Here is a 121896-nt window from a genome sequence, read left to right as displayed (position 1 = left end):
GGAGTGGAGAGGCCGAGGAGACCCTTATTTCTAAAAGGACCAGGAATGACTGTGCCCTCGGTGGGTATATGTGCGTGTGCGTGTGTGTGTGTGAGAGAGAGAGTGTGTGTCTATACAGACGGGGCATATATATTTTCCAAATTAAGCCTTTCCCTTAGGTCAGCAAACTGTGGTCCCTGGGCCAAATCTGGCCCACGATTCGTATTTGTAAATAAAGTTTTATTGGCACACAGCAACACCACTCTAGCCACTTTTGCACGGCCACAGCAGGACTGAGTGGCCGCAGCACAGCCTGGAAGTCCTGCCAAGTCTGAAATATCCGCTCTCTGGTCCTGTAAGAAAAACTCGGGGGACCCCTGAGCCCAGCAGGATGCCCTTGGCTGGGGCCGGGCATCCGACCGCTGAGGAGCTGGGAGGGGCCGGAGGGCAGAGGGCAGCTTGCCAAACTCTGTTTTTCATTGACCGGACCCTGAAGGATCCTCCCCCGACCGAGGGTTCAACACCCTGGCTGTCAGGCCCTGACATGCAGGAGAAGTGTCGATAAGGGGTCAGGTAACAGCGACAAACAACGAAAGGCAGAGACGGTGCAGCGGGGGAGCCCATCGACCGGCCTCCGGACACCGGCTCGAGGCCAGCTGGGAAATGTTCCGAGCGCTGGCCAGGGCCAGTGCGACCCTGGGGCCCCAGGTGGCCGGTTGGGCACGGACCATGGCCACCCGCCAGCTGCTGGTGGCCCCTCCGGAGGCCCTGCTCAGGCCCCTGTTCATCCCTAACCGGCTGCTGCTGGGGCCGGGCCCTTCTAACCTGGCTCCGCGAGTCCTGGTGGCCGGGGGGCAGCAGATGATTGGGCACATGCACAAAGAGATGTTCCAGGTAGGCCACGTAGGTGGTGGCAGTGGGTGTCCTGAGTGTCCTCCTCAGGGGGGAGAGGGCAGAGGCGTAGGGTCTGACCTGCGTGCCCTCGGCCCCCAGATAATGGACGATATCAAGCAAGGCATCCAGTACGTGTTCCAGACCAAGAACCCCCTCACCCTGGCCATCAGTGGCTCGGGGCACTGCGCCCTGGAGGCCTCCCTGTTCAACATCTTGGAGCCAGGGGACCCCTTCCTGGTCGGGGTCAATGGCATCTGGGGGCAGCGGGCTGCGGACATCGGGGAGCGCATCGGTAAGAGACGGGGCAGAGGGCGGGGTGTGGGCCCTCGAGCCATCCTTCCCCAAGGCCTCCCACCTGCCTCCCGCCCGGCAGACCCACCCCACACGCCCCAGGCGCCAACCGTGGCCCCTCCGCGGGTAAGTGCTCGTCCCCTTCACGCACCCACCCCCGCCAGGCCCGCTGCTGCCTCCTCCGAGCGGGCGCCGGGGTGCCCGAGAGACCCCGTCTCCCAGTCGCCCAGAGCTTGAGGACAGCTGCTTCCAGAGCACGTGGGCAAGCCTCAGGTTTCCGCACAAACCCGAGACAGCCCCCGCAGCTCCCCAGGGTCCCCGGACTTCACCTCTGCTCTGTGACAGGACAGGGTTCTGGAGGCTGACACCCCCGCCCAGGGTCTCAGCAACAGCCTCCTCTCAGGAGCGGCCAGGTAAACAGAGGCACCGACCAGGTGTTCACTTCCAGAGTAAAACTTTCTGAAGAGAGACCGAAATCAAGAGCAGGAGTGTGCAGCGGGTTTAATGATTGATCGTGGCCTTTGGAAACATCCTGCATGGTCAGCTCCACACACGGCCGCATTCGGTCCTGGTTAATGGACAGCCCCCCACCCCTCACCCGTCCCCTTCGGTTCACACGGTGGTTTTCAAGGGGAGGCGGCGTCGGGCAGAGGCCGGGGCCTCTAGTGGACCTCACAGGCTCCCCCGTTCCAGAGGCCCTGCCTGACCCCTGCGCACCCCGGGCGAGACCCTTCTTGGCCCCTACCCGCACCCCCGCCTTGGGCTCCCCCCTGAGGCCCGGTGGTCCCACGGCCTCCTTCCTTCTACACCGACTTTGGAGCCGCTGTGCAGGGGGGCGCAGGGGCCCGAGAGGGAGAGCGGGACGAAGGCCTGCCTCCCAGAGCCTCACTCGTCCATCCATTTCTCTATCGGCCCATCACCGCACGCTGCTGAGGCGCGGCCCACCCACCAGGCCTTGTACAAAATGCTTGTCTACTGGCCGAGGGAGGAGCCCGGCTGGGCTCAGGGAGGTTAGCCCGAGGCGGGGGCAAAGGAGCTGGGCCTGGTCGCTCTCATCCCGCGCACCCCCGGAGCCTCAGCTCCCTGAGCACACCCCGCTTCCTCTTCCCTGCGGCCGCGGGCCGGGGCGGTCAGCACAGACCCCCGGTCTCCACACTGGGGTGGAGGGTGCTTACCTCTCACGCTGCCCCCGCCCCCAGGAGCCCGAGTGCACCCAATGATCAAGGACCCTGGAAACCACTACACTCTGCAAGAGTTGGAAGAGGTAGGGTGGGGCACATTGGCCCTAGGGAGGGGAGGAGGCCGGCTGGCCGAGGGGGCTCGGGCTGGGGGACTGGGGCTGACCCTCAGCTCTCCCCGGAGCAGGTGACCGTGCACAGGAGGATCGTTCCAGTACTTAGGGGCTGGTGGGAAGCCTGATAGGGAGGCTGCCTGGCAGGGAAACTGAGTCAGGAGCCCGGTTCTGTGGGCTGGGCGAGAGGGGCTGAAGGCAGGAGGTGGGAGCAGGATGCCCTGACACTCAGGATGCCAGCCCTCCCCATCGGGAAAGGTCCGTCCCAACCAGCCAAGACCCTGGGGACTCAGCTGACCTCGCCGGGCCCCAACAGGACAAGGCAGGAGGAGGCTGGGCCCATTCCAGCTCTGTCTCGGGGGGGAAAGTCCTTCTCCTCCCAGAACCAGCCCACCTCCCAGAGCCCAGACGTGGGCTCAGCACCTGAGGCCCATCGAGTTTCCGCCGCCCAGATCTGTCCCATCCACGGGGAGGAAAGGAGTGTTAGGGGGGCAGATCCTGCCCTGCCCTCGCCAGGGAAAGTCCTTCTGGGAGGGACTGGGGGGCCCACGGGGAGGCGCCCACCCCCTCTGGCTGTGCCCACAGCTGGCACATCCGTCCCACTCAGGCCCTGGCCCAGCACAAGCCGGTGCTGCTGTTCCTGACCCAGGGGGAGTCCTCCAGTGGCGTTCTGCAGCCCCTCGACGGCTACGGGGAGCTCTGCCACAGGTGAGCCTGGCCCAGGGGGCGGTGCCGGGGGGCGGAGTCAAGCACGTCTCAGAGTCCGGCTGGGCGTGGGGGTGCAGGCAGGCCACTCCGGGCCAGGGGGCAGCAGGGGAGACCCGGCTCCCCCCATCTCCGTCACGCACAGTGAGATGCAGTCGGTCCCGGGGTCCTCCTCGCTCCGCACTGAGTCTGGGTGGGCTCCACCCAGCTGAGGGCAGGACCAGGTGCTCCCACCTCCACTACCCTCCTCCAGCCTCCCCACCGTGGCAAGGGGCGGGCCGGACCTCGGGTGTAGTCGAGTGGGATTCGGCTCTGGAGAGCTGATCGCAGGATGGGAGGAGGGAGCTCTCCGCAGCCAGGCAGGCTCACCCTGCCAGGACAGCCCGTCCCCCGGGGTCTTGTCCAGTAAACCAAGCCTGGGCTGGGACCCTCAGGACATCCCCCTGTCCCCTCCATGCCCAGCGTGGGATACTCTTTATGCTTCAAAAGAATTTTTTAAGTCATCTCGGTGCCCTAAGTCATCTCGGTGCCCAACGTGGGACTCCAACGCATGACCCTGAGATTAAGAGCCACACGTCCTACTGCCTGGGCCAGCCAGGCGGCCCCATGCCTCTCTCGTTTCCTAAGAAAGTGTGGAGGTGGAAGAGACTCAAAGTTTCCAGCTCAGCTGTTTCTGGACTCTGTCCCCTCTGGGCTCTGGATACACGGCCAGCGTGCCGTTGCCAGAGGGACCAGTCCCTGAGCCCTGGGCCCCACGCGGGCCTGTGGGCCTGAGTGCGCAGAGCCCCAGCCGCCCCCAGGACCACACGCCGCCGGGGCGGGCCCTCGCGACTCCCAGACCCCCAGGACGGGCTCTGTGTGGGAACCAGGGCGGGCCGAGGGGGGGGTGTCAACGCCCGTCCACAGCAGGTCTCAACCTCCAGGAGGAGGCGCCCTGGGGGAGGCCAAAATTCCTCCACGCTTCCGTGCGTGCGGGCTTTCACGGCCCCTCCAGGAAGCCTCTCCTGCCTCACTGTCCTGCTCTGTGCCCCCAGGTACAACTGCCTGCTCCTGGTGGACTCGGTGGCATCCCTGTGCGGGACCCCCATCTACATGGACCAGCAAGGTAAGGCGTGTCCCCTGCACCCGGCCACCCTCCCCGCCACTGCCCGGAGGGTGCAGAGGGCCCTGGGGGGGAAGACTCCTGAGGCAGTGCCTGCAAGCCCGCGGGCAGTGCACCCGTCGGATTAGGACCCCAGGGGACGCTCGTCTCCTCGCCGAGGCAGGACCTGCCCATGGACTGGTCAATACCCCAGCGTCTCTGCGGCTCCGTTGCGGGGAACAGGCGGGGAAGCTCCCCCAGCGTCTGGAGACGCACTCAGAGCCCCTCAGGGCTGGGGGGGAGAAGTGTCAGGGCCCCTGTCAGTCAGGCCGGGCCTCAGGGTCCCCACCGGCCTGTCACACACAACGAGCACTGTTTCCAGGGTCGCCTTGCTGGCCAGCCTGGAGAAGCCTTCCGGGCCCAGCGTTTCCTCCCAGAAGAAAGTCCCGATCCACAGGGGGTGGGGCCTGGCCACAGCCACCCCTCCCCCACTCCATCGGGCAAGCTTCTTCCAGAATCTTTTCTTACCAGGGCGCTCTGGGCCGTCAAAGGGGAGATTTCTGGGCTGACCCTCAGAGCCTTGCTCCGAAAGGAAGGGCTCGGGGAGGGGACAGGGCTGTCCCCGGAATGCCCACACTGCGCCTCCCGGGCTGGCGGTCCCCGTGGTGCCAGGGAGGAGGCTCCAGCCCAGATCCCAGGTGACAGTGCAGCCCAGAGAAGCCAGGGTTGGAACCCGGGACGCCCTCCGCACCGTCCCTGTCCCTGCCTCCCCGTCCTCAGTGGAGGGTGTGGACCTCAGGGAAGTGTCGGCGAACGCCGCTCGGGGCGTTCGAGGCCTTTACCCGTCAGTTTCAGTTCGCAGGATTGAATTTACGTGAATACGCCAGGCTCACCCTTCTGTCAGCAGGCCTCTGGGCTCCTTCTGGGTTTACGCTTTCAGGAGCAAACTGCAGAGGGCGCTCCTGCACAGACAAGGCTGCTGGGGACGTGTGCACACAGCTCCCTCAGGCCCCGGCTGCAGGGCCTGCAAGGCGGTAGACGTGAACCCTGTGCTTTGCCGAGACCCTTCACAGCCACCTAGAGCGTAAATCTCAGGCGGTGACCTTGTCGGTTTTCGCGACAGTTCAGCGGCCGCCTGATGTGGCAAGAACACCTGTTTCGTCCTGTGTTCTGCCACACGCTCGCTCACAACACTGACGCCACGCGTGGGTTCCTCCACCCGAGCCGACCGTAGGCGGGTGGCCTGCAATTTCACTCCATCTACGTGGAGAGGGCGTCACGTCGCATAGGTCAGGGTCTCACTCCTACAAGACCGTCCAGCCTGCTTCACACAGCACTTGTCCTGCAGGTCCCCAGGTTGCCCAAAACTTCTGTTCGACTTGCTGGGGTCTGGTCTGGGTGGGCACCCTCCCCACCCCCGCGATGATCCCACCCGGGGCGGAGCTTGGCCCCCAGGAGCACACGCCCCTCCTCTCCACAGGCATTGACGTTTTGTACTCTGGCTCCCAGAAGGTCCTGAACTCGCCTCCAGGGACCTCGCTCATCTCCTTCAGTGACAAGGCCAAGTGGGTGACTCCTGGGCCCCTGACCTAAGGTGGATGTGCAGTGAGGTCGGAAGGCCCCTGAAGCGGGAGGTCAGAGCAAGAGAGGGAGGGCTCAGGGGCTGTGCTCAGAGACACCTCTGGACTGTCCACCACCCACCCTGGACAGGTGCCCACCCTGGACAGATGTTCCCAAGCTCTGAGTTCATAGGGCAGGGGGTAGCCAGGGCACGGTGAGGTCCCGGTGTGAGGCTGGTGGCCTGGCCAGTCTGGCCTCCAGAAGATTCTCCTCTTGGAGCCTGGGCTTGTGTGTGAGGGTGCAGGGCCTGGCATTCTGGAAGTTCCCCAGCCTCAAGCCAAGGACTGGGGGTCCAGTGCCTGCCTCCCATGCCTCCACCCTTGGCTCAGCGCCCAGGAGCTGACGCACGAGCTGCTCGACAGGGCGGGTGTGGACCACCTTTGTCCAGCAGCCCCGGTGCCCCCGGTCCCCAGTGTCCAGCCCCTGAGCCAGGCCAGGCCGGGATGGGGGAGGACCCAGGGATGCGGCACCGAGACAGTCTCGGGTGGGGTCAAGGGTCGTCTGTGGTCGTGGGAAGTCTGACTGCCTGCGGGAAGGTCCAGGAAGCGGCTGGTGGTCTGAGTATGGAGCTCGGGTAGAGGCCCTGTCTGTCACGCCCGTCTGGAGAACAGGTGTATTTAAAGCTTCAAGATCGGCTGCATTCCTGGGGCCTGGGAGGAGAGGAGCCGAGGTCCCCAACCATGCCTGGCCCCCCGAGGTGCAGCGGCTGGGAAGACACACACCCTACCTGGGCCTGAGCACACACACAGGGGTCCTGGGGGCACCTGCCCCTCTGGCTCGCTTCCCCGGAGCAGGCTAACCTGACGAGACCACCCCCAGGCGCTCCAGCCAGACAGGCGGGCACTCACACTGCTCCTTCCTTCCCAGAAATAAGATTTACACTCGGAAGACGAAGCCCGTCTCCTTCTACCTGGACATGAAGTGGCTGGCCAACATCTGGGGCTGTGACGGCAAGCCCAGGATGTGAGGACCGCAGGGCCGGGGCCAGGGCCATATGTGGTGGCGGGGCGTGGGGGTGACCTCTCTCTACACCCAGCTTCTCGTCAGCTTTACACCCTGGGTTCGGGGCCCACGCCCCAGCTGCAGCCGCAGGACTCACCAGAGTCAGGCCATCGATGCCCCCACTCGGTTCCCCCACCCCTCCCTGGCCTGGGAGCTCAGGTCCAGCAGCAGAGCCCCTACCACCCTTGCCCCGGGCCCCGTCCTCCCAGACCCAGGGAGCCTCTGGACGCTCTGGGCCTGGCCCTGCGACACCTTCCCATTCCTGGGCCTCGGCTTACCCACCTCTCAAAAAGAGGGGCTCAGCCAGGGGCTCCTTGTGAAGTCGCTTTCGCTGTAACCCACACAGGGATTGGGGGACCAGGAAGTGTGCCCTACTCAGTGGGCACAGCAGCTTCTCGGGAAGGACAGGCTGGGTAGGGAGCCAGCCCTAGGCGATCGGGCCGGTGTCCCTGCCCTGAGCCTCGCTCTCCCCAGCCCTAGCTGCCTCTCCAGCTGAGTCCGTACCCCCAAGCCAGACAGCAGCCCCCTGGGAAGTGGCTAGACCCGTTGTCAGGGGTCCTGGCCGCCCCCCACCCGGTGACACTGGACCAAGTCCCCTCCTGTCTTCCAGATACCATCACACGACCCCTGTCGTCAGCCTGTACAGCCTGAGAGAGAGTCTGGCCCTCATAGCGGAACAGGTGAGGGGAGTGGGGCGGAGAGCCGCGTGGAGCAGGGACTCGGCGGGTGCAGGACCCCTAGGGAAGCATTCTCAGCTCCCTGGAGTCCCCGTGCCGAGGCTGGTGGCCTCCCAGAGGCCCCTTCTCCTGACTCCCTCAAGCCCTTCTGAGGACACAGATGGGAGGGATTCTAAGTGCCGGGCGGTCTCCCGGGTGGGCCTGGCCCGCGTCGAAGGAAGAACGGGTCCACGGAGCAGCAGAGAGAGGGGCCGTGGCAGCGGAGGATGGGCTGCGTGCAGGAGGAGAGGGGTGGGAGGGCCGGCTGCGGGCAGAGGGGTTCTGGGGGGGGACAGAGCACTTTCCCGCAGCCCCCTCCAGCTCCCGGGGTGGGGCAGGGGCCAAGCGGGGACACGTGGGTGTGACCAGGCGAGTGTCTTCGTCCGGTGCAGTGACCACACTCTCGGGGCACAGAGCGTGTGGGCCCTGCGGGACAGAGGACAGGCGTGTGGGCCCTGCGGGACAGAGGACAGGCGTGTGGGCCCTGCGGGACAGAGGACAGGCGTGTGGGCCCTGCGGGACAGAGGACAGGCGACACTGCCCCCAGCATAGCTGGGGTCATCCCGGTGTCTCCCGGGAAGCCTGCAGCCAGCAGCCCAGAGGCGGGAAGAGCGCCATGAGTGGCCGGCCTCCCCAGGAGGCTGCACGCTGTGTGGGCCTTGTGTGCCCTTCCGTGCCTGCTCATGGAGCCGGCACCCCAGGGCCCGGCCAGCAGGAGCTGAGGAGTCCCGTGAGCTGGGGGGGGGTCACTGGCACCCAGGCTGGCCGTGCCCCATGGGGGCGTGCGGCCGAGAGGGGTGAGGACAGCGGATTGTGGGGTCTGTGCACGGGGAAGACGGGAGACAGGACAGCGTGTGCCTCAGAAGCCCCTTTCTCTCCCCTGGCCAGCGTCCCACCTGCAGCAAGGCGATCCCACCTCACACCCTCCGGGAGCCACAAGGCTCCAACCCGCGGCTGGGCCCCCCACTTGCTCCCCCAGGCCCAGACTATTTCCACTGCCCCGAGGTGGCTCCAGGTCTGGCCCCTGGGGCAGAACCGGGGCCCCGAATCTGGGGACTCAGGGGTCTCTATGGGGATCAGAGTCCAGGCTAGGAGAGGAGCCCCTCCGTAGTCTGAAGCTGCCCCCCACTATGGATGAGACACAGTTTCCCCTCTCTCGCCACCGAAGGAGGGACCCCACCCTGCCCTCCCCTGCCCTGCCCACTGGGTGTCCTCTCCCCTCCCAGGGCCTGGAGAATAGCTGGCGGCAGCACCGGGAGGTCACGGCATACCTGCATGGGCGCCTGCAGGGGCTGGGCCTGCAGCTCTTCGTGAAGGATCCAGTAAGGAGGGCAGAGGGCAGGGGGCAGGGGGCAGGGACAGTGGGGGACAGGGGGTAGGGGGCAGAGGGCGGGGAGCAGGGGGTGGGTGGCAGGGGGCAGAGGGGTGGAGGGCAGAGAGCAGAGGGCAGGGGGCAGGAGGTGGGGGACAAGGGGTGGGGGGCAGGGGGCAGGTGGAAGGGGGTGGGGACAGGGGGTGGAGGGGCAGGGGGTGGGGGATGGGGGCAGGGGGGTGGAAGGCAGAGAGCAGAGGGCAGGGGGCAGGGGGCGGGGACAGAGAGCAGAGGGCAGGGGGCAGGGGCAGGGGCAGGGTAGAGAGGGGAGAGGCAGAGGGTGTGGGGGAGGGGAGAGCTCCTACCCTGCCCCCTCTGAATGGACACAGACTCCTGCGGTCACCTGGGTGGTCATTTTTACGGTCACAGTGGCCTGGCCTCTGATCTTAGGATGCTTAGCTCAGTGACCCCACTGTCCCCGACAGCCTCCCCGCCTAAAGTAATGATGGGCGATCTCTGAGCCGGAAGACGCCCATGGCCACCGGAGCCCCGAGAGTCCAGCCAGGCGGGGGTGGAGGGCGGAGGGTCCGCTCGACTAGCCAGCCAGTCCAGGTTTCAGTAGGAAACAGAAGAGATGGTGACCCCCGTGTCTTTGGGCCCCTTCTCCCTCCCTCCGTGCCCTCCCCCATCTCCGCCCTCCCCTCTGGGGCCTGAGACCAGGGCTGGCCGGGCCAGGTCAGGCGGTGCTGGCCGTAGGCTGTCGTGGAGGAGGCTGAGTTGGGCCTGTCCCGCAGGCACTCCGGCTGCCCACTGTCACCGCGGTGGCCGTGCCCGCCGGCTACGACTGGAGGGACATCGTCAACTATGTCATGGACCATTTTGACATCGAGATCACCGGCGGCCTTGGGCCCTCGATGGGGAAGGTAAGGGGCCCGCTGTTGCTCTGAGTGGCCAGGGGTGAGGGCCGGCCACGCCTGCCACGGAAGTTACATTCTCCGCCCCCACATGGAGCGCCGCATGCGCCAGGCCCAGGCCGAGGTCGGCGGTCATCGGTTCCCCGGGACGGCAGGGGCACCCACCCGGGAACATCCTTCTCTGAACCCCAGGGGTTTTGCAGGGGAAGCTGGGCGAATGAATTCTCCTGCCCCCTTTCGCCCCAGCCTGGTGAGGTTGTGGGGTGTGGCCCCTCCGATTCCACCCAGAATGTCCTTCCCTCCGAGCGGGCAGACCCGGCTGAAGGCGCCGGGCCTGGGTCTGGCTGTGCCCGCTGAGTGGGGGATTCTGAGTGACCTGTAGCTGACCGTCATCCTGACCTTCCTTCTGGAGCTCTGTGCATGCAGACGGAAGAGAGCCTGGGTCTGGGAGGGAGGGGGGCTCCCGGTATAACTGGGGGAAGCTCTCGGTGCCGGGGTGGGGGGGGACCTGGCTCTGCCTAGACCTCACTCAGGGCGGGGCTCACATCTGCCCCGGACCCTCCCCCACCCCTGCAGGTGCTTCGCATCGGGCTGCTGGGCTGCAACGCCACCCGGGAGAACGTGGACCGAGTGATCCGGGCCCTACAGGAGGCTCTGCAGCGCTGCTCCCGAAACAAGCTGTGACCTGGCTGCCCGTGTCCCGCCCTCCCAGAGGGGCCGGCCGGCCGGAGGCACCAGGAGCAAACAGACTCTGCAGTCGGTCAGGGCCCCTGGGGGGCAGGAAGGCTGCCGTCCCGGCCCCAGGAAGTCCTTCTCCTTTCGAGTGGCACCTCCTGGAAGCAGACCACGTGGGCTCGGGACCCACGGCACCTCCCAAATGAGCTGCAACCCCCACAGGCCCCTGGCCGGTGGACACTCAATAAAGAATCGTCGGTCATCTGTCCTCACTGTGTGTAGGGTGGGCGGGGAAGAGTCTGGCCCCTGACTGCGCCCTCATGGGGGTTGCCTGGGGGCAGTTCCTTGCCTAGGGCCTCCCCAGGGCTGGAGAACAGTGTGTAGGGGCCCTGTCACCATACATCCTACCCCAGATCTCGCACCTGCAAGATACCGCACCCCCCACACCGCCAGGGCAACCCCCATGACCCACAGGGCTGATTACTCGTGACTTGTGATCAGAGTCACAGAGATTAAGGCACCAACATGCCTGGAGCACACAGCCAGGACTTGACCTGGGAAGACTGAAGGTCACGACGTAGGCACACGGGCCTCCACATGTGCTGAGAGTCTGGGGGCCTCAGATGCATATCCGAGCGTGGCCTCTGCACCCCGGCCTCTCCCCGTTCTTGGCTTGGCCCCCTCTGGCCCTCTGGCCCTTGACTGCCCCCTTACTTGGGGTTTCTGCCCAGGCGCCCTTAGCTTCTCCTAAGACTTCCGGAACACGCAGCCTCGGCTCTACTCGATCACAGCTGCACCCGTGCCTCCACATCCTCACGGGTCCTAAGAGCCCCCGGAGGAGGGCCTCAAGCGGAGGTGGACACCCACAGCCCGTGACCTTGTGTAGGGCAGGGGTCGGCCTGGCTCGGCCCCCGTCACTCACCCAGGTGCCGGCCGGCACGGCTGAGTGCGCTGGGGTCGTGGGGGACGTCTGGAGGCCGCTGGGGTCACGGGGATGACCGGAGGCCGTCCGCCCCGTGAGCTCACGGACACCAGGAGAGACGCACACGGGAGCTGAGGGGGCCGAGGGTCTGAATCCGGAAGTGGAAGGTGGGTGGAGGGAGGCTCTTCCAGAGAAGGCTGGACAGGGCCGTGCGGGCCACCTTGGAGACGTGGCCTTTGTCCCGACAGCAGCCCTGTCCAGATTGGGTTTTTCCTGCAGCAGACATGGGGATGAGAAAGGAATCCCCATCCGGTGGCAGGTGCCCTGTGCCCCCAGCCGGTCAGTGCCCCCACCGGACTGTCAGCACAGACCAGCCTTGTAGGTGTTTGCGTGACATATTCCCTATTGTGTCTGCTGCTTCCATTTAACACTCTTGATGGTCACGCGTGTTGCCGTGGGGACGCGGGGACGCTGTCTTCCTTGCTGGTGCTTTTCCCTTGTACGGATAGATCACAATCTGTTTATCATCTGCTGTGAAGGGACCTTCCTGTTGGGGACTATTACGAATAAGGCTGTGACAGACTTTCCTACACGTGGCCTTGCGCAGACACACGTGTTCACTGCTCTTGGGAAAATAACTACGAGGGAATCGTGGGGTCCCACTGTAACCCTTCAGCTTTATAAGACGCCACAAAACTCTCTGAAGTGCTCCTAACATTTTACGTCCTCGCCAGAAGCATCCGAGAGTCCCAGTCCCTCCACAGCCTCACCGACGTCTGGTGTTGTCTTCTTGTCTAGTGGGTGTGACAGCGCACGTGATTTGGTTTTAATTTGCCTTTCGCCGATGACCGATGATATCGAGCATCTTTTCACGTGCAGACTGGTCACGTGTGAGTCTTCTTGTGAGACTTGTCGGCTCAAGCATTTGTTCCTATTCCTTGATTGTCCTCTTTTTTATTGACCATATTGACCATATTTTTATTGACCATAAATTGGTCGTTATTTTATAGATTCGGGATACTGCCGGAAGAGTGGTGAGCTTTTTCTCCTTCCCCGCAGCTTACCATTTCATTTTCTTAATCGTGTCTTCCGAAGGGCAGGTCTTTTCCTTTGGCGAGCTCCTGCGGCTTCTCTCGTGGTCCGTGCTGTCGGGAACCTCTCCAGGACACCTTTGCTGACATTGATATCTTCATAGGAAGATTCTTCTGATAACTTTGTGGTGTCAGCTTTTGTGTGGAGGGGTTCATGGTGCACTTTATGTTAATTTTGTGCATGGGGTGGAAAAGAGCCAGGGTTTGCTTTTTTTTCCACACTGACAGCCAGTTGTTCAAGCAACGATTGTTAAACAGACTCTCCTTTTCCCACCTGACTGGGGCGGCCGCTTTGCCACTGACCATCAGAGCAGACCTGCTTCTGGCCTCTCCCCAGTGTCACGGCCTCCTCCCTGTCGCGTCTTCGCCTTCGGTAACGCAGCTTCGTGAAGCGTCTTGAAACCAATTAGTGCAAGTCTTCCGATTCTGCTCTCTCTTTTGAAAGATTGTTTTTCCTCTCCTAGATCCTTTGAATTTTCGTGTAAATTTGGAATCATCTTGTCTATTTTTTCAGCATAGCTTCCTGGAATTTTGATAGGAATTGCAGTAAATCTATGCATCAAGTTAAAGACAACGGAAATCATCAAAATATGAATTCCTTTCCATGAACATTGATTTGGGTCTTTTAAATTATACTCCACAATGTTTCAGTGCAAGGGCTTCCATAGCCTTCGTTAGATATATTCCTGGGTGTGTTAGTTTTGACTACCGTAAATGGTATTTTAAAACTTTTATGTCCAATTGTTTATTCTTAATGTATGCAAGTGCAGTTGATTTTTCTCTATTAACCTGTCTTCTAACCTTGTCAAATTCACAAGGTTTTTTTTGTGGATTCCTTTGGATTTTCTATGTAGGTGAGCAACGTATCTAGGCAAAAGACAGCTTTACTTCTTTTCCGATATCTGCGCCTTTTACTTCCTTCTCCTGCCTCGCTACACGGTGAGGACCCTGTAACACGTGGCTCGTGGTGGGCGGCTCAGGTCCCAGAGTCACTTAGGGTCTCGTGGCCAGCGGCTCATTCTCCACCGGGGCCCAGCACCGTGACGGACGCTGCGCTCTGAACCGTGAGTGGTTCTGTGCTCCAGATGGCGCACCCTTGCTCCCGTGTTAGAGCTCTCAGAGATGCCGTGTGGTGTCCCCTTCTCCCAGGGGTACCCTCAGGGCAGTGGTCATATTGCAGCATGAAGAGCTCACCTGTCGCCCCGGCCCCACTCAGAGCCTTCTGCATGACCTGACACAGGGACATGCCAAGTAAGATGCACACAATCTCCAAAATCGGTGAGGGCCACCTGGCATTGTCCTTGTTCATCACAGGAGGTGGGGCAAGGCATCAAAACTTCCGCTACTCCTTAGAGGCAATGTCTTGGCATGCCCAGACCCCCGAGCCTCTCAAATCGCCAGCTATAAGACAGACCCTTGAGACTCTACCATTTCTCTTCCACCCTTTGGCGTAAACACATCTTACGAGGCATCCAAAACACTTGCCAGTCAATGCTCCCCAGGTCTTATTAGCATGATGTCATCAAAATAGTGAGCCAGCAAGATACCCCACAGGCCCAGTCCAGATGACAAAGGTCCATGGGGCCTATACTGTGACACAAAGCAGGAAGGTCAACCTCAGCCTGGGGCAAGACTGGAAACATAACTTCCTGCCTCTTCCGAGTGAACACAATTGTTTCTAACCGCCCCCCCCCCCCAACCCGACGGGGGCTGGAAAGAACTCATTCCACAGATCGGCCACCACGAAGCACATGCCACAGGCTGTGCTGTCCTGTTCTCCTAAATCCGTAACACTCAGCACCCAGCACAGCACCTTGGTTACAGGCTAAAACCTGGTTCAGTTAAAGGGATCTGCTGTCATTCATCATGATCCGACTGAGAGAGAACATTCTAAATTCGTTTGATTATTTAGACTTTATTTTGAGGGGCAGTTTTTAGACACACAGCCAAATGGAGAGGAAAGTACAGATTTCCCATAACCCCCTGCCCCCACACAAGCACAGCCTCCTCGTCCCCAACAGCCCCCACCAGAGGGACCATGTGTTACAGGTGACGAACCCACGTAGACACGTCAACATCACCCAAAGCCCCTTACTCTCATCAGGGCTCACTCCTGGTGTTGTGCACTCTGTGGGTTTGGACAGACGCGTCATGATATGTATCTAGCAGTTTAGTACCACGCGGAGTATTTGCCCTGCCCTAAGAGTCCTCTGTGCCTCACCTGGTCATCCCTCCCCCCTGGCAACCACTGATCTTTCCACTGTCTCTATAATTTTACCTTTTTCAGAACGTCAGAGTTGGAATCATACAGAATGTAGCCTTCTCAAATTAGCTTCTTACATTTAGTAATAAGCTTTCGTTAAGTAGTAAGCAATAATTTAAGGTCCCCCCCTGACTTTTCATGGGTTGATGGCTCAGTTCTTTTCAGCACTGAGTAATCTCCCCTTGTCTGGACGGACCACGGTTTATCCATCACCTACTGAAGGACACCTGAGTGGCTTCCAAGTGTTGGCAATTACGAATGAAGTCACTGTGAAAATTCGTATACAGGTTTTTGGGCAAACATGGGTTTTCAGCTCCTTTGGGTAAATACCAAGGAGTGCAATTGCTGGATCGGGCGGTAAAAGAGTGTTTAGTTTTCTAAGAAACCATCAACCTGCATCCCTCCCGGCTCCTGACGTTCCATGTCCTCGCCAGCGTTCGATGCTGTCAACGTTCCAACGTCGGCACGTGGAGTTTCCTCCCAGTTGTTTTAATTTGCACTCACAGATCGAGTTGAGGAGAACAGACATCTTGACGACCTTGAGTCTTCCTATCCATGAACATGGAACATCCATTTATTTACCTCTTCTTTGATTTGTCATTTTCCTCATACAGATATTTTGCATATTTTGTTGGATTGATACCTAAGTGTCGCGTTTTTGATTCATCCGATTTTTGCTAAGGTTATACTGGTGAATTCGGGTCTTTCGGGGTAATGCTACATTCTGCTATTGCCCCTGGGAGACAGTGTGTTTTGCTAGACTGTTTTGGCCATGAGAATAGATGTGTTTTTGAACTTTTCCCTTTGGCCTTCCCCACTATTGAGGCCCTTAGTTCTTCCATGTACAGGCCTCCTGAGACACACTCAGACACTGAGGAAATGACCACAGGGTGGGCCTGGACACTTTGTCCCCACTGTGAATCAGATTGGACCAAGGTCCTGTGTTCTTTTCTTTTTTTTTTTCAAATAAGTTATCGTCGAATCGGTTTCCATACAACACCCAGTGCTCATCCCAGCAAGTGCCCTCCTCAGTGCCCATCACCCACTCTCCCTTCTCCCCGACCCCCCATCCTCCCTCGGTTTGTTCTCAGGATTTAAGAGTCTCTTATGGTTTGCCTCCCTCCCTCTCTGTAACGTCAAGGTCCTGTGCTCTGACAGCCTCTACTCTCATGGCATTTTGTGTCCCCCTGTATTAGTGTCAGCTCAGGTCCCGAATCACACAGCCTTCAAAGGCCCTGGCACTTCCTCTCCTCTGCGTGTGGCGATTCTGGCACTCGGCCGGGGGCTGCTTTGCAGGAGGTTTGGGGAAGGTGTCGCTACACGCATCGCCGGGGGGTTGCAGGTCCCTCTACAGGAGCCAGGGTGTGGGCTGTGGCTCAGACGCCGGGGCATAAATAGCACTGAGAGGCAAAGAAAGTGGAGAGTGGACACTGTCTGCTAGGCGAGGGCACACGAAGGTCACGTGAGAGCTCAGTGGGGAAGGGGCTGCAGGTGGCCGTCATGGGCCGATGAGAGGGCGCCGGGTGGGGACACGGAGCCCTGAGAACAGAAGGGGGGGTGGCGTCAGATGCCAGGAGATGCCACCTTGCGTAAGACGGAAGATGCCCCACCTCGGCGGGACCAGCCCCTGTTGGCAGAGGGAGCCACAGGCGTCCCCTCTGCTGGCTTCAGGTTCCTTCCGTGTCTCCAGGGGAATATTCTCCACATAGATACACAGAAAGCGGCAGCTGCCGTCCCCACCGAGCCTACCTGGCGCATTAATTTATTCAAGATCAGATATATAGTATTACATCACCACGGAGGAGCATGGGACTCAGGTCGGGACAAGCCCTCGAGCTCCAGGTCTCGGGCAGACGCTTGGCTCTGAGAGTCTGATGACATCACACAGACCCACACGCGTCTTGTGAGATACAAGGTGCCTTCGTCCCAGGCCCTGGGGAGACCAGGCAGCTGCTCCGGGGGACCTGCTGCCCGGCGCTCCCAGCGTCCCGGGAGGCCATCCCCCGGGCAGTCTGAGGTGGACGTCTCTACCGCCCGTCACCTGCCTCGAGGTGAAGCCCATTCCCTTCTCTGAATGTCCCGGGTCCTCTGCAGGGCCATGCAGCCCGGCTGTGGGCGGTGAAGACCGAGCAAAGGCAAGGCCGCTCAGCACTCCTCGCCGTCCAGGGTCTTGGTCTTCCGGAAGATGCTCTGCATGGCCGAGATCCGGTCCTCATCTTGGATGTTGAAGACCTGGAACTGCAGACGGGGCGGGGGACAGAGGGGTCACAGAGGCACCTCGGAGCCCATCGCAGGGTCCTGGACGCGGCGCGGGACAACACGTGCTCCTTGGCCACCAGGACTTCCTGCGTCTGGGTCTCTGCCTGCACGGTCCTCTTGACAGGTGGACCCACGCAGGGCCCTGTCGCCCGGGGGCGGGGGGGGGGGGGGCTCTTCCTCACACACAGGTGTCCCCGGATGGGCCCGACACAGAGGAGGCCCAGCAGGTGCTTGTGGAGGACGGGGCATGCACCAGCCCTCTTGCTGCCGTCCCCCGGGGCCCCACGTGTCCTGCAGGGAGACCGGGTTGGCTCTTTGAGGTGAGGGTGGGGGTTGGCCCTGGGGGAGAGGAGCGGGAGCGGGCTCTGCGGGAGCAGGGGAGGGGAGGGCCTAGCGAGCCGGCAGAACCTCGGAGACTCAAGGAGGTGCGGTCGGCAGAAGAGCCAGGCGACCCCTGAACAGCAGGTCGTACACAGGATGCAAAGTCCGAGGACACGGCGTGGGCCTCCCGAGTCTCGGGATGCAGCAGGAAACTGGCCCCGTGAGGCCCAGGGACGGCCACACCCCTTCCTGAGGAACGGAGTCCAGCGGAGGCAGGCGGGGTTTGAGCACTTACCGCACTTGGGTTTGGGGGTGGTTCTGGCGGGCAATGGAGGCACATTCGGACACGCTGCCCTGGGGCCCTGGGGCACCAGTGGGCAGGGTCGCTCGTGGCCTGTCTGACCACCGGATGTCACGTCTGCCCTGGCCGGCTCTTGCCGGCCCGAGGACCTGCCCGGCCGGCCTTCCTTCAGCTCAGGCCCCCCCGGGGGGAGCAGGTCCCCCCCGCCCCCGCGTGTCACCCCGGGCCCGTCTGAGACGCCCCTGCCATGCCCACCTTGTCCAGCAGGACATCAAAGTAGGCGGTGGCCCAGTAGGCAGGGTCGCTGGCAGGCAGCTGCAGGAGGGCCTTGACCCCATTGCCGATGCGCGGCGGGGGGCCGCGGCTCAGGTGGGTCACGTGGATGCGCAGGGACGCCTCGGGTTGGCTGGCGAAGCGCTCCACGCGCTGGTACAGGGCGTTGAGGTCCAGGCCGGCGTCGCTCAGCAGGTTCCGCTTGGGGTAGACGAAGTGTGGCAGGTTCCCGGTGGCCAGGCAGCAGAGCAGCACCACCAGCAGCCGGTACACGGCGCCCTGCAGCTCCGCCCAGTCCTCCGGCGCCGGGAAGAGCGTGGACGCCCACAGCAGCACCGTCTGCAGCGGGGCGGGGTACGCGGTCCGGCCGAGCCCCGCCCTCCCGGCCTTCCCTCCACCCGCGCCCCTGCCCACCTGCGGTCCTCCCCGCCTTCCCTCCACCTGCTCCCCTGCCCACCTGCGGCCCTCCCGGCCTTCCCTCCACCCCACCCCTGCCCACCTTAGGACCTCTTGGCCTTCCCTCCACCCCTACACCTGCCCACCTACTTGTGGCCCTCCTGGCCTTCCCTCCACCCCCACCCCTGCCCACCTACTTGTGGCCCTCCCGGCCTTCCCTCCACCCCCACCCCTGCCTACCTGCAGCCCTCCTGGCCTTCCCTCCACCCCCACCCCTGCCCAGCCACCTGCGGCCCTCCCAGACTTCCCTCCACTCCCACCCCTGCCCACCTGCAGCCCTCCTGGCCTTCCCTCTACCCCCACCCCTGCCCACCTGTGGCCCTCCCCACCTTCCCTCCACCCCCACACCTGCCCACCCACCTGTGACCCACACCACCTTCCCACCACCTCCACTCCTGCCCACCCGCAGCCCATCACCCTTATCGAAGCTGTCCCCTGGAAGTCCCCTGCCCCCCGCACCTCTCCCCCACACTCCATACCTCCCCCCAGAGGTCCCAGAGCGAGCCCCAGCCCCTCTCCACTTGTTGTCCCCATCCTGCCACCTCCCCAATTCCCCGAGGCACTGCCACTGAGTCCAGGCTCGGAGGGACCTTGGAGCCCCACCCTGGCTTCCCATCCGTGGTGCCCAGGACCCCTCTCAGGAGATTCTGAGGCTCTGCCCCTCCTCTGGCCCTTCCCCTCGTGCCCTGAGCCCTGACTGCACTCCTGCTATACAGAGCAGCCTGAGCCTGTGGCATTGTCCTGGCCCCCCAGCCAGGGCCCCTCCCCAGCCACAGTTGTGCCCTCCCACCAGCCCCCATCATCCCTGCTCACTATGGGGCTCAGGAGCCACAGTGGGCCAGACGCCAAGGGCCCTCTTAGAAGCTGCCGGCCCCTTGGGGGTGGGATGAGGGCCTGCAAGGGTGGGGAGCGGGTCAGACGGGCTCTCCTGTGCAGGCCAGGCCACCTCTCTGTTAACCCCCAGCTCCCATCATGGAGCAGCACTCAGCAGGCCTCCGCACCCCACCGCGGCTCGCTCCAGGCAGAGACCCCACCCGCTTCCCTTTCCCGGTCCTGTGCCCCGGCCCTGGCCTTCCTTTGCTCTTCTCAGCCCCTGACGGTCACAGGGGCCGAGGAGGACACGGCTCCAGCCATGTCATAGCAGCCAGTGAGCAGCACAGGGCTCAGAGTGGGGACCCCCGGCACGTAACATTCACGGCCACGGGGGCCAGTGTGCCCACGAGCCCCCTATGCGCACCTTCAGGTGACTGAAGGTCAGGCCGGGGCTCTGGCCGCCGTCGCGCCAGCTCTCGTGGTTGACCCGGTCCAGGATGGAGAGGCCGTCCAGACGGTGGCCTGGGAGGGAGCCCAGCGCACCGAGCAGCCTGGTGAGCAGGTAGTCAGTGGAGACCCTGAGGGCCGGGACAGCACACATACTCGGTCAGCATCGGGGCTCCGGCCAGCCATCCAGGGACACGCTGCATCCCCAGAAAGGAAAGCCCCCAGCCGTGGCCTCCCCAGGATCAGGTCTTGAGCCCCACAGGATGGTCCAGGCCACGGCAGGGACTATGCCGCTGCAATCACCCCGGCCCAGCCCCACGAATGTCATCCACTTCCAAGGATTAACTGTGAGAGCGACCCCTGCTTACTTCAGCCCCGGGCTGCATTCCCGGGCGTGGGAGCCAGTGGGGCATCACCCTGGCCAAACCACAGCGGCCTTGCTGTTTAAGTCCTGTCAGAGCTGGATGGGGCTCAGTCCCCGGCCCTTGGTTCGGGGTCTCAAGGGGAGCTCAGCCTCTGTCCCACGTCCCCTACTCTGTCTTTCCTGCTCACGGACACCAACTCGGGGTCTCCCTTTGCCGGCTGGAGAGGGAGGGGAAGGGGCATCCGCACCTCCCCCAGCTCGCAGACTCCTGGGGTGGAGACTGGGGGCCCCACAGGGGCTGCTGGGGCTCTGGGGCCGGGGGGGGGGGGTGCGGGGACACCACAGGTGGCGGTCTCCTGCCGGGAGGACCTACAGTGTCCTAATGAGGAAGGGCCACCGGGACAGGAAATGCTAGCAGATTCCCGGTGCGATCGCATCCCCCACCTCACTGTGTGGACACCCCTCCCGACTGTCCCCAGAACCTGCGGGACCCTGGGTGAGTCACCCGGCCTCTGGTGTCCAGAGCCTTCTGCGTTTCTCTGAGTGTCCCCTCACAGCCCGCCCTGGCCCCCGGCTCGGGCGGCAGGGGGCACGGCTCCACCCTCCCCACAGCTCCAAGAGGGGCGAAGCTGGCGGTGGGCAGTGATGACCCCACGTCCCCCAGAGATCCCAGGGGCGTCAGCGTGGCACAGAAGCCTATGGGGCAGAGGCGGGGGGAGGGGGTCCCCGCAGACCTTCCTGCCCGGAGTGGGAAGAACAGTGGGGTGGCAGCCCCCTTCCCGCCGGCTCCCCAGGACCCCACAGACCCCAGGACGCGTGTCCGACCTCCAGTGCTGGGCACTGGCTGGCACCAGGGCCGCTTCTTGGCTGATGATCCTTTTCAAGCTGCCTTCAGGGAACCCGTGCATCCACTGAGCCCTCTCCAGGGCCGGCACCCCGAGCTTTCTCCACACCATGGGCACGATGTTGAACCGGATTGTTCGCCAGCCGCTAGACACGAGCAGGGACAGGTGGGACTCCTTCTCCTCCAGGCTGTCCGCGTTCAGAGAACCTGCAACAGCCCGCCGTGCCCTGGAACCCTCATCTCAGATGGGCCCCGCGCCTCTGGGAAGGGGCTGGGCAAGTGAAGGACAGGGCCAGACCCGGGATGGCTCGGGGTTAACATGTGTGTCCCCAGAGGCCCGGTGTCGGGAGATGCGTGCCTGGTGCCCCGCCCCCAGGAGGGCCTGGATCCAAAGGCTGACAGTGGACGCGCCTGGCTTCCACTCCACACCCTGGGTCCCCAGAGCCACACGCCAGATGGCGCATTCCAGTAAAGATGCTTCCCGCTCCTGTCACCCCTCGGACTCAGCCCAGCACCCACACCCAGAGCCCAGAGCCCCCAGACCACCCAGGAGGGGACATTCCAAGGGTGACAGGGCTGGGGGCTGGCGAGGCAGAGACACTCGGGGATGACCCGGGGTCCTCTGGCCTTCCTCCTCAGTTGTCCCTTCCCCCCCCAGTAAACAAATTAATACCACAGAGAGAGGAGGGGAGCTGAGCAGTGTGGGGGACACTCCTGTCACTGGCCCTTACCAACACCAGCCAACACCAGACTCGGAGACGTCCCTCCTTCCCTCCCCCAGCACTGCCCAGTGAGGGTGTTGGTCAGGGGCCAGGGGACCAACCGTCTGGGAGCCATGTCCCAAAGGGAACCCCCAACATGTGCCTTGAAAATAGGTCTCTGCAGGGACTGAGCACGGGGGGTGGGGCTCCTCACGTCCTACAGCGGCACGCAGCCCGCCCTGGCCCACCCACGGTGTGGGGGTCTTGTAGGAAGGAGCCTGGGCCCCCTTATGCAGACCCCTCCCCCCAAACCCCTGTGGGGTATTCCAGGTCCTGGCCCCGCCACCGGACCACTCCATCGCCTACATGGGCCTCAGTTTCCCCATCGGTTACAGGAAGGAAGGAGCTCAGTGACCCCCGGGCCCCTTCCAATTCAGGGTTTGAGGCACTTGTCATCCAAAGCCACTACCAGTGGCTTCATCTCCCTACCTACCATTGGTCACACATTCTGTCCACGGAGGCGGCTTGGAGGGCGGCCAGCCACACCCGCGGCCTGTCCCAGCCACTCCCTGCCTCAGCCCCCAGCCCGGTCTCACCGGTTTGTTCCCAGGTGCAGGCAGCCTGAACCCCGTCACCTGGGGTTGCCCTGCTTCCCTTTTAAGGTAAGTGTCTGGGAGCAATGCTTGGAATTTCCCTGCGTGCCCAGCTCGGTCGGCCCCTTGGGCGTGGCTCCCAGCCGCCTCTGCTTTCTCGGCCGGGCCGGGGGACGGTGGGGACCTGGGAGTGGCAGCTCAGAGTGTGCCTGAAAGGCCCAGGGCTGGACCATCCCAGCAGGCGGGGCAGACGGCCTGCAGGTGACAGGGCCAGGTGGGCATGGCCACCGTAGATCATGGAAGAAGACAGCAGTGGCCCTGCCAAGTCACCTGCGGTAATTGAAAGGTTCAGAAGATGACCAGAGAAGATGTCCAAGGGGCCTGATGACAGGTTCCGGCTGCCCTGGGAGGGCCCTATCTATCGTCAGCTGAGAGGGTGGCCACCCGCCCGGGTCACCAGGCAGGTCTGGAGAGGGGCCAGGGTTGGACGTCGCCCCTCTTGCTGTCGGGAGACCGTCCAGAAGCCTCTCTGAGCCGCCCGGGGCAGGCCACTGTCCCTGCGACGGGCTGACCGTCCATCCCCGTTCTCTGACGTTATGGCAGACACGAGGACCAGGCGGCTGCCACCGCCATGGCCTGTTCCTTCCCAAGGGAAGCGGGACTTCTGTTTGCGTCCCCACTTCTCTGCCAGGACGACCCGATGTATTTGCTCTGGCCCCCAGGAGGGTGCTCTGCTGTCCTGGGCCTGCACCCGCTGCACACACGCACCCGCGCAGTCTTCCCGCTCCGGGCACTGTGACCAGATGCCAGAAGCGGGGACACCCGTCATGCTGAGCTGGAACTGATAACAGAACCACCTGCCCAGAACTATGGCAGGGACCGTCATCAAGCAGGTCAGCCGGAAACCCCGTGCCCCGGACTTAGCTTCTAGCTGTTCGTCAAGTAACATCCGTTAACGTGTCACCGCCAAAGTCACCATGTGAAAATCAGGCAACGTGGAAATGGGTGACCCGCGTTCTTAGAAGTGTTTGGAACCAGAAAGGACCTCGGAGCGGGATCCCCCAGCCCGTGTGCCCTGACGCCCACTGAGCCATCGCGAGTCTGTGCACACGCACGCAGACGCACACCCACTGAGCCATCGCGAGTCTGTGCACACGCACGCACACACACACCACAGCACACACGCGTGTCCAGTGTGTCCCGCCCGCTACCTGGCGTGACGAGGCCCTGGTGTCTGCAGTGCACCACGGCCGCCACCAGAAGGTCCTTGAGGACGCGCAGGACCTTGCTGGGCGCGATGTGGCCGCGGCACCCGGCGCCACCCTCGGAGGAGACGCTGAGGACGTCATCGGCCATCCGCCGTTCCGGGCGGGCCCCTTCCCTGGAGACACCCAGGCGGCAGGGCGCAGGGCCGTCGCCCGCCTCGGCGGCCCCCACCTCCTCAATCAGCAGGGCGTCCGCGTCCGCCCGCAGGGGCACCTCCACGTGCAGGGGCTCCTCCGAGGTGCGCAGGGCGAACTGGAAGGCCTCCAGGTCACGGGAGTAGTCCACGAGGAAGCGGGGGTCCTGGCGGTGCACGTGCTCCAGCACCGTGAGCAGCACGTTCTCCGCGCGCTGGAAGTCCTGCGCCCGCCGTGCCCCCCGCGAGCGGATGGCCTGCAGGTAGTGGTGCCACAGGGGCACCTGCACGGCCATGGCCGCGGCGGGTGCGGACGGGACGGGACGGGGGGAGGCACCGGCCGGGCGAGGAGCACTCTTCGGGCGGGCCGGCTCCCCCGAGAAGCAGAATTCCAGAGTGACGGGGGCTGCGGCCGTCCCGCAGGTTAAACGGCTGGGCCCGACCCAAGACTTTGAAGTGAGGCTGAGTCAGTCACCGGCAATTAGGAATGTCACCGCCGCCGCAGCCTTGGGCGGGGAGGCGGGGCCTGGTCACCACCCAGCCCAGGGCCTCCCTTCTGTCACGCTGACTCCGCCTCTTGGGCCCAAGGCACCTTCAGGCTCCGCCCTGGAGAAAAATCAGTCGGCACCGCCACGCCACTCGCCACTCGGGGTGTGGCCACCTCCCGCCCTGCTGTCCTGGAGGTGGGGACCCCGTTCCTGGCGCCCCCCACCCTCATGCCAGCAGCCGCGCGGTGTCTGTGGCATCCGGGCCTCCCTGCGAGCCTGGGGGAGGGCCGCGTGGTATCCCATCGCTCCGAAGAGAAAGGTGAGGCCCGAGGGGTGGCCTCCCCAGACCTCCTGTGTGGGAGGCAGCTGGACATCAGCGCTGGGGCTGTCTTTCCACGGCGACCTGAGCAGCCCCCTCGGGCACCTGTGCCCCCCTGCGAGCTGGCGCCTCAGACGGCAGCCCGGGCCGCAGCCCGCTGTGAATCCTGCCTCCTCCCCCGTCAGGGCCACACGTCCAACCCCCCGGCCGGCCCAAGGCCCTCAAGCTGCCTGCCCCCCAGCCCGCGGGGCCTTCAGCCTGAGGGGAGCCCGCACCCACCTGGCTCTGCAGCGGGAGCGAGTCTGGCTCCAGGAGCCGTCTCCCCGGCCCCTCCTCGCTGGGCGGAAAGCCTCGCCCTGCCGAACCCCTCCGGCGCCGTGCTGGGAGCGCTGCCCGGCCCGGCCCGGCCCGTCTCCCCACTCAGGGCCGGGCAAGTCCCAACCAGCAGGGGGGACCGCCCCCGCTGACCCTTGGCCCTGCTGGGCTGGCCCGGAACGCTGGGTGCCCCTGCCGGGGTGTCTGCACACAGCGAACCTGGAGGCAGCCCCCAGCAAGGCATCCTGGAGACGCTGCCCTGCGGCCCTCCAGTGGCGGCCTCGCCCCTACCCACAGGGGCCTCAGACACCGGGTTGCTGCAGGCGGAGCCTGGAGCCAAGATGCTCACTTCCTGGTGCTCGGAAGCCCCGGTGACTGGCTCTCTCTTTCCGCACCTCCCCGGTCGGGGAGCTCACCACCTCGCAGAGCAGCCCATGGCACGGCCAAACAAGAGACCAGTTTCCTGCCTTAAACCTGGCCCCATCCTGTCCTCTGGGGTTGCCCAGAGCACATCCGTCCCTCTCCCAGGGCAGCTGCTGCCTGTCAAGGACCCAGACTCCCTTGGCCTGCCTCACACCCCACCTATACCCCGTTCTGTTGCCCCCACACACTCTGCCCTGGCCCCTCTGTCTTCCTGGGACTCTCACCTATGGGGCATTGCTGCAGAGGCGCTGGGAACTGCGGTCCTGACCTTGACCCTGGGTCACAGGGTCCTGTCTGTACCGTGGCTCCACCGTCTGTGACCCGATGATCCCGTGTCCCTTCAGCTTCTTTTCACGGCAACCTCACGGCAATCCCGAATTCACCCGGGAGACCCTGAGGCCCCGTCCACCAAAGTGCCCACTCTGGGGACGATGCCGCAGGGACCTTCCCCATCGGGGGCAACCCTCGCGTTGTGCCCCCAACCCTCTGTCATCCGGGGAGCTCTCCTCCTTTGCCGCCTGCAGCCCCCTCTTTCGGACAGTGACACAGAAGCGCCCGAGGCCTGCGCTCCACGTTCCCCTCCTCCGCTGGTCAGCTGACCCTCTCTGCCTCCACCGTCGCTCTCCGCTGACCCCCGTTCTACAGCCCCTGCACCTGCTCCTCGGTGCCCCACGGCAGCTCCGTGTCTGCCCCCGGACTGCCCACGGGCACCTCGCACCCCATCCCCTGGGAGGGCAGAGGAGGGCAAAGACGCGGGCACCACCCCGGCCCGCCGGGCAGAGTCTGACCTCAGAGGGACCGGGACCGCCACCCTGCAGAGCCCAGGGCCAGCGTGGCGAGTGACCGGGCCTGGGCGGCCGGGCCGCGGGGGGGTTTGCTGGCAGGAAGATGTGCCGACCACCAGCACGTGTTTGTTGCTTCTGCCTCCCCGGAGAGCTCGGCTCAGGGCAAGCTCACAGATCCCGTGTCTCGGGAGCTCCCGAGGCGCTGCAGAAAGGGACCCGCACCGAGCCCGTGAGGCGGGCCGCACGCTGCCTCGGCGTCGCGGGCTCATCTGGAGATGTGGTCCCGGGCGGGTGCCACTCAAAGTCCATGCGTCGGTCTCCTGTGGCTGTGGTGACACATCACCACACACCGGGGCGCTGAGAACAGCACGAGCCTATTGTCTCCTGCCTGTGGGGCCAGGGGTCCCAGGTCAAGGTGTCGCTGGCCCCTGCGAGGCTCCCGCCTGCCTCTTCCAGCCCCGCCTGTGCCTGCGCGCCCACGTGGCCCTCTCCGTGTATCTCTGTCATCGCCCTCTGCCTCTGTCCTACAAGGACCCTTGGGAGGGACGGCCCCAGCCGGCCTCACCGCACAAGCCTCAGCTCTGCTCACCCGGGACCCTCTCTGCCTGATCGTAGCGACGGGTTCCAGGCGCAGGGAAGCGGCCACTCTTCACACGCATCGGACCGTGTCCCGCGCCCTCTTCCGGGAAGCCGCCTCGCGTGTCTTGTGTTCACCCACCCCTCCGCTCAGACTCCCAGGCCCCCGTCCAGACCACTCTTGTCAAGTCCCCGCACACACGGCCCCAGGGGGCCCCCAGGACACACAAGCAGACGCTGCCTGAGCTGCCAGTGTGATCCCCCAAAACGGTCAGTGTTGCCCGTGGGGACCCCTCCCTCCGTGCACGGTGGAGGGCCTTTCCCTCAGGGCCTCGCGGTCTGGCTGAGCCCGCGTGCCCGGAGCACCCGGGCCAGAGGCCGCTGGCGCTCGGGAGGCACGCGGAGCGGTCAGGCCTCAAGAGAGGACATGCTCGGGGGCCATTTGACACTCCGCGCGAGCCGCTGCCGGCCCAGCCTCGAAGCCGTCGCGGGGAGACGAGGAGGCCACACGGATGGGCCCCCGAGACGCCTCCACGCTCTGACGGTGACGGACGGCGACTCGAAACCGGCCACCCCTCCCACACGATGCCCGTGAGCTGCCGAAACGAGCGGTCTGCACGTGGCCGGCGTCAGAGGGCCCCTCCCACACGTGGCTCCCGTCGGCTTTAGGCCGGAACAGCAAGGCTCGCCAAGCTGGACGAACTGGAGCGCCGGCTCCCACGAGGGTCCCAGGCAGTCCCACTGTCACTGGCCATCTGGTCGTCACGGGCAGCCCCGTCACCGCCTAATTCTGGTGTGCGGTGGCCCGAGGACACACAGGACACACACACAGTCAAGATGGACATGGTCTGACGTGCGTGTCTGACTGGCATTGGACGCGGCCGTGGGCGCTCGTGTGCTGCTTCTGCGGAATATTCAAGTGTGTACGTGCGTCTGCCAAGCCTGGCCCCCCTTCTCTCGTTCGCCCCTGGAAGGGTGAAGCAGCAGAGGAATGGGGGCCTTTGAAGAGCCACACTGGCTCCAGTGGCTGGCCCTTCCCAGCCGCCTCCAGCCTCCAGTCCAGGGCTCGGCCGCGGCCTCCTCCTCTGCGGGGATTAGAGGCAGAAGGTCTGCAGGAAGCACGGAGGAGGCCGGGAAGGCAGCTGAGGCGGGTCAGGGGAAGAGGGAGAGGAGGGCGGCGGGGCCAGCAGGGGCGAGGCCCTGGCCGCAGGAGGGAGGCCTGGGCTCCAGGGCTGGGGCTGCTCTGAAGCGGCCTCAGGGTGGGGACCGCAGGAGCTGGGTCCTCTGTGCCCGCCGACTGACCCGCCCCATGGGGCGGCTGCCCCGGGGGGAGGGGGAGAGACAGGCAGGAGCCGGCAAATGAAAAGTCACCGTGGGAGGGCGAAACACGTTCCTTCTGGCCGAAACCAGCCCAGGTCCCCGGGCCATCCTCTGAGCCAGCAGAAGCTGACGGAAGTGTGGGGTCCGAGGGCCATGGAGCAGGAAGGAGGAGGGCTCAGAGAAGGCGCGGCCCCATGAGCCTCAACATCGGGACCCTTGCCTGGCAGGGGGAGGGCTGGACAGCGGTGACCCCACCCCCGAAGTAGGGGGGCTCGTAAGGGAGGGAGCCAGGCCCCCGATGTGACCACAGCCAGCACCCCTGCCCGGGCTTGCCTCAGAGACTTCGCGGTGGGTGGGTGGGTGGGGTCGGAGTGAGAAGGGAGCTCTGCCCTCGGCTGCCCCTCGGCGCCCACACGACCTGCCGCATCCCTGTCACTGGGCGTCAGACTCCCCGCGGCCCGAGCACCAGCGATGCCTGGGGTTATTCTGCCCTTGTTTTCTGGTGATTCCTCAAAGGCATCGTCTGCTGGGTTGCAGGACGCGGGAGGCACAGAGCACAGGAGTCACATCACTGGCCCTTGTCCCCCCACGTCCCAGGGGCTCTCCCCACCGACCGCCCACCCCCGGCACTGCCCAGGGACCCCTCCCATCCCACCTGTGCCGCTCCATCAGGCAGGGGACTGTGGGGCTACATGTGGGAGGTGACGGGGCACCTAACACCAGCAGTAATGGGGGGAGGGGGCGCTGGTCAGGAGGCAGCAGGCCCCCTCGAGGAAGGTGCCCGAGGTGGTGAGCTGGGTTGTGAGGGTTCATCTGTGTGGTGGGGGCTGCCCAGGGGGTGGCCCGAAAGGTGAGGCATCCAGGTGTTTGTGGACACTTGGGGTCACCCGAGGAGAAGCAGCTGTGTGGCCAGCCAGCACCGTCACCCGGAAGGTGGCCACCCCCGGCCAGCGGCAGAAGCAACGGGGAGCGGACAGCTGAGCCACGAGGCTTTCCAAGCGAGAAGGAGTCTGGGGGAGTCCACAGCCCAAGGTGGGGGCCGGCGGGGGCCCGGGGGGAGAGGAGGGCTCCCAGGGTCTCAGTACAGGGGTGGGGAGAAGGGGTTGTGAGAAAGGAGGACCCCAGGCAGACGATCTCTCAGGCCCGAGGAGCATTGATGTGGGTCCCCTGCGGTCACGCAGGGCCCGGCTCTGTCTGTCCAGGGCCCAGGTGGTCAGCGCAGGGCCGGAAGGGACTTCTCCCCGACCCTCCTCTAGACCACGGGATCCACAGCACGGCTCAGACCAAAGAATCAACTAGATTTCCTTCGAAGCTGCTTTAGAGCTGTGACGGAAGGGTCGCCCCCGGTGCTGCAGGCAGGGCTGAGTTCGGTTTGATTTGGTTTGATATTTTTCATGGTGATACAAAGCATAACGTAAAATTTACCTTCCTAACAATTGTAAGTGTGTAATTCAGCGACACTAAGTGCATTTACATTGTTGCTATTGTCATATTGTTGTGCTACCAACGTCGCCCCCCGCCCCGCCCCGTCTCCAGAACTCCTTCCCAAACGGAAACTCTGAACTCCTCGTCAAAAACTAACTCCCCACTCCCCTGAGCCCCCCGCCCCCCTGTTCTACTTTGTGCCTCTATGATTTTTTTAAAGACTTTAAGTTATCTCTACACCCAACACGGGGCTCGAACTCACAACCCGGAGATCCAGAGTCACACGCACTCTACCGACAGAGCCCGACGGGTGTCCTTCTGTCTCTATGATCTTGACTGGTCTAGGGACCTCATATAAGTGGAGTTGGCCCTGTTGTGACCGGCTAATTTCACTGAGCGTAACGTCCACAAGGTTCGGGTCGGTATTTCACGCCTTGTGGTTGAATAACACTCCTCTGGACGCATAGATCACACTTTGCTGCTCTGTCCATCGTCCGTGCGCGCTTGGGCTGCTTCCTCCCGCTGGCTGTTGTGAGCCTGGGTGTGCAAATCTCCCCGGGACACCCCGCTTTCAATTCTTTGGACACATACCCGCAAGCGGGACTGCCGGGTCCTACGGCAACGCCACGGCCAGCCGCGTGAGGGGCCGCCGCAGCATTCGCCGTAGCGGCCGGGCCCTTCTGCATTTCCACTCAGGGGAGGAGCGTCCGGTTTCTCCACACCCCTGACAACACTTGCCATTTCCTGGGGTCTGTGTTACAGGAGCCCTGATTATGCGTGTGGACCCCGCTGTGGTTTTGATTCGCGTTTCCTTCGCAATTAACGAGCATCTTTTCAGTTATCGGCCGTCCGTGCCTCTTCTTTGGAGAAAGGTCGATTCGGGCCTTTGCCCCCCTGTTGCTCAGTGGTAGGAGTTCTTTACAGATTGTGGACATTCATTCCGACATCTGATATATGATTCCCAAATACTTCCTCCCAACCCGAGGGTCACCTTTTTGCTCTCTCGATAGCTTCCTTTGATGCACACGAGTGTGTAAGTGATCCGATTCACTTTTTTCCCCCGTGTTGCCTGTGCTTTGGTGCGACACCCAAGAAATCGTGGCCACGGCGCTTTTCTCCTGTGCCTTCTCGTCAGGGCTCTGTGGTTTGTTCCTCTGACGAGTCCTCAGCAGGACTGAGCCCGGCCGCCCCGGCTCCCAGGTGCGCAGGGCCTGCCCACGGCGGCCTTCGGCAATCGTGTGAAGAGACGCCTACGGGGTGGGTTCCGCCCCAGGGAACCTCTCAAGACTCGCTCCCAGGCTGCCCCTGCCACGGCCAGGGCTGACCGGCGCCCCTGTGGTCCTCTGAGGGTGGACTGGATGCCGAGAGAGGCCCCACGAGCCGGCCCGAGAGGGAAGGATGACACGTCTCTCCCACAGCACGTGTGCCCGGGGGCCCGCTTGGGGACACCCAGAGCCTCACCCAGGCGCGGACCCAGATGTGAGCCTCCCGGTGGCCCCTCAGGTCCCACCTCTCTGCTACAGGCCTCCACCTTTGTCGCATGGGCAGAGGGGGCAGACGCACAGACAGCGACCAGTCGGCCTCGGCACGAGGCAGCAGCCCCGGGCGGCCCCCGAGCCGGGCCCAGAGCAGGGCTGCGCTTAGTAGACGGCCTGCTTTCCTGTCCGCACCTGCAGGGGACACGCCCGCTAGAGGCCTCGAACCCCGGTCAGCTGAGCTGAGCCTGTCAGTGGGAGTGGCTCCTTTCCTGAGCGATCACCTGCCCTCCTGACATGCGGTCACTGAGGACGGTCGGCTCGGCGGGGGGGTCACTGAGGAGCACAGATGCAGAGCCGGTCAGGTCCTACAGCAGGTGGGCGGGATGGAGGCCCCGAGGGGCTGGACGGCGGCACCCCATTCCTTTACGGCCTCCTGCCCTCTTCCCCGGGGTTGCCCTGCGTGTGACCCGCCTCGGGAGGATGTGTCAGGGCCACGTGTCCCATCCACAGCAGGCTCAGCTGACCCGCCCTGGTCCTGTCTGTCATGGCCTGTACAAGAGACGTGGACCAAAGGCAGGCGTGGCCTTGACACCAGGAAGCCAGTACTGTCATGCGAGCTTTGAGGTCCCTTCCCCTCTCGGGAGGGTCTGGATCGGGTGTGGCAAATTCCGGTGCCCCTGGGGCCAGTGGCAGACAGACAGAGGTGAGGCCATCTTCTTGCCCTGGGTCAGGACAACCGTGACCCTCCCTGAGCCCACCCAGCCCACCCGGCCCACAGAGATGCCGCCTGCATGGTAAGGACCTTACGTCACACCCTCTGTTCATTCCAGAAAATTTTGTGGGGGTCATGCCCAGGTCCAAGGCTGAGCCCCGTCCTGAGGGCTCTCCTTCTTGTCCATCGACGGCCCAGGACCGGGAGTCACAAGCACGGACACCAGCCAGTGAGGCCTTGGGGTTACGCACGGGGCCTGTGGGACCCTCAAAGGGGCTGGGCTTCCCCTTGAAGGAAAGGGTACAGGTGTGGGGGTGAAGGCCGGAATGTGCTAAGCTTCTCCACAGGGCCTTAAGGGCTTAAGGGGAGAACAGGCTGAGTGAATGCTGGGGTGGGGTCAGGGCAAGAGGCGGCCGGAAGGATGCCCCACCCACCGGAGGCACCACCTTTCCTGGTTTCCCACAAGTGATCACAGACGGTCTCGCCGGCCTCCACGGCCTCCTCGCCACCCGGCCGTCACACGTATGCCCCGACGGAGTTCCCCAGGCAGGAGCTCTCACCGGAAGCAGGCCGTGCCCTCTGTGCCCCCAGAGCCCATCTGGCTGGGGTCAGATGAGGCCCAGCCCCTGTGCCCCACCAAGGACACCTGTCTCACACCTCTCCCAAGTCCTGGGGCTCAGACCCCAGGGGTGCTGTAGACGGCCTTGGGTGCCGGGAGGTGCCCAGGCCACAGCACGGGTCCCCTGGGCTCCGAGTCTGTATCTCGGCTTCGTGCCTTCAGTGCACTGACCTGTGCACGGAGCCTCCTGCCAGGCCTGGACGCCCAGTGAGGCGATGTCCTGCCTGAGAGCCAGTCCTGTCCCTGCATGGAGCACTCCTCCTGGGGGGCCAGGACAGAACACTCCTCCTGGGGGGACAGCTGCCTTCAAGCACCAGTGGCCCTGTCTTGAACGTCTATTCTGAGGAGAGAGCCTGGGCCCCTAGCATCCGTCAGCAGTGCTGGTGACAGATACGCTCCCTGACCACCAGGCCCTTCTGGCCTTGCCTGGCAGGCTGCCCCGGGGGGGCCCACCCCCGGGGCCCCCACACTGGCCTCCTCTTGTTAGAGGGGCGGTCAGTCCTGGCTGCCAAGCCCACCTCCAGGGACTCCACTGGGAGAGGTCCACTTAGAGCGAGGACTCGGGGGGGACGCGGGTGTGACTGGATCCCCAGACCAGACTCAGTCCAGAGGCCCCAGGAGGCCCAGGCTAGATGGGCACAGGTCTGTGTTTGTCCCTCCCCTTGCCTTGCCCCCGGGGCTGGGTCCCACCACCCCAATGGGTGAGCTGCGAGTGTGCCGGTCAGTCCCTTATGTGGCTCTGGGAAGCTTTCAGTGACCGAGGAGTGTGCCAGCTATGGGAGGAATCCCCGTGGGGCAGATTACCCTAAGAGGGCTCCAGAGGGAGGTCAGATTCTGGAAGGCCAGTCCAGGTACGAGGTTAGGGCGATGGGGGTCTCCTGGGGTCCTTAGACAGGTGGTTTCTCCTCTCCAGCCCTCAGCCTGTCCACCTGCTGGACACGATCCGACTACTAACCTCTACAGTCTTTTCTAGATGTTAGGGAAAAACTGGGGTTTGTTTGTTTGATTGTTTATGATTGTCCATCGGGAGGAACCAGTGGCCCACATGCCACCTTGCCCTGACGTGCGGCCCCCAAGCACACAGCGCCTCCTGCGGAGAAGGCTGGGGCCCTCCCTGCAGCTGCGGGAGGTGTTCCGGGGCAGAGGCCAGCCCCTGTCCGGGCGTGGTCGCGCAGGTGGACAGCTTCACCCAGGGCGCCTCCAGGTCTCCAGGAAACCGCTTCCAGACAACAGCGTTCTTTAGTCCCCATGGCAACAGGGCCTGCGCTCCTGTTTCCAGGGAAACAAAATCCTCAGCGTCGCGGTTGCCACAGCAACGTCTACGGGCTTCCTCGGCCACTCGGTCGCCAGCCCAGAGGGGCAGCTGGGCACCTTGGACGGAGGAGCCAGGTGTCGTGCCGGCGTGGGGCTGGTGCACTGACGCAGGTCCTGGCCCGGCCCGGGTCCCGGCCGGAGACTCACCTGGCCGCCAAGCCCCGGCTTTCTCGGAGTCCTGCCCTCCCACTCGAGATGAGCTCTCCCTCCAGCGAGCCTGGCCATGGGGGTGCCACCGCAGAGCGGTCCCCACTGGGGCTGGACACCGTGATCCAGGTCAGTGGGGTGCCCGCCCTCCAGCACCCTCCCGGGAGGAGGCCCTGAGGGCACCTTGGGAAGGTGCACGGAGAGGCCACACCTCCCCCGCTCCCCACTTGAGGGCTCACGTGGTCAGCACGAGCCCGCGTACACACGCGTGCACACACACACACGTGCAGCCTCGGCTCAGGAGAGGAGGCTGGGGGGAGACTGATCTGAGCAGAGGGAGACCCGAGCCCAGCCCCAGCCTCCCCATCCGTGCCGGCACGAGCTCAGGCCGCCAGCCCTCTTCTCTGAGCCTCAGGCTTGCAGCCTGCACGTCGGGGACGGGGAGGGCCAGAGCAACCGTCCACGCTATCGTTCTGGGACCTCGTGCACTGCTTTCTTTGTGGCCAAGTGTGGGATCCGCCACTGGTGGGTGGCTGCGGCTCGTCCCCGGTTTCAGGAACTCCCCGGGTGCTTTTCTCCAGAGCACCACCTGCATACCGGCAGCAACCATGGTGGCCGAGAGCATCCCCAGGCCTCTCTCTCCCTCACTCCCTGCCTCCCAGAGCCAAGCCACTGCCTGGCCCCACTAGGTGCCTGCCACTGCCATCACCTGACTCTGGCCACCACAGCCGGGCAGTCCCCACCCTGAGTGACCCCTGGGGGACCCCAGTGAACCTTGGTGCCCCAGCTGACTCAGAGTTGTCCATTAACCCAGTTCTTAGAATCTCAGACTGTGCTGCAGGGGGTTGACACAGCCCGATATAAACAGCACAGGTCGCCGGAGAAGAGTAATCGCCCACAGTTGGTGCCAGGTGATTAAATACCACGATGGAGGCACCTTACACCCACACCCACGCGCACACACGCACACACGGGTGCCCACACAGGACAGGTCAGGATGCGGCAGGATAGTGAATCAGGTGATGCCAACCACACAAAACAAGGTGGCCCTGGGTGGGTGACTGTCTCTGTCCAGCTCCCAAAGGGTCTCAGTTCCCTGGATGGAGAGAAGGATAGAGGCAGGAAGGAAAGGCTTGCACACTACAGTTCTCAAGACCCTTTCATCCAGGCACCCCATAGGATCCCCCTATCAGCCTGGGAGGATTCTATCATCCCCTTTGGATTCCAGGAAAACGGAGGCTTGAGGGTTGAAGCACGTCGCTATGGTTACAGGCAGTTTGAGGGAGAGACGCAGGCTGGTGCCATTGTCTGGCAGCGGGCACAAGGTGCTTGGCAAACACGGCTGCCCCCAAACCCCTGCGGGAAACTGTCATCTGAAAGCCACAAGGAGGCCCAGCCAAGGTCTGCTCTGCCCGCCCGGCCAACACCTGTTATTTGCATCGTGGTGATGGAGATCTTGGTGCCACTGCCCTGGGGGTGAGCAGGCAGGCGGGTGCCAAGAGACGTCCAGATAGGGCTGTCCAGACGGGGAGGCAGGCCGAAAGGATCCTCCAGCCCCTGGCTGCAGACAGGGAATGAGGGCCCTGGGCAAGGTGTGGCTGGGGGGTGGGGGCCTCACGTGACCAGACCTGAATGTGCTCCCCACACCCCCTGCAGCCTCTGCAGAGCATCCCAGAGCAGCCCGCCCCTGCCCTCCCGCTCAGAGCTGGGCCCCCAGAGGGAGGGTCCAGACCCAGCGTGGATGGAGAGGGGTGGCACGGGAGAGCCTGGGTGGTGGGTGCCAGAGGGCTGTGATCCTAGACTCGGTCCCCTGAAGAGCTACCAGATTGGTCAGACCCTGTGCCTTCTGGGTTCAGGATTGTGTTGCGTTGTGTTGCGTTGTGTTGTTGTGCTGTGTTGTTTTCTTTTTTGAGCAGCAGGCAAAACTTTATTAGATTACAGGATCAGAAAGGAAGAACAGTATGGAAGCTCTCTTTGCAGAGGGGGGGCATTCAGAAGTGAATGCCCCAGTTTAGGTTTCGATCAATGGTAGTTTTCCAGGAATTTGTCTGCGGTACCCAGACTTCCAAATTTACTGACAAAAGTCCTTGCGACATCTTCTTGCTGTCATTTTGATGTCTGAGGATGTGAAGCGGGGTGGTCGCCGGCCCCGACGTTGAGGGGTTTGAGGCCAGGGCTTCGTGCGTGACACCCGGGAGGTCCGGACGGGCCACCCTGAAGTGATTCCCCTTTTCCTTTCCTGATCCCAGCCACCTGTCGATCCTTCTTAGGCTACTTCCGTCTGTTTCATTAACGTCGACATCTGCTGTTCCTTTGCTTTCCAGCTCTTTGGGTTTGTTGCTCAGCTAGTTGTTTGAGATGTGTACTTAGCTCATGAATTTGCAGCCTTCTGTTGAGTTTTTTTTTTTAACTTTTAAAACAAATGTGTTAAAATAGATACATACATCTATACACATAAAGTTTACCATTTTAACCGTGTTTAAGTGTGCAGTTCAGTGGCACTGAGCACATTCACCCTGCTGTGCAGCCGCCATCTCCAGAACTTTCTCACCTTCTCAAACTGAACCTCTGTCCCCAGAAACACTGACCCCTCAAGCCCTGCCCCTGCCCCCGATGCCCACCCTTCCAGTCTCTGCCTCCATGACTTGGGCCATTCTCGGGCCCTCACAGAAGTGGAGTCCTACGGCACCCCTCCCTCTGTGCGGGTCTGTTTCACGCACAACGTCCTCCGGGTTCAGCCGTGTTGAAGCCGGTGTCAGAACGGCCTTGCCTTTTAAGGCGGAGTCACCGTCCGCTGTGCGGACGGACCACATGGTGTTTATCTATTCCTAGGTTCATGGACAGTCAGGTTGTCTCCACCTTTGGGCAGCCGTGAGCGTGCTGCCCTAAAGACTGACGTGCGCACCTGTTTCGGTGCCCGCCGTCCCTTCTTGTGGGGATGCGCTCAGAAGAGTTGCTGCTGGGCCACATGTGACTCCCTGCTTAACGGGAGGAAACACCGTGCTATTCTCCACAGCGGCTGCACCATTTCACATTCCCACTTGCATTTTTTTTTTGATGTTTTATTTATTTTCAAGAGATAGAGCACCAGCAGGGGAGGGACAGAGAGAGAGGAGACGCAGAATCTAAAGCAGGCTTTAGGCTCCCAGCTGCCGACGCAGAGCCCGACGCGGGGCTCGAACTCGTGAACCACCAGACCACGACCTGAGCCAAAGTCGGACACTTAACCGACTGAGCCACCCAGGTGCCCCCCACGTTCCCGCTTTCTTTTTCTTCTTTTTTTAAAGGATGCTTTTCATTCTAAACAATGTGTTAGCTGCATCCCATAAATTTTGATGTAATAGTTTTCACTGTTACCCAGTTCAAGCTGTTTCCTCATTTCCATTGCAATTTCTTATGCCGTCCATGGCTTATCTAGAGGTGGAAACACCCTGATTTCCAAATATGTGGAGATTTTCAAATTCTTTTCTGCACCTCCTTTGACTACATTGTGTGCAGAGGTATTGTTTTGAACGTCTTAGCGTGGAGAAGCCTCTCGGCATCCGAGCAGAGATAGTGGGAGCTCAGTGGCCTTGGGGGAGGGCTCCATGCTGGAAATGGACATTCAGAGTTGTTGGCTTGCGGGTAACCGGTGAGTGTACACAGAAAAGGAGTTGGAGCCCCCCACTCTGAAAGGCCAGAGAGGCAAGAAGGAAGCAGCTACGGAGACCAAGATGGACGGCCAATGAGGCGAGAACAACTGGGAGGAGCGATGTCAGGAGAAGCGTTTCAGGGAGGACACGGTGACCCTCATGTTGCCGACAGATCAAGGAACACGGACACCATGGACCGCTGGGTTTAGCCAACACGGAGGTCGTGGATGATCTTGATTGCAAGGGGCACGTAGAAGCAACAGTTTTCTTACAGAGAGGTGTCGATTAAAGCAGTTTGTATCGGTAAGAATGGTCTGATAGAGAGAGAAAAACCACTGATACATAAGAGAGAAGGAAGGATTGCTGGAGCAGTGCGTTAGGTACGTGTGAGAAGACGGGGGGATGGGGTGGGGTTGGCTGGGACGGACGGGCTGGGCAGGGGTGAGATGGGACGGGGTGAGGACGGGAGGGGGTGGGATGGGTGGGGGAAGGGTGGGAGGGGGCGGGATGGGAAGGGGTAAGAGTCGACGGGGGGATGGGGTGGGATCGGGTGGGATATGACGGGACAAGTGTATAGTTGGCCAACTTTTTTCTCCAAAGGGCCAGATAATTGATATTTTAGGCTTTGCAAACCATAAAGTTTCTGTAGCGACTCCTCAGCTCTGTTATTGGAGCACGAAGGCAGCCATAGACAATACGGAAACCAATGGATTATTCTCCAACAAAACTTTATTTACAAACGAGCGGCAGGCCAGATTTGGCCTACGAGCTACAGCTCGTTGAACTGTGGATTAGAGGACGGATAAATAGAAGGATACGTGGGTCGGTGGGTGGAGGGACTGTTATGAGGCTGGTGGGTGCGTGGCCGTGGGCGGCTAGGTGGCAGATTGGAGAATGGCTGGGAGGACATTGCCCACAAAGGGTGGGGAAGACAGTAGATCCCATATTCTAGGAACTGGCCTTTGAGAGGAAAAACATCACAGGATTTGTTTTTCCCCTCGGGACGAGGAATTGCGTGCATATAGAAACGTGCAGACGTCCGTCCTAAGCGTGCGGCTTGACTGAGCCCTCCGCTGGGCTCAGAAGTCCCCCCACCGACACAGGTTAGTCCCGCCTGTTTATACAGATGGAACCGCGTGTGTGGGTGTGTGTGCTTGTGCACAAGCACACTCTCTGTGCACCACCATATCTTCACCCAGAACGCAGCACGCGGTCATAGCTTGCTCCTCCTTTGCTCTATAGGATCGCATGGTGTGAATATACCGCGCTTTTCTTCCATCTTATTCTCAATGGCCATTTGAGCAGTTTCCACTTTGGCCTAGTAAGAACGGCACTGCCGCGAACATTCTGGCACGTATCTTCAGGGCCCTGTGTATACATTTCCATCCGTGGAAATGCTAGGTCACAGGTTTGCACGTGGTCAGCTTTAGTGGATACCGCCGAACGACTCCAAAGAGGTCGCACCAATTTATAATGTGGAACGTGGGAGGGGCTAGTCGCCATACGTCCTTGCCCACGCCCGGCACTCTTGTCATTTTCCTATTTAGCTGTTACGGTGAAGGTACAGTGCCACTGCATTGTGCTTTTACTCATCGTTTACCTGGTAACTAGTGAAGCTTTTACTCATCGCTTACCTGGTAACTAGTGAAGCTTTTACTCACCATTTACCTGGTAACTAGTGAAGCTTTTACTCATCGTTTACCTGGTAACTAGTGAAGCTGAGCACATTTCTGTATATTTAGGGACCCCCTCGATAGCTTCTTTTGTGAGGTGTGTGCTCTAAAAGCTTGCCCATTTTTCCGTTGAGGTACCCTCTCTTTAAGTTATTATTAAGAAAACCTTTTAATTATTATTTAAAGAGATAATTATCATTAAAATAATTATTATCAAAATAATTTCATTATTATTAATCATTGAGAAAGAGCGAGCACGAGAAGGGGGGAGAGGGGCAGAGGGAGGGAGAGAGAGAATATTAAGCAGGCTGTATACTCAGCATGGACCCCAAGGTGGGGCTCGATCCCACGACCCTGGGATCGTGACCTGAGCCCAAACGAAGAGCCGGACTTTTAACCGACTGAGCCACCCGGGTGCCCCGCTTTTAATTGTTGATGGGAATTTGCTTGTGTAATCTGAAAATGAGTCTCTATGGAATACATTCAGCGCAAATATCTCCTTTTCACTCTTGTAATGGCATCTTCTAATGAGCAGAAGATCATAATTTCGATATAGCACAATTTACCAGTTTTTTCTCTTCCGTGTTAGTGCTTCTCGTGTGCTGTTTAAGAAACACACTTTGCCTCCTCCGAAGTCACAAAGATGTCCTTCTACGCTTTCTTTTCAAAGCTTTTTTGTTATACCTTCAGACTGAAACCTTCAATCCCTTTGGAACCGATCTTTGCGTACGGCGTGAGCTGGAGATCGGTGCACGTTTCCCTCCACGTGAACACCCGGGGGCCTCCCCCACCCCCATTATTGAAAAGCCCACCGTCTCCCCCCTGCACAGCCCACGTCATCTCCGTCGCAAACGAGCTGTGGGTGCATGTCTGTGCGTGTGTACGTGCGTGTGTGTGGACGTGTGGACACGCTTTCAGAGCTCATGACCTCTTCCGCCGGTCAGTTTGTCCTTATACCAGCACCACACTGTCAGAGTCACCGTGGGTTTGTAACGTGTCTTCATTCCGGGGGCACATACCCTCTCTCTAGTTTCGTTCTCCCCGGCTGCCTTCGTACTTCTGACTCTTCATTTCCAAGTGGATTTTAGAATCAGTGTGTCAGTTTCTACACGATGAAAACTCTGCTGGGATTGGACTGGGATTCCACCGAACCTACACATTAATTGCAGGAGAACTGACCTCTTCACAATCTTGAGGCTTCCAGTAAATGAACACCACCCATTTCTTCATTTAAGCTTTCTTTCTTTTTCTTCTTTTAATTTTTTTTAACGTTTACTTATTTTGTGAGAGACAGAGACAGAGCATGAGCTGGGGAGGGGACAGAGAGAGAGGGGGAGTCACAGATTCCCAAGCAGGCTCCAGGCTCCGAGCTGTCAGCACAGAGCCCGACGCGGGGCTGGAACTCATGAACCACAAGATCATGACCTGAGCCGAAGTCGGATGCTTAACCGACTGAGCCACCCGGGCGCCCCTAAGTTTTCTTTTCCAATTTTGCTCAGTGTAGTTCTCAATGAAAAGGTCTCGCACACGTTTCGTTATTACGTTTACCTGTAGATATTCGGCGTGTCGGGATGCTACTGTCGCTGTGTAAATGGGAACGGCAGGAGAGGCCCTGTGTCCAAGGCTCCTCAGATCTCCAGCCCACAAAGCCACAAAGAACTCTGTCAGCTCCTCTTCCCCCTGAGACAGCCCTGCCCCCAGCCCAGGAGGACCACAGCCCACCCCAGGGTTCTCACCTCCCCCTAACCTCAGCCCACCTCCCTGACTCCCTGGTTGCTTGCCTCACCCACTGATGCCCCACTGTGGCCAGTTGCCACAAAGAGGGAGTGCTGGCTCGCGGCACCCCTGCGTCCTTCCCGGAAGGGCAAACTCTGCACCCCTGGATTTTAACTTGTTGAAGACAGTTCCTCCACCCACAGGCTTTGTGGGGCCCCGGGAACCCCCCAGGGCACGGGAAACACTTGTGGCAGAATCTCCCATCAAAGAGCGGAGGGGGCGCGGTGGAGGGAAGGTGCTGTCGGAGGTCCAGGAAGCGAGGTGGGCACAGCGATGGAGTCAGGCCACAGCCTCTGAGCAGAGGGAGGGCAGTGTGGTGTCCTAGTTCTGGTGCCGGCTCAGTCATCGGTTGCCTGTGCCTCAGTGTCCTCATCTGTATAATGCGGTGAGACAGACGGTTTCTGGGGCTCCCCGGAACCTGAGAGGGCCCACCCACAGGTCAGGAGCTGGGATGGTTCCAGAGCACCATGGTGTGGCAAGGCCAGTCACTTACCAGGAACCGAGCCCTGTGCTGTCCCCAAGCAAACCAGGGACAGCGGCACCGGCCCATCTCCAAATCGTCTATCCGTTCGCCCTGCCACAGCCAAGGCCACAGCAGACCTGGTCAGATCAGCCAGCTGGGCCAGTCAGATGGGCCACAGGTCCTCATTCAGAAACACCGCTTTCCCCACCGCCACCCTAGGGGTCAGGGGGACTGTGGCTCCCCATCCCTCAAGGGGGCATTCAAGGCCTTTGTGGCTTCCTCTCCTGCCTTGTTGCCCCAGCCCCTCACAGACTCTGAGAAGCCACCCCGCTGCCTCTGCCTGCACCCTTCCCTCCGCCAGGACACCTGACCCGGGCTCCCTCTGGCTGTTGGACTCTTACTTATTCCCCAAGGTCCAGCTCACCTGCCACCTCCTCCAGAAGTCGGTGTGGGCACGGGGGGCACAGGAACCATAACATCAACAGGCTCCTTGCCCTTCCCAGAGCTCTTTGATATGAGTCATTTTGTCGTTAGTGATTCATACCTTGGGCTGGGCTTTCAGTCATTCCTGTACTGCCCTGTGTCTGGTTGATGCGAAGCATTGATCGCGCTGGGGGCTCAGGGTGGGGGCACGGAGAGGAATGATAGGTCCTGCCCCTCACTCCCAAATGCCTCGTTCAACGCCTGGCCTGGATCTCCCACTTACTATGAGTTGAGGACCAAAGTGCCAGCCATAGGAAGCATGCCCCTGCTCCTGGGGTGACGCCCAGGGCCCTAGAGGGCTCAGACGCACAGACATCTGAACCGAGCGGGGCTAAGACACAGCACGTCAGGGGCCAGGTGTTAGCCCAGACACAGAGAAGCTCTTTTTCCTACGGAAATGGAGCCTGGCAGGCCAGCGCCCTGGCCAGGGCTCCCCCCGCAGCAGGCCAAGCCACGGAAACATGGCAAGCAGACGTCCGGTAGCTGGACTTGGCTGCAGGCTCTGTCCTCAGACGTGTTCTTCAAGCTGTGCCCGCTCCTGGCGAGGGCCAGCGCCCGCCACCTACGGATGCAGGAAGGCCTGTGGGAGTGCCCGGTGCGGAGAGGCTTGGGGCCGCGCGGGCGTTGGGAGGGTGCTGGGACCCACGGGCTCAGGGCCTGAGCGTGAATGACCTTGAGTGGGCCCCCGGCTTCCTCACGTGGTGGAGGCGAGACGCTGGCCTCTCAGGGCACGGTCAGGGGCGCACACACGTCTGCTAGGAAATCCTCAGCGGTGACCGCCCAGCCCCGCCTCACTGGTGGGGGCTCACCGCTGTCACTTACCTCTCGGCGGGCGGGTGCCCGGCCCTGCACCCTTCCCCTCCCCTGCAGCCCAGCCTCCTGCAGAGCCCCCGGCGGCCACACGGCGGCACTGTGGGAGCTCCGCCGCCAGACCCCGGGGCTGGCCAGTCCACCGCACACAGGGGCCCGGCCGGCTCCTGCACTCCAGCTGGTCACTCGGCCTGCTCCTGCCCCGGGAGGCTGCGGCCTGAGACCCGGTTGAGTTGGGCGCTTCCACTGGACGCTGTCTCTCCCAGGGTGACGTTAATCCGCGCTTCTGGTGCCACTGGGCTCGTTGAACCCACCCTGGTCCATCCAAGGGTCTCCCTGACTTGGGTCTGGGGGAGCCTCATCTTCTTCCATCTAGAAGATGCCGGGTTCCTCTTGCGAATCCTTCCTTCTCTCCCCCTGGGTGACAGGCTGTCTGTCTGCCCATGCCCCCTAGCAGCCTGGACGTTCAGAGGGAGCCACTCGGGGACTTTCTGATGCTGGTCACCAGCAAGAGGAAGTGATGAAATTGCTGTGTGATTTCCATTTCTGACCTACAACACCCCCTGCCCTCCCCAGCCTCCTCCTGACCCACAGACTCCACACCCCACCCTCACAGAACTGTAGCCCCCCGGGGCTCTGGGATGCCCCCTCCCATTTCCCAGATGAGGACCTGAGGCCGTTGACGCCCAGGGTCACGCGGCGCACCGGCCGTGGGGGAACAGGGACCCATTCTCCTATCGGGGAGTCCTGCTCTGATCCAGGGGTGGGGGTAGATAGGTGAGCCCACGGTTCCCCCATCCCCACAGCCACAACGGGGAGGGTGACAGTGATGAAGCAGTGACTGCCCCCCTTAGGGCCGAGATCTGCTCCCATGGGCGGTGCCACGCAGGGGCTGTGACCTTGTAGAGGCCCTTAGCCAAGGTTGAGCAGAGCAGGGCACTGGGGGCAGGAGGAAAGGACACGGCTGGGTTCAACAACGAGTCTGAGGTCTTCTGTTAACCAGTGTCCAGCCCTCCGACGGGCTGAGAGTCCCGGGGCGGGAGGCAGGCTTCTGGAAGTCTCCCTGTGCACTGGCCGGACACGCGGACGTCCACCCCCACCCCCACCCCAGGGCCCGGCCACAAATGGCCGGCCAGGAAGGAGGGCCCCTCCGGCCCGCAGAGGAGGCCACCCGCGGGGACCTGCAGGGCCGCAGGTGCGGGCCAGGGGTTGCAGACAGGAAGGTCTTGCGGCGGGAAGGGAGGACCTCTCCGGGCCAGACTCAGGCCGGCCGGGAACGGGCAGCGGGCGCCGGTGTCCAGCCCGCACGTCCGCGAGGCCCCGGGAAGCATCCGGGCTGGAGACCAGGCCTCTCCTCCCGGCCCCGCCCCCTCCCGTTCCCCTCCCCCTGCCGCGCCCGCCCCCTCCCTGCCTCCTCCCCTTCCCTTCCCCCTGCTGGGCCTGCCCCTTTCCCTCCCTAGGTTTCCACGGGGGCGGGGCTGCCCCCCCACCCCACGGCCCCTCCCCTCCACGCGCCCCCCGCCGCGCCCCCTCCGCTCCAGCTGGGCCTCGGCCCATCGCCGGCACCCGGCCACAGCTGGAACCCATTACGCCCCCAGCGCCTCTCGGGACGTCTCGGCTAATAAGTGACCCTCTGTGAATGTTAGGAATGAGTCAAGTTTATGCCTCGCTGCTGCCTTCCCGTTAGCGGGTGGCGCCTCGGATGCCCGAGGGAGCGGGGGAGGGCGGGGGAGGGCGAAGGGGCAGAGTCGTTCCTGGCCTCGGAGGGAGAGCTTCCTGGAGTTCATGCTCCTTGCAGCGGGAGGGGGGGGGGCCGGGGCCGGGTCTCGCTACCCCGCTGAGCCTCAGTTTCCCCGCGTGCAAATAAAGGCTTCGGGGCAGACAACGGCTGAGCCCTTTCGGCCGCCTTTCCTCCCAGGAGGACAGGAGGGGCCATTGATGGTCTTGGCACCCTTTCCTTGCTTGGCCCGGAACGGGAAGCAGGCACATCGTCCCCTGCCCCCAAGGCAGGCTTCTCATCTCCCACCCAGAGCAATACTGGAGGGGGTCATCTGGGGGCAACGGTGGGTAAGGGGGCCTCCCCAAGACCCCCCAGCTGACTCAGATTCAAGCACCCCTGAGAAGTAAGGCTCCAGCCTGAGGAAGGGCTGGGCCCCGGGTGAACCAGAAGTGGGGCCCTCACTCCAGCCAGAGGGCATGGAGGTCAGTCCCCGGCATTTGCTCAGTGGCTGCCCAGCAACTGGGCAGCTGTTGGGGATCAGAGCGGGGACTTACCAGGTGTCACTCCGGAGCCCGGGTCTTGGGGTGACTCTTGGCGACCTGGTCCTGATTGAAGAGGCCTCGTGTCTGGGGAGAATTTGAGGTCGTGTGTGCAGAAGAGACCAGACTCTGATCTCAGGAAGAAGGAACGTGGGGGTTGTGGGGGGGAATGTACCAAGGCAGCGGGCTGGGCAGGGCAGGGGTGCACCCAGGAAGCCCTCCAGCCAGGCCCTGAGGTTCAGAGCCAGGTAGACAAGTCTGAACCTGGAGAAGGTCTTCAGGGAGAGCTGGGGGGAGCTCAGAGGAGGGAGGAGACAGGCGGAAGGAGGCTGTTTGGTGGTCATTCACCAGGACCCCGGGCTGGGAGGGAGAGATGGTGAGTCAGGGGGCCAGGAGCAGGGGTCCTGGGAAGCTGGAGGAAGGATGAGTCTGGGCACACGGTGATGAGTTCGAGAGGCCTGGGAATGGGGCAGGGAGTGATAGGAGGACCTGGTTGGCAGCCCTGGAGAGTCGTGGGGAGCAGACATCTGTCTCCAGAACTCCTGGGAAGCATCCGGTGACCTTGTCACATCAAGGCCTCTCAAGTCCATAGTGAAGTGCTGTTTCACAGGCCCCTGAACATCCTTCCCATGGGCGGTGCCACAATCAGACATGGCAAGAAGGGCACCCCCAGGCCCTCCCCCAGCTCTGCCCACCTCACGATGCAACGAATCCCCAGGGCCGAGGCAGTGTGCCAGCTCAGAGCCCAAGACCTCCCAACACCAGCCTCTGGGCATCCGGGACCCTGGGATTTCCTGCCCACTGCCAGGCCTCTTCAGACCTCTCCCACGGCAGTCAGCGGCTCTGGACTGGCCAGGGGGGAAGGCCGTCCTCACTACCCTCCCACAGCCCACCCCTAGGTTCCCATCCTGCCCTCTCCCAGGGCCCACTCGCGCCCTTCCCGGCGGGCAGGGTGAAGCCCCAGGCAGCTGGCCATGCCCTAAAGGGAGGCGGGTGGGTGGTCTCAGGTCTTTACCAGTCCTCCCAGCAACCCAGGCCGTGAAGGTGGAGACTGTGTGGGCAGCTGGGTGGGTCGTTGTGTCCCGTGGGCCAGAGCAAGGGCGCCTGCCTGCCAGCGCCCTGCAGAGGCCCACTGGGGACACCCAGCCCTGCCCTCACAGAGGGGGAGCAGGGCCAGAGGGCAGCGCACAGTGGCCACCGAGGCCAGGTGCTGTCCTGGTCACCGGTGCTCAGGGCACTACCAGGACAGGCAGGTGCCCTCCCACCTTACAGGTAGAGAAACCAGGGCGTGTGCTCTGGATGACAGCCTCACCCAGGCCTCAGGGGCACTTTGCTGCCGCCCTGGGGGAGCTCTGCGGTACCCCCCACTAACTCCGCTGGGCGCGTGGGGCTATTTGGCGGCTGTCCAGGAAACTGCCAGCCCCCGGTGTCTCTCTGGACGGCTGTTTTTCAGAGGCTGGAGGACACCGTCTTGAGTCCCATGGCCAGCAGAGAAGACCGGGCACTGACCGTGCGTGGGGAAGGCTGGCCGGCTTTGCCCACCCCTGTGCCCGCCCGAATCCGTGAGATCGTAGCTGGCAGCCTGAGGGACGAACCACACCAAGGTGACGGGAGGTGGTAGGGGTGACGGTGGGGGTGGGGGTGGGCACCGGGGGAGCCACAGAGCCCTGAGCTGGAGGCTGGCTGGGTGTACCGAGCCCCCGCTCAGCTGGCCCCTCCCGGCCTGTCATCATCTTCCAGTGCGATGGGGCACAGAGCCACACCCTCCCACGGGGTCAGCCACGGGGGTCGTGTGTCCGTGCCCACCGTGTGTTTTACGGCTAGCCCGCAAGGACTGTCCGGTGCTGCACTTGTGTTTGTGGCACATTCGCGACCGCCAGTCTGGACTTCGTCCGTATTTGTTCTTCATTAGATGAGTGAAAATCCTGAAGGCTGACACTCGGGAGGCACAGGTGCTGAGCAGCCCCGCCCCCGACCTCTGCTCACCCAGCCCGAGGGCCCCCTAGGGCCAGCGCTTTGCAGGGACTGGCTCCAGGCTGGGTCCCCGTGTCACGGCCGCCCAACTGGCCAGGCCACTTGGCCCTAGCTAGTGCTTGTGACTCCCTCACGTGTGGGTCCCAAGACCCCTCGCCATAGGGAGGGTCTGTCCCGCCCCCGAGGGAACCAGTGGTTCACCGGGTATATGTTAAGGAAAAGGAAACTCCACTGTGCACTTAGAAAAGCAACTTCCTACTCGGATGAGATCCGGTTACCCCAGATCAGCAGTTGTCACTGCTTCACAGGGCGTGGGGGGACCCGCTGTGCAGGCCTCGCCCACACCCTCGCTTGAATTGGCTTGGGGCGGTACTGGGGTCAAAGGCAGGAGGTCAGTAGCACGTCCACCAACAGGAGAGGGAGGAGGGCCTCGAGCACGAAGTCCACGTCCCCCACACCGGGGGTCTCCCGGGTCAGAACTGGGACCCCTGCTGGAAGATGGGGGCAGGCCAGCAGCGAGAGCCCAGTGGCCGGCCCACAGCCCCACCGTGGAGAGACAGTGCGCCGTGGCTGAGCAGGTGGGGGGCCCCGGTCCGGCCCCCCGGGCTGACCTTGGGGCCGCACCTGCACAGGGCTGCAGGAGCCGCCGGCCGTGTCAGCAGGGGTGCAGGAGGAGAACGAGCGTCTGCAGGAGGAGCTGTCCAGGCTGGGGGAGCTGCTGGCCCAGGCAGACGCAGAGCAGGACGAACTGGCCGGCAGGTACCACGCGGTCAGTGCGCGGGTAAGTGCGTGCGCTAGGCACGTGGCAGACGGAGGTGGCAGACCGGCCTGTGGTGAGGCGGTCACCTGTTGGGACTGGCGGCCAGACCGGTGGGACCATCGTCAAGTCTCGGGACACAGAAGGACAGTTCGTCGGCCATGGACACAAACGGCAGACGGGAAAACAGGCTGGAGGCGGGGAGGGCGAGAATAGGAGGGGCGTCCAGGCCCCGCTGCCCCCGAAAGTCCCCCCTAGATCTCACAGCCCGGCTGAGGACATTGACTCGTGCCCTGGCCACCTGGGGGATTTGTGGGGGCAGCCTGGTCAGTCCTGAGCCCTCAGCTCCGGCACCTCACCTTTGGGGTCTGCTGACGAATTGGCCCCAACACTCAGACAGAGCTTCTAGAGAATTGGCTCGCCCCCCCCCCCACCTCTACCTTTTCCTGACAGCCGAGGCCAGCACAGACCTCAGAGGACACCTGTGACCCCCTGGGTCCTCCACCTTGGCCCCCTGGGCATCCACAATGCCTGCGGCCACAGCAAGAGACCATTTGGTTGTAAGGTGTGGAGGTGGGGAGGGCCCCCTATTGTGTGGACGGGGAAACCGTGGCGGCTAGGTGAAGAAACTTGCCAGGCCAGACCCTCCTCCCGGTGTCTGCGGCTTCTGAGGCAGGACTGGGCTAGGGATGCTCCGTGTGGGGTGCTCAGAGACCCTGGCATGTCTGGCTCGGCCCCCACCCCTGCAGTTTTCGGAGTCCTCCTTGCCCTACGTGGCGGGATAGATGACCCCACTTTTCAGATGTGGAAACTGAGGCTCAGAGCAGGCCAGAGTTGCCCAGGGCCGTGCTGCCAGTGTTGGAGCTGAGACCTGAACCAGGGTCCCGCCCTTTCTCCAGCACGACCAGTGACCGGTGCCAACTGCCCAAGGGCCCCAGGCTGGCCTCGTGTCCCCCGGGATGCCCGGGGCTGCCAGAAATAGGTGGCATCCGCAGCCCCCAGACTAAACACCTGCTCCCACTGCTGCCCCCACCCCTAGCGAGGCCCTCAGGGCAGGACCACGAGGGCCCTCCTCGCCCCCCGTCAGGGCCAGGAGTACATCAGTGAGCTCGCCTGCCCTCCCTGGCGGTCTGTGGCCTCGGCCCAGTCGTGGGGGTGGGGGGCCTTCCTAGCACAGGGTGGGGAGATGTTGGGAACCAGTGGTGGGAATAGAAGCCAGAAATCCTGCGGACAGATTAGTAAGCCTCATGAGTCAGAACTGAACTCCCAGACCCCGCAGCTCGGCGGACATGTCAGGCTCCTGCGGGCATCTCAGCCTCCCCTTGGGCAGGCGCCAGCAGGGGCCAGGCCCCCCTCCGCGTTACCCCCAAGCAGATGGCGGGGTGGGGTGGGGGTCAGGGTGGCGGTGGCACGGCTTGGTGGGCATCTCCATCCCAGTTGGCATCCCCACAGCCCCTGCCCCGGCCTCTTGGCTCCGCTGGGCTCTCCGGCCCGCCCTCCCTCATCCTACTGGTGGCCTCCAGGCTCTCCCGGCCTTCCCGTAGCTCGGCCCCCCACCAGCCTGCCTGCTCGGCCTGACGGCCCCTCCCCGGACACCCCCAGTGTGCTCTGGGTCAGCACATCTAGGGGCAGCCCCCAGCACCTCCTGTTCCCCTTGGAGCTCTAGGGTCCCCGTGTGCTCGGGCTCCAGCAGGGAGCCAAGAAGGATGCAGACTCTGGGCAGGCCTGGTCCAGCTTAGAGGACTCCCCTCCCCACCAGGCCGCTCAGGGTGGGCGTGGTCCCTGCCACGTGCCGGAGGAGGCACTGGCAACACATTCCAGCACAGGCGGTGGGCACGGCTGGAGGGGCGGGACCCCACACGCACTCTCTCTTAGGGGGCTGACCCCAGGCCTGCTCTGCAATTCAGCCATGCTGCCTGCCCTTTATGAACCGGGCCCCGAGGCCCCCTTCTCAGCCAGCCACGGGCCCTGGGCACGTGGTCAGGTGTGAACGCCCGCCCATCGGACCCACTGTGGGGGGGGGGGCCTGAGCTTCAGCAGACCCAGCCGTACCTGGACCCCAACCCCGCTGGGGCCTGAGGGGAGCCCTCTCTGCCACCTGTGGGAGGGCTCGGTGCCACAGCCGCCCTGCCTGCTGGCGAGGTGGGTCACAGTCGCTCTCCAGCTGCAGGCCCGTCTGGAGACCACCGAGGCTCGGCTGCGGAGGTCGGAGCTGGAGCACAGCGCGGACCTGGAGGAGGCCCTGGGCCGTTTGGAGGCCGCTGAGCAGAGGTGAGCCGGGTGGATGCGGCAGCCGGGGCCACAGGGAACTCGGCCATCACCCCCAGAGGCGGCAGACCCCGCTGTGCCTTGGGGCTGTTGGCCAGTCTCTTCCCAGAGTGACTCCAGGTCAAATTTGCCCGTGGGAGGTGGCCACAGGCTTGGGTGGACAGGGCAGGGTGGGCAGAGGGCCGGCCTGCTGTGGGCCTCGGGCGTGGGGTGCAGGCCCCCCAGGTCTGAGGGTCCCCCCGGCCCTGCTCCCCCACGTCTGCCTCCTCCCGGCCCCGACGCCTGCCGAGGCTGCCACTCTGGCGGGTCCCCTGAGCTGACTGTGGCCCGTGGTTGGCACAGCCAGTCCGGGGTCCCTGGGGGTGCTGCCCTCAACCCCAGCCTTCTTCACACTCTGGCCCTGACTCCCAGGCCCCTTAGGTGCCAAGCCACTCTGACGTCATTGTCAGGGGCTCATCCGTTCACTGTCGGCAAGCATGGGTCATGGCCCGGCACCCCCCAGGGGTAACCTCAGCCCTCCAGAGGTGGCCCCCGAACCCCCAGGCTCCAGGACACCATCCCTGGAAAGGGAGAACATGTCTCCACACTGCAGGGAGGGCAGCCAGTGGGGCTGAGCCCCTGAGCACGGCTGCGTCTCCAGACCTGGGGGAGGTTAAGACACGTGTGGACTACTTCCCGTTACTTGCTTTGTCCTCGGGGATTCTGGAAAAAGAAGGAAAGTGCTGGGAAGCATTTGGAAAACCAGTTTTCCAAAAACAGTAGGGGGGGTTGGGGGGGAGGGACGGGGGCGGAGGTGGGAGGTAATAACCCAGGAGGAGGGTGATGCCTGAGTTGCAACGAGGAACAGAGAAGGTCTTTTCTGTGGCCCCGAAGCCTGGCTGGGAGGGCTGGCTCTCGGATACCTGCTCCACCCAGCTCGGCTGCTTTCGTGGAGAAAGGCCTCCACGGTAACAGGGGGGCTGCCGCCTTCGGGGGATGGGGGGGCGTGCCTGACTCCCTCTCTGCATTGCCCTGCCCCTTCCCCCCAGGCCCGTCCCTCAGCTCCCAGCGCTGCCCCTCTGAGCAGTCTGTCTGAGGGCTCCCCTCGGCACGAGGGACGGAGACGGCCGAGGTGGTACGCTTGTGGACGCGGCCAGGAGAGTCCGTGTTGCGGGGGAGGGAGAGCAGGCATCCCAGAGAAGGAGGAGGGGGCCAGGGTGGCACTCAGAAATTGGCCCCAGTTTGGGGAGCCATCGGGGACTCATTGCAGGTGGCCAGTGCCGCTCAGGAGCGGTTGCGGCCTCCGGGCCTGAGCTGGGTCGGCTGGGTCTCAGGGAGCCTTTCTAGAAGCCCCGGGCCGTGGCCGAGCTGCTGTGGTGTCTGCCCGTCCAGGAGCACGGGGCTCTCCCAGGTGAACACCCTTCTGCGGGAACAGCTGGGGCACATGAAGAAGGCCAACGACAGGCTGGCCGAGGAGCTGGCCAGGACGACGGACGGCGTACTCCATCTTCGGAGCCAGCTGGAGCTGAGGGAGGCACGGCGCCGGGCAGAGACACAGGTGCTTTGCCCGCTTCTGCCCGTCGGCAGGGGACACCTGATCTGGTGCTTTGGCTGGCGGTAGGGGTAGGCAGTGGGGACCAGGACAGGGCGAATTGGCTCCCACTGTGGTTCCCCTCCCACCCCTCCCCCGGGGGCAAGGCCGCCGACCTCCTGCCGCACCATGTTCGGCCTTCGGCTGGGCCCCTGCAGTCTACTTTGTGGGGGGCGCTAGGGTAAGGAGACCCTTCCTTGAGAAAAGGCGAGCAGGACCCCAAGAACAGACTTGGAAAGTAGAACAAGGTCACAGGGCCACGTCCTGCCCCATTTTTGAGAGAGGTGGTCTCCGGGGGCCCGACTCCTTGCCGTGTCCGGACTGCAAGGGCGGGGGCCGCACCATTGCTCCCAGCCCGTGGCCAGGGCCAGCAGGGCCCCCTGCTGTGACCTTGCCCCCTGTCAGTTTTCTGAATCCCTAAGTCCTTCCGGGGGCTCAGGGCACAGTGCTCCAGGCACAGCCTCAGCCGGTGGTCACCAATGGCAAGACCCCTGGCGGGAGCTGGGGCAGATGCCTGACACGGATGATGCCCCCCCCCCAGGTCTCCCCACAATAGGCTGGTGAGCACTGAGTGAAAAGAGGCCTTCATGCGCTGATGTGTCACTGGACCCGGGCCCTGGAAAGGGGCATGGCCGGGGGCAAGGCAGGCCTCTGTAGCTGCAGCCATCCCTAAAGGGGCGCCGGTGTCCCCACGGCCTTCCCCCTGTCCTCTGCAGGCAGGCACCACTGGCAGGATTCCTCCTCCAGGGAAAGGAGGCCGAGATGGCCCCTGCGGGCCTGGGCCTCAGGCCGACCCTACACAGACATCCCTCCGCAAGCCCCCCAGTCACTGCACCTCCCACCAGGGAGCAGGTGGGGGGCCCCTGTGCCCAGCCCTCTGTGGCTGCTGTTGCCATCAGAGGCTGGGGGTGCCCCCTGCTGCACAGAAGGGGAGGGCGCCAGGCAGGCCGCCCCAGGCGTAATCAAGGGTGTGTGTCACTCAGAGGGCCACGTCCATCATCACATCACAGGGAGGAGCTAAGGCAGGACCCCACCCCCACCCATGAGGCAGGGGGCGTGTTCGAGGCAGCCCCTCCTCCTCTCGCTGCCGGCTTGTGACCGCTGAGTGGAAACAAGGCCCCTGGGTCTCAAGTTGGGTTTGTCGAGGGTCTTCATCTCCCCCTCCTCCTCGTCCTTGAAAGGACGTCCCGCTGGTCAGCGGGTGTTTTCTCCCAGTGCTTTAAAGACCCTTTGTCTCTGTCTCCTCCCCCGTCACCGCCCAGCGCTCAGCTCCAGGCGCCTGTGACTCCGTGGGACTCCTCGCACAGGCGATCTGTCCTCTCCCCTGGCTGCTGGAAGATCCCGCTTTGACTTTGCTGCTCTGCAGTTTTTACTAGCGTGTGTCTATGTGCAGCTTTCTGTTTGTTTATCCTGCCTCGGATTCACCAGGGTTCTGTGTCTTCTGTTATTTTTGGAAAGTAGCGCTTCCCCCTCTGAGCCCTGCCTGTGCTCACGCTCTCTCCTCCCCGACTTGGTGGCTCCGCCCACAGCCATCTGAACCTTCGTGTCTGCTTTCTTTGTGTCACCCTGGCTTATATTCTAGATAATTTCTTCAAATATACCTACTCGGTCAGTAATTTTGTCTTCGGCGTCCAATTTCTGTTAAACCTGCCTGCTTTGCTTAAATCCCAAATACTGTGTTTTTCATCTTTAAGGATTCTGGTTGATTCTTTTCCAAATATCTTACACTTAACTCATGGTCAAGCTCCTGGTTTACTTGCTGATGCAAATTAAATAGTTATGTTCCAAGCTGTGCCTGATGTTCTGACGTCCAAGTTCTTTAAGGTTAGTGCTGTTTCCTTGTGTCTTTGGTGATTTAAAAAAAAATTTCTTAAACCAAAAGCTGCTTATTTTTCTCGCAACTTTGTGAAAGTTCTTCAAAACCTAGAGTGGATGTGGCATCTTCCAGAAAGGATTTCCGTTCACTTCTGACAAGTACCCGGGGCTCTAACAGTCTTTGGACCTGTTAGAATTGAAGCAAATTTTCAACCTGAGTTTTTTTTTAAACCGCCCAGGTTATGTGAATCCAGGTGGCATAAAGGCTGATGTGTGGTTCCAAATCCAGAGGGGAGATTTTTTTCCTTCCTGTCTTACCATTCAGGCTGCTGTCACAGAACACCACAGACCGGGGGTTGGAGAGGGGTGCTATGTTACGCTAACGTTTATCTCTCACGGTTCTGGAAGCAGGAAGGCCACGATCAAGGTGGGAGACTGTTCAGTGTGTGATGCTCCCCGGGTCGGAGATAGCACCTTCTCCCCATAACCACACACGGTGGAGGGGGCGTGGGAGCGCTCTGGGGCCCTTTCATAAGGGCACTAACTCCATCATGAGGACGGAGCCTGAAAGCCCCACCTCCAAATACAGTCCCACCGGGGATTAGGTTTCCGCATAGGACTTTCAGGGGACACAAACATTCTGTGTCCCCTGTGCCTTCTCGCAGTGCCCTGTGGGCAGGGCTGTGAGCACGTGTGAGTGCGGACGTGTGCACCTGTGTGTCCTGCTCAGCCAGCTCCGGCACACCCTCCAGAGAGATCTCACTCACGGGTGTGGGCAGACTCCACCTCTGGATGGGCGCCACGCTTTCCTCTGCATCCCGAGCCCCTGTGGTCAAGGAGGCACGTTCAAGTTGCTCAGTTTGGCAAGAGGCTGGCTGCCGATGTTCCTCTCAAGTTCCTGACCTCGCCGGTTTCTGGCCTCAGTGCTCCCTAGCGTGTGGGTCAGGGGTCCCTGCCCGAGCGCTCCCTACCACGAGGGCCAGCCCAGCCTGCACTCAGGGAGCTGCGAAGCCTGGAATCTGATGTAGCTAATCGCTGTTATTGGACAGGCCCGTCCAGGCATCCGGTACTGCAAGGCATGTCTGATCCCTGCTCTTTGCTGATCACAATGGGGTTTGGGAGGTGCAGTGCGAGTGCACAGAGGACCCCGGCCCCGGGCACGAAGGGGCTTTCCCTACAGAAGGCATACAGGGCTTGGGTGGGGGGTACCTCAGATGTGGGGTCAGGACAGGGGTTGCAGCAGAGGCTCTGTGAAGGTTGGAGAGTGTGTGGGTCCTGAGAGCTGGGAAAGGTGAGGTCACTCTGTGTCAGGAAGCAGCCAGGCTGCACTGTGACAGGCAGGGGACAGAGGAGTGTGGGAAAGCACTGGGCATGCGGTGAGCCCTCTGGGGGTCCCGGAAGTCAGCACTCAGGACGCAGCCCAGGGACCAGGGACAGGGAAGGTGGCATGGAGACTCAGGACGCTGGGGCTTCAGCTCAGTTCTCTGAAAGGCTGGTGCCACTGGCCACACATGGCTCTGTCCGGTTCCCGCTTCCACTCTCCCCTCTTCCCCCGCCCCCCCGCAGTCCTGCTGTAGCCTCCTCCTCCGCCATTACTCCCCATTCACTCTGCCCCGTCTTAGCGGGCGGCTTCCCCACTGTCTCGCCATGCGCTCTGAGTGGTAGAGGCTTCTGTGTCCCTGGACGTGTTGGGGACCCCCGAGAGGGACAGCTGCTGTCCTGGTGCTGGAGGAAGGGGGGAAACCTGGCCTCCCCGCCCCCCCTCATGCTGGGAGTGGGGTGGCTGCTGAGGGTCGCCAAGTACCTCCCACCCCGGCGGGGAGACCAGGCTGGGTGAGTCCCAGGTCGGGGCAGGAGCTGGATGCGACCCCCTCCCCAGGTCCGCGAGGTGGGGGAGTGAGCACTGCCCCCTGGAGCAGGGGATCTGCACCTTTTGGGAAGACGAGCCCCTGGGAAAGGGGGCTGCAGAGCCACAGGTGATATGGGTGTGCTCCCCACAGAGGATCCGGGAGAGGCGGTGTGGAGAGGCCGGTGGGGTTGCAGGCTGCACTCGCCTCGCACGCCTGAGCAGACTCAGGCCTCTTGCTCGCAGATCCGGCGCACACGCTCGGGGGGGTCCCAGGACTTCCTCCTCCTGTGGAGACAGGTCACCGCACTCCACGTACAGCTGGCCGAGCTGCGCACAACCGCAGAGAGGTAACGCCATAGGGTCCACCGGGCGGTGGGGGAGATGGGGCGTCCGGACCTGTCTGGACCTCGCACTGGCCCCACAGGTGCGGTGAACAGGCAGGAGGGGCGGGTGGCGGGGGGAGAAGCAAGAATGGACAGACCAAGATGGACAAGGGTGCAGGGGAGAGAGGACAGCGGGGCAGGCCAACGGGGGGGCCGCCGCAGAGGGGGGAGCTTCAGGGGCCCTGGGATCCCTCTGGCACCTCACACAGGTCTGACCTGGGAGCCTCGAGGTACAAGTCAGCACCCCCATTCGCACAGGGGGAGGCTGAGGGTCAGAGGGCCGGCGTCCTGATGGAGGCAGACAGCCCGCCCGGTCTGGCCTGGCCCGGCCCCCGCTCGCCGTCCCTGGCTGTGACGAGGGGACAGTGCACACCTGGTGGTGGGGGCTTCTCCTGAGGATGGCCGGGTAGGGGACTGCCGTGGTAGAGGGCGGGCCGATGTGACCGGATCCTGCCCTCCCCCCGGACGGTCCCGAGGCTCAGCAGGGGGTGCTGCTCTGGTCTCCCAGGGCTCTCACCGACATGCGCGCGGAGATGGCCAGGACAGCCGGGCGCCTGCAAACGGCCTGCCTGGCCCTGGGCTCCAGGCTGCGGCTGGCGGCCAGCAGTGCGGCGGGCGCCCTGGAGCAGCGGCTGCGGGACCAGGTGCGGGAGACGCTGCAGCTGCAGGGCCGCTGGGATGCAGAGAAGGTGGCGCTCCAGGCCAGGTGGGTGCTGGGGGCCCGAGGGTGGACGGAGGCGGGGGAAGGGCCACCCCGCCCTGTCCTGTCTCCCGGGCGGCTGCCGGTTCTGAGACTCAGGCCCGTGGCCCGTGCACAGCTTTGCCTCCTGATCTGCACCCAGCATCCTGCTTCTCCCACCCTGCTGGCAGCCCAGGGACGGTCCCCAGGTCACTGGGCTCACGCGACCCTAACCCACCCCCCTGAGGCCAAGGTACAGCTCCTGACATCCGAGGGCTTCCGTGAACACTGCAGCGGGCATGTCTCTGCTGTTCCCAGAAGGGAAACTTTTAGGCCTAAGAGCACCTTCCTGCAAAGGGGGGACGCCTGCTTTGAGACAGACCATTTAAGAAGCTGAGGCAGGTGGAGGTGGAGTCTGTGAGTAAGCACAGAAGGTTCTGGACACAGAACCCACGTCTGCAGCTCAGAAATCTCTTGAGAGCAGCTTCAGCAGGAAATGGGGGGACAGCTCCCTGGGGAGGCCTCACCTACCGGCCCCAGGGCACAGTTCCACAGAACCGAGGGGTCTGGGGCTCCCTTGGCCACAAACACCTGCCAGGCTGAGGGGAAGAAAGCTGTCCCACCCTCAGGGGGTGAGTTGAGTGAAACGAACCCTAACTAGCCCCAAAGGAGCATGATTGCAGGGCCCGGGGATGCCAGATGGCCCAGCTCAGCCTGCAGGGGCAGCTCTGCCGGGCCTGAGTGGAACACCCCAGGACTACAGGAAGGGAGACCCCGGGGCCACAGGAAGGGAGACCCCCGGGCCAAGGAAGTGAGAGCCAGGGGCCACAGGAAGGGAGACCCCGGGGCCAAGGAAGTGAGAGCCAGGGGCCACAGGGAGACCCCGGGGCCACAGGAAGGGAGACCCGGGGCCACAGGAAGGGAGACCCCGGGGCCACAGGAAGTGAGAGCCACGGGCCACAGGAAGGGAGACCCCAGGGCCACAGGAAAGGAGAGCCGGGGGCCACAGAGGGGACACCCAGGGGCCACAGAGGGGAGACCCAGGTCTTTGAGAAGAAGGTGGCTCCCGGGCAGGAAGGGACAGTAACGTCACCTGCTGTTAGACTTACAGCACTGGACGTGATCCAGGCAGAGGAAGCCGCTGGGCCAAGGGCCCAGAAGTGGCTGCTTGCATCTGTTGTCCCCTATGGACAGGGCAAGGCCTCAGGAAGCCACTGGCCATGAAGCTGGAGGGCAGAGTCAGGGTCAGGGTGAGGGTCTTGAATGCTGAACTCTCATTCTGCACTTGGCTCCAGAGACAGAGGGGGCCACCGAAGGCTCTAGAGCAGAAGAGAAGCGTCTGATCAGACAAGGGACTAAGGCCCACTCAGACAGAGGCGGCCACAGCACAGGAGGGATCTGGACACCGCCTGGACATCTTCGGGGCCCACGTATGCTCTGGGCTTTGTTCTCTGCTCTGACAACCCCTCCCCCAAAGCCCGACTTTTCTCCAGACTCTCTGAGCAGACGCTGCTGGTGGAGAAGCTCACAGAACAAAACTCGGAGAAGGAGAGAACCATCTCTTCCCTCAAAATGGATGTCCAGAAACTGGTGCGTGGGGCTGAGAAGAGGCAGGTGCAGGGCGGGGGTCCACCTGCCAGCCCCGCTGAGGAGTCTGCTCCGGCCGCAGGAGTCCCGGCGCAGCGGAGGCCAGCGGGCAGCGGACACTTTGGAGGACCAAGTTGAAGCCCTACAGCGTGTCTTGAAGAGCATCACAGAGGTGCTGGCCCATCTTGGTCCTTCCCGCGGTAAAGCAGAGCATGAACCGTAGGATCCCGATGGTCCCAGCTGAGCCCTGACGTCGTGATCTGGAAGGTCCCCATGTGGCCACAGCCCTGAGCTCTCTCCCCTCCGTCCCTTCCTCTCTGAACCCTGAAGGTGGCCCAGGAAGACGCAGGGTGCCCGGAGCGGGCGTGCAGCGGCGGGTCCCGAAGCTCAGGAGGCACAGGGCCAAGTGCGGAGGCCCGGGAGCTCTGCGTCCCCCCAGCGCGGGGTGTCCCCACTGCGGGCCCACGCCCTGGACGCCCTGCACCCCGCACCGCAGGCTGTGCACGCGGCTCTCGAGAGGTGGCGGCTGCTAGAGCAGGTGGGCGGCCTCAGTCCACAGGGGCCCCGGAGGCGAAGCAGTGGCCTGGTCTCCACCAGGGGCAGCTTTGAAACCCAGGCCGGAAGTGCCATTACAGGGCCTGCTGGTGGCTCGCCCTGGGGCCACAGGAAGGGGGACCTGGGTGCCCCAGACGGGAGCCGGGGGTCTGTGAGAGGAAGGGTCTCCGCGTGGCCTGCCCCCAAGCCCTACAGTCCCAGGGAGGGGGTCCCCATCTTAAGTGCATCTTTTCTGGGGGAGTCTGTGGTCAAGGCCTACGCAGGCCAGAGTGACTCACGCCGCACCCCGTCCTCGGGGCAGGAGCTGCGCCTGCAGCTGGGGTCCTCCCAGGCGGAGGCAGCCAGGCTCCAGGAGCAGCTGTCGGAGGCCCAGCGGGAGCTGCAGGCCGCAAGTAGGCTCCTACAGGAGCGGGCGCAGGAGCAGGTGCGGGAGCCCGAGGACCTCCTGCGCGAGCTGGAGGCGCAGAGCCGCGAGGCACAGCGCTGCAGGGCGTCCAGCGAGCTCTTGCAAAGGTGACCGGAGGGCTGAGCAGGGCGGGCCGGGCAGTGCCAGCCTGGGGGGCCTTCCCCCATAAGGCCTGCCCACAGGCCACAAAGAGGGTCCCATCCCCAGGACAGAAACTGCTCCTGGCAAGGCCACCTCCCTTGGCCTGGCCTTGTCCCCGCAGCCCTGGGCCTGCTCTGAGTCCCCTTCCCCTCGTCTGGGGCCGTCTGGGCCCTGCCGCTGCCCAGGACGCAGCTTCCCGAAGCCCAGGCTGAGCGTGTGCCCTGCCCGTGCTGCTGCATCCCCAAAGTGCAGCCTGGCTCCACTTCCACGCGCTCTGCCACCTCCCGTTCCCCCCTGGCCCGCGGGACTCCTGCCAGGGGTCCCACCCATCCTTCAGAAATGGTCCCTACATCCCTGACCCCCTTCTCTCCGCATCGTTGGGGTGGTCTAAGGGCCCCCCTGGCGTGTCCTGTGGATCCGGTGGCCTATGGTGCGGTTGGCTGCGAGGCTTTCTGGATGCTTCCGGGCACATCTTACTGCCCTGGGGTTGGTGGGAGTGGGGAGGCGTGGGACAGGAATCCCTCGGGGCCTCATAGTCCTGAGTGAGGGGCTAGATGGGGCTTCCCAAATCCACACTCTGCGTGAGCTGGGCTGTGGGAGGCCAGCAGGCTCCGGCTGGAGGAGCTGGGGGGCTTCCAAAGGAGCAGGACAGGGAGCAGGTAAGGCTGCTTCCACTCTTCACCCCTGGGGGAGCGGGACACCTCCCCGGGGAGGCCCCTTCTCTGTGCGGCCTGACTGCCCTCAGTGCTGGGACAGGAGGTCTGAGGAAAACAGAGCCCCAGCCTTCCTCCAGAGGCACCCAGGGAAAGACCACCAGAGGAGCTGGCCTGGCGGGGGCATGGCACCACAGGGGGCTGTGGAGGGCTCCCTGGAGGGTGCACGCCTTCCCAGGGGCAGACGGGAGCAGAGGTGGGGAGAGCGGAACCACGCGAGGAGGGTGAGGTTGATGTGGGCCATCAATCCAAGGAGCAGAGCGCTGTGGGGCCCTGGGGGCATTTAGCAGGGGCACAGCCTTCTAAACCCATGGCTTGAAAGGGCTGGTCTGGCTGCTGGGGGCCAAGCTGCAGCATCCGGGGACAGGTGGGCAGGCCAGGGTGGGGCCCCCTGTGTAGGGAGGAGGAGGGGCCAGATCCAAGGGGCACTCGGGAAATGGAAGCTTCAGGGGCCAGGGCCCGAGGGGGAGCAGCTAAGATTCAGATTCCCGGATGATGGGTGGCAGCGGAGAGGGCTCAGGGATGGGTCAGCCAGCGAGCACAGCTTTGCACAGGTGTTAGATCTCAAGGGCCGGGGGCCCCCGTCAGGGCGAGGTGAACAGGACCAGCCGATGTGGAATTTGGGGAGATACCAGGCAGAGGAGGGGTCCCTTCCTTCCAGCTGAGTTCTGCAAGGACTAGCTGAGCTTGGACCGTGGTGGCTGAGGGCTGAGCACAGGACGTACCAGGCAGCGAGACCCCTGATTGCTTTCGGGCCCGCACAACCTCCAGGAGGGGAGAGGCCCACCAGGGGCCACCCCAGCATGGCAGGCTGGCTGGGGCTGGAGGCGCTTGGGTCTCTCTCGCTCCCCACCTCACTTCCCCAGGCTGCTGCCCTGAGCGGCCCCCGGGGTCAGGTGCCCACCTTGCCCTGTCCGTGCTCCTGGCACCCGGCCAAGGCTTGACTATGCCCAGTGAGGGTCCCTCGGCTCCCCTTCCCTGGACCCATGTCCTGGGGCTGCCCCAACCTCTGCCTCCCCTGCTCCCAGAGAGAAAAGGGCTCTGGAAACGGCTGTGGAGGAGATGCGAGGGAAGGCGGCCTGTGCAGACGCAGAGAAGCAGAGGCTGGAAGCCGAGAACACGGAGCTGCACAGGAGCCTCCTGCTGTGGGCGGAACAGAAGGAAGAGCTGGTGCAGCAGGGCGAGCGGGGCCGCAGGGAGCTGGAGACCAGGTGGGCGGGGCCGCGGGGAGCTGGAGACCGGGTGGGCGGGGCCGCGGGGAGCTGGAGACCAGGCGGGCGGGGCCGCGGGGAGCTGGAGACCGGGTGGGCGGGGCCGCGGGGAGCTGGAGACCGGGTGGGCGGGGCCGCGGGGAGCTGGAGACCGGGTGGGCGGGGCCGCGGGGAGCTGGAGACCGGGTGGGCGGGGCCGCGGGGAGCTGGGGACCGGGTGGGCGGGGCCGCGGGGAGCTGGGGACCGGGTGGGCGGGGCCGCGGGGAGCTGGGGACCGGGTGGGCGGGGCCGCGGGGAGCTGGGGACCGGGTGGGCGGGGCCGCGGGGAGCTGGAGACCGGGTGGGCGGGGCCGCGGGGAGCTGGGGACCGGGTGGGCGGGGCCGCGGGGAGCTGGGGACCGGGTGGGCGGGGCCGCGGGGAGCTGGAGACCGGGTGGGCGGGGCCGCGGGGAGCTGGGGACCAGGTGGGCTGGGGCGGGTGAGGGGGGGCGCATCACGCCCCTCAGCCTCAGTGTCCCCCACCACCAACAGGGCCACCCCTTTCCCAGGCTCATCTACAGGAGAGGGGGTGCCTGATGGGGCAGCAGGGGCAAAGTGTTCTCCAGACTCCTCCAGGCTGGGCCATCACCCCACACCCACACACCTGCCCCGACGTCCTGCCCCAGGCGCACTCCCCACCCCTCGGGGGCAGATCTACCACCCTGGGCCCGGCAGAGATGGGCGCCATGAGCCGTGCGTGCACACCCACACACACTCCTCACCCTGGGTGTCAGGGTATGGACCAAGAACACCACCACACCCCCAGCCCTGAAGCAGGACCCACGAACCCCCTGGCCCTGCAGGGGCTCCTGGACTGCGAGGGAGCTGCAGGTCATCACCCCGCCCATTGTGCCCCCTCCATCTTGCCCTGAAGTGACCTCACACTCTCTGCCCTCTGGTTTCCGGACCTCAGTCAAGGGCGCCTGGAGCAGCTGGAGGAGAAGGTCTCAGGGCTCAAGAAGGAGCTGGTGTCCGCCCAGGAGGCGCTGAACTCGGCCCGGCTGCAGAGGGACGTTCTGGAGAGCGAGAGGGAGGGTCTGCACAGAGCCCTGGCCCGGGTACACTTCCATGCCTGGCCCTCTGCCACCATCCACTGGGGCCCACCTCCCCCCACTCACTTGTCTCCTCCCGCTCCTGCGCCCTCAGTCCATCCCCAGAGTTCCCAAAGCCACCAGGGGTGGGGGTGGGGGGGCCCCTGGGCCTCCAGGCAGTGGGCACCGGCCTACCCTCCCTGACCCCTAGCCACACCCGCCTCTCTGTGCCCTCTCCCTTGGTCACCCTGCCACCTCTCCTGGATGCAGCCTGACTACCCAGGGGCCCATCGTGTGTCTCAGAGGCCCCCCCACCCTGCCCCACCCAGAGCTTCGGCTCGCACGTCTCCCTCCACAACGCGGGGCTCGCTCCCTCCCCAGCACCGACAGCTCTGACGTCGTCGGGGTGACAGCCGCCCCCCCCCCACCCCCCGCCCTAGGCCGAGTCCAGCAACACTGACCTGGAGCTGCTGGTGACCCGGCTGAAGTCGGAGGGTGTGGAGCAAAGGGACTCCCTGGCCAAGATGGCTGCCCTGACGGAGGGGCTGGCTCGGGACAAAGGCGCCCTGGGCCACCAGGTCCTGCAGGTGAGGCGAGGGGCCCGGGCTGGCCGTGTGGCTGAGCCCAGGTCCCCCTGGCGACCCCGCGTCTCCACTCCTCCGTTCCTGCGCGGAGAGCGGGTGTGGGGGAGAGGCCCAGGGGCACAGCGGTGCCTGGCAGGCCCGCGGGACTGAGGGTGCGCGTGGCGCACGGGCCTGGACGCGGACCCCTGCCTGTCCCCACCCGCGGCAGCTGGAGCAGGAGCGGGAGCAGCTGCGGGAGCGGCAGAAGGCTCTGGAGCAGGAGCGGGCGGGTGCCCTGGAGCGGCTGGCGCGGGCGCAGCAGCGGCTGGGGCCGGTGCGGCAGGCCTGCGGGCGCCTGGAGGAGCGGCTGCGGGGGCGGGAGGCGGCCTTCGAGCGCCAGAGGGCCCGGCTGCAGGAGCAGGTGGGCCAGGTGAGGCGTCCGCGGGGCTGCCCCTGCCCCCCTGGGGTGTGGAGGGTCACGGGGCCCCTTCAGAAGTCCGGCGGGCTCGGGGCACCAGGGACTTCCGGCTGCAAAGCTAACAGACTTGGCTAGACTCGAAGCCGGCGTCGAAGAGGGCTCCCCGGAGGTGGTGGCAGCGGTGGCGGAAGTGGGGGGGGGGTGGTAGAGGGTAGAGACGGGGGGGGGGGGGGGGGGGGGGGGGGGGGGGGGGGGGAAGCTGCAGAGGATGCTTACATAGGGCCTGCCCCTGGCCCCTGGTTTCCACACAATTGGGGGTCAAGGGCTTCACTGTCGTTTCTCTCCTCCCGACCACGTCCCCACTTGCCGTGGGCTCGTTCACTGACGCGGCATTCTCGGACCTTCTGTGGACGCCAGGCTCTGGCCCAGCACGGGTTCCGGGGAGCGCCACTGAGCGGGGTTGCTTTCTTCTAGTCCCAGGTGTTGCCCCGCGTGGAGCCCTGTGCTGGCAGCCTTGTGCCCCCCCCCCCCCCCCGGCATTCAGACCGCATGTCCCCTGCCTCCTCTGGGACTTGGCTCAGCCTCCCTCAGTGTCTCAGGCTCTGTCCCATCTCTTCCGGTGGGTCGCCGGCTCCCCCTTCTTTCACTGAAGTGTGATTTACACTCGGGGAGCCAGTGCACGGTTCAGCGAGTTGTGACGGTTGTGTGCATCGTGTAGCAAGCACCCAGGAGACGTGGACGGTCTCCCCTGGCCCTGGGGTCAGCACCGTCCCAGGCAGCCTCTGCTCTGACGTGCCCCACCCCACCCCCCGCAAGCCTCCCGCACTGGCTTCACCTGTGGCAGAACCGTAGGTTTTGTGTCCACCTTCTCTCTGGAGGGGAGTCTTTGCAAGTTCTGACATTGTTAGGTGTATCAAGCGGGGGTGGGGGGGGGCGCTGACGACACAGTAATATTCCGTTGTACAAATAAACCACATTCACTCACCCATTTACTTGCTGCTGGACATTTGGGTTGTTTCCAGTTTGGGGCTGTAATGGACAAGACTGCTGTGAACATTGGTGCACAAGTTATGTACATATTGGGAGTGAAATTGTCCGGTGCTAGGTGTGCATTGAACTTAATAAGAAACTGCTGAACAACTTCCAAAGCGATTGTATTACTTTATTCTACTGCCAGCAGCACAGTGTGGGGGGGACGAGGGGGTTCCAGGTGCTCCTCAGACTTGTCAACGTTTGGCATCATCAGTTTTTGCTTTTTAGCTGTTCTGTGTGTGTGAAGCTGGGTACCGTTGTGGTTTTAATTCTCATTTCCTGGATAACAAATGATGTTGAGCACATTTGCATATGCTTATTGGAAATTCGTATACCTTATTTTGTCAAGTGTCTGTTCGAGTCTTTTGCCCATTTTTTAGTGTGTGTGTGTGTGTTTGTGTGTGTTTTGGCTCCGGACGTATAGGAAGTCTTCATATATCCTGAACACGAGTACTCTGTCAGATGGATGTACTTAGAAGAGTTTGCTCAAGTTCATGACTTGCCTATGCATTTTCTTAGTGCTGTTTTTGATGGACAGAAAATTTTAACTTTGGCGAAATCCAACTTGCCAAGTTTTAAAAAATGTATGGCTAGTATTTTCTAGGTGCTGCTGGGACATTTCTGTGTAGGACAAGGAGAAGAAAAGACCCTCCAGTGTTTTCACCTGGTTCTTACATGTAGGTCTGTGATCACTTCATGTTGATTTTTCCGTATGGCAGTGGCTCTAAAAGTGTGTTCCCTAGACCAGCGGCATCAGCATCACCCGGGAACTAGATAGAAATGCAGATTCTTAAAATTCCCCACTCAGAACCTACTGAATCAGTCAGTTAAGCGTCCAACTTCAGCTCAGGTCACGATCTCACAGTTTGTGAGTTCAGGCCCCACATCGGGCTCTGTGCTGACCGCTCAGAGCCTGGAGCCTGCTTCAGATTCTGTTTCCTTTTCTCTCTGCCTCTTCCCTCCTCAAGCTCTGTCTCTCTCTCTCAAAAATAAATAAACATTAAAAAAAAATTTAAAAAACCCCAACCGAATCAGAAACTCCAGGATGGGTGGCAGAAATCTGGATTTTCAGAAACCCTCCAGGTGATTCTGATGCATACAAAAGTGTGAGGACCGCAGGTATGTCGTGTGAAGTAGGCATTGAAGTCTGTTATTTTCCAGATGAATATCCAATTGTTCCAGGCACCAGTTTTTACAGACTGTCCTTTTCTCCCTTGAATTACCTGAGTAATTACGTGACTTGTTGAAAGTAAATCGATCATATATATGTGTGTATGTGCACAGATCAGCTTGTCGATCGGTACAAATCAATCTGTTCCTTCTTTCCCCAAAAACCACACTGTCTTGGTTACTGTAGCTTTTCGGTAAGTCTTGAAATTAAGTAGTGTGACTCCCCCAGTTAACTTATTCTTCCTTTTCAAATGGTTTTCACTGCTCTAATTTTTTTTACATATCCATACATTTCAGAATCAGCTTGTGAATTTTTGTCCCCCGCAAAACCCTCCTAGTCCTTGATTGGGATTGTGTTGACTCCATAGGTCAGTTTTAGAAGACTGGACACCTTCACGACATTGAGGTGTCCATCCAAGAAAACGTGGAATATCTCTCTTTCTTTACTTAGTTCTCTCAGCTGTGTTTTTGTGCTCAGTGTAGGGGTCTTGCACACATTTGATTACATTAATTCTTGAGCTTGATATTGTGAATTGCCTTGTTGTTTTAATTTTATTTTCCTGGTGTTCATTACTAGTGTATGGGATACAGTCTCATCTAGGAACTTTAAGTCATGCGACCTTGACAAAGTCACTCATGAGTGCCAGGCTTTTACATGCTCATAATCATGGCATTTGTGGATAGCCAAAAAAAGAATAGTTTTACTTTCTTTCTGATCTCGGTGACTTTTATTTCTTTTTCTCTGGATGCACTGACTAAAGAGCCACAGCACAAAGTTGAAAAGAAACGGTGGAGAGTGGCCATGTTTTCACCGATCCCAGTCATGGTGAAGGAATTCAGTCTTTCACCGTCATGGATGATGTTCTCTGTAGGCTTTTCACGGATCCCCCTTAATACACTAAGGATGTTCCCTTTCATTTCTAGTGTGATGACAGGATTGTTTTTTTAATCTTAGATGAGTTTTGAATTTTTTTAACATCTTTTAAAAAATACTTATTCATTTTTGAGAGAGAGAGAGAGTGAATCCAAAGCAGACTCCAGACTCTGAGCTGTCAGCACAGAGCCCGACGTGGGGCTCAAGCCCACAAACCATGAGATCATGACCCGAGCTGAAGTTGGACGCCCAACTGACTGAGCCACCAAGATGCCCTGAATCTTAAATTCCTTTAACTGCTTTTATTTTATAAAGTGACAATATATTGTTCTCCTCATTCTGTTAATGTGGTGGATTATAGGGGCTCATGTTTTTAATGTCACAACAACCTTGCATACCTGAGATAAAGCCTACTTGGCCATAAGTTAATAGCCTTTTTATATATTTTTGGATTCAGTTTAATAACATTTTGTGAAGGATTTTTGCATTGATATTCACGAGGGCTATTCGTCTGTGATTTTCTTTTCTCATAGTGTTTTTCTCAGTTTTGGAACCAGGGACTCATAAAAGAAGTTGGGAAATTTATTTACCTCTTGAACGTGTTTTGACATTGGTGTTGTTTCTTCCCTAAATGTTAGTAGAATTTGCTAGTGAAGTCATTTCAGTCTGACATTTCCCTTGTGAGAAAAGTTTTGATAAGGAATTCAAGTTCTAAAACAAATGTAGCATTCCTCTGCTCTCTGTACCTTCACTACCGTGCGGTTCAAGCTATCTTCTCATTCCCCGTGTGACTTCTCTTTTGGCCTGTGGCTTATTGATGTACATTGCCTAACTCCCAAACACGGGGATTTTCCTGTGTTTGGAAATACCTACTTGTTACCCATTTCTAACATAATTCCATTGTGGTCAGAAAACATACTCCATGTTATCTGAATAGATCTAAAGGTACTGAGGCACGTTTTATGGCCCATCGTATCTTGTTGAGCATCCCATGCTCATGTGAGAAGGGTGTGCACCATGCCACTGGTGGATGGAGAGTCCGTGAATATCAATTAGGTCAAGTATTCTTTAAAACTTCCATGTCCTCACTGTTTTGGGGTTTGTTTGTCTTATATGTTTTACTTGGCTGGTTGTTTTGTCCCCTTGTTCTAATCATTAGTGCTGGAAGGGCATTAAAATCTCCATCTATGATTGTAGGATTGTCTCTTTCAGCCTTTAGTCCTGTCCATTTTTGCCTCATGTTTTGAATTCCTATTATTAGGTGGATACACATTAAGTAGTTCATGTCTTCATGATGCCTTAACTTTTCATTGTTATAAAACATTCCCTCATCTCTTTTTCTAGATACCTACTTTTTGTGATATTGATTTAGCCATACCAGTTTTGTCGTGCTAAGTGTTTTCATTGTTTTTGTTTCCATACGTTTACTTTCAATTTGTCTGTTTCTGTGTATTTAAAGTGTGTTTCTTATAAAAAGCATATTATTGGGTCTTGCTTTTATTGTTACTCTGACAGTCTCTACCAATTAGTAGAGTGATTGTACCATTTACATTTAGTGTAACCATTGATATGTTGGGTTGAAACATCTTTGTATTTGTTTTCTTGGTATTTGTTTTCTATTTGTCTCATTAAAAAAAAAAAACATTTTATTTTCCTCCCTTCTGGCCTTTTTTGAGTTAGTTACGTATTTATGTAGAATTGCATTTTGTGTTGTCTGTTGATGTTTCTAAGCTATAGTTCTTTTCCTTATTATTTTAGTAATCACTCTAAAATTATGATATGCATTGTTCATATTTAAATAATATTTTACTACTTCAAAAACAATTTAAGACCCTTCCAGCAATGTATTACATTCACCCCTCTCATCCTTTGTGCTCTTCACGCTATGTATTTTGTTTCTACATGTGCTATTATAAACCCTACCATATATTATTAAAATTTTTGCTTTAAACAGTCACACACACACACACACACACACACATACACACACACACACACACACACACACACACACACGCACTCCAGTTATCTGGCAAAATTCTTTATCTGCATAGGTATATTAAGTGTAATCTTTTTCAAGTCTTTTTCTGATAACTCCATCATCTAGATCCCCTAATGGCTCTCTTTCTATTATCTTTCATCTCTTGGCTTTCGGTCATTTGTCTTGCCTGCTGATATCCGTAATAGAATATATTGAATAAGACTTTATGTTTTTGTAGGGATAACTTGAGGCTCTGAATGATACCAACTTTTTCCAGAGGGAATTTGTTTTGATCTTGGGAAATCAAAGCAGGGGCAGATCAGTTTTATCCAGTCCTGGATCAAGCTGGTTTGTAACTGGGGTTCAGTCTTTTGTGAGGAGCAATCTATTTCCTGTGCACCCCGGAATATAACATAGCTCTCCTGTCTCCTAGCTGGAAGTGTGGGGTGTTGACCAGGGCCTCCATATTTTGGTGAGCCCTAACTCCAGATTTTGTTTCTCAGTTCTGTAAGACTGCCCAAAGTTCTACCTGACTTCTCAGACTCTCACCTGCCATTTCTCATTCACATTCATGGTCCCTTGACCCTGTACTTCTTGGGAGTTATTTAAAAAAAAAAAAAAAAAGCAATAAAAAAACCAATATAGAATCTGAGTCTCCCCTCCTTTCTGATGTTTTCTGTTTTCTCCTCTCAAACCCCAGCTGCTTTGGTAGCTTTGAATGACACGTTAGGTCTCCCTGATCTTATAAGCCCATTGAAACCATAAGCCAAGTTCCCAGACTTTTAGCCAAGGCTTTATGCATGGCTGCTAAGGTTCTGGGCCTTGCACGACTTGGGATCTGGAGAATACCTCAAGGAAGATATGTGATGAAGCGCTGGGCTCAGCTGGATACATGTCTCCTTGGCTCTTGGCTACTTGGCATCTCTTATGCCCTCAGTTATATTAGACATACATCGTATAGATTTTCTATCTGTTCCAGGTGGGAGGGTGGGTCTTTAACAACCTCCCTCATCATTACAGAAGCAGGAAGTTCTGGTCTTTATGTTTGAAGAATATTTTTACCGGCCATGGAATACTAGGATGGCCATTATTTCCTTCAGCATTTTGATGAATTCATCCACCATCTTCTGAGTTTCATTGTTGCTGTTTAGAAGTCAAATGTCAGTCTTATTGTTGCTCATGTTAAGGCAATGTGTGTTTTCCCCTGATTGTAAAAGATATATTTCTTCATCTTTGGTATTCAGAAACTTTAGTATACTCTATGTGCTGTTTTCTTTGTACTTATCCTATTGGAGGATTGTGGCTCATTTTAAATCTGTGGCTTGATGTAGTTTATTAGATTTGGGAAATTCTTGTGCAGTGTCTGTTCAAATATTCTCTCTCCTTTCTTTCTGTGACTCTAATTGTATATATGTTGGACCTTTTTACTTTGTCCCGTAAGTCTATTACACTCTCTTCTGTGTTCTTCCTCCTTTTTTCTCTTCATGATTCAGTCTGAACACATTCTTTTGTCTATCTTCCAGATTATTAGTTCTCTTTTCCATCTAAGCTGGCATTGAACTCATACATTTATTAATTTTGCTTATTGTATTTTTAAATTATATTGTTTATATTTAGTTTCTAGTTCTGTTGTAAAGTTCTGCATCTTGCCATCCATCATCTTGAACACTTAGTCACAGCTATTTTAAACTCTGTGTCTGACAACTCCAATATCTGCGTACCCAAGGGGTCAGGGAGGCATCCGTGTTTATATTATTACTTTTTTTTCCTGCCATATCATCTTATCTCCTGATATGCCTGGTAATGTTGATTAAATGCTAAATATCTTAGGTAAAAAAACCTGTAGAAATAACTTCAGGATCGTGATGACACTGTTCTTCTTGCTCTGGTCCTGGCAAGAAGTGAAGGTAGATGACCACCATAGTCCCTGGTTGAAGGGCTTCAAACCGAGCTTCAGATTTTATGAGAGATGGTCTACTTCCGATTCACCACCACTACCAGGGTGAAGTCCTGCAGCGAATACAACTCAGAGCTGCAGGTTTGTTCGGGCCCCTCTGCTAGGATGGCTCTGAGCTTGAGTTTTTTGTTCCCCTAAGGCCAGAGTGCTGTCAGAAGCTCTCCTCGGCTTCTCAACTTCTCAGCCAAAGCTTTTAAATCAAATTCTGAGCAGAGGAGAGATACCTCGTTCCTCTGTGTCCCTTCCTCTGAGGTCCCAGCTGCCTCGGCAGCTCTCAGAAGCTCTGTGCAGATTCCTGTGTTATGTTCCGTCCAGGTTCCTGTGATGCTCTTGATGGAAGTGTCGGTCTGCAGCAACCAGGTCCCCTGCCACTTTCTATGGCCATCACTGTGTGATGTTTCCCGCCCCCTGGACCCTTGTGGGCTGACCCGGGTTGCCATTTAGATTGGCAGCTGGCTCCTCCCTGGGAGTGCTCAGTTCAGGGACGCCTCCATCGTGGCTACAGGCACCAGGGCCCCTCTGCTGTGAACACACACGTACTTCTGAGGTCCAATTCGTCTTATGCCCACCCTCCTCCCCACCCTTCCCTCCTTGCCATTCTGCACGAAATCGCTTCTTTTCCCTGAGAGGGTCCCCCTCACCCTCCCTCTCCCTGCTGGACTGTCCCTTCCCCCTCCTCTAGGTCACGTGCAAGAAGCAGGCCCTGGAGGAGCAGCTCGCCCAGAGCCTGCAGGACCGGGAGGCCCAGCGGGACACGCTGCAGAGGACCCTGCAGGAGAAGGAGGCTCTGTCTGAGGAGCGGGCCCAGCTGCTGGCCAACCAGGAGGCCCTGGAGAGGCAGGTCCGGCTCACGGCTGAGGAGGCGGCCGAGCTCAGGTACCTGGGGCCCTACCAGCAGGTTCTGTCCACACGGCCTCGCCCTCGAAGAGCCCGCGGTGCGGCAGGGGACAGGCACTCACTCGGCGACTGTAGGGCAGGGCAATGTTATGTCTACATGGGAGAGAGGCTGTGAATGAAGGGCAGTCACAGAGCCTGGCTGAGACGAGCGACTAGAAGAATTGAATCCAGTGAGAGTCCCAGGATGGCCCTCCTGAGAGAGGTGGCCACACTGGCCAGATAGCAAGTGCCAGAAACCCAGTCCAGACCAGCAGAAGGAAGGCATGGCATGTCCTGCTCAAGGAGTCTAAGTTCAGGATACACATGGCTTCAGGCAAGGCTGGATCCAGGTGCTCCCACAGTGCTGTCAGAATCCTGCCTCTCCCTGCTCAGTGCTACTTAACTCAGGAGACTTTGTTCTCAGGCAGAGTCGGGGTGCGAGGTGGCAAATGGTCAGTGGCCACCCCAGGCTCCCTCCTCCAGCAGACACAGTGTCCTCCTCCCCCCAAAAACCCAAAAGCTGCTGCCGTTGGCCATATTGAGCCATTTGATATCCCTGAACCAGTCCTGGGAGTCGTAAGGCTCAGACTGGCAGGCTGGGGTCACACGCCCATCCCTGAAGCCAGGCACAGTGTCAACCCCAGGGAACCATGAGGCTGAGGGCAGGGCCAGAGCGAGCTTCAAAAATCAGCAGGGGCCACTTCCAGAAGACGTGAAATAGGCACTTGTGGGTAAGAACGGGGGTGCCCTTCAGGCTGTCACCTGGTAAGCTGAGCTGGTCCCATGGCCTCTGCAGCAATCCAAAAGCTGGTTGCTTTCTGTCACCAAACTTGTGGGCTCTCTTGAGAACATCTAAGTATTTTTGTAGAAAAGGTTTCCTCCTGGAACTCCAGAACCTGGGGGTCACCAGAACCCTTGAGTCCCAGGTCCTTGAACATCCTCACAGACAAACCTCTTTTGCAAATGAAAGTTCGCACAGAAACAGGAACAGAAAACCTAACAAAGGCCTGCTCCGGGTCAGCAGGAGCAGAGGGTCCCCGCCTGTCGCCCCCTTCCAGGCCCCACGGGTGCTCAGACAAGCAGGGGTTGGAGGGCCCCTGTCACCTGTCAGTATTTGCTGCCCAGATCACGGACAGAGGCTGGGCAGAGGCCGTGGCAGCCCAGGGTCCTCCCCGTAGGCTCTGCCCCGATCACTGGGCAGCCCTGTGGCCCCAGACAGTCACCTGCTCATTAAACAGCACTTTACGGTGACCGGTCTGAGCTTCCGGTGACAAGGCTGCTGGGGGCTTGTCCTGAAATCACATATGCTGGCACAGGGTGCCGCCTAGCTCCCACGGTAGGTGTTTGGCTGGCTCCATGGGCCGGAGGGTCTGGCCACTGCGGTTTTAATGAGCTCCCGGGTAATGAGGATAACCACCAGGTGCGAGAAGTCCTGCGGCAGCTCTTTGCCTCTCCGTGGCGGGCTGATGACAGAGGACCCCGGGTTTCAAGCTCCTCCAGCCCCCACACCCAGGCCCTGACCAGGCTGCAGCGCTAGGGGCGCATGCCCAGTTGAGGGGTTGCTGGCTCGCTCGGCACCCGGAGAGGTGGATGGAGGGTGTCTGCCTGCATCCTGCCTGCGCCCTCGCTGGTCACGCCGGGCCTCTGCTCCAGGAGGCTGAGGTGCTCTTGGGCTCCCAAGGAAGGAGAGACCGGACACACCCTTGGATTCCCAGGCTTTGGGGTGAAAGAAGATTCTGGTGTCTGAGCGGCAGAGACCGCTTCTCCCAGAGGGGACCAGGCTGCTGTCTGGGAGGAGGTGGGTTCGAGGTGTTGGGGAGGGCATCCGAGGCAGCCCCCGCTGCCTTCTGTTCACACAGAAGCGGGGAGCAGGGAACGTGAGGTGCTTACTAGGATGGGGGACTGGAAGGGGGCACTGGGGACATCGGAGGAGTGAAGTTTCTGGGCTCTGCAGGCAAGAGCGAGCCCTGGACGGTGTCGACACGCCCAACCCCCCCACCAAGGTGGCAGCAGTGAGCAGGGTCCCCCGGGGCCCACGGCCCTCCCCGACCCATCGATTTGTGTGCGGATGTGTGTCTGCCGTTTGTGTGCTCACGTGAGTATTTTTGTGTGTCTGTGGTGTGTGCACGTGTGCTGTTTGGTTGGCAGATGTTTTCACCGTAAAACACCTCGTGTGGGGCCAAGCACAGTATCGGTTACAGCGTGCTCGCTGGCTGGTCGACGACCGGTGGGCTGATTGGTTGTCTTCTGACAACTCCTTCAAGCCACTTCACCCCCCTCCCCGGGAATGAACGCTGCTCTGAGTTGCAGGTATTTTCTGCACATTTGTGTCTGCGTGCACAGAGACACCGCGGCAGCTTTCGTACGCGGTGGACGCTGGGCGTGCCCTTCCGCTCTGACACATTGCTTCTCAGAGATCAGAGAAGAGCGTTTCCTCGTCCTCGATAACAACTCACTAGATGCACCGTCATTTCTAGAACATTCTACCACTTAGCATTTCTAGAACATTCTGCCACTTAGCATGGAAGCCACGTCCAGTTAGTGCGCGATGTAAGGCTGCAGTGAGCATCCTTGTACGTGTGTAGTTGGTTCATGTGTATTTCTAAAGAACCGACACTTGGGAGTGGAATCGCTGGCTCCAAGATAGGCACGCTTTAAATCTTGAAGTTTCCTAGCCTCCCCTCCACAAAGAAAATGGTCCTCGCACCCTTGCCAACATTGAATATAAACATTGTTTAAAGTTGTGTCAATCTGGTGCTTGGTCAATGACACCACATGGTTGTCATTTGAATCTCCTTGAGTACCAGTAGGGTGAGCAAACTTTATATGTTCATTCCCCCTTTGCGTTTTCTTTGTGAATAACAGTCATTTTTCTCATTTTTCTGTAGGATCAGCTGACCTTCTGTCATTGATTCGTAGGAGCTCTTTGCATATGATGGATATTAACTCTTTGTCCCTTGTTTTTAAGTTGGTTTGTGAAATCTTTCTGCATAAGCCCCCAACCCCTTTAAGTGTATTCAGATATGCTGGCCTCTTTATTTCTGTCTTCTCGGTTTTGTGTTTTGCTTACAAACTTTATAAAATACCTTTCTCTATTTTTTCTATGGTTTTTATGGTTCTGAGTTGTTTATTTGTTGTTATGCTTTGTTTTGTTTTGTTTTTCATTTAGCTTTTTAATCCACCTGAAAGATTATTTTGCGCAGGGCCTAATTTGGTTTTAGAGATTTCAAATGAATGATGGGCCATGCCTGGCTGGCTCTTGGTAGATCCCACGACTCTTGATCCAAGGGTCGTGAGGTTAAGCCCACATTCAGCGTGGACCCTACCTAAAAAAAAAAAAGAGTTAAAAAAAAAGGAATGAGATGTTCATTCTGTTTATCTTCTGATTGATGAGCCCAGCCTCGGTGGGCACTGTTCCGTTATCTAGCTAAAGGACTCTGCACCGTCCCTCATCAGCAGGACCGCCTGGGTGACCTGCTCCACTGTCTGATGACTCTGCAGGGCTGAGAGGGACTCTCTGGAGAGAAGCCTCTTTGAGACCCAGCAGCTGGTGATGCAGCTCCAGGCACAGCGGGAGCAGCTGGAGGGACAGGCCCGGAGCATGCGGCTCGCTCGGCAGGCCCTGCAAGGTGCTCCTCGGGCAGGCTCTCTCTGCTCCGCTCTCCCCTCAGTGGGGCTCAGTCCCCAGATGTGCTGCTCACACTCCCCAGTCCCCTGAAGGGACACGAACACAGGCCTGGAGCTCACGTGGCTGATCGGGTCATGCCACTGTTGTCTAGGAGGGCCGGCCACCTGCACAGCCTGCTCTCAGTGCCGGGCCCAGGCGCAGAACTGGGCTGCGGCCACGGGGTCGGCATGGTGGCTCCCTACCCAGCTCCCGTGCTCCCTTCCCAGGCCCCGTGCTCCCTGCCCGGCGCCCCTGCCTTGTGTGGGCCCGGCCAATACAAGGTGACAATTAGGACATACACTGCACTGGGGCACGGAGTGCATTCATTGTCCCACTGGCTCTGGCAGCCTCCTCAAAGCAGGTGGCTGTCACCCCATGGGGCCATCACTCCACAGGGAGTCTGTGAGGGCCACAGGGGTTCCATGCTGTGGGGGCCCTGTGGCCGGTCCCTGATGCCTCTGTCACTTCACAGTGGAAATGCAGCAGCTGAGAAGCGCCTGGGAGGTCCAGGAGACAAAGCTGCAGTGGGACGTGGGGAGGCTTCAGCGGCAGGTGGCACAGCAGGAGCGGGACTTGCAGCTGGCCCTGGAGAGCCAGGCGCTGGCCCACCACGAGGACCTGGCCCGGCTCCAGAGGGAGAAGGTCTGCTTCCGTTGGGCCGCTGCTGTGTGGTCACTCCCCAGGAGACTGCCATGTCCCGGAAGCCAGCAGACACATGGGGGAGGGAAGCTTAGGAGACCAGCCAGGCGAGAGGTGCCCCAGCCATACCGGGGCCGCACCCAGAGGAGTCGAATAGTTCACGTGGGCGGTCCAGGGCCTGGAGCATTGTGCGGGGGGCGTCTTCTCCCCCACAGAAGAGGCCAGACCTCGGGTTGGCTGGCCTGGCTGCAGTCCGAGGCCCGGTAGCCGGAGGGAGCTCCCTCCTCCCGCTAAGCTGTCCCACTGGCCACAGGCCCCTGCGAGGTCTTGTTTAACATGTTACACATCTTCTGAATGTGGGGGCTGGGAGAGGTAGATGGGCCACTACATAGGGACGGCAGGTGGCGAGACCCAGCTCTTGCTTTAATGTCATTGTGTGAGACAAAGGGTGTTTAGCTGACTGGAGTGGCCGTTCCTGGGGTCCTGTCCTGTCCTGACGTCCCATGAACCGGGTCTCACTCAGGACTACAGGTACCTGCTGGCCTCACATGTCCCGACTTATGCAGTCTTCATAGCCTGTTCCTTTGCATTGGCCCAGGAGTCCCTGAGTCTGTCTCTGACAGAGGAGAAGGAAGTGGCAGCTCACCGGTTGGAACAGGAGAAGAAGCTGGTAGCAAAGAATGCGGCCAAGAGGGAGGCTCTGAAGGAGGAAATTCAGAGCCTAAAGCATGAGCGGGATGAGAGTCTCCTCCAATTGGAAAATGAGATGCAAGAGGTGATGGGGGACTTTCAGGCAGTGGGGAACCCTCACATTCCACCTCACCATGCTTTCTCTGACCCACAAAGAGGGCTGACCTTTCCAGATCACTGCTATTGAAGCTTCAGTCTTCACAGCAGTCCCAGTCAGCAGACATCCACCCACCTACTTATCCATTCATCCATCCATCCACCCACCAATCCATTTATCCATCCATTCATCCACCAATCCATCCATTCACCAATCCATCCATCCACTAATCCATCCACCAATCCATCCATCCACCAATCCATCCATCCATTCACCCACCCATCCATCCATCCATCCATCCATCCATCCATCCACCAATCCATCCATTCATCCATCCATCCATCCATCCACCAATCCATCCATCCATTCACCCATCCATCCATCCATCCATCCATCCATCCATCCATCCACCAATCCATCCATCCATCCATCCATCCATCCACCAATCCATCCACCAATCCATCCATCCATCCATCCATCCATCCATCCATCCACCAATCCATCCACCAATCCATCCATCCATCCATCCATCCATCCATCCATCCACCAATCCATCCATTCATCCATCCATCCATCCATCCATCCATCCATCCATCCACCAATCCATCCATTCATCCATCCATCCATCCATCCATCCATCCATCCATCCACCAATCCATCCACCAATCCATCCATCCATCCATCCATCCATCCATCCACCAATCCATCCATTCATCCATCCATCCATCCATCCATCCATCCACCAATCCATCCACCAATCCATCCATCCATCCATCCATCCATCCATCCATCCATCCACCAATCCATCCATCCATCCACCAATCCATCCACCAATCCATCCATCCATCCATCCACCAATCCATCCATCCACCAATCCATCCATCCATCCATCCACCAATCCATCCACCAATCCATCCATCACCATCCATCCATCCAACCACCAACTCATCCACCAATCCATCCATCCATCCAACCATCCAGACAACCATCTTCCACCAATCCACACTTGACTGTCCTTCCATTTGTCATCATCAATCCATTTATTTGAATATCCATCCTTCTATGTATACACTTAGCTCTCCTCCCACATACATGGCCATCTATCCACATACCCGATTTTCCATTCACACACCTAACCATACATCTATCCATCAATTTCCTTAAGCATCCATCAATGATCCACGCACTCAACCATTCATGCATTCATATGACCATCCATCTATGCAACCACTCACTTGACCATCTGTCCATCCATTCACTTAAACATCCTTCCCTCTATCCACACACTCAGCTGTCCATCCATATCCACCATCCATCTCTGTGTCTGACCATCCACCCACCTGATCATCCAGCTAGTGTGTAGAGAACTGAGCACGGGCATGGAAGCTGGACCAATGCAGACAGAGTAAAAAGACCCCACTGACCCGACTCGGGACAAGGGCTGCCTCCGGAGCGATGCCCCTCCCTGAGCATGGATGTGGAATCAAGAACACAACACATCCTGGCAGAGGCTTTAGCACCCAGCATTCTGCTGCAGCCTCCCCTTGTGGAGGCCCCCTGACCCTCACAAGCATGCTCCCCCCCGCAAATCCTGCCAGGCCCTGTCACTGAAAGAAGAAGAGAGGAGGCTGCTCAGGGAAGAACTCTTCAGAGCCATGCAGGAGCTGGGACAGGTGCGGCAGGAGGCCCAGAGCCAACAAAAGCAAGCCGAGGTGAGCCCTGTGTGCCCAAGCCAGACACTGGGTACCCAGCCTGGCCACCTGCATTGCCCAGCAGGCTCAGGCAGACCCTCAGATGCACCCCCTTCCTTCCTGGTCCCAGGGACACAGCCCTCTCTACCCTCCAGGAAATGTCCAGGTCTCCTGCTGGGAGGGGGCACTGTCTTAATGGCAAGGAAAGGCCCAGTGAACCAAAGCCGGCTGGGGGGTGGGGGCTTCCAAGAACCAGTCCCTACTCGCCAGCAGCGGGCCTGGCCAGAAAGGGGCCAGAGAGGAGGGCCCGGGGCCGCAGGTGAGCCAGCAGCAGAGGCGGGCAGGACCCAGCCCTGTGCCCCGCCCAGCCCCATGTACATCCAGCCTTGCCTGTCTGTGCACTTGAGATGCACTTGGCAAAACGGAACTGCAGGAAACGTGCGTGAGGCCTCTTGGGGCTGGCTCATTAGAGACGTGCGTCCAAAGGAGAAACCAAACTGGGAAAGGCCAGCACTGTGCCTGAGGCAGACCCTCGCTGGAAAGGACACCACAGAGAGTGTCCAGCTGAGCCAGGAGAAAGGCATCCCTGAGGGACGAGGGACAGGAGAGACCCCCCGTGGGTAGCCGCCCACAGGTACACTGAGGCTGCCTCAGGCAACGAGCTGGGGCCACCCGGGGCTCCAGACTCCATCAGGAGCCCGTGTCCAGGGAACAGGGCAGGCAGCGACCCTGGGGACCCTGTGTCCCCACCCCATGTGTGGAGCTGGGCCCCCACTGCTGTCTCCAGTGGGGGAGGCTCAGCCTATTATGAAATGCAGTGCAGTCCCACCAGTGTAGGCAAGGTGGGGATGACCCCTGCCCCCGCAGGGGGAGGTGGCCAGAGCTAGGTGAAAGGACCACGGCGAGCTCAGGGGAGGGCTGTCTGCAGCGGGGTCAGGACCCCGGGGGTGGGCACTGAGCAGAGGCAGGCAGGGAGCAGCCCAGAGACCCACGGGGCGTTTCTCGCACCCCGCAGACTGCAGGGAGCCAGCGTGGTCCAGGGCAAGGTCAGGCCAGCACCTTGTCCCTTCTGCCTCCTGCCTGTGTCCTTCCAGCTCCTGTCACCTTCGTTTTTATTCTAGGAGACCCTTTTTTCACCCTTGTCCCTGGTGTGTCCCAGCCCCCAGGTCAAAGGGTGAGATGCTCCCTTGGTGCTGAGTGAATGACTCAGCGAGTCAGGGACCGAGCGTGTGGACAGAACACCGGCTGCAGTGCCCGGCCCAGAACTGGTGTCAGAGCAGGAGCCACTGTCTCAGCGTCACTGACTCTGCACCTGCTCGAGCAGCAGCGGGCACTGAGAAGGCTGCCCGGCGGGGGCAGATGCAGAGCCAGCGGGGCCTTGGGGAGGCAGGGACACGCAGTCCTGTCCCAGGGGCACAGTCAGTAGGAAAGGGGGCTGCGGTTAGGAGCCGGCTGCCTTCCACCCCCTCCCCCCCCACCGCCAGACAGGGTCACTCTGAGCACCGCCACCCGGAGGGGCTCACGGCACCCAGAAAAGTCTTGTCCAAGAGCCACTCTCCCTGGAGCCCCCGCCCTGCTCTGTCACGGGCTGGCCGGTGCTTCCGTGGGCACAGCTGGGAGGCGTGGGGGGGGCCCACAGGGTGGTGCCCTCCTTCCTCCCGTTCCCACCGAGCTGCCCCGCCCATCCCACTCTCGTCAGGGAACCAGGGATTGCCCCCCCCAGACCCTGGGAGCTGACCCCCCAACTCAGAGGGGCTGCTCGGGAGCCTTCCCCCTCTGTGCTGGCTGAGTCTCCGCCTGGACTGGGGATAGCCGGCCAGCCAGCGGGCGGGCACTTCAGCAAGCTCGTTAAGGGTCGTTTTGCCCCCTTGGCAAGGAACGTGGAAATTAAAACCCACTGAGGACGGAAGGAGAGGAGAAATGCCTGCCGAGGAAAACCAGTTGTGGGGTGACGTGAGAAAAGCCCCCTGGCAGGTGGAGGGGCTCCTGGGCTGTATCCTGTCACCCACAGCCTCTGCAGGGCCTTCCTAGCCAGGCCGCCACAGCAACGCTGGGTCCGCCCCGAGGGCACGGCCAAACGGGCCACCCAGGGTGATACCTGTCAGTGCAGGAGGACGGGAGGGTGGTGGGGGGTAATGCAGAAGGACGGCAGGGGCAAGGGGAGGAGGCACCAGTGAGGCTCCTTCACCAAGAGCAGGAGGCCAGGCCTCAGAGGGCCCCAGCCCACTAGCGCCCTGGGGCAGCGGCCTACAGAATCTGGGCGGGCGGGGGTGGGGCTCCAGTGCGGGGGCACCAGCACAGGCACCTGTGCCTCCCTGGGACACGAAGCCGGCTCCACTCCCCCCGGCCCCCCCGGGGGGGCCTAGACCACCCTGGGGCCAAGGCAGAGGCGAGGGGGAGCATACAGGCCGGGAAGCCAGGCGGGCCTCGGGCCCCAGGTGAGCAGGCAGCATCCTTGTTCATGGACAAGGAAAGCTCGGGCACTGCTTCCTAGCCTGGGGCCCAGGGGACCCCTCCTCCTCCAAGTGCCCACCGGGTAGTGCTGGAGAGGAGGGTCCAGAAGAGCAGATCCAGGCCAAGCTGAGTCCGATGAATGTCTGTGCTGCCTGAGTGTCTCTGCAGGGGGGCCTCCGTCTAGGGAGGGGTGTAGGCTGAGCCCCGTGGCCCCGTTCCGGGCATGTCTGTGGGTGCTCGCGTGTTTAGGCTGGCAGGGACCGTGGGCATCCCCGAATGCCACCTGCCTATTTGAAAGTTCGGGAAACCAAGGGCCGGACTGACTGAGGGGCTCCTGTGTTCGCCTGGACTCGGGGACAGGGCTGTCCTGGGACCCACCTCCCCCCTTCCCTGCCACCACCATGTCTTCTGAGCTGGGGTCCACCTTTCTGGCCCTCCACCGATTGGCAGGGTCCCAGAGAGGGGGACTAGAGGCACGCCTCGGAAGGGCGAGCCCCCCGTGCACTGACCGCGGTGGACGTCCCAGACTACAGGACCACGGGACCCGGGCTGCCTCTCCCATGCCCACGTCCTGGGCACGAATGCCGAGCACACTGCCCAGCTGAGGGGGTCTCAAAGTCAGCCTCCTCTGAGGGCAGGGCCTGTCTCGTTCGCCAAGTGGCTGTTCTTGGCCCCTCAGCTGAACGGCCCAACAGCAACATTTTTGGCTTGAAAGAGGTCAGCACCTGAGTCCCTGACTGGGTCCCCGCCCCCAAGCTGCCCTGGCCTGGTGGCCTGGAGACCCGAAAGGAAAGGCATGGGGGAAAGGGCCAGCCCCTCTGCGCGGGGAGACCCCCCCCCCCATCACCACGTCCCCTCGGGGCCAGCAGCGGTGGCACGGGCAGTGGGCGGCATGAGAAGCCTGGCCCGGGGCTCTGCTCTGCCCGCCTTGTGCGGCCCGAGCGAGCCTCCGCCCGGCCCCGGGACAGCAGATGGCTGTCCACCGGCCGCTCAAGCCTTGGGCTGCCCCTGGATGCCGCGGCCAGCTTGCCGCTCTCTCCAGGCCACCGTCAGCGCCACGGCTGCGGAGCTGAAGGCCCTGCAGGCCCAGTTCGAGGACGCCATCTCGGCCCATCAGAGAGAGGCCGCGGCTCTGAGAGACAGTCTCCGGGAGATGGCGGCAGAGAGAAGCAACGCCGGGAGAGAAGTGAGGGGGTGCCAGGGGAGGGGTGCCGGGAGAAGGGGGGAGAGGTGCCGGGGAGGGGGAGGGGTGCCCGGAGACCCATCCATCCCACCAGCCCTGGGCAGAGCCTGCGTGCGGTGGGTCTGGCCAGGCTCTGCCCACATGCAGCACGACGCACGGAGCCCAGGGGACTGGGCACTGGGTGGGGTGGAGCTGCCCTGGGGGTGCCCGGGGGGGGCGGGTAGAGGGGCAGAGGTGTGGGGGGTTTGTGGTGTTTCCGGGGCCGACCGTGCGTGGACCCGGCCGCGGCCTCAAGGCTGCCGCAGGGGCCCCCGGGAGCCATGGGCCGGTGTCCTGCGGTGGGGGACAGTCTCGGGCAGGGCAAGCCAGGCCAGGCTGCGGCCCAGCAGGCAAGCAAGAATGGGGAGGTGTTCCTGAGGGAGACGTGACAGCACCTGGGGAGCATGGGAGAGGGGAGGGCAGGAGGGCACGGGGATCTGGGCTGGGGGAGGGTGAGCCTGCTCCCAGGTGGGGCCGCAAGGACTGGGGGACCCGTGCCCTCCCCGGGCCAGGCGCCGAGGCCGGCAGGCAGCGCGCTGACCCAGAGCTCGGGGGGGCACAAGCAGGCACCGGCTGCTGAGGCAGCAGCAGAGAGAGGGGGGCTCCTCAGCCCTCCCCCAGCGCCCCCAGGGGCAGGCCCCGTGGTGGAGGGAGAGGGAGGGAGAGAGCATGATTTAACATGACAAGCTGTTTACTTTGGCCCCCAAAGAGAAAGGTCTCCTTTCAACAGATTTCAAAGTCAGGCCCGGTCAGCGACCACACGGGGAAGCAAAATGAGATTTTAAAACTGGGGGCTGCAGGGGAGGGGCCAGGAGACTGGGGGCACATTTGTTCTGGAGAGGTGAAAGAGGAGAGAGCACAGGCCTCCCGAGAAGCTCAGGTTCCCAGAGAGGGGCCCCCGGAAAGGAAAGGGGGCCCCCGGGAAGGAGAGGAAACCCCTAGAAAGGAAAGGGCCCCAGGAAGGAGAGGGGGGCCCCCGGGAAGGAGAGGGGAGTCCTGGAAAGGAGAGGAAACCCCCGGCAAGGAGAGGGGCCCCCAAAAGGAGAAGGAACCCCAGAAAGGGGAGGGAACCCCCAGAAAGGAGAGGGAACCCCTGCAAAGGAAAGGGCCCCAGGAAGGAGAGGGGGCCCCCAGGAAGGAGAGGGGAGTCCTGGAAAGGAGAGGAAACCCCCGGCAAGGAGAGGGGCCCCCAATAGGAGAGGGAACCCCAGAAAGGGGAGGGAACCCCCAGAAAGGAGAAGGAACCCCTGCAAAGGAAAGGGCCCCAGGAAGGAGAGGGGGCCCCCGGGAAGGAGAGGGGAGTCCTGGAAAGGAGAGGAAACCCCCGGCAAGGAGAGGGGCCCCCAATAGGAGAGGGAACCCCAGAAAGGGGAGGGAACCCCCAGAAAGGAGAGGGAACCCCTGCAAAGGAAAGGGCCCCAGGAAGGAGAGGGGGCCCCCGGGAAGGAGAGGGGAGTCCTGGAAAGGAGAGGAAACCCCCGGCAAGGAGAGGGGCCCCCAATAGGAGAGGGAACCCCAGAAAGGGGAGGGAACCCCCAGAAAGGAGAGGGGCCCCAGCAAGCAGTGGGGGAGCAGGAGGCTGAGGCGGGGGCAGGAGGAGCAAGCCGGGAACAGCAGCACTGAAGAGCCTCCCAGGCGCCAGGCTGGCCCGGTCGCCATGGAAACCATAACGTTTTCACAGCCTTTAAACTGAAGGAACGTCCAGGCTTCTCTCGGCGCTGCCTGGAGTCCACACGTGTGTGCCTGCACACACACGTGAACCCGCTGCACCGTTCACACCCCTGCCCACACGTGCACACGCATGCACACAAGTGACAGCGTGCCTGTGCATGCCCCCACACACACTCACATGCGGACACAACACTCACAGGGAAACGCGCGGCACACAGCTCTACATGCACTTACACGCACATACGTCACGCATGTGCGTGGGCACATGGGCACGCGTGTTCCTGCATACGCGTGTGCAGGTGCACATGGCACACTCACACACGTCGCTTGCAGACACGCACGCTGACCACGCATGTGTGTGCTCACACGCACGGGCGAGAGCCCCTTGCCGGCCCCTCCCCTGCCTTCCCTCAGGCGGTGCAGAGCCCTGGAACCACCTCCCTGCAGGAGATTTCAAAAGATGCTGTTTATACAATTTCTAGTAAAGAAATAATTATTATAATCACATTAAGTGATTTGGCTGTAAAATTCCTGTAAAGAGGATGGCTGTTCTCATGAGGCAGAGGGAAGCGGGTGGGGGTGCAGGGGTGAGGGGGGCCCTTCTCCAGCTTTGTTGTGCTCGTTTTCATCTCCTCTGCCCTGGGAAATGAAAACAGTTCCTTTTATGATGGATAGGGCCCTTTGCTGGTCCTTGACCTTCTCGGTGGATTTTTGCTGAGCTCGGCGGAAACTGCCCTGCACAGTTGTGGCTCCCATATGTGGGGGGTGGAAGGGGAGTGGGGCTGGGGGGGGGGGCCTCAGGCCCTTCCCAAAAACAGAACAACAATAACAGCGGGCGGACACGGGAGCCAGGCTGGCCAGGGGCCTGGACAATGTGCCGCTGAAACGGCCAGCAAAGTGGGGTTTGCTCTTGGCAAACCAGCGCCTTGACACGGCTCAGAGTTTTTGCGGCTTCCCCTCTGTCGGCACGCCGCCGGCCCCCTCCACCTCCTCTCCACCTCCTCCTCGGGACACCCGAGCCTGAACGGAGCCCTCTCTAGAGTGCCCCGGTCAGGGCTGGAGCACAGGCCTGGGAGGCGGGAGACCAGAGGTCCCGGCCGAGCCTGGAGATCTCCCTCACCAAAGTGGGGGCGCTGGGAGGTGGGCCGCCCCTGCCCTGGGTCTGCACTCGCCTCCAGACCCTCCCTCCAAGGGTCGAGGGGGAGGTGGTGCTGGGGCGAGGAGTGAGGAGGACCCCCGACCCCACCCTGACCCAGCTCTGGCCCTCGCTCAGGCCCTGAGCTTCACACAACCACAGAACCAGCAAGCCCTGCCTAGAAGCCCCCAGAGGGCGTGGGGGTCCCGCTGTAGGGAGGACGGCGTGACGGGTGTCCCATTCTGGGCCTGGAACACATCTGGTAGGGGCAGGGCACAGGACTCACACCTACAGCCTCTCCCCGTCCTCCGGTCAGCTTTTCAGAGCTTTCAAAGCGGCCCGAGGCAGGAGTCTAGGCTGCTGAGCCCTGAGACCAGGGTGGCCCCCACTGGCTCCAGATCCTGCCCAGCCGGGGGCCTCTGCTGCCCCCCACCCGTTGGGTTTAGGGTGTCCATGCTTCTGCGGAGCACTCTGTCCAGGGCCCTGGTGACAGTGAGAATCTGCCGCCCAAGCAAACTGGACAGCCTGGCCCGAGCCGGCCTTCGTGCTGCCAGAGGATTCTGAGGGCACCATCGCCCAGAGACCCACCCTCCCCTGCCTCCCACGTGATAGGGAGATGAGGGCCTCGGAGCAGGGGTCTCGAGCCAGGGCCACCCGCACGGCTACCCACCCCAGGGCGGGCAGCAGCCCCAGTGCCACGGCATCACTGAAGGCCAGCGAGCAGCAGCGGGGGTGGGGGGCCGTCAAGCGGAGGCATCTGGACCCGGGAGGGGGCAGTACGGATGTGTGGGCACAGCCAGGTGCCACGCTGTCCCTGCTGTCTGGCAAGCAGCATCCCCGGGGGCCAGGGAGGGAGCAAGGGCCCAGGGCCAGCAGGGCCAGACCGTCACCTCCCCGGTTCTGGGACCAGCCCTCGTGAGGCACCCTGCACCCCCAGGTGGGCGGAGCCAGGTTGTCTGCTTTTCTCTCAAGCACCTGGGCACACAGGGCTGGGGGCACCTGGGCGCTGCCGGACCAGAGCCAGAGGCCGATCGGCAGCTCCTACCCGCCCCCCCCCACCTGCCCATGGCGCCCCGGCCCCCGGCGGCCCCGACAGCCTCGTGTCCCTTCCCCAGGCGGAGGGGCTGCGGGCACAGCTGGACGAGGCCCAGGAGGCACTGGCCGTGCTGCGCGGGGAGCTGCAGGGCAGCGAGGAGAGCCGCGAGGGGCTTCGCAGGGAGGCCCAGGAGGCCCGCCGGGCGCTGGGCGAGGAGGCCCGCGAGAAGGCTGTGCTGCAGAGCTCCAACACCGAGCTACGGGCCGCTCTCCGCAGGGCAGAGCAGGACAAGGCCAGGTATGAGCCCGTGCAGCATCCGTCAGGGGGCCCTCCGGTCCCGAAATCCACCGGAGGGGCAAAGTGTGCGGGACGCGGGGTGTTCTACTGAGGTGGGCCAGAGGATGGTGGGTGGACTCACTAAGCTCACGGTGCCAGCTGTCCATCAGAAGGCTCTACGGTGCCCGCACACGGGCGGGGACCTGTCCCTGCCCTCGGAGCATTCCCGTCCGGCGGGCCACACAAGCCCCAAGTGGCGGGCAAGAGACGGCCAAGGGCTGGGGAGTGGAGGGAGGAAGAGAGGCCTGTTCCAGGACTCTGGGAGGCCCCCCGTGGGAGGGACCGGGAGGCCGGGACCGCAGGCCTCACAGAGGGGCATTAGAGGTGTGGGCCTGGCGCTGGACACCGGGTCTCTGGGAGTGTGGCTGGAGCACGGAGAAGGGTGGAGGGAAGGTCTAGAGACGTGGAGAGGGGCAGATCCGGCTGGGCACCCGGACCTAGTATGCCCGAGGGGACCGGCCCCAGGCAGCCCCAAGGAGGCTGGGCCCTGGGACACCGTAGAGCCGAGATATGGGGCAGGCATCCGGCCGGAGTGAGGTGGGCGGCGGAAAGGTCTCTGCGGGACCTGCTGGAGCCCCAGCCTGTGACACTCTGCTCAGTTTTCAGAGGTCCAAGGAAGAAAGGGAACGGAAGGTGCTGGTCCTGGAGGAGGCGCGAGCAGCGGCCCAGAAGGAGGCCTGTGAGCTGCGGGCCAGCCTACGGGAGGTGCAGCAGGCTCGCGCCGACGCCTGCCGGGAGCTCCAGGAGCTGGGCACACAGGTGAGGGCAGCCGTCCTGGAGTCCCCACCCCCCCACAGAGATGTCCCCTCCCCCCTCTGTCCGGCTCCCCCAGGTGCCTCCAGGGCACCCACTGGACCGCGGAGCCCGAGCTCCAAGACATGGCCTCGCTGTCTGTGCCTTTGGAACATTCTGTCCCCACACTTGCAGCCTCAGCTGGAGGGCTCTGCTCAGACTCGTGGGGCTTCCGGCTGGGTCTGCCCCATGGGGTACGGATGACAAGCCTCAAGATTAATGGCTGAAAACGACCACTTGGACGCCCGTGGCCCCTGAGATCAGGAATGCGGCGAGGGCACAGAGGGGCGCCTTGGCTCTGCCCGACGGTGCACGTGCCAAGAAGACTCCACAGCGGGGGGCCTGATGGCAGGGCTGGGCTCACGGGCAGGCGGCCCTGCTCGCGGGGTCGGTGGCCGTACCGGCTGCCGGCTGGGCACCTCCCGGCCCGGCTGCCTCGGGGCTCAGAGACCACCTGCACGGCTTCATCCATCTGCTTCGGTCTCCAGAGTCAAGGGCCACTCACACCGAGTTCACTCGGTTTCGGGACCGCTCAGAGGAGGGGCCTAGATACCCCTCCAGGTGGGAGGCCGGTCCAAACATCCGCAGCCGTTGTGAGTGGGCCGTGAGGTGCACGGGGAGGAGAAACCCGGGGTCCAGTGCTCCCTCCAGGCCAGGCGTGTGCTGCACCGCCCTCCCTCCTCCCTCCCCCACCACCGACCCCCCCGTGAGGAAGGTCTAGCTCCTTCCTTTTCAGATGAGGACATCGAGGCACAGAGACATGTGTCGGACCAGGGTCCCCGAGGGTGACAGCCAGCGAGGGGCCCAGCCCGCTCCTTGCCCACGGGGTGTCCTGGCCTCAGACAAAAACGGCTTCAGGAGTCCATCAGCTACAAGGGCGTGGTCTCGGAGGGCACCCCCCCCACCCACATCCCCCATCGCCCAGAACTGGGCTTGGCCAGAGTGGGGGGCGGCGCTGCCCAGGAGGAAGGCTCCCTCCCCAGCACGTGTGAGCAGAGGCAGGGGCCCAGGAGGGGCCCGGCGACCCCCTCGGTGCCACCCCACACTCGCAGGTGAACATGCTGCGGGCTGAGAACCGGAGAAAGAACGTGGGGCCTGGGTGCCACCAGGGCCGAGGGACAGGGGTGCTGACTGAACGAATGCAGCCAAAGTGGGGACCCCCTGCATCTCCTAAGGTTCTCGTGTTTTAGAAAGGGACAGTCTCGCCCAGGGGACATGCGAGTTCTGAGCCAGGGGACAGGCAAGAGCCCCCAAATGCCCAATTGTCAAAGAGCCTCTGGGTTTGGAGTGACACCTACACCCACGCCTGCACGTGTGTTCCCACAGCCCGGCCCGCGTGGGACCCCCTGGTCCGGACCCAAAATCACGCACACGGCGGCTGCACCGAGCACCCACCGTGCACAGAGAACCTGGACTCTCCTCCCACGACCTATGTGACCCTTGTGTGACCTCACGGCTCCTCACTTCTACCCGTGAATGGGGTCGTTAACACTGTGGCCACCCGGAGAGGAAACGGGGTGGGGCCCGGCCCTGCCCCCTGTGCCAGGGCTTACGGTCTGGCAGAGGCTCTGTGGCCTCGAGCCGGGAGCCTGGCTGCCTGCCCCAAGCCTGTCACTGCCCTAGGGGTGACGTGACCCTGTCTATTCCGTCATTCACTCACAGGTATTTAGGGGGCACCTTGTGTGAGCGGAGGCCCCATCCCAGGGGCTAAGCGGCACAGGTCAGGCTGTGACCAGGGTCCGCAGAGGCAGACAAGGTGGCCTCATTGGAGACGACGGGACGGGTGGCTACAGAGGGGCAGGTGGTCAGGTAGGGCCCCTCCGCACCCAGGCCAGGCCGCCAGAGAAGAGAGGGGCCTGGGGCCCGGCGGACCCGAGGGGTGAGCGTGGAAGGGTAGAAAGAGTGACCCAGGTACAAGAGCCCAGGACCGGCCTCCCAGAGGCCAGGCCTCTCCTCTCGGCCCATAGGTGCTGTGTGCCAGGGAGGCTGATTTACCCCCGTGCCACCCCGCGGAAGCCCGTGGTGTTGCATCAGGCCCCCCGAGGCTCCCCAGCCCTGGTCTCAGGACGATGCTGACCCAGCCTTTGCTACCACAGGCCAAGAGCAGCCACAGACGAACGAGCATGGGGCTGGCTCGAGGCAGCCGGTCCCCTGCCACAGGAGGGGACAGCCTAGGGCCAGCAGCTGGCTGGGGGGTTCACGAGTCCGAAAGGACGCCTGCCAGGATGTGCTCTGTGGTCCTGAGGTGCCCCTCTCCACCTGGGCTCAGGGGCCCCCAGCGCCAGACACGGGCTGGGAGGCAGGTCCGAGGTGCCCCTGGCCGTGACGTGCCAAGCAGGGAGTGAGGACAAGAGGCCTGGGGGCGAGGTGCGGAGGGCAGGTGGCTCTGGGACAAAGGGCTTCTACGTGAGCCCTCATGACCCTCCCACAGGTCCTGAGGCTGCGGCGGGAGCTGGAAGAGGCAGAGGCTGGTGCTGAGGCCCGGAAGCAGCAGCTGGAGGAGGGCCTCCGCCAGAGCCGGGGGGCCGAGCGGACCCTCCGGGCCGAGCTGCACATGGTCACGGGGAAGCTGCAGCAGGCCGGTAGCGTGGCCGACGGCCTCCAGGCTCGCCTGGACGAGGCCGGCCGCCGGATCCACAGCCTGGAAGGGGAGCTGGCCCGGGCCGAAGGTGCCGGGCGGCACGCGGAGGCCCAGCTGGGCCGGCTGTGGTCCACCCTGTGCCGCGGCCTGGGGCTGCGGGGACGAGGCCCCTCGGGCTCCCCCGAGTGGCCCGGCTTCCCCAGTCCAGGTCAGTGTCCTCAGTGGCTTCGGGTAGGCTCCTGTCCCGGCTCTGGCACCCACCCAGGACACCTCCTCCCCCCCCCGGGCCTCACGACCCACACAGTGAGGGGCCTGGACCCCGTGCCCCCGCAAGCTCCCTGGGGGTGGGGACAAGCAGAGAAAGGGGGGGCAGGGCACCTGCATGCCTGTCACCAAGTCTCCGCCACGTCCCCACCGCATCCCCTCCGCTGCCACTCTCCTGCAGGCTCAGATAGCGTCCAGAGCGCCGGCCCCCCGACCGGGTCCGGCTCACCGCTCCGATGGCCGTCACCGGCACCTGGGGACCCCTGCCCAGATGTGGACGTGGACTCTGTGCGAGACGCCCTGACGGACTTTGTGCAGAAACTGCGGGTTGCCCAGAGGGAACGGGTAAGGGGGGTGGAGAGGACATGGCCCGGGGGCTCCCAGAAACACGGAGATGCTGCCCGTCACTCTGCTGTCCATCTGTCCATCCACCCCAGATCCGCTGAGGCCCTGGCGGGCCCTGGGGTCGCCGGGCGCCTCAGCGCTCAGACTGTCCTTTGTTGGGCGTGACAGGTAGCAACAAACACCACGGTCCCTCAAAACTCAGCTGCCGCCCCAACGGCTCAGGGCCTCCTCCCTTACTCCCGATTAGCAGCAGGGCCCCTGGCGCCGGGCGCCGCTATGATGCCCACCGGGGTCCAGGTCAGCGTGCCCGAGCCCCCCAAACCTCCAGCCGGACACCTCGGCCCCCGCTCACCCACCGGGCTGCCCCCTGACCTGGGTCCTTCCGCCCAGGACGACTGGCACCTCCAGGTGGTGAGCCTGAGCGGCCGGCTGAGCGAGGCAGAGCGCGAGCGTGCCCAAGCCCAGAGCCGCGCGACACGGCTGCAGGAGGCACTGGCAGAGGCGGAGGAAGGTGACCCCCTTCCCTCGCCCCGTCCCCGAACACCGCTGACAGGGCCGCCTCCCGGGCTTCCCCCCAAGCGCCCCACCCTGGCGGCCGGGAGGGTGCAGTCCTGGAAGCTGCTCGGGCGTGGGCCAGCGTGCCCCCCGGGTGTGCCCGGCCCTCTCACAGTGGCTCCCCGTCACCAGGGGATGCGGTCCAGAGCCCTTGCAGGGTCCGCAGACCCTCCTCCCACCACGCTGACCTCCCGGAACCCAATTCCACAGCCCTGAGGCCCATCTCTCCGTCAGGTCTCTGACCCCTGTCACCACCGAGAGCACCCCTGGCCTGCTGGTCGCCCCATTGCATCACGTGCCCTCCTCCCTCCGTTAGTGGGTCTGCCCAGGAGGTGTCTGGAAGGAGGGATGTCTGTGGAAGGACAGAACCTGGGAGAGAAGGAGCAGGCAGAGGGAGCCAGGACCCCAGACCCGCCCCCGGGGACCCTCAAGCGGCAGGGAATTGTCAGACGGGCGGGGGGGGGGGGACTCCAGCCCCCACCGTCTAGCTCCCAGTCACTTAGCCAGCCTGTGAAATGGGCAGGGGCGACCCCCATGTGGCGGCCGCACTGACCTTGGGAGCCAGGCAAGCAAGCACCCTGCTCGCCCCGCAGCCCGGCGCCAGGCGGAGAGTGAGAGGCGCAGGGCCCAGGCAGCGCGTGCCCTGCAGGAGGAGGCGCTCCGGAGCCTGGAGGAGCAGCACCGGGCTGGCAGGCGGGCGGCCAGCTGGGAGAAGCGGAGGCTCCAGGTGGGGCACGCAGCTGGCGGGGACCTGGGGACGGGGGGGGGGGGTGAGGGGGTGGCTTCTGGGGGGGCGGAGGTTTGGGGTCCCCACGGGCAGAAGCACAACTGGGCTGGAGCAGGTGGCCTCGAGGGACACGGCCCCACGGTGCTCATCGGGGGCATCCCCTGGCAGAGCTGCCTTGGAGGTGGTCCCAGCCCTTATTTGACAGATTAGGAAAACTGAGTCTTAGGGAGCGCCCTGCATGACAGAGCTGGCGAGGCCCGGAGCCAGGGGCAGACCCCCAGGGCAGGAGGGGCGGGCCGCGCCCCATTTTACGTGCGTTCACGTGTGTGTGTTCTGTGCGTGCTTGAAAATAAGGCTTTCCGTTTGCAGGTTACACATTTTGAAATGTATTAATTAAGTCAACCTTTACAACCACGTCAGTCACATACTCCAGGTTGGATCTGTCTCTCGAGTTTATGAAAACCGGGAGTGAAGTGCTGAATTTTGCCATCACGGTGGGGGCAGGGAGGGCAATACCTCCTTTTGTCTGTAAGGGTCTTTGGTTTATACATTTCTAGGACACGTTCTTCACAACTTGAAGCTTCTTGGCCGCTCTGCCTCTTACCAGCCTAGAGCTCCCGGTGCCTGTTCTGTGCCATTTGTCCTGAGTCTGCTGTGCCTGACACGTGCAGTGGCCACCCCCCATCCCCGGTCCCGGCCCCGCGCTCCCGCCCTGTATGTTTTCAGTCACCGTTTATTTCATCCGCCTGGCCTTGGTTTCAAGCCCACCTCGGAGCGTGTGCCTTTTCCAAAGGAATTTATCCCACTTACAAGTTTTGCAATAATTTATTTGCTCTGGTTTTCTTTGGTTGCTGACAGGATCCTTGCTGATTTAATGCTTCCTCACGACTTCCATGCCAGCCTTTTATTTCAGGGTTATTTGCTCCCCCTGCCCCCTTCCATGGCGGCGGGAGTGTGGCAACAGTGAGCACGGCAGCCGACGTGTCACCGCGCCGTGCACAGGGGACGCCTCTGGCTCCCCGCCCCTCCCCCCGCAAGGGCTCTGCACCTGTGTCCAGGGGCTCTCCCCTGGGCCCCTCCCCTGCTCCAGATGGCCCTGCCTCCACCTTTCTTCTGCGTGCCCGGCGGGGGTCCATGAAGCGCCTGCCCCTGAGTTGGAACCCCTCCTCCCGTCTGCAGGAGGCTCTGTACTCACAGCAGCCCACACTGTGTTCCTTTCTGACCGCTACGCAGCCATTGCTGCAGACTGATGACTGAACCCCGGGCAGCGTGAGCTGCCAGCCCCACGGGGGGCGGGGTCCCACCTGGCACAGCGGGGGGCTCTTGGGAGGGGGTGGGGAGCCGCTTCCTTACCTGAGGCAGACTCTTCGCAGCCCATTTCCTGGCTGAGGAGCCAGCGGCTTCTGGGGGCTTCTCCCGCTCCCGGCTTGGGCCTTCCCGTCGGCCCTCGCGACAGCGCGGCGGCGACGGCAGGACCCCCACACGGCCCCCTTCGCACTCGAACCCCACGGCCGCTGCTCTGCCGCCAGCCCGCCGGGCCCGTGGGAGTCACCAGGCCCACCTGGGTCATCCCCCTTTGGTTAACTCAGAGCCACTGAGGAGTCACCTTAATCACGTCTGCAACAGGCCCTAACGTGGTCACAGGGTGACCCTGGGGTAACCCTGGGGCTGCGGGGCACAGGCCAGGTCAGAACTCTGCCCGCCACACCCGGTGTCAGCAGTGGGCCCAGCAGGTCGGTGGGGACGCGGTGAGCGAGGCTCACGACCCATCTCCCCGGGAGGGGCCTGTTTCTACTCGGACTTCTTTTCTTGTTTGCCCCGTGACCCCAGGCTCAGACAGTTCCAGAAAGGTAATGTCTAGGTGGTTTGAATCGTTCCTTCCAGAGAGGAAGCCAGAAGGTCCGTTTATCTTGGAAATTCAAAAACGTTCCCCAAACGTGGACTCGTTCCCTCTGTTATCTTAGCCTGTGCATTATCTCCGCTTGCAGAGTCGAATCTGTCTTCGGTCGACGCACGTTATTTCCACCTAAAGACCACCGCTTCTCCCCCACCCTCTTCCCACTCTTTTGTCCTGAAATTCACTGCAGCCCAGCCTTGCTCTCTGGGCCTTTTCCTCCTTGTTCATCTTGAACGTCACCTCTTGTCACTGGCTCCCTGCCACGTCCCAGAGAACTTCAGGTCTTTATCTAGGTTAGTTCATCTGACTGCCGCGTCTAACCTAGTCCCTGTCCTCATGCCTGGATTGGTCCTCGTGGGGTTTGGGGGGTTTGTTTTGTTTTTTTTGAGAGAGAGTGCTTGCAAGTGTGGGGACGGGGGCAGAGGGGGACAGAGAGAGAGAGAGAGAGAATCCCAAAGCAGGCTCCACGACTGGTGCAGAGCCTGATGCAGGGCTGGATCCCACAACCCTGGGATCATGACCTGAGCTGAAATCGGGAGTCGGACACTCACCCGACTGAGCCACCCAGGCACCCCGGTCCTTGTGTTTTTAATCTCAACTGTTCCCACTCTGGCTCCCCTTCATGAGAGCGTCGGTGAACCTTTCCTGACACCTGTTCCCATTTCTTGCAATAACTCTGTTCTCTTTTAACTCAATACCCTCAGATCTGATCCCTCGGACTGACTTTGTCTCTTGAACCACAGTTGATTGCTGCTGTCGAGATTTTCCTCCTCTGCACGTCTTCAAAGAAGGGGGTCTGGTCTTGTTCAAAGTCAGGAGTGGAGAGAAACCCACCTGGGACTTCACATGTCCCTGTCCAGATATTTCAGGCCCAAAGTGAAAGGCAGAGAGAAAGGGGGAGCCATGGGGACCCACGGGGACCTTGGGGGCTGTGGGGAGCGGGCAGGGCAGCAGGGGCAGCATGGGGGGCACCAGGGACAGGGAGGGTGAAGGCCCTGTTCTCAGGGGCACGGCTGGCTGTGGTGGCTGTGGTGGCTGGGGTCCCCTCCTCTCCAGCACTTGCCTGCCAGGGGATTGGGGGCCTTCGTGACCTGGTCCTTATTAGCCTGCCCTCCAGCCCCCAGCCCAGGCCCTGAGTCAGCGTCCCCAAGGTTCTGTGAGGTTTCCACGCATGGGTGCAGAAGGCTCTTCTGGATGTTGTTCAAACCTTCTCTACCCCGGTTCATTTTCCTGCTTGATTAAGAATTTCCTCAACTTTTCAGCAAAGTCTATGAGCTAAAATCTATCCGTTGTTCTTAGAACCCTAGCAATTCTCCTATTTTTAGGCCACTTGGTTCTGTGTGCCTCGACCTCGCGGGAACCCTCAAAATCTCTGATCTCCAGGTCTGAGGAAGGTCTTTCCCAATTTTTTAATGTTTATTTATTTATTTTGAAAGAGAGAGTGTGTGAAAGGGGGAGGGGCAGGGAGAGAGGGAGACGGGGGACCCGAAGCAGCTCCGCACTGTCAGCGCAGAGCCCGACGCGGGGGTCGAACCCAGAAACCGTCATGACCCGACTGAAGTCGGATGCTCGACCGACTGAGCCACCCAGGCGCCCCTCACCCAATGTTTCAGCCTGTCGGCCACTGAGGTGGGCACCTGGGAGGGGGATTCAGACGCACCTAAGGCGCAGAGGCCCCAGGCCCTTTTGACGAACAGCAGACCCCAGCTGCAGCGTTTGCAGCCAGCGAGGGGCTCGGGTCGCGTGGCCACACTCCCCACCGCCCACGCCCCCACCGTCGGTCACGTGGCCAAGCCGCCAGCATGTGCTAGAGCGAGGTCTGCGTCTGACACGGCTGCTTTCACTTTCATGGCTGGGTGTTCCCCCCGGTTCACATGAGCCGATGTGTTTGTCAAGAGAAAGTCAATTAAAAACATGTTTTCCTAATTAAATGGTAGGCTGTGCTACGCAAACAGTGAGGTTCTTGTTTGAGAGCAAATCCCTCCCCGTTTCCAGGGCCACCCTGGGAATTCAAGAGATCAACAGGGCAGAACCGAGCACAGAGCGCTGGGACACGCGCCCAACACCACACCTGGGGGTCGTCCTCAGAGCAAGCGGGGGTGCGGGCCCACACACGCCCCCAGGGAGAAGGGGTGTCCCCCCATCAGAGCCGGGTCACAGCCTGCCGGGCATCCGACCTGCCCCAGCCCCCCAGGGCCCTGCACACGCCCTCTTCTCCCGAGCGCGCTCCTCCGGGCCCCAAACAGCGTCGGTCAGGTTCCAGAAGCAAAGCCGGGAGCCGCTCGGCCTCGTGGACTGGCAGGCCGTGCCGTGCGGGTCGGCGGGCCCACCCAAGCCCGGAGACGACTGTCTGCATCTGTACCCCCTCAGGGCGCCGCACTTGCCAGAGTTTGGGCGCAAAGATTATTTTCTCCTCATGCGGTCAATTGGTGAGCTTCCGCCGCCACCTGCCAGACACGGAGCGGCCGAGGTCAGGTTCCCGAGACGCACGGGACTTGCCCGCAGACGCTCCGCACCTCACTCACTCCATACGCCGCTCACTGCCTCTCCCCTGCTCCTCCCGCGGCGATGCGGGGGCCGCCTCTCCCCTTGGGGCCGCTGTTGTCGTCTGGACCTCCGTCCACCTTGTGTTTTTAAACGCCAAGGACCCGCACACGCTATTTGACATTTTATTACACATGTAGCTAGGTCTCTGGTTGGACCCGTTTTGTACCTGAGGCTCTATCTTTTTTATACCTGTGGCTGTGTCTGTCTCTCGGCCTCGAAGCTTTCTAGCTGCTTCTCTTAATCTGACCTGCCAACAGTGCCCCTGTTTGGCTGGTCTTTTCAAAAGAACCGACTTGACCTCTTCTCGCATTTTTGCCTACAATTATTCATTTCAGCTTATATTAACATCCTCTCTTGTGTTTTTGTAATTGGCCTCATTTCTTAAACTGAGTAAGTGATGTATTTATGTTTGAGTTTCCTCCCTCAATAGAGCATTCCGCGTTATCACAGTTTCCTTCCTTGTGGGCCCGTGTGCACCACGGGTTTCTGACATGAATTCTTTTTCTTTTTACCACTTTTCTAAGACTTTCAGTTTTTACTTCTCAAAAGAATGATGACACATCTGTCTCTCTTTTGGTTGCCGTGTCCGGTCGCACCGCTGAGGGGCCGAGGCTCAAGGGCCGTTAGGAGCTTTTGAGTAGCTTCCGGATGGATCTGCATTTATGGTCCTGCTTTGTAGGTTGTCGGTTGTTTGCTCTCTTGGTTTGGTTTTGTCTGTTTGTTTATGGTATGTTTGGAGGGAAACTGGGCAACGTTTACAGGGAAGAATGAACGTTTGGGATTTTTAAAGGAAATGTTGAAAAACAATAGTGAAACTGACGATAAGGCTCGGCCGGTCAGAGCGGGAGAGCGGAGCGAGAGGTAGGCAGGCAGCGCGGAGTCCAGAGGTGTCTGCCACCGGGCCCTGGGCTCCTGTGCAGGCCGGGTCCCCTCTACGTCTGAGCGCTTCCCGGTGCCGGTGTGTTCCTGGGCCGGGCCCCGGGGGGATCTGGGCTCCGAGGCTCCCAGAGGGCAGGGCCGTGTGCCCAGCTTCCTGCAGCTACCTGGACCCTCCAACCGAACCTGGGTTTGCGAGGCTCGCTTGCCCAGCCCACAGCTTGTACAGCATCAGGACTCGGAACTAACGCGACACCAGAAATGAGAATAACCGAGTGGTGCACCGGCTGACCTTCCTAAAGGGCGCACCGTTCATTACGGTTCGTTTGAATTCCAGAAATGTTGAGTCATTACAACAGGAGCACAATCCTTCACAGAAGTGGTTCGGACCTCTTTAAAATGCCACGAAATATTTAAGCCATATTTGAAGGAAACCTCTGCTTTTCTGCTGGAAACGTGCACAAGCAGAAAACAGTAGGTTTCACGTGTGCAGGGGAGGGTGAGTCACTGGCTTTAGGCACAGGCACAGTCCCCACTGTCCGTTTCTAAAGTACTGGGCGTCAGACAAAAAGGAGGATGTCCAGGGTCAGCCCTGCAGCCCCTCCCCCAGGCAGGCACTCCCCTCCCTCCTCTGAATCAGCCTCCGCCACAAGCAGGGCAAGTTCACGCCAGCATTTGTGACAACCGAGTGAGCGAGCGAACGGATGGGAAGGCCTTGCAGACACACACGCGGGACACGGCCGCGTGAGCGCTCCTGGCTGGCCCGGGACCCTGTGGCTGCAGGGCTGGCACCCGCGTGGCTCATCAGGGGGTCCCTGCGCCTTCCGGCCTTCGCTCTCTGGCGCCGTGCCCAGTCTCCCTCTTCCTGAACGAGCACCCCACTCGCCTGTCTGCAGCCCTGTCTCCCCTCCCCCAGCCAGGCTGCTGGGAACGGCTGCCCCCCTCCACCCTCAGCCCCAGCTCCCCCCACCTTCACACACGTGCAAAGGTCACAAGCAACATCTGGTCCCATCCAAAGGGTCCCTTATGGGTCTGCGTCCGCCTGACCTCTCGGGACATTCCACACGGGGGACCAACCTCTCCCTCCCTCTGGTCCTCCTGGGCTGCCGTCTCCGCCTCCTCCCCTCTGCTTTCACATCTCCTCGGCCCAGGACCTGTTCCCTCCCCCTCTCCCCTCTCCCCAGGACAGCCCTCCCCTCCCTGGGCCATCAGAGCCCTGGGCCTCCAGAGCCACCTGGTTCTGTGACACTGGCCCCACATCCAGTGACTCCTGGGAGGCTCCTCAAGACTGAACTCTGAACCTTCACCCCCAAAGGCGCCCCCTTCCCATCTTGGTAAGTGGGTCCTGGACCACCCAGCAGGACAGGCCCGGGAGCCCTTGGGACACCAGCGGCTCTTCAGCCCCCACATGACACCCCCAGCCGTCTCTGGAGTCAAGTCATGTTCTTCAACTTCTTGCCCCCTTGAGTCCAAGTTACCACGGGCTCCCGCGTGGACAACTGTGGGACCCCCAGACTCCCCCAGCGCCACACCTCTGCCTTCCCGCTCAGCCCCCAAAGCACTACAGGTGTGACTCCTGATTTTCTGGAGTCTGAGGTACCAGAAGGCACAGGCCACCTCCCCCACGGAACACTCAGGAAGATTCAAATGCAGGAGACTGGCCTGGCACGGCGGGCAGGACGGCGGCTTTGCCGGGCAGATTCGAGTAGGCTTGGGTGTGTTTGTTTGCTCACAAGAGCTCTCCAGGCCCTCTGTGTGCCCGCCCTGGGGCCCGAGAGACACAACGGCGCTGTTCTGGGGACGGCTCCGAGCAGGGGGTGACAGGGACGATGGCTAACAGACGGCCACGCGGTGCTGCAGGGAACCCAGTGCCGCGGGGCCGGGGGGCCACGGGGCCAAGAGGACATCGGGCAGAGCTCAGGCAAGGGGCAGCAAGAAGCTCTCACTCGAGAGTGAGCAGGGTGGGCGGGTTTGACGAGTGGCCGTGTTCCCTCCTCCGTTTTCATCCTGAGGGCAGTGGGCCACTGCAGCTCAGAGCAACCACACGGCCCAACTCAATGTACGGACTGAGACGCGTGGTCGGCCACCCCGTGGAGCATGCCTGGAGACAGCAAAGCAAAGGCGTCACGGGCGCCCAGGCAAACGATGACGGTCTGGGCAGGCTGAAGCCAGAGGGGCCAAGGACGGGGCAGGGTGGGTGAGTGGGTGTCGGGGGAGGGGAAAGGGCCACGTACCGGGGCTCGGTTTGAGTCCGATGTGTCCAGGATGCCCGTGGGGCAGGGAGTAGTGTCCTAGGACAGATGCTTCTGTGCACACAGCAGGGTCAGAAGTGCTGACGGGGGCGTGGGGGGGGGGGGGGGCGATGACACACGGGGGCAGATCTCAGAGGCAGAAGGGGGGGCACACAGGCTGAGCCCACCAGGCTCGGTGAGCTGGGGAGGACTACCGTAGCCCGTTACAAGGGCTGGAAGCCCTGGAGGGATGCCACGCGTCTTCTGAGGCCACCCCCGGCCACAGCAGAGAGCCCGCCCACTGCAGCGGCGCCCTTCCCACCACGGCTCCAAGGGAACTCCAAGCGCACGGGTACTCGACCTGTTCTTGCCTTTTTACAACACAGCGACCTGCAGCGCCGTCCAGGCAGATGCCCTGTGCTCCTGCCCCTGGAGCACACCCCAGGCCGTGTTTCCAGGAGGCCTCACGATCCTTTCCGCAGGAGCAAGTGGACGCACTGCACGGGGCCCTGGATGAGAGCAGAAGGCACAGCCAGGGCCTGGCCCAGAGGGGGACGCGGCTGGAGGCGCAGGTCGCCTGCCTGGGGCGCAGATGCCAGGAGGCAGAGGGCACGATGGAGCCCGCGCAGGTGAGCGGCCCCAGAGGGCAGGGCCCCGCATTCCCTTTACAGAATCATCGTCCCCCCCTCCCCCCCCCCCCCCCGGACAGAAAAGGAGATGCCGGAGGCGAGCGTTCACACCTGGAGCCCCAGATGCCCAGACACCACAGCGGACAGACGGGGAAACTGAGGCGGGAGGGAGTCAGAGGCCCTAGGCCTCTCCCCGGGTTTCCGGCTCCACAGCACGCGCCCCTAGGACAGAGGGCCGGCTGCGGACGCGCAGCTCAGGGGAAGAGAGCGGGTGAGCCGTGGGCCAGGCCGGGCTCAGCGCTCAGCAGCAACAGCGCAGGGGAGGCGCTTCCCGCGGGAGGAGACGCCGCGCGCAGGCGGGACCGCCTGCAGGGGGAGCTCGCGGTGCTGCGCGCGCAGGGGTGGTGGGCGGGCCTTGGCCGCAGGGGCCGGCGGTGGGGGCGGGGGTCCGTGGAGGGGCGGGTGGAGGCGGGGAAAAGGGAGCATCCCGTGGGGGTCCAAGCAGGGCCAGGCTGCCGGAGGCGCCTCCCTGGGTGGGCACCTGTTCTGCACCTGCCCACCCCTCTCCAAGCTCAGGGCCGCCCTGTAGACCTCCGTAACCCCATGCCTGGTGGTGACGCCCCCGCTACTTTTCCTCTCCTCTGGTATGGCACCCCGGGGCCATAGCAAATCGCCGGCTTTGTCCCCAGTGTCTGGGCCACAGCCCTGCATGGAGCTGTGTGGCCTGGCACACGGCCTACCCCGGGAGCCCCAGATTCTGCCGTCCACGTTGGAAATGACCCCAGGCCCGGGGAGTGCCCTACAGACAGGACCAGGGCAACAGCTGGGGAATGCACAGGGCTACACAGTGGGAGACCAGGAAGGCTCAAGGGGAGAAGCCGATCTAGTCACCCCAGCAGTCTCCACACAGGGCAGGGTGCGCGACAGGGCCCCAACTAAAGCCCTCGAACAAAGGCAGACAGCGACGTCCGGGTTAAGGCAGGGTGACCCTTCGCGTTCCATGACCCCATCTACAAAGTGAGGAAAGCAAGAGTCCTGGCATTGACAGGGGTGCTGAGGGCCTCGGCCACGGTCCCCAGGGTAGGGTGGGCTTCCTAAGGCTTCACGGGGATGAGGATATAGAGGTGTCCTGCTGGCCTAATGGCCTGGTTCTCGTGACCGAGAACCTCCATGAGCATGCCTGGGCCCCATCTGGGCAGAAACCCTCGTGGCCTGTCCCCCAGAACAGTGGCCCGAAGCAGTGTGGGCGCAGAGGAGGAGCACGGGGACACGGCCCTGCCGGCTCAAGCCCTTCCCGCTGCAGCGCTGGCCTGGGCAGAGGTGTGGGAGGCGTGTGCCAACGGGGGCTCATCTGCACATGCGAAACAGGGGACCGGGCCCCGAGGGGAGGGCATTTGTTACGGTTGCTCGAGGCAGCGGCACCCAGCCAGGGTCTCCCAGGGGACGGTGGGGAGGGTCCATGTTAAACGACACGGCCTCACAGATCTGCAGGGGCCGCCTCAGGTCCAGGAGACCCCTGAGCCGGCCACTGCACACCCCTGCTCACCCAGACCTGCGGACCAGATTTACGCGGGGCAGGCTGGGCTGGGCGGTGCGGCCTGAGGGCAGAAGGGCCAGGGGACCGTACAGGCCGGGCTTGGCCTCACCAGAACCGAGTCCTTGCCCGTGGAATGGATGACAAAACGGTGGGTGTCCAGAACTCGCAAACTTTGGAGGACAGAGGGGCTGGCGCAGCACATGGGCACCAGCAAGGAGCGGAAGAAAGACAGAGGCCACCAGCCACAGCAGGAGCGGGACAGAGGGTGCGGAGTTGTGCCACAAACCAGGAGCAGCGGGGTCCCTCTGGGAGCGACGTCTGCCTTCGAAGGCCTCCCCGCGCCCAGCTGGCCCCCAGCCTCTCTGACAAGGAGGGCCCCCTGCAGTGCCCGCGGAGCAGCAGGCCCCGAAGGAGAGCAGTGAGGCCCCACCAGGCGAGGGCGCTGCTGGGCCTGGACCCTCCAGCACAGAGTCTGCCCAAGCACGTGTGAACAGCTGTCCCAGGGCAGGCTCTGGCCACCAGACCACACTGCCCAGCTGACGTGGACTCGGGGACAAGTGGGTTTTCCAGAGGGGAGTGGCCAGGTCAGCGGGGTGGCAGTCAGGGGCAGGGCCCCTGGAACGGGATGCAGGCACAGGGGCCAGCAGGTCAGGACAGTCACTGAAAGCCACTGGCCAGCTTGTCCACGCAGGGCCACCTGCCCTCCCAGGAAGGTGGGTCGGCCCACCCTTACGGTCACGGTCACGGGAGTCCTGCTTCTCCTGAAAGGCGGGCCCGACACTGAGCCGCTGAGCGGGGGGAGCCGAGGCCTCTAGGGCCTCTCCTGGCAGCACGGGCCCGGCCGCGGTGGCATTGCCCAGGGCCGCGGAGCGAGTTGTGGGCCCCTGCAGCCCAGGTCGGGGAGGGGAGGAACAGCTAATGAGTTCCAGGAGGTCAGCTGTGAGGGGCCCCCAAACCCATAAACCCTTTATTGGTGTCTCAGGAGGGGAAACCCGGATGTGGCCGTTTATTTATTTTGGATTTCACTTTTCTCTTCCCTTTTTGACATGCACTTCCAGGAGTGTGACTGGATTTTCAGACAAACAGGACCTTCCTTCTTCAGTGGAGGCGGATCCGTTGTTTTCCCGCCCTGAAGAAGAAAGAAGCCCTTATTTTTGTAACGGACCCTTTGTTTTCCGCACCCCTGGAAGTCCTTATTTTCGTAAGCTGTTCTCCTATCACTGACCGAATAACTTTACCAGCAAGACAGAGCCGCCACATCTCCGGGCCTCTGTGACACCAGCCCCAAGGCCTTGGGCACGGGGCAAGAAGACACCGAACGGAGGAGTGCCCAGGGGCCCCAGCCGCCCCCCGCCGGGCACAGGGACTGGCCCGGAGCCAGCAGGACCCACCAGGCAGGCGGGCAGAGCAGGGTAGTGGAGGGGGCCCCGTTTGGAGAGCCCCAACTGCTGACAGGCCCGGCGCCCACCCACGGGCTTCCAGAAGGAGGTTGTCCACATCCAGCACCCACGAGGCATGACCTGAGGTGTCCGTGCCTTCCTCCAAAAGGATCACCCACAAGGGACAAAAGGAGGCCCGCCAAACTTCCCGTTGAAAATGTTTGCTCTCAGTCCCCTGCCGTTAGCCCCCTGCTTGTGACCAGCATGCCGGAGAAGGCCACCGAGAAGGGGGCTCTGTTGGGGGCAGCTTGCGGCCCCCTGAAGACAGATGGTGGGGACATAGGCTTTTTGGGCCTGGGTCAGAGTGGGCAGGGCCCTGAGCGCAGGGGGTCGGGGCTCCATGAGGCCAGGGCAATGCCGGGAGGGCCCCTGGGCGGCAGGCCCCGGAGGCCACCCAAAAGATGGAGCCGTTCCCCTCCCCCACCAGCCTGAAGCAGGCTGGCACCGGGAGCCCGTGCTCCTCCTTCAGCCCGCTCCCTGGCTGCAGGGCCCTCCCTCTACCCAGCCTGCTCTCAGGGGACCCAGAGCCCTTTCCAGAACCTCCTTTCCAGAGGGGAAGGCTGGCCTGACCCCACCTCCCCCCCACCCCCACCGCCAGAGGGCCTCTACGGTCTCCGACACCTGGGCTCTTACAGACGGAGCAGGAGACGCTGAGGAAAGAAGGGGGCACGGCAAGGCGGGGGGCCCGGAAGGAGCAAGTGCCCCAGCCCGTGGGCGGCCTGCACCAGGAAGGGGACGGCGTGCCGAGGCACCACCAGCGGCGGCAGGTCAGCCGGGCCAGCCTCGGGGGTGCACCCAGGGGCAGGGAGTGTCCGGTGGGTCTCACGCCGCACAGCCCACGTGGAGGCGCGCACACGGCCCGGAAGGACGGGGTGGACCGCTCCCACACCGACCGATGCGGAGACCCGGCCCCAGACGACAGTGGGGTCTACCAGGCTCACACCGCGAGGCGCAGGCGGGGGTGGAACCAGGGCTCGGGGCTCTGTGGGCCCCTCCTGGTCTCCTCCCCAGGCCCCGCAGGAGTGGCCACACGGCCGAGGGGGCTTGTGCAGAACAGAGCAGGTCGGGGAGGAGTGTGGGAAGCGCGGGGTCAGGCAGGCCTGTGGGCAAGTCCAGGGGCTGCTCCTGTGTGTTTGGGGGGCATCTCCCCTCCCACCGCTGGCCAGACCCCTACCTCCACACAAGGACTTGGCAAGAGGGGCAGGGGCGAGAGTGAGTCTGTGACGCCCACACGAACCCTCCCCCCCACCCGACGCCTCCCCCAGTCCAGCCAAGCAGAAACTGGGATGCCAGTAAAACAGCTGTGAGGCCTAGCCTGGAGGCCCGTGGGTGGGGCTCTAGGCCAGACAAGGCCCAGGGGCTGAATGTGCTTGAACCCCTGGGTCGGCCTGCCAGTCCTGGGCCGGGCCTGTGCCCAGCAGAGGGCGGCGGAGCCAGCTGGGGGCTGGAGGGAGGAATAGTAGCCCCAGGGGGAGGGCTGGACGCCCTACCCTGGACTCTGTGCAGCTCTCAGGTCGGTGGGCAGCAGGGAGGAGCCCAGGTTCTCACCTCGGGCCCGGAGAGCGGAGCAGGCCCAGGCACAGGCCCAGCGGTCGGGAGCTGGTCACAGGGCCCGGCTGCAGGCTGTGCAGGCCCTGGAGAGCCGGGAGCAGACCCACCGGTAGCGGCGGCCGAAGTTCCCGGAGGAGGAAGTGGGGCCTGGACCTCAGTGCCCCAGGCAGAGGGAGGGGTGGGGAGGGACGGGCACCCTGTAGCAGCACACCGCAGGGGTGCCTGCCTGGCCTCGGCCTGAAATCCTGCGGCAGGGGGGTCCCAGCCACCCCCAGGGGCTCTCACACTCCATCCAACCACCCCCACCACGCACCGAGGGGCGGAGCGAGTGTTCTGAGACAGGCCACCGGCCTCTCTGTGCCTCCATCACTGGGCCCCTAGGAGGAAGGTGAGGACAGTTCTTGGGCCGGAGGTCACCGCGGGTAAAGTGTCCAACTGCACCTAGCACATGGCAGTCGGAACAGAGGTGACCCCCGCACCTGTCTGTCAGAGTCAGGAAGGGAGAACAGTGGTGTACGTGGGGACGAGGCAGTGACGAAACATGGCAGTGACCCTCCCCCCGCCGGCACCCCCGCCCCCCCCACACGAACGCACACCTGCTGGGGCTCACCCTTGGGCTCCTGGGGGCCATCTGGTCCAAACTCTCATCTTATAGCTGAAACCCAGAAGGGTAAAGTGACCAGCCGGTGTCACCCCCAAGTTAGTGTCCCTAACCCACCAAGTCACATTTGCCAAATTTATAAGCTGAGCAGCATGCATTTCCTTATCACTCCGAGTGCGTTCACGGCCTGAATGGAAGGGGGTCCATCCACTGCGGGTGTGCAGTGGCCTCAGTCCCTAGGACCCCTGGGATGGGTGTCCCTGAAGAGCATGGCTCCACATACCCCCATGTGACAGCCAGCGAGTCCCCCGCCTGCCTGATGTCTCTCTCCCAGGCACCTGCCTCTCCTCAGGACCCCCAGAGCTCTCCACAACCACGGCCCGGGAGCCCTGGCTACAGGCCCTGCCCGCCCCCCGCCACCACCCACCCACCTGAGCTCCTGCCCTGTCCCCAGGTGGCCAGTCTGAAGAAGCAGCCGGACCAGGAAGCGCCTCGGCATCAACAGGCCCGCCTCGGCCAGGCCTTGCGGGCCAAGAAGTGAGCCCTGCTTGCCAAAGCCCCCAGGGTGGCCCGACAGCCACAGCGCCGACCCGACAGCGCATCAGAGCCGCCATGGGGAAAACGGACGTCTCACGCTGCTCAGAGGACCGTGGTGCCATGGCCCAGAGCCCACCACTCCTCCCCCGGGGTCCTGTACCAGCAGGCGCCCCGCGATTCCACAGAGCACCGAGCTCCCCCCGGCCCTTGGGACCTCCACCTCTGCGCACCCTGGACCGGCCTCCAGGACACTCCTCGCAGGCGCCGCCCTGCCCCTGGCCCGCACCCGGCCTGGCACTCTGTCTCCACTTGGGACGCACTGATCTGGCCAGACCCTGGTCACCAGGCCCCATCAGGCCGGCTCCCGCGGCCACAGGCTGCGTTCCATGCCTTCAGCTCTATAAACATGGGGAAACACGTGGAAAATATTTCCACCAACTAGAGCCAAAAACATAATGTCCTGCGAGGCCCAGCCACCACTTCCCTACGTCCAGAGGCCGCGGAACCTTCTGTATCCAGGAAGTGCAGGTCCGTCACAGTGGCAGGTGGCTGGAAATGACTCAGAACCAAGTCCCTGTGACTCGCCGGCCACGGGAAGCACTGGCCGTGAGAGCTGAAGCTGTTACAGAATCCCCCACTTTTCCAGCCTCTAAACTCTGGGAAAATTCCTGGGGGAACCGGCCCCAGTTGCTAGGGAGACCGAGGTGGCCATCTCGGGCCTCTGTGGGGTTCACCTGTCAGCATTTTTACTCATTTCCCCCATGAACGTCGGCCAGAGTGATTTGTTTTCCTCCCCAAATGGCCTCCCCTGTTTTGCAAGCGGCACGTTTACGATACGCAGGGCACCGGCCAGCCCGGTAAATTCCTGCGGGCACAGGTGCTGGCTGCCCTCCAGGACTCCTGGGGGTGGGCAGGGCCGAGAGCACACAGCCCACCTCACTGCTGTCCCTGCACCTTGCTGCCCGAATGTGCGATCGCCGTATGTCTGTTTCAAGATCGATCCAGGGCTTAAAATAGGCTATCCTGTCAAGACCTTGCTTTCCGCTTGAATTTAGCAACGTATTCCCACAGGCGGTCATGTGTACGAAAGCAGCGGCTAGAAGGATGGGAGCAGACAGGTTTCATTCCGCCCTCAACTCAGCCTGCTCACCGGTGGCTGTGTGGCTCTGAAGCCCAGCCCAGGCTCGGAGGGAAGCGCCGGGTGACCCACTGGCAGTGGCTGCCTTGGGCCCAGGAGGCCGTACTGGTGCTACCTGCGGCCCGATCCGTGCCACCGGTGGAGGCTAGCGGGCAGGTGCACCCCTACTTCAGAAGCGTGCTCTGCAGAATGGGAGAGGCTGGGGCCCTGACAGGGGACGCGTGGCCCTCGGGGCCTGGCTTTTAGTAGACAGACGCCCCCCAGCAGAAGGACCCCAGGGCCGGGCCGGGCGGGGGTGTGAGGAGGAAGGAACAAGCAGCTGGAGACGGGAGTCTGTGCGTGTCTGCGGCACCCGCTGGCGTCGTAGGTGCTCCCAGCACAGAAGAAGCAAGTGCACGCTCACGGGTGAAAGAGGAAAATGTATCTCAGGTGCGGAAGGGGTCGGGTGACTTCTCATTAGTAAAATGAAAGCCCCCATGTTTTGACCAACATCCTGGTGATTTGGTGTTTTCCTTGCCCCCGGTTGCACATGCGGGACTTTCACAGCACCTGTGAGACCTCTCGATTTTTGTATGTTAATCGTTCAATCCACGTAGGAGATGCTAGTTTTTACTTACTCAACATAAAGTCATACACTTAGGAAAAAGAGGATTTTTCTAGTGGAAATAAATTGGTGTTTCCTCGAGCATCTCCAGCACAAGGGCCTGTGCGTCTGACAACTACCCCGGAACCTGGAGGAGCCTGGCTCCGTCCTCCCAACAGCGCCCTGGGACGCCTGTTGACAGGGGACTTCACGGGGGCTTCCCTGACCGGGCTTCCACGAGGTCTTGCTTCTGGACCAAGGCCACAAGGCAGTCCGCAAGAGGTCAGAGTCAAACCCAGAGGCCAGCGAGGCTGCAGGCACAGCGTCCTGCCGACTGGAGGACAGACGGACTGGGGGTGCCGAGCAGGGTGGGTCCCAGTGCCCAGGGTGCTGGAACCCTGCCGGGCATCCACCTGTCCTCACACGCACCACCCACCCCACACTCCCGGAGGTGAGGTCAAGGCAGGAGGGCCTGGGGCGGGGCCAGGCCGAGAGGACAGGCTGTACCGCTGCCCGTGCCCTCCCTGTGGCCCGAGGGGAAAGGCTCACGGCTTCTTCCTCGACCACCCCGCACGGAGGCCTCTGGCCTGTAAGAGGCCCGGCAGCCCCCACATCAGTTTGGGACTCATCAGCCTTGGAGGAATCCTAGCTCCGCCCCTTCCAGCTGTGTGGTTCTGGACAGGCTCTCTAGCCTCAGTTTCCTCATCTGTGAAATGGGCGAGCCCACCCCCGAGGGGCACGGTGAGCCCTCTATGAGGTATCGCCCACACTGACCCCGGGCCCATCATGAACCCTCAGCGACAGGGGTGGGGGCACCATCATCACCCTGTAGCCACTGCGGGTGGGGTGTACGAAGGAGGAGAGCAGGGATGCCACAGAGAAAGGGCCCCCCGGGAGCCCAGGGAAGGCCGTGATTCCCACCAGACAGACGAGGCAGCGGAGGGAGAAAGAACACCCTGAGGACACAGGCCCCAGCCCCCCGCAGCACCCCAGCTCTCGAGGGAGGCAGGGGCTTCACCTGGGCCACAGCTGGAGCAGGAAATGGGCCAGCTGGAACCAGGGTCACTGATATTCCGGCTTCCAAAACATTAATTTGTTCACATAACTGCAAAGAAAACCTGTGACGACAAAGCCTATGAAAAAGAAACCCGCCACCGCCCGTACTCCGTGACAGCAGATCCTCGGGCAAAACTGGAACATTCCCCATGGTGGGGGGCTGCTGCACGTGCCACGCTGAATACTCTTCTGAAAAACTTTTACTTGATATTTTATCATGAGGCTTTTCCCCACGTCATGAAAAACGCCACAGAAGCCTGATTTTATCAGCTGCCAACCCTCTCGGCAAAGGGTCATGCGGGGGCCACCTGAGAGCCCTTCTGTCGCACCTGTCCCTGGCGCTTGTAGAACACTCGGGAAGCTGGGAAGCCGAGTCTCTGCCCTGTGCCCTGGGGGACAGCGGCGGGGCAGGGGCGGGGCGGGGCCGGGGAGGGGGTGGGGGGCGGGGGAGGATGCCCGTGGACGGCAGAAGGCGTCGTTCCTCACCCCAACCACGGAGAGAGGCCCAACCTGAGCTCACCCGTAACCATCTTTGGCCTCTCCCTGCAGATTCTCCAGCTTGAAGGGTTTCTAATTGCTCTCTAGTTTTTTCAAAGAAGAAAGCAGCAGTGAACTTCCCAGGAAGTAAACGTTGAACCCTATTCTGATCATTTCTCTCCGATAGATAGCAGGACACCCGTCAGGTGTCCAGGTGTGGGGGGGCTCCCTGGAGGCTGTGCCCCCTTGCTGCACACAGGGGGCGCGGAGCCGAGTGGGCCCAGGACCCAAGGACCGTCCCTTCCGCTCATCCTGAACCAGGCGTTCCCACCTGTGACAAGACCCCGTCCAGCCTCACAGTGAAACAACCAGGTAGGGTGGGCTTCCGCAAGGGCGCAACCCAGCCTGAGCCTCGGGCCCTGTAACTTCCTAGCCTTGCTCCTGGGGCAGGTGAGGGTTACCTGGGGCAGGGGCTTCTGGCTGCTCTGGGGAGATCTGTGCTCAGCTAGCTGCCTCTGGAGACAAAGCGGTGGGAGGCACAGCCAGCCCGGCCCTCTAGGGCCCCGGCCGGAGCCCTGCTCAGGGAGCCCCACCCAGCCCTGTAGGGACAAGCCCACCAGGCCAGGTGCGCTGTGGGGAAGGACGCACCACCTTGCCCCAACAGAGCCCCGGGTCCTGGGGTGTCCCGAGGTCGGCTCCAGGGCTCCCCCATCTAAACTGCACACATACTCAGGCCCCAAACTAAAATGTCACAGGCCTGTTGGGGAGGCTCAGGTTTCCTGGCCGCAGAACATGAGCTTGCTTGATAAAACGATTTTGGTGTTGATAAATGTGGACTTTCTGTGGCAGAGACAAAGGCGCCCTTGAGTCCAGAGGGGAACCTAAAACGGCACATTGCTGAAAAGTATTTCCTGATAATATTTTTAGCACCTGAAAAAAAAAACAACACTTTTTTCCTCTTTTTTGCTGCCTGTGGAGTTGTGTGTGTGTGTGTGTGTGTGTGTGTGTGTGTGTTTGAAATGTAATGCCCAGCAGTGGTGGGGCCTCATGTTAACCCCCAGTCTCCCAGACCAGGCTGCAAATAGGCAGCAAGGCCTGGACCCCAGGTAAGCGTGGCCTCACTGGGGCCGTGGCCGAAGAGTCGGCCTGTGGCTGGCTCCAGCCTAGACCCACAAGCACCTGCCGTCCAGGGTGGAGCCCAGGCCTGAGCACCTCACAAATCCACCCAGGGGATTCAGTTGAGTGCCCTGGTTGGGACCCCCTGTCTAGGCCAACCACTCCCACCGTGTCTAGAGAAACAGCCCTTCTCTGGGGCAGTCCTACTGCCTACAAGCCCCTAGGTGGACCCATAACCTAGCCCAGACGTGGGCCTTTACTAGGATCCCTTGGGGCAGAAGGTCAGCAGTGAAGAGGGGCACATAGGAATGTGTGCAGTGTTGTATGTGGCAGCACATGTGACTGAGTGTGGGTGTGGAAGTGTGAGTGTTGTCTCCATGTGTGAGCGTGCACGTGGAAATGGGAGTGTGTGTGCGAGTGGGGATGTGCACGTGTGAGTGGAGGGGAGCAAGCGGGGACGTGCCCCTCCTCCCCAGGTTCCCGCTGACAACACCGCGAAGATTCTGCTCCCAGCACAGCCCCGGAATTCGATGTCCTCTCTGACCTTTCCTAGAGACGGGAGGCCTTGCCCTTTCTCGTCCTTCCCTGGAACCACACGGTTGTCCTGCCGTCCAGGGTTTTCTGAGGCAGGAGCCCGGCCCCAGGGCTGGCCTTCTCGCAGTTGAGCACAGGGGAACCAGAGAGAAGTTGAAGGGGAACCTCTCTCGGGCCAGTGCCCCACAGGGGCTGCCTCCTTGAACGGCGAGGCCGCCAGGATACTGGCCGAACGGGACCCGTGTAAACCTTTGGCCCCCAGAGTCACACTCAGAGGACCTTTCCACTACTTCCTCAAAGTCACATTTACTATTTCTTGCTGACCACAGAGCAACACCTGTTCACTGAAGACGTTTTAGGACACACAGAAAAAACACGGAGCCCAGCGTAAAAGCGCCCAGAAACTCAGTGGCAGCTGCTGCTATCGTGCTGGCTGTTTCTGCTGATCTCTGACGGGAACACCGCTGTCTCCAGGGGCTCCGGGCTGGGCCTGCACTCACACATCCCCTAACACCGGGATTCTGAGAGCAAGGGGGGTGGGGGAGGGCCTCAACCCCAGGAGTCAGGCCCTGCGCCTGGGGAGGGACCAGGTGTGCGGTCAGTGGTCTCAGAGACGGGAGAAGCGCTGGGATGGCCACAGCTGGGGATACGGAATCTGAATTTGGGCTCTGGAGGCCCTACTGCGGTCCGCCAGGCCCACTAACATCCGTCCACTTGCCCCTCCCCCCCGCCCGGCCCAAGAGGACCAGCCTTCCCTTAGAGCCCTCCTTACCCTGGAGTCTGCTAGAGACTCTCTTGCTGTGAAGTTCCCTTAGGGCCCCGAACCCATCAGAAAACCTCCCGGGGGATTTCTCCCTGATGGGTCAGTGCACCTGTTTAGTGCCCTGAATTCCCCCAGGCCAGGGGTCCTCACATAAAATCAGACCAGGAGCACCCCCCCCCAACAAGTGTCCACAGGCTCAGATCTTGGGGAGCAACACGGGGCTGGCCCCTGGCCACTTCCATAAGGGTATCAAGGCACTGCTAAGCCAGGGTGTCCCCGACCAACATCTCAGGCAGGCAGGCCTTAGGGTCTGTCTCAGAACTGCGCCGTGAGCAACGCGCCTCCTCTGGGCTCGCTCCAGTCTGGCAGCTGAGAACCCACGGAGGAGGAGGACGGTCCCCGCCGCAGGAGCGCTCCCGCGAAGCGCTCACCTCGCCAAAGCCTGGGCCAGGGAGCTCCTCCCCGCCATCGCGGGGCGGCCCCAGGCGCGCAGCGAGCGCCCTCGCCCTCCCGCGGGGCCTGGCGCTTTAAGAGGGGCCTTATTTGCATGCCCCCGCCCAGGCCCCGCCCAGGCCCGGGGACCGCCCGGCCGGGTATTTAAGCCGCGGCCCCTGGGGCGGGGCCGGCCCTGAACGCGGTCCCGCCCGGCGCCTTCCTTCGCGGAGCGGCGACCCGAGCGCGCGGGAGCTCCCCGACGGCGCGCCGCGCCGCCCGCACCGCACCCGGCCCCGCCGGCTCCGGCCCCACACGGACCGCGAGGCCCCTCGGTCCCCGCTCTGTGCCCGCTGCGTCCGGCTCGGTCCCGCTCCGTCCCCGCTGCGCCCCCCGCTCTGTCCTCACTGCGCCCCACTCTGCCTCCACTGCGTCCCCGCTCCGTCCCCGCTCGGTTCCGGCAGTGTCCCCGCTCTGTCCCCCGCTCGGTCCCCGCAGTGTCCCCCGCTCGGTCCCCGCAGTGTCCTGCTGCGTCCCGCCCGCCGATCCCCGGCGATGCTGCGCGGCGCCGCCTGGGCGCTGCTCCTGGCCGCCGCCCTGGGGCTCGGGGTGCGCGGGGTGCGCGGCGCGGTGGCCCTCGCCGACTTCTACCCGTTCGGCACGGAGCGCGGCGACGCTGTCACCCCCAAGCAGGACGACGGCGGCTCGGGGCTGCAGCCGCTCTCCGTGCCCTTCCCGTTCTTCGGCGCCGAGCACTCCGGACTCTACGTGAGTAACCTCGGGCCGCGGGGGCGCCGGGGCGGGCGCTGCGCCCCCGCCGCTGCCCGCCGCCCCGACTCGCGCCGCCGCCGCCAGCAACTTGGCACCGCGGCGGCCAGAGGTGGAATGAGGACAGCGCTTCCTCCCTGCAGCGGCCAAGGCCGGACAGCGGCCCGCGGGAGAGGCGGGCGGGGGTGGGGTTCGAGCTGCGGCCCGGCCACCTGGGCGAGCGGAGCGCGGGCCCGGCCTCACCGGCCCCCGGGGCTTGGGCAGCTTGCGCACACCGCGTCCGCCCGGCCATTGGCCCCCCGCAGAGTCCTGGCCCCGTCCTGGTCCCAGACGTCAGTGTGACGGCAGCCACGTGCTCCCTGGGGCCTCAGTCTCCCGAGCGGGGCACCTGGCCTGTTCAGTTCTGCACCTGGCCTGCAAGTACCCTCTGGCAGCCACCTAGACCCGCCCCGCCCTCCTTGACGCCTGAGGCCCACGGGCAGGAGGCTGGGACCCCTGGCCAGGTGGTCAGGGCAGGGCCTGCTTCTGGGCAGAAGCCCCCCTGGGTGTGGCAGCAGCTGGGCGGAGTGTCCCCTCCGAGCCTTTCCCTCCCTTTCTCCCTTCCTCCTGAGTCCAGGAGCCACTTACTCAGGCCAGTGCCTCCCGAAGGGACTCCCAGAGGGATCTCTGGGGCCAGGCACTCAGGACAGCAGGAGTCCTCAGGGCGAGGGGCAAGGGCGAGGGTTCTGTGTCTGGTGCTCCCGGTGTGGGAGCCATTTGTGGGCCACAGAAGGAATGAAACGCGATGGCTCGTCACCGCATTGCTCTGTGGGTGGGCCACTGGGCACCTGCCGTCCCCTGAATAGAAAAGAGTTAGGCCGGCCGGATGCATTGTTACCTCCAACCCCACCGCCCCAACCACGACCTCAGCCACTTTCAACTCCATCCACTGCCACTTGCACCACCTGCGCTGCCATCGACCCGCCCGAGCAACCCCCGCTGGGCCACCACCTCCCCCTTCACCACTGTCACCCGCTCCATCGGCCCCTCCTGACATGACCAGCACCCTCCCCACCACCTTCAAGGCCACCCGCACCACCACTCCCATGTTTTGCACTATTGACACCCTCACCGGGCCCTGTCCGAGTGGCCACCACCAGCCCCTCCACCACCGTGGCCACTGTCACGTGCTCTCTCCCCCGGCGACCACGGCACTCCCCATGCCGATGCGGGAAGCTTCCGCACCTTGGCAGCAGCATTTGGTGACGTGACAGTGGTAGGAGGGGGCCACTGTCCTCTCTGTAGGCCAGGACTAACTTCCAGAAGTGCACGGTGGGCAGCGCAGAGCTGTGCTCAGGGTCTGCAGGGGCCGGAGCAGGCCCGCGCACCTTGGAAGTGGGAAAACTCACGTTGGCACCATTTGAACAGAACACCGTCAAAATGCTCCTAAAGCATCTGGGCCAGGCTCAGCTTTCCCCCTCACAGTCACGGGTGAAAATATTCTTAAAATGGTTGACCTTCTTAATAGCCTCACCAAAAACATCTACTCTTACCAAAACAACTGGGAGAAATGGTTCTAAAGTGGAAAGATCTACTAGGAAAACAAACAGTTTCATCAGAAATGAACATTATGGCCGCTAACAAAACATATATCTCCGTGAGAGCTTTTTCCGGAAACAAAGATAATATTGGAAAAACAAGTGTCCATGTGGACATAGTAGCATGCTGTGCCTTCTCTTCCTTCAGCGAGAAAGACCGTGGGATTCCTGAGGGTGCCATGCCCGGACAGCTTGCCTGACGGCACCGGGAGGGCGCGGGGGTCCCGCACGGGCAGTCCGGTGGGTGGCTACGATTAAAGCTAAGTGAGAGAAGGGAAGGTGTTTATTCCAAAGCAGGCGACCTGGCCAGTGCCTCCCATGCCTACCTGGTGGCCACGCCTGGATATCAGAGGGCAGATGGGGAAACTGAGGCTCAGAATGCAGATTCAGGGGCCTTTAGACCACCCTGTCCAGCTGCCTCCTTAGCATTCCATCTCAAACTTAGCAGGACCCAGACAGAGGTCCTGCTTCCTCCCTAGGCCCACCGTAGCCTTTTGATGCCTCCCTCCTTTCCCTTGTCCCCTCCTTGCTGGAGACTTAGAAATACATCCCACCCCTCAGCGCCTGCATGGCCACAGCCCTGGGCAGGACCACCGTTCCCACCCGCCTGGATGCATGTAGGTGCCTCCTCGCTGGCCTTTGTCTCCCGGTCCTGCCCCTCCAGCCTGTGCATCAGGCGGCTGAAGCAGCATTGCCAAATGTGAATGAGATCCTGGCTCTCCTTCCAGCCCTTACCTGCTCCTGGCCCTGAGGCTGGGTGGTCTGGCCCCCTTGTCCCCACCGCACCCTCCAGCTCTGCCTCCTGTGCTGGCCCCTGACCCCACCTCAGTCGTTCCCATTTGGCGTCCACTTCCTGCATGCGGACGTGTGCCCTGCGAGCCACGGAGGTATGACCTCACGGTACATATGTCCGTATGTCTACGTTCATATCTTATGGCAGCCGGCTGTGGACACAGGCCCTTGCACATGTGTCTATGCACACAGCTCACTCGTTTCCTGGCTCTGTCCACTGAGGGAGAGCAACGCTGCGATACCCCCGTAGTGCCAAGCACTCCTAGTGCTCAGATCCTGCTTGCCAAACATCAGTTCTCCCTGGAAGGAACCAGGACTCTCTGGAGATGATAGAGCCCTGGCAGGGAAAGTGCAAAATGCGCCTGGAAATCAGTCACACGCAGGAGGAAGAAGAGTGCTCCAAGAATGGCTGGGATGTGTCCAGAGGACACAGAGGCCATCAAACAGGCTCCCTGGCCATACGGGGGGCAATCTGAGCATGAAAATAATGGTAGTAATAGGTTTTAATCCATTGGATACAGGGGGAGCCAGTGAGCTCACGCTGGTAAAAGGAAATAAATGATTAAGCGTGTAAATGGGAGGAAGTAGTGTGGACAGCCTCACATCAGTCTCTAGCTTCCCGACCCGGGTCCTGCGTGTGTGCTTCCAGCAGAGAGCGTTCTTGTCTGCCCTTCACTCTCCAACAGCTCGGGAAACATTGCATAGGGACAGACGGACAGACAGACAGGGGGGGGAGCAAGTGCACGGGGCAAGTCCGAGCAGTGGGAGCGTGTGGATTAAGAGTGGGGGGACATTCCTTGCTGCGACCTTACGTCAAACTGAGCGAATGCCTCCTGGTGAGAACACCCTTGTGTCTGTGCCCAGAGCACCTGGCCACACACCTGGCCAGCCCCACTGGGAGGCAAGCCTAGCCAGCTGGGAATGAGCCCGGGGTCCCCACTCCTTAGCTCCCGGTGACTGTATGAACTGCGGAGCCAGAAGCGACCCGCTCGCCAAACCCTGTCCTTCCAGAAAACTCACCACGGAAACCTCGTGCACTCCTTCACCAGTGACTTGTTCCCTCGTTCATTTATTCATTCACTCGTTCATTCATTCCAAAAGCCTGACTGAGCCCTTGCTCGGAATCAAGGAGTCCAGATGCACTAGCAGCAGTGTTTTGGTTTAAGTATCACCATCATCCTTGTCTATTTTGTTCACCGCGCTATCCTGGCTTCCGGAAGAGAGCTAGCTCCTAGAAGCTTCTAGGTCAATGTTGTTGTTCATCTTCTGATCGGTGGGATGGTACGGGCATAATCCCACCATCCAAAAACAACACTTTTAACATTTTGGTGAAATTCTTCTTGATCTGTTTGCAAACATACCTAGGGGCCCACGAGACAAACCTGGGGCTCCCATTTCGTGCAAGTTTCTATTTTGCATATTTCTTTCAGTACTTTAGGCTGTGAGCATTTCCCATGCCTTAAATTTATAGAGACATGCTTTTAGGTGACAGTGTAATATTCCTTCCTGTGGCTGCATCATAATTATTTAAGTCGACTGCTCTGTTGACTGTTGCCCCTGTGGCTGGTTTCAGCGTCTCCCATGAACTGACGGTGCGCTGGTGCGCGTGCACCCTATACACGCCTTGTTACGGGTCTCTCGTCCTTTCCTCACAATAAATTCCCCCAAGTGGGCTGACTGCGTCCGAAGGAATGTCTCCTTACTGCCCCGGCCATTCAGAAGGGCATCCTCTTCGCCACCTTCCTCTGCTGGGTCAGGTGGCCGCCTCACCTGGCCTGGCTCAGCCCGGGGGCAACTGCTCCGCCACCCCCCCCCCCCACCTCCCTCGGCTCCAGCAGCCATCAGGAGCTGTGTGCACCTGCAGGGCACGACCCCAGCATGTGGTGCTGCCGGTCGCCAGGGGGCATGGTAGAAATGTAGATCCCCGGGCCCTCCCAGAGGGTCTGACTCCAGAGGCTTGCATGGGCCCGACTCCGCATTTTGACCAGGGGGTCCTGGTGCCTGTCCAGAGTTCCATCTGAGAAACGCTGCTCTTCCTGAGGACACCCACTGACCTGCCCTCCTGCTCACGGCTGGCCCTGGACACTCCTAGCCCCGCAGGCTCGGGTGTTCACTGCCTCCCATTTACTGGTACGGGGCGGCCAGGACAAGCCGCCCCAACGGGGCCCTGGGCACGGATGCTCCTTGTGATCCGTGATGGGGGTGGGGCAGTGAGTGGGCCCCAGGACAGAACAATCTGGAAGAGCCTGAACCCCAGGGATTCTGCTGCTATGGGTCTGTGAGCAGGCAGCTGGGTGAGGGCACCCGGCTGGTTTCTCCCCATACTTGGTCTCCAGGAAGACCCAGCCTTAGGGCCTCAACATCCAAAAGCTGGTTCTTTACAAAGTGGGGCAAGTTGTTCATTAAACACCTACTGTGTGCTTAGCCACTGCCCTGCTCCCCAGGCCCGAGGGGACTCAATAGGTCCAGAAGTCTGAGCTGCACAGGCCGAGTGCGGGAAGGAGGAGTGAGAACAGGACGGGGTCCAGGGTCGGGTCCCTGACCCCAGCCCCTCCACATCGGGGGGCAGCCCAGGACCACACTGTCCCCTGAGCTGGCCTCGGGGTGGGCCAAAGCCAAACGCAGTCCCTCGAGCCTTGCTGGCTACTCTGGGCAGAGGGGGCATGGGCAGAGGCAGCTTCAGAAGCTTGCTGGGGATGGGGTCTGGGGTGGAGCTGGGGTCCCGAAGGAGCAACTGCTGTCCCCAGAAGTGAGTGTGAGTGGAGGGCAGGGACACAGCAGCTGCATCCCCAGCTGTGGTGGCTGCAGGATGACAGTGGACCCCATGGTGGTCACAGAGATGCAGGGTGGCCCAGGGGTGCAGGGTGTCCAAAAGGAGGGCCCCGGTATCTGAGGAGTGGACCAGGCTGAAAGGCAATATGGTCTCCAGAGAGATGGGGAGGCAGCGGCTCGGGCTGGTAATGGATGCCGAGGGAGGGTGAGGGTGCCCAGATGCTGTGGGACTGTATTCCACAGGCAGGCGTGTCCAGGAACCACTGGGGAGCTGGGCTCTTGCCCTGGGGGGGCACCCGGTCCTGGTGTACCAGAGGAGAGGCGGGGGGAGGCTTTGCCGGGGAGGGGGAGGCGGGAGCTGCCATCTACACAAGGATAAAGGAGGGACAGTTGCTGGGACACCCGGAGAGGCAGCCTCTGTTGGTGGGGGAACAAGGGCCTGGACTGTGGGGCTCCCCCAGGAGACCAGAGGGTGGCCACAGGGCGACCCTGGAGGAGGACAGAGGAAAGGGAGAACACGGCAGGAAGCCCAGTCCCGGGGCCCCGAGATCCAGGCGGGCTGGGCCTGTGGGGGCAGAAGGGACTACTCCTCCAACACCAAACTCTGCTGTCCCAGCCTCGGGGGGACTCCCTCCTGCCCCAGTTCTGGTGGGGGCACTTCCCCCGGAAGTGGGCCCTGGGGCCGCTCCCTTGAGTCTGCCTGTTTGCCGAGGCTCAGCCCGGGGCGGGCCTCCCCTCCTTCCTGGGTTGGGCGTGCGGCAAGTTCTGGGTCTCCGGGGCTCAGACCTGACCTTGCCCGGGAGCCCCAGGGGCCCTGCCCACTTGCTGCCCTGCAAGCCGGACTCCAGCCCCCAACTGTGCCGTGGGAGGAATCCTAATTACCCAGAAAGCTGCCAGGAAATAAAAAACATGCCTACATTTTTCAAAACAAGCTTATAAAAGGCCTCAGGGGCTTTATTGTTTTATTTTTGGCAGAGAAGTCAAAGCAGGAACCAAGGCCCCGCCCGTTTGGATCTGATGTTTGCAGAGCAGGGGTGCTATGGCCTCGGGGGTCTCTGGCTCCCCTCCAGGCCTGCCTGGCCCGCTCAGAGCAGCCCCTCCACCCAGCAAGGGTGGCACTGGCGAGCCCTCAAACTCCCGGCTCAGGGACCCGCCAAACACACGTCACATACTTTGGGCTGCAGGTCGCCTCCGAGAGGCTCTCCAGGACATTTCCGCTCTTTCCTGGTTTTATCCAAGTCGGAAATGCCACCGGTGCTGTCCTTCTGTGCTTCTCAACAGGCGGCGTGGGGGGGGGAGGGGGCTGGTCCTGCAGAAAAGGCATGGGCGCCCTCTGGCCAGCCCCCACACCGCACTGCACACCCAGGCACACACACACGCTCATGTGCATATACACACTCGTACACACTCATCACCTACACACAGCCACACACTCATGCACGTACACACACACATGCTCATATGCATATACACACTCATACACTCATCACATACACGCTCATATATGTACACACTCATACACACATACGCACACTCATTATATACACACTGTCATACATACACAATCACAATACACACTCATAAACATGCAAACACTCATGCACATGTACAGTCATACACACACTCATCTCATATACATCCTCGTACATACACGCTCATTCACACATACACACACTCATACACACATATACACAATTATACACTCATACACACCCATACACACGTACATATTGATACACATGTACACACAGGTACACACTCATATACACAATCACCACACGCCCTCACACACACACATTCACACACAAATACACATCCTCATACACACATACAGACTCATCACATACACATTCATACATATACACACTCATATACACATATGCCCTCATACACATGAACACACTCATACACACTTGTACACATACACTCACACATACTCATTACATACGCACACTCATACACACACATACTCATACATACTCATATACATGCACACACTCTTATACATATATACACATACATATTCATACACACAAGCACACTCTTACACATACATATACTCATATACATACACACTCACACACATCATATATACACACACATACACACCCATCACATACATATGATCACCCATTCACCCTCATAAACGTACACTCATACACACATACACACACATGCATATTCATATACACATATACACCCTCATATATACACACTCATACACATACTCATTACATATCCACCCTCATACACACACACTCATACACAATGTACACACTCATATGCACACTCATCACATACATACTCACACACATCACATGCACACACACATACACACATTCATCACATACACATTCATACATGCACACATATATACTCATACATACACAGTTATACACACACTCATATACACTCATCACATACACTCATGCACATACGCACATTCATATATATACACATACTCGTACACACGTGTACATTCGTACACATACACACTTATACACACACTCATACACATACATATTCACACACACTCATACACACGTACACTCACACACACAATACACGCATGCACACAGACACATGCCCTTCCCCCAGGTCAAAGAGGGGCCTCTCCACCCCAGGGCCACCATGCAGTTCACAGAGTCACTGCGGTTTCCTGTTACATGTGGCCTCGGGGCCTCCCTAAGAGCGACCACCAGCAATTCCTTCCCTAGGACCACTAGCCAGCTCAGAGGGGATTGAAACACCCCCTCCGCTGACTGACCGCAGGCCTCCTGCACCTGCCTGGGACAGGAGAGTGCAGGGGGATGGCGTGGAGGGTGCAACTGCCAGTCACCCACCCCTGCACTCGGTTCTGTGCTCCACGCAGGCCTCACAAGGTAGCCCGTGTGCAAGTCCCACCCAGGTCCCAGGGCCGGGACCCCCAGGGGCAGCCTTGTTCTCAGCAGCAGGTGCCTGGACACCAGAGAGACAGCCGCTGTGTGGGAGAGGAGAACTGACCCCAAGGCCTGGCTTAGGGACACCACAGGGTGGCTGCAGGGAGGGGCTGGGAGCAACAGGTCCTGCAGACCAGTGCAAGCAGGTCCCCTGTCCCCACTGCTCCTGGGGTCTCCCTGTGTCTCTGTGAGAGTGCCAGTGAGCTGGGCAGTCCCCTCATCTGGCCCCAGATCCTCATGGCCAGCCAGTGGGGGGCGGCCGTTCCAGGCCCCGGGCTCCAGCAAACACCCAGGCCCGTGGCCACGTTTCTGGGGATTCAGTGGCTCAATAGTGCTGGTGGTCCCCCTTCTCTAAGTCACAGGTGTGGATCAGACCTAAATGATTCATCTAGGACATTCACGTGGCGACAGGGGGGCATCTGAGGGGCAGTCTGGGCCTAATCCTTTCTCCTCAGTTTCCATGTCTGCATCGCATGTTTCATAAAGTACTACTGCACGTAGAAAAATAATAATAAAATTGGAATTTTGTGGGAAGCGGCATTTGCCCCACCCTGAAGGAGGGGAGGGACCCCGGTGTGGGGTGGAAAGCGGCGGCCACACGGCTCCCCGCACCCCTCAGCTCCCTGCTCTGTTCCGCCACACCCAGCCCTCTGGTCCAGCTTGCCCACTCCCCAAACCTTCACCGGACGAGCAGATGCTCTCATCTGGGGAAAGGAAGTCCAACAAGGTTCCTGTCCAGGTGACAGCGCCTGCCAGCAGCCCGCTTGCTCAGCCCCTGGGCCCCCACCGCCTTCTCGGCTGTGGTCCTGGCCCGGCCCTGCCCTGGCAGGGAAACAGGGCCGGCTTGTTCTGCCTCCTTCCTGGACCCCTGGGCTCCAGGCCCACACCCGGGGGGTGGGGGGGGGGGAGGCGGGCAGCGTCAGTGTGGGATGGGGGCACACAACACACACACCTGGGGGCTGGACTTGGACTTCAAAGACAGGAGGAAACTCAGTGGTCTGTCTGTAGGAGCCACAGTGGGGAGCAGACCAGCTAAGGGATGCAGGGAGGGAGGTGCAGGCCAGTCCCACCCCGGCAGGTGGCCCATAGCTGCCCGCAGCTCCAACCCGACCCAGGGTCCCCCGGTGCCTGCTGCAGTGGCCTCTGTCCCATCCACAGTCACCTTGCCCACCTGTGACTTCTCACCCTTAGCTCTCTTCCTAAACGCGTGTGCCACAAAGGCACAAATGCAGCGCAAGCCCCTAGCCCCGGCCCCTCGTGACGATGCCCTCACCTTCCTCCCCCCCCCCCCCCCGCCACCATGCACCCCTAAGACCGTGTGCAGACTCGGTCTGACGGAGGCACGCGGAGCCCGTTCTCTTGCACCTGTCTCCTTTGCTCCAAACCGTGCGGACGTTCGCCCACCCACGTTTGGCGCGGCGTCTGGTTTGTCACTGCCGGTAATTACGTGAAGAGATCACAAGTGGTTTATCTGCTGCACCGTGGGGGACATTTGGGGTTCCTACTTTTAGACTATTTTTAACAAGGCTGTTTATGAAACTCTGGAACATGTACCCGGGTGTCCACAAGGGCACGTCTCACACGAGAGCGAGAGCGTTGAGCCGGGGGACGCGCCCGTCTTCAGCTTCATTAGATGTGGCGGCGACAGGCGTCCCCACCGCATGACACCCTAGCCGACGCTTTTACCCATCTGGCAGCTGTGCACTGGTGCGTTAATGCGGTTTTAATTTCCTTTCTCTTCCACGAGGCTGAACGCATCTTGTGCGTGTTCGCCGACTGTTGGATTTCCTCATCTGTAAAGTCCTTCCCCTCTTTTCTACACAGTTGCCTTTTTCCTGTTGATTTGGGGGAGTGCTTGACAAACCCAGGTCCCAAGTATCGTAAATCTCTCCTCCCATTCTGCGCCTTATTTCACCCTCGTTAATGGCGTCTTTGCGTGAGTAGACGTTCTTAATTTTAATGTAATGAAATGTGTCCAGGTTTCTTTTTATGGTTAGAAGTTTTTGTGCCGGATTTTAAAAACCACCCTCAGAAGTCAGGAATATATTCTCCAACAGTGTTTTTGCCGGATTGTTTTGTTGTTCACACTGAGGCGTCTAACGCACCTGGAGCTGGGCTCCGTGTGTGGCACGAGATCGAAGGCACACGGGTTCCCATCTTACAAAAGAGGAACCACCCTGTCCCCCTTCCCAGGGCTCCACCGCGCCCCCTCTGTCCAAACGGATTGTCCTGCGTGTGGGGTTGCCTCCTGACTCTCTGTCCCTGAGCCAGCATCGCCAGGTTACCGCGGTGTTGTGGGAGACCTCAGTGTCTGTCACAGCAAGCACCTGCCTCGTTCTTGAGAGAGTCATGGTCACTCTTGGCGTCGCATTTTCATTTACAGTTTAGAACTGGCTTATCAAGTTACACGAACACACACATACTCGCTGGGATTTTTTGACACTGCCTTGAGTATATAAATCCGCATGGGAGAACTGGTATCTTTACAGTATTGAGTCATACGGTTCAGGAACACGGTGTGCTTTTATATTTATCTAAGTTGTCGTGAATGTTTTCAATCCAGTTTTAGAAGTGATTGCGGACAAGTCTTGTGCATCTCCCGTTAAACTTATTCTTAAGCGCTTTATATTTTTACTAGTGTAAATGGTGCATTTTCTTTCATTTCTTTTCTGCTTATTGCCGGTGTGTAGAACCACAGTTGACTTTTTTACATTTTCTAATTTTATATTTAACAACCGAACCAAGCCTCTTATCAGTTTTACTAAACTATTTGGGGATTCTTTCAGATTTTCTACAACCATCTTCGTA

At 61.4% G+C, this 121896-nt stretch overlaps 4 protein-coding genes and 1 long non-coding RNA gene across 15 annotated transcripts in view; 4 read left to right on the top strand and 1 right to left on the bottom strand.

The window, feature by feature from the left end:
* Nucleotides 1–518: 518 nt before the first annotated feature.
* AGXT (alanine--glyoxylate aminotransferase) lies at nucleotides 519–10742 on the top strand. The gene is made up of 11 exons (XM_053902672.1): nucleotides 519–873; nucleotides 973–1165; nucleotides 2364–2428; nucleotides 3063–3163; nucleotides 4195–4265; nucleotides 5722–5806; nucleotides 6729–6824; nucleotides 7474–7543; nucleotides 8806–8901; nucleotides 9686–9814; nucleotides 10382–10742. The coding sequence occupies exons 1-11, from the start codon at nucleotides 643–645 to the stop codon at nucleotides 10487–10489; spliced, it is 1245 nt and encodes a 414-aa protein (XP_053758647.1). The 5' UTR covers nucleotides 519–642; the 3' UTR covers nucleotides 10490–10742.
* Nucleotides 10743–16484: 5742 nt separating this feature from the next.
* MAB21L4 (mab-21 like 4) lies at nucleotides 16485–23933 on the bottom strand. Its single transcript, XM_019445318.2, has 5 exons — nucleotides 23340–23933; nucleotides 20816–21041; nucleotides 19604–19757; nucleotides 17893–18249; nucleotides 16485–16994 (listed from the first exon to the last, which is right to left on the bottom strand). Exons 1-5 carry the CDS (start codon nucleotides 23821–23823, stop codon nucleotides 16902–16904), a joined length of 1314 nt encoding a protein of 437 aa, XP_019300863.2. The 5' UTR covers nucleotides 23824–23933; the 3' UTR covers nucleotides 16485–16901.
* Nucleotides 23934–33254: 9321 nt separating this feature from the next.
* On the top strand, nucleotides 33255–104145 carry CROCC2 (ciliary rootlet coiled-coil, rootletin family member 2). Its single transcript, XM_053888545.1, is given in 34 exon segments — nucleotides 33255–33577; nucleotides 45998–46148; nucleotides 47094–47096; nucleotides 47151–47299; nucleotides 49440–49546; nucleotides 50915–51140; nucleotides 51830–51965; nucleotides 54551–54761; nucleotides 54870–55124; nucleotides 55669–55866; nucleotides 57333–57429; nucleotides 57757–57807; nucleotides 57809–57964; nucleotides 58283–58494; nucleotides 60270–60452; nucleotides 61406–61550; nucleotides 61964–62110; nucleotides 62316–62516; nucleotides 70201–70394; nucleotides 73896–74023; nucleotides 74534–74703; nucleotides 75299–75475; nucleotides 77086–77199; nucleotides 80675–80818; nucleotides 84776–84993; nucleotides 85632–85791; nucleotides 88256–88613; nucleotides 88851–89014; nucleotides 89405–89525; nucleotides 90163–90296; nucleotides 98330–98476; nucleotides 102088–102387; nucleotides 102916–103143; nucleotides 104059–104145. Coding segments are annotated over 34 exon segments (5553 nt in total). The 5' UTR covers nucleotides 33255–33496.
* On the top strand, nucleotides 72913–73501 carry LOC128777089 (uncharacterized). The gene is made up of 2 exons (XR_008422284.1): nucleotides 72913–72967; nucleotides 73283–73501. It is a non-coding gene; the product is annotated as an uncharacterized LOC128777089 (long non-coding RNA).
* A 6341-nt stretch (nucleotides 104146–110486) lies between the features above and the next one.
* SNED1 (sushi, nidogen and EGF like domains 1) overlaps nucleotides 110487–121896 on the top strand; it is a 91774-nt gene continuing 80364 nt past the window's right edge. For all 11 annotated transcript variants that reach the window (XR_008422267.1, XR_008422266.1, XR_008422262.1 and 8 more), the window contains exon 1: nucleotides 110487–111008. Coding sequence is in view for 6 of the 11 variants with exons in the window: in XM_019445312.2 (XP_019300857.2) it covers nucleotides 110796–111008 (213 nt within the window). In the remaining 5 variants the exon portion in view is untranslated. The remainder of the gene's footprint in view (nucleotides 111009–121896) is intronic.

This window comes from Panthera pardus, unplaced genomic scaffold (assembly GCF_024362965.1).
Source record: "Panthera pardus isolate Hobbes unplaced genomic scaffold, ASM2436296v1 HiC_scaffold_10, whole genome shotgun sequence".
NCBI lineage: Eukaryota > Metazoa > Chordata > Mammalia > Carnivora > Felidae > Panthera > Panthera pardus.
Note: the sequence above shows the minus strand (reverse complement) of the source record. Positions and strands in the feature narration are given on the sequence as shown.

What these genes read in the sequence shown, in the direction of transcription:
- AGXT (XM_053902672.1), top strand. Translation starts at nt 643, where the DNA reads ATGTTCCGAGCGCTGGCCAGGGCCAGTGCGACCCTGGGGCCCCAGGTG. An exon ending in TGCACAAAGAGATGTTCCAG is followed by an intron (nt 874 to 972) that starts GTAGGCCACGTA and finishes CTCGGCCCCCAG; the next exon opens with ATAATGGACGATATCAAGCA. An exon ending in TACGGGGAGCTCTGCCACAG is followed by an intron (nt 3,164 to 4,194) that starts GTGAGCCTGGCC and finishes CTGTGCCCCCAG; the next exon opens with GTACAACTGCCTGCTCCTGG.
- MAB21L4 (XM_019445318.2), bottom strand. Translation starts at nt 23,823, where the DNA reads ATGGCCGTGCAGGTGCCCCTGTGGCACCACTACCTGCAGGCCATCCGC. An exon ending in CCAGGGCCTCGTCACGCCAG is followed by an intron (nt 21,042 to 23,339) that starts GTAGCGGGCGGG and finishes GGGCTGTTGCAG; the next exon opens with GTTCTCTGAACGCGGACAGC. An exon ending in TGACCTTCAGTCACCTGAAG is followed by an intron (nt 18,250 to 19,603) that starts GTGCGCATAGGG and finishes GCCCCGCTGCAG; the next exon opens with ACGGTGCTGCTGTGGGCGTC.